Source organism: Oncorhynchus mykiss, chromosome 2 (assembly GCF_013265735.2).
Source record: "Oncorhynchus mykiss isolate Arlee chromosome 2, USDA_OmykA_1.1, whole genome shotgun sequence".
In the NCBI taxonomy this organism is placed as follows: Eukaryota; Metazoa; Chordata; class Actinopteri; order Salmoniformes; family Salmonidae; genus Oncorhynchus; species Oncorhynchus mykiss.
Genome location: NC_048566.1, coordinates 43,639,560 through 43,769,301, shown reverse-complemented (window position 1 = coordinate 43,769,301; position 129,742 = coordinate 43,639,560). Strand labels below are relative to the sequence as shown.

At 42.0% G+C, this 129,742-nt stretch overlaps 3 protein-coding genes across 22 annotated transcripts in view; 2 read left to right on the top strand and 1 right to left on the bottom strand.

Annotated features, from left to right (window-relative positions):
* The first annotated feature begins 8,951 nt into the window (after positions 1–8,951).
* On the top strand, positions 8,952–70,343 carry LOC110490292 (phosphatase and actin regulator 4B). 6 transcript variants are annotated; one of them, XM_036949306.1, is made up of 17 exons: positions 8,952–9,103; positions 31,509–31,617; positions 31,722–31,766; positions 39,609–39,723; positions 45,313–45,474; positions 45,808–45,888; positions 49,437–49,955; positions 55,492–55,824; positions 63,512–63,655; positions 64,783–65,308; positions 65,554–65,837; positions 66,946–67,171; positions 67,287–67,342; positions 67,788–67,849; positions 68,164–68,301; positions 68,479–68,555; positions 68,743–70,343. In XM_036949306.1, exons 4-17 carry the CDS (start codon positions 39,666–39,668, stop codon positions 68,756–68,758), a joined length of 2,682 nt encoding a protein of 893 aa, XP_036805201.1. In that variant the 5' UTR covers positions 8,952–9,103; positions 31,509–31,617; positions 31,722–31,766; positions 39,609–39,665; the 3' UTR covers positions 68,759–70,343. The 6 variants fall into 6 exon arrangements, with proteins under 6 accessions (XP_036805201.1, XP_036805226.1, XP_036805236.1 ...); XM_036949316.1 differs by lacking the exon at positions 8,952–9,103 and adding an exon at positions 22,656–22,779; XM_036949331.1 differs by lacking the exon at positions 39,609–39,723.
* Positions 70,344–83,802: 13,459 nt separating this feature from the next.
* LOC110490284 (regulator of chromosome condensation) lies at positions 83,803–91,147 on the top strand. The gene is made up of 10 exons (XM_021563585.2): positions 83,803–84,037; positions 84,870–85,001; positions 85,193–85,386; positions 86,503–86,682; positions 88,708–88,804; positions 89,023–89,145; positions 89,298–89,444; positions 89,830–89,949; positions 90,080–90,232; positions 90,392–91,147. Exons 2-10 carry the CDS (start codon positions 84,926–84,928, stop codon positions 90,565–90,567), a joined length of 1,266 nt encoding a protein of 421 aa, XP_021419260.1. The 5' UTR covers positions 83,803–84,037; positions 84,870–84,925; the 3' UTR covers positions 90,568–91,147.
* Positions 91,148–117,549: 26,402 nt separating this feature from the next.
* The window catches only part of LOC110490231 (transcription elongation factor A protein 3), a 21,288-nt gene continuing 9,095 nt past the window's right edge, over positions 117,550–129,742 (bottom strand). For 4 of the 15 annotated variants that reach the window (XM_021563517.2, XM_036949237.1, XM_021563552.2 and 1 more), the window contains 10 exons: positions 125,965–126,075; positions 123,799–123,867; positions 121,030–121,092; positions 120,814–120,888; positions 120,540–120,700; positions 120,277–120,333; positions 119,921–120,075; positions 118,325–118,471; positions 118,012–118,083; positions 117,550–117,884 (listed from right to left, as the gene is read on the bottom strand). In XM_021563517.2, the coding sequence (XP_021419192.1) occupies positions 117,876–117,884; positions 118,012–118,083; positions 118,325–118,471; positions 119,921–120,075; positions 120,277–120,333; positions 120,540–120,700; positions 120,814–120,888; positions 121,030–121,092; positions 123,799–123,867; positions 125,965–126,075 (919 nt within the window). In that variant the 3' untranslated portion in view covers positions 117,550–117,875. Of the gene's footprint in view, positions 117,885–118,011; positions 118,084–118,324; positions 118,472–119,920; positions 120,076–120,276; positions 120,334–120,539; positions 120,701–120,813; positions 120,889–121,029; positions 121,093–123,798; positions 123,868–125,964; positions 126,076–126,407; positions 126,465–127,997; positions 128,067–128,263; positions 128,396–129,517; positions 129,608–129,742 lie in introns of all 15 variants that reach the window. The other 11 variants (XM_021563534.2, XM_021563569.2, XM_021563575.2 and 8 more) reach the window with 7 other exon arrangements.

Here is a 129,742-nt window from a genome sequence, read left to right as displayed (position 1 = left end):
TGTGAAGAATCAACAACAAGTGGGACACAATCATGAAGTGGAACGACATTCATTGGATATTTCAAACTTTTTTAACAAATCAAAAACTGAAATTGGGCGTGCAAAATTATTCAGCCCCCTTAAGTTAATACTTTGTAGTGCCACCTTTTGCTGCGATTACAGCTGTAAGTCGCTTGGGGTATGTCTCTATCAGTTTTGCACATCGAGAGACTGAAATTTTTTCCCATTCCTCCTTGCAAAACAGCTCGAGCTCAGTGAGGTTGGATGGAGAGCATTTGTGAACAGCAGTTTTCAGTTCTTTCCACAGATTCTCGATTGGATTCAGGTCTGGACTTTGACTTGGCCATTCTAACACCTGCATATATTTATTTTTGAACCATTCCATTGTAGATTTTGCTTTATGTTTTAGATCATTGTCTTGTTGGAAGACAAATCTCCGTCCCAGTCTCAGGTCTTTTGCAGACTCCATCAGGTTTTCTTCCAGAATGGTCCTGTATTTGGCTCCATCCATCTTCCCATCAATTTTAACCATCTTCCCTGTCCCTGCTGAAGAAAAGCAGGCCCAAACCATGATGCTGCCACCACCATGTTTGACAGTGGGGATGGTGTGTTCAGCTGTGTTGCTTTTACGCCAAACATAACGTTTTACATTGTTGCCAAAAAGTTCAATTTTGGTTTCATCTGACCAGAGCACCTTCTTCCACATGTTTGGTGTGTCTCCCAGGTGGCTTCTGGCAAACTTTAAACAACACTTTTTATGGATATCTTTAAGAAATGGCTTTCTTCTTGCCACTCTTCCATAAAGGCCAGATTTGTGCAATATACGACTGATTGTTGTCCTATGGACAGAGTCTCCCACCTCAGCTGTAGATCTCTGCAGTTCATCCAGAGTGATCATGGGCCTCTTGGCTGCATCTCTGATCAGTCTTCTCCTTGTATGAGCTGAAAGTTTAGAGGGACGGCCAGGTCTTGGTAGATTTGCAGTGGTCTGATACTCCTTCCATTTCAATAGTATCGCTTGCACAGTGCTCCTTGGGATGTTTAAAGCTTGGGAAATATTTTTGTATCCAAATCCGGCTTTAAAACTTCTTCACAACAGTATCTCGGACCTGCCTGGTGTGTTCCTTGTTCTTCATGATGCTCTCTGCGCTTTTAACGGACCTCTGAGACTATCACAGTGCAGGTGCATTTATACGGAGACTTGATTACACACAGGTGGATTGTATTTATCATCATTAGTCATTTAGGTCAACATTGGATCATTCAGAGATCCTCACTGAACTTCTGGAGAGAGTTTGCTGCACTGAAAGTGAAGGGGCTGAATAATTTTGCACGCCCAATTTTTCAGTTTTTGATTTGTTAAAAAAGTTTGAAATATCCAATAAATGTCGTTCCACTTCATGATTGTGTCCCACTTGTTGTTGATTCTTCACAAAAAATACAGTTTTATATCTTTATGTTTGAAGCCTGAAATGTGGCAAAAGGTCGCAAAGTTCAAGGGGGCCGAATACTTTCGCAAGGCACTGTACATGCTTGAAAACGTTACTTACAATACAAGACAGTTACCTGTGCTAAATACAGTTGAAATTGGAAGTTTACATACACTTAGGTTGGTGTAACGATTCTCGTTGGTGGAAGGAGAGGAGGACCAAAATGCAGCGTGGTAAGTGTTCGTCATATTTTAATTGAAAAACTGAACACTACACAAAATAACAATGAAGCGAAAACGAAACAGTTCTGCCAGGTGAACAGACACTAAACAGAAATTAATCACCCACAACCAAAATGGGGAAAACAGGCTACCTAAGTATGATTCTCAATCAGAGACAACGAACGACACCTGCCTCTGATTGAGAACCATACTAGGCCAAACACATAGAAATATAACAACATATAAAAAGGAACATAGACTACCCACCCCAACTCACACCCTGACCAACCTAACACAAAGACCTAAAGAAGGAACTAAGGTCAGAACGTGACAGTTGGAGTCATTAAAACTTGTTTTTCAACCACCACAAATTTCTTGTTAACAAACTATAGTTTTGACAAGTCAGTTAGGACATCTACTTTGTGCATGACACAAGTAATTTTTCCAACAATTGTTTACAGACAGATAATTTCACTTATAATTCACTGTATCACAATTCCAGTGGGTCAGAAGTTTACATACACTAAGTTGACTGTGCCTCTAAACAGCTTGGAAAATTCCAGAAAATTATGTCATGGCCTTAGAAGCTTCTGATAGGCTAATTGACATAATTGGAGTCAATTGGAGGTGTACCTGTGAATGGATTTCAAGGCCTACCTTAAAGTTCAGTGCCTCTTTGCTTGACATCATGGGAAAATCAAAAGAAATCAGCCAAGACCTCAGAAAAAAATTGTAGACCTCCACAAGTCTGGTTCATCTTTGGAAGCAATTACCAAACGCCTGAAGGTACCACGTTCATCTGTACAAACAATAATACGTAAGTATAAACACCACGCAGCCGTCATACTGCTCAGGAAGGAGACGCATTCTGTCTCCTAGAGATTAACGTATTTTGGTGCGAAAAGTGCAAATCAATCCCAGAACAACAGCAAAGGACCTTGTGAAGATGCTGGAGGAAACAGGTACAAAAGTATCTATATCCACAGTAAAACAAGTCCAATATCGACATAACCTGAAAGGCAGCTCAGCAAGGAAGAAGCCAATGCTCCAAATCCGCCATAAAAAAGCCAGACTACGGTTTGCAACTGCACATGGGGACAAAGATCGTACTTTTTGGAGCAATGTCCTCTGGTCTGATGAAACAAAAATAGAACTGTTTGGCCATAATGACCATCATTATGTTTGGAGGAAAAAGGGGGAGGCTTACAAGCCAAAGAACACCATCCCAACAGTGAAGCATGGGGGTGGCAGCATCATGTTGTGGGGGTGCTTTGCTGCAGGAGGGACTGGTGCACTTCACAAAATAAAATGGAATCATGAGGCAGGAAAATTATGTGGATATATTGAAGCAACATCTCAAGACGTCAGTCAGGAAGTTAAAGCTTGGTCGCAAATGGGTCTTCCAAATGGACAATGACCCCAAGCATACTTCCAAAGTTGTGGTAAAATGGCTTAAGGACAACAAAGTCAAGGTATTGGAGTGGCCATCACAAAGCCCTGACCTCAATCCTATAGAAAATTTGTGGGCAGAACTGAAAAAGCGTGTGCGAGCAAGAAGACCTACAAACCTGACTAAGTTACACCAGCTCTGTCAGGAGGAATCGGACAAAATTCACCCAACTTATTGTTGGAAGCTTGTGGAAGGCCACCCGAAACGTTTGACCCAAGTTTAAATGGTTTAAGGCAATGCTACCAAATACTAATTGAGTGTATGTAAACTTCTGACCCACTGGGAATGTGATGAAAGAAAGTAAAGCTGAAATAAATAATTCTGTCTACAATTATTCTTACATTTCACATTCTTAAAATAAGGTGGTGATCCTAACTGACTTAAGACAGGGAATTTTTACTCTGATTAAATGTCAGGACTTGTGAGAAACTGAGTTTAAATGTATTTGACTAAGGTGTATGTAAACATCCGACTTCAAGTGTACTTGCCAACCAATTTACCAACTTTCACACTGCCAATGTCTGCAAGAAAACTCATATTTAAACAAATGAAAAACATTATTATTACAACATGATTAAAGTTATTTACAATAACATGCAAATGACAAGGCATGTAATGTTGTAAAATATCTATCGCCTTGAGATGGGGAGCCGGCCAAGGAGTGACAACAAGAGTGGGGAAAACAACAGACACAACAGATGACGGACAACGGACACCATGGACAGACAAATTCACAGACATTGATGACATGACAAAGAAGACACATGAAAATGATTGCTCCTGCACCAGCATAAGCGGTAGATTGGGATTTATCAGGGGTGCTGCATCAATTAAAAAATGATTCATATTTAAAATAAATGTCCAACAAATTAGTGAGCTCTGGCTTTATTACGCCTGTATGAGCAGAGAAAAATACTCCTCAGCAGAGCAGGGAGTAAAATACCCCCATGGATTTCTGATGGTATCGTGCCATAGAGGGTTCCTCACCTCTGCAGAGGGTTAAACCTTTTCCAATAGCAAACAGCCCAAAATCTGTGCCTCCTTTCTGCTGCTTGACAGCCGGCAATGTGTACAGTACCAGTCAAAAGTTTGGACACACCTACTCATTCAAGGGTTTTTCTGTATTTTTACTATTTTCTACATTGTACAATAATAGTGAAAACATCAAAACTATGAAATAACACATATCATGTAGTAACCCAAAAAATGTTTTACAAATCAAAATATATTTTAGATTCTTCAGAGTTGCCACCCTTTGCCTTGATGACAGCTTTGCAAACTCTTGACATTCTCTCAACCAGCTTCACCTGGAATGTTTTTTAAGAGTCTTGAAGGAGTTCCCACATATGCTGAGCACTTGTTGGCTGCTTTTCTTTCACTCTGCGGTCCAACTCATCCACAACCATCTCAATTGGGGTGAGGTCGGGTGATTGTGGATGCCAGGTCATCTGATGCAGAACTCCATCACTCTCCTTCTTGGTCAAATAGCCCTTACACAGCCTGAAGGTCATTGTCCTGTTGAAAAACAAATGATAGTCCCACTAAGCGCAAACCAGATGGGATGGCGTATCGCTGCAGAATGCTGTGGTAGCCATGCTGGTTAAGTGTGCCTTGAATTCTAAATAAATCCCAGTGTCACCAGCAAAGCACCCTCACACCTCCTCCTACACGGTGGGAACCACACATGTGGAGATTATCCGTTCATCTACTCCACATCTCTCAACGACACAGCAGTTGGAACCAAAAACCTCAAACTTGGACTCATCAGACCAAAGGACAGATTTCCACTGGTCTAATGTCAATTGCTCATGTTTCTTGGCCCAAGCAAGTCTCTTCTTATTATTGGTGTCCTTTAGTAGTGGTTTCTTTGCAGCAATCCGACTGTGAAGGCCTGATTCACGCAGTTGATGTTGAGATGTGTCTGTTACTGTCACGTCTGCTCCAGGGCCCCCTCTTTACACGCGTCAGAGCTTCATCGGACTCACCTGGACTCCATCACGTTATTAATTACCTCCCCTATATCTGTCACTTCCTCAGTTTCTTTCCCGAGTCAGCATTAATGTCGTTGTGTCCCTTGTCCCGACGCCGTTCGTGTTTTGTTTCCTGTCTGTTTATTCATTAAATATTCACTCCCTGTACTTGCTTCTCATCTCCCAGCATCTGTCCTTACAGTTACTTGAACTCTGAAGCATTTATTTGGGCTGAAAATGAAGTTATCCTCTGCAGAGGTAACTCTGGGTCTTCCTTTCCTGTAGCGGTCCTCATGAGGGCCAGTTTCATCATAGCACTTGACGGTTTTTGTGACTACACTTTAAGAAACTTTCAAAGTTCTTAACTCTTTCCTTATTTACTGACCTTCATGTCTTAACCCTTTCACACGTACCATTCTACAGTGGTCCCTGAAGCGTACATCAATCACACCCGTGTGGTTTGAACGCTTATTTAGAACGGCAAGGTTCGAATGACGCAACAATCAGCATTTGAGCTGGCCACACTTTTTTCAGAAACTATTTACACAAACACAGTCCTTACAAAGTTATGTCCAGAATTGAGCAGTTTATTTTTGGATGCAATGTTCAGATAATCACAGAAGTATCTATTGCATAACACAATCATCCAAACCGTAAAAATGTAGGCTACATTTGTCCTAGCGCTAACTGAACACAAGCGGTCATATTTGCTAACTCTTGGCTGACATACACTACAATATGAATTAGCTAATAGCAATTACTATGTATAATTAATCACATCACGGGTGAGCTCACCATTGATCGAAATAAATGAGTAAAACACTATCTAGAAAACGAAAGTAATCCGACGATTATTAGTTTCAGCGCGCAATAGAAGACACGTTTGGTCTGTTTATAGTATGCATGTTGAAGGGGTGTTTCATCTACCATCGTTCATATCTCACCATTCACTTTCTGAAGTTCTCAAAAAATGTGTGAACCCTTACTCACCTCATTTTGTTATAGCATCTTTGGTCCCGACAGATGATTACGTGAAACCCAGATTGCATTGTATGTCGACAAACATGGCTCCACACATAGCTGGAATTAGTTTAGCTCATCATAATCAGTACAACCTTCAAAAACGTATTTTAAACATACTATTTGCCCATTACAATCTATGCAAGAATCGGAATGAATGATTTATCACTGGTAATTGAAAAACGCTAATAAAACAGTAAATATATCAATAATTACCACAAAACATTTTCTGATAGTGATTTATTGATACAAATGGCGCGTACAGGCAGTCAATCACGTAACCTCTCACTCCAACTCTCAACCATTCAGTGTTGTTGTTTATGTGTGTGGCTAGTGAGCTGTAGTTGTAGCATTAGCAATGTCTTTCAAAAAGGAGTCAACTTCTGGAGATGTAAAAAAATTCTGACAATGAGTCTGAAAGTCAGGTCGGTATTCGGACACGATTGCTACAAGTTTACAGTAGATAGATGGCTAGACTAACGTATCTATCAAAACATTGTTAGCTGGCATGGCTAATTGAGTGACTGTCAGTGACTAACATAACAAGAGAAATACTGCTGATGCACATCCACATTTTGAAATTGCACCTACTATTCTATATATAAAGAATAAGTTGAGAAATTACAATTGTTTTTGGGTCGGGGGACCCCTAGCGCTTCTAGGCGACCGCTTATGCTGCTTATGCCTGGAGCCAGCCCTGGTTGTCCTGCTATCCAGCTGCAGCCAGTGATTAAATCTCTGCAGCTGGCCTGGTCCCCGAACATAGACATTCCTGCCTAGATTATGACCTAATCCATTCTACTCGCTGCATACTATTATTGGTGCAAGTATGTAGGAGGACCACTGGAAGAAATAATGTCTCATAACATGCAAAGGCAACCTGATACAGCACAAGAACACCTGAAACAACCTATCACAACACATATCTGTCTCTTGCCTTCACTATGTTCTGATGTTTTTCTAACACCAGGGAACCAGATCATGTTTTGTTATGTTGGACAAAACATCTGGCTGCAGTGTTCCATCAACACCTCAGACAGAGTTCTGAAGAAATAAGAAATACAGTAGTGAGCCTAACTCTACTATACTGTACCTTAATGTTGCTGTTGTTAGGTAGAGAGAGGCGTGGGAATGTTATCAGAGCAAAGGGCACATGCTCATATCTAAGGAGGTGTAATACTGTCCAATGCCTGATTACTTTATAATGTCTCAATCTAAGAACAACCATCAAGCTGGAATCAGATTAATAGACTTAAAAACGCTTCTTCCTTGAGAAAGTTACATGGAAAAGTTGTTGACACATGATCGGGCAATGATTTAGTCAAGTGCATAACGGGTTTCAAAATACAAGAATATGTATTCAAAAAACATCCTCCATTTAGTTCTAGCTGTGGAGAACCTATTAGAGAGTACCAACGGAGTAGTACATTTCATCAGATGTGCATGTTGTAAAGATTAAAATATTTGTTTTCAGTAGTCATCATTGCATTCCTTTGTTAAACAAAAATCAATAATTTATTTTTAACCAAAGGAAAAACATGTCCACGTATGATCTGTTTTCAATTCAGTGTCCTACCATAAACCTTCCAATAAGACACATGGCATTTAGGCAAAAAATAATAATACATTAAATTGTGATTATGGAAAATTATGAGTTCTGTTATACCAAAAGATATTCCCTCTGAAATCTATTATGGCCAATAAAAACACTAGTGTATTTGTTCTGCCGCAGTTTCCAGCTGATCCAACACTTTGTTTCATACTCTGTTAGTCCTTCCTGCCTTGCCTTCCCTTCACATCACATGCCACTGGCACAAGATCATTCCTAGAGTATGACTACAACATCAAGAAAATAAGCAGCATGTTCAGGAGGCAGTAAACGATTTACTACAATTCAGCCACTAGATGAGGCTGTATGTCCAATGTAAATTGAAGTTGAAGCTTGCAGAGTTTACAGGCTTTAGCTATTCTGTAGCCTACTTGGTCGGATTCAATCCAATGTACCTTCAATCTAAAAATTCCCTTCAATATGATAAACTGACTTAATATATATTTGTTTTATTCATGGCAACAGTTAGGCTATTACAGTTGATATGAAACATTCTGTATATTTGTTACATATAAAACAAGAATACACTTGTTCGACATAAAGTAAGATTTATGCCTAAACCTGCACATACTTAGAAAAAGGGTTCAAAGCAGGTTCTGCAGTTGTCCCTGTAGGAGAATCCTTTTTTTTGGTTCAAGGTAGAACACGTTTAGTTCATAAAACGGTTCTACCTGATACCAAAAAGGGCTCTACCCAGCCCAAAAGGGGTTCTATCTGGAACCAAAAAAGTGTTATCCTACATGGACAGTCGTAGAACATCTTATGGTTCTAGTTAACCCCCTTTTCCCCCCATAAGAGTGTAGTACATCGAGAGCTTTGTCTTTTGCTAAAAAGATTTCAAGCTTGACTCATCAAAAGATCTTAAAACACATTTATCTTTAGAGTTGTCCATGCTCCAGTTGTGCTTAAGTTGCTCTGAAAGCTTATGAGATCAGTTACCAGCATATCTTGGGTCTTTTGTGATGATAAAAATATGAAAGTATTGAATTAAACATCACTGACACTGAAACAAAGAATACTGTCTTGTAACGTTCAGCTGCAATGCATTATTTCATTGAGGAACATCATAATGATTTTAGATTACGAAAACAGTTATAACAGTGCGCTTGGACTGTTTTCCTTACAATGCTTGCTGGGTATTGAAGTCTTTCTAATCCGAGGCAGATTCTATTTGCGACTACCATCCATATTAGGCCAATTGAGATGCCCTGCTTGCGGTTTTACACAAGAACTACTATTACCAAAATGCCCTCCGGGTTGTTTCCGGTCATTCCGGTAAAAAAAAGTTTCGATGGGAGCCTGGGAAAAAGTGATGAGGAAATGGCTGAGTAGCCTAGCTATATTAAATCGATTGTAACCGATTTCCAAACAAGAGGAGGGCAATTCATGAGTCAGGAGAGAAGGTATGTGAGATCTGAAGCAACATGGTAGAGTAAACAGAAATTGAATAATTTCCTGCAGAACACAATGAACGTGGTTTTAACTTGGCAATCACTAAGACACTGCCATTGAAAATATAGATTTGTAACAACTTTTTTCCAAATGTAATTTTTTATTAGTTTTCGTACATATTTATTTTGTTTTTACCGCTTAAATCAGTGACGGTGTATTGTCCACCTTGATCTCCATTGATGCTCTGTTGGCGTTCAAGCACAATGGATGCGAGTGATGATGCTCTCTAGATGTTATCAGTGGAATGGAGTGGTGATGTTACACTGGGTAGCAATTAGCAAACCTCTTTTTCCTACAAAGAGGTGAGCTACAGGCTGCGGTTTGATTTTTAGATATGTGATGACTGTCCTTCATCCCTGTGGGTTGACTACAACTGCGTAGTCTATTCAATTCGTTTTTTTGGCAATAATATGATAGGCTACAGTTGACGGAATAGCTAGTTGCTAAGTAGGCTACTTAATAGTTTGAAAACAGCCGCTATAGCTATCTATGCGATTGGTTTCCTGAAGGTCCATCATTTGTTCGATTTGCCCACTGTTCAGCCATAACCAACAGATAGAAATGTTGCTGCGGCTTTCTTTGATATGCACAATAGGCCAAACTGAGTCTACGAATAGACTATGCATTTTATTGAACACCCATTTGATTGTTTACCTGTTCCGTTATTCGCGGGAGAATGTGCTCTGCTAGTTGCCTTTACATGTTGCGCTGCAGCAAACCGCCAATCTTTCATGCATTATAACCAACAGTGTTATCGTTGCTTCAATGTTGCATTGTAACAATTCCACCCAACCGCAACAATGAGTACGTTTACATGCACACAATAATGCGATTATTGTGGATGATCAGATTCATGTAATATAGTTCGATTAAAACGTTTACATGCTTTGCAAGAATAACGATTTTCCTAATCCTGTTTACATGGACGCATCTGAAATCAGTCTACCAGACGGCACTAATACATGCAGAAAATCGCCAATCGAAATAAACGATCTACCACATCGAACATATTATTTTTGGGAAGCATATTTGATTCTGATTTTGGACATAAAGTTTGTATGCGAAAACTACTTCTAAAACGCATACATTCAGTTATTCAGAACTCACTACACTCGTGCCAAACATGCTGATGCTAGCACATGCGCAGATCAAATAGACCACTGGAACGCCAATTAAGGCGTTTAAGTGTCCTAATAATTCTAAATATTTCTCAGAAAACCAGGTGTTTTAATCGACGTATGTTTACACCGATTTTGACTTTACACAGTTTAAGATAAATATGTTTACATGACTATTGCATAATCTGCCTATTGCCATAATCATTAAGGCAGTTAACCCACTGTTCCTAGGCGTCAATGTAAATAAGAGTTTGTTGTTAACTGACTTGCCTAGTTAAATAAAATAAATACTATGTTTGGAAACCAAAATATGCGTCCAAACAGAGCAAGATAAACTACTGGGTCATTGTCGATTTGGTTTTGCGAATCGAGAGAGGAATATTAAGCATTCCTGTGACCTCAAGTTAGCTTGCATTGACTTGTTTATGCATGATTTATGTCTCTGTGCTAGAGCGAATATGGAGACATGATAGCCGAATATGGATACTACTTGTTCCTGCATCATCATGGCTCAGCTGTAGGATAGCTTATGCTAGCGCTTGCTTACGCGTAGATCACACCGACAGTGTTATTGCGCAAAATGGTATGCAGCATCGTCTGAATATGTGTGCAACAAAAGTTCAACATTCACCTTCTGGGGCAGACGGGTTCAGGGTCATGAAATATTGTGTGAATAAAGAGTGGGCGGGTTGAATAAAGAAAACAATACCTTAAATTCATAAATGTATAATTCTTGTGCAATTTATATTTATAGGCTACATTGAGGTTTTTCTTTCATTATTTTAGGCTAGATATTTGGTATTTGTGCTTAAACTTAAACTGTAGTGCCTAACCAGTGGTGGGAAAAGTACTCAATTGTCATACTTGAGTAAAAGTAAAGATACCTTAATAGAAAATTACTGATTGAGGTGCGTTTTCCGAGTCATATCTCGCGCCAGCTCCGCAGTGTCTTAATCTACATAGGAAGTCTCAGACCCAAGTGCAGCAGTAAGCAAGCGGGTCGGATCTGCTGGCTAAGTCTATTCCTGAATACCATGGGGTGTTCCACAAAATACTGATGAGAATAGATTGTTATGGTTCAAAAACTGAATGGGACATTTGATGGAGGATACATTTTCATGGAATGTATGAATATTTAAATTGTCATAATTTTATTCCCTTAACTAAAGGGGATTTGATGTTTTCAAGGTCATGATAAAGTAGAGTACATTGGCACATTGTGGTTGAGCAGATCAGTCTGTGTGAGGTAGGTGCCAGTGTTTTTGTAGTTAGGCTATGTTGAATGGAGTTACTTGCGGTTCTCTTAATGCTGGACAGTCAGTATGCAGTAATAACAAAGAAACCACGAACTCCGTGGTAATACAGTAGCAAAACACTGCTGCTTGTTTTGCCAATGTAGTCCTGTCTTACAGAGACTACTTCAAACAGGATAGTGCAGAGGTGTTGGATGCATAGTGTATCATTATATCAAATTAAATTAAATATTCTGTTGCATGCGCCATATACAACTGGTGCACAGTTAAACACAAATGAAAAAATACAATAAAATAGTTACACAAGGAATACAAAATGTGATACAGTGTATGTTTACAGGGTGTAAACTGTTAAATGAGCGCTGTTAAATTTCAGTGCTGTGGTACAGTATGTATGCATTACAAAAGTGTATATAACTCATTCACTCTTCCTAACTATTGTAAAAACCTGCAAGAGAGTGTTGACTGCAGAGTTCTGTGAAGGCTGCAAAATCAACAATTTGGAAGAAATCAAAAGTCTATAACTATAATATAAAAGCAACATGGAACAATTTCAAAGATTTTACTGAGTTACAGTTCACATAAGGAAATCAGTCACTTTAAATAAATACATTAGGCCTTAATAAACACAGCAAAAAAAGAAACATCCCTTTTTCAGACCCTGTCTTTCAAAGATATTTTGTAAAAATCCATATAATTTCACAGATCTTCATTGTAAAGGGTTTGAACACTGTTTCCCATGCTTGTTCAATGAACCATAAACAATTCATGAACATGCACCTGTGGAACGGTCGTTAAGACACTAACAGCTTACAGACGGTAGGCAATTAAGGTCAGTTATGAAAACGTAGGACACAAAAGAGGCCTTTCTGTGAGACGCCTAAGACAGCGCTACAGAGGGACAAGACGGACAGCTGATCATCCTCGCAGTGGCAGACCACATGTAACAACACCTGCACAGGATCGGTACATCCGAACATCACACCTGCGGGACAGGAACAGGATGGCAACAACCACTGCCCGAGTCACACCAGGAACGCACAATCCCTCCATGTCCGCAATACGCTGAGAGAGGCTGGATTGAGGGCTTGTAGGCCCGTTGTAAGGCAGGTTCCTACCAGACATCACCGGCAACAACGTTGCCTATGGGCACAAACCCACCGTCGCTGGACCAGACAGGACTGGCCAAAAGTGCTCTTCACTGACGAGTCGCGATTTTGTCTCACCAGGGGTGATGGTCGGATTCGCGTTTATCGTCAAAGGAATGAGCGTTACCCCGAGGGCTGTACGCAGGAGCGGGATCGAGGTGGAGGGTCCGTCATGGTCTGGGCCGGTGTGTCACAGCATCATCAGACTGAGCTTGTTGTCATTGCATGCAATCTCAACGCTGTGCGTTACAGGGAAGACATCCTCCCTCATGTGGTACCCTACCTGCAGGCTCATTCTGACATGACCCTCCAGCATGACAATGCCACCAGCCATCTGCTCATTCTGTGCGTGATGTCCTGCAAGACAGAAATGTCAGTGTTCTGCCATGGCCAGTGAAGAGCCCGGATCTCAATTCCATTGAGCACATGTGGAACCTGTTGGATCGGAGGGTGACATTCCCCCCCAGATATGTCCGGGAACTTGCAGGTGCCTTGGTGGAAGAGTGGGGTAACATCTCACAGCAAGAACTGGCAAATCTGGTGCAGTCCATGAGGAGGAGATGGCACTGGAGGAGATGCACTACGGTACTTAATGCAGCTGGTGGCCACACCAGATACCGACTGTTACTTTTGATTTTGACCCCCCCTTTGTTCAGGGACACATTATTCCATTTCTGTTTGTCACATGTGTGTGGAACATGTTCAGTTTGTCTGTTGTTGAATCTTGTTATGTTCATACAAATATTTACACATGTTAAGTTTGAAAATGAACACAGTTGACTGTGTGAGGATGTTTCTTTTTTTGCTGAGTTTGTATGGATTTCACATGACTAGGAATTCAGATATGCATCTCTTAGTCACAGATACCTTAAAAGAAAAGGTAGGGGCGTGGATCGGAAAACCAGTCAGTATCTGGTGGGACCACCATTTTCCTCATGCAGCGCGACACATCTCACTTGCGTAGAGTTTCTCAAGCTGTTGATTGTGGCCTGTGAAATGTTGTCCCACTCTTCTTCAATGGCTGTACGAAGTTGCTGGATATTGGCGGAAATTGGAACGCGCTGTCATACAGGTCGATCCAGAGCATCCCAAACATGCTTAATGGGTGACATGTCTGGTGAGTATGCAGGCCATGGAAGAAGTGGGACTGTTTCAGCTTCCAGGAATTGTGTACAGATCCTTGCGACATGGGGCCATGCGTTATCATGCTGAAACATGAGGTGCTGGCGGCAGATGAATGGCACAACAATGGGCCTCAGTATCTCATCACGGAATCTCTGTGCATTCAAATTGCCATCGATAAAATGTAATTGCGTTCGTTGTCCATAGTTTATGCCTGCCCATACCATTACAATGCCAAAATGCAGTCAGATCAAGATCCTGGTGAGGACAATGAGCACACAGATGACAGTTTGTGCAGAAATTCTTCGATTGTGCAAACTCAGTTTCATCAGCTGTCTGGGTGGCTGGTCTAAGATGATCCTGCAGGAGAAGATGCTGGATGTGGAGATCCTGGGCTGGCATGGTTACACGTGGTCTGCGGTTGTGAGGCTGGTTGGACGTACTGCCAAATTCTCTAAAATGATGTTGGCTGCGGCATATGGTAGAGAAATTAACATTAAATTCTTTGGCAACCGCTCTGGTGGACATTCCTGCAGTCAACATGACAATTGCACGCTCCTTCTAATCATGAGACATCTGTGGCATTATGTTGTGTGACACAACTACACATTTTAGTGTCCTTTTATTGTCCCCAGCACAAGGTGCACCTGTGTAATGATCATGCTGTTCAATCAGCCTCTTGATTTGCCAAACCTTTCAGGTGGATGTATTATCTTGGCAAATGAGAAATGCTGATTAACAGGAATGTTAACAAATTTATAAACAACATTTAAGAGAAATAAGCTTTTTGTGCGTATGGACAATTTCTGTGATCTTTTATTTCGACTCATGAAACATGGGACCAACACTTTATATGTTGCGTTTTATATTTTTGTTCAGTATATTTCCCTCTTCAGTGCACATGATTTAATCCTTTTTCATCTTATCTAATTTTTTTTTAATTATATTTTTTTACCCCTTTTTTCTCCCCAATTTTGTGGTATCCAATTGGTAGTTATTCTTGTCCCATTGCCACGACTCCCGTATGGACTCGGGGGAGTGACAGCGCCACTCAGGAGGCACTTTTTCATATTTTCCACACCTGTTACTAGGTTACTAGTGGGTTCGTTCCTGTGTGTCTGTACTGTCTGTTTTAGCCACCTCCAATACCTGCCCCATAAAACTGTATCTCATTATCTGATGCTGACTATTTGTGGCCTGAGAGGTCTTGAAGTTCATTTGCCTGTCAGAGAAAACGCTGTCTCAGTGCTCTTGGAGTGCTCGCCACATCCTATTGGAATGCAATGTAATGGGTAATGGGCCATTATAAGCTGAGCAGGATGCTTAACCCATCAGCTGGGCATGATTCAGTTACACCAAAGAGGAGACGGGTCTCGACAAGCCACTTCAATAGCTCTCAGCCAGGGTTTCCGTTAGGAAAATGTTGCGCCGGACAACATAACCGGGAAGATTTTAATATACCGGCCATTTTGAGAAATGTACCTGACCCATATGCACTGGGTGCATAACCCATTAGGGTGTTCACACATGGTTCACATAATGACAGAAATCACATTTAGATTATGGTAATGCATCTTAACAGAACATGCAACTCATGTAATGAAGCAGCCAATAAAACGTCCTTTACAAAAATTGGCCACAATGCAATTAGCTGGAAAACCCCATTCTAAACGGCACACCAGGGAAAACCCCATTCTAAACAGCGCACCTGATAGCAGTTCCATGTGACACAGATGAAAATGTCTGTCAGAAACTTTGAAAGAGGGTGAATCTAAAGATACAACAACTCATGGGTTGCTAATATGAAAAGGATTGTGCCTTTAAATTGAAAACTAATAGAACTGGAGAGAAATGGCATAGTGGTTGGTCCAATGGGGAAGTAAATGGAAATACATTTGCCAAAATGAAATCATTTCTCCTGTCTATACAGGGGAGTGGCAAAAGGCATCGCTGATTTATTGAATTACAGCTGTCAGTAAAAAGCATCTCAAATATGTGTGAAGATAATGTGTCTTGATTATCATTTAAAATGTTGAGACAAGAAGGGTGTGGCGACGATATAGGCGTCTCTCCAGAATGGCTTAGCTGTATCCCGCCAATTCTTCGCATTCATTGTTTTATTGATTCTCCATTTACATATGTACCGTTAATCCCTGTCATTTGGTTGCATAAATTTGGTTGTCACTCTATAGCTAAAGAAGAAGCAAAATGGAAGAGTGATTGGGGAGGTTGTACAGTGCATTGGGAAAGTATTCAGACCCTCTCCCTTTTTACATTTTTTTTTACGTGATAGCCTTATTTTAAAATAGATTAAATAATATTTTTTTCTCATCAGTCTACACACAATACCCCATAATGACAAAGCAAAAACATGTTCCCCAAAATTTTTGTACATTTATAAACAAATAAATTACAGAAGTACGTAAGTACTTTTTGCTATGAGACTTAAAATTGAGCTCAGATGCATCCTGTTTCCATTGATCACCCTTGAGATGCTTCTACAACTTTATTGTACTACATCTGTGGTAAATTGAATTGATTGGACATGATTTGGATTGGCACCCACCTGTCTATACAAGGTCCCACAGTTGACAGTGCATGTCAGAGCAAAACCAAGCCATGACGTCGAAGGAATTGTCCATAGAGCTCAGAGACAGGATTGTGGTGAGGCACAGATCTGGGGAAGGGTACCAAAACATTTCTGCAGCATTGAAGCTCCCCAATAAAACAGTGGCCTCCATTCTTAAATGGAAGAAGTACAATGGTCACTCTGACAGAGCTCCAGAGTTCCTCTCTGGAGATGGGATAATCTTCCAGACGGAAGCCACTCCTCAGTAAAAGGCACATGACAGCTCGCTTGGAGTTTGCCAAAAGGCAACTAAAGGACTTTCAGACGTTGAGAAACAAGATTCTCTGGTCTAATGAAACCAAGATTGAACTCTGAATGTTGAGTAAACCTTGCACCATCCCTACTGTGAAGCATCAAGCTGTGGGGATGTTTTTCCGCGGCAGGGACTGGGAGACTAGTCAGGATCGAGGGAAAGATTAACGGAGGAAAGTACAGCGATCCTTGATAAAAACCTGCTTGAGTGCTCAGGTCCTAAAACTGGGGCGACAGTTCACCTTCCAACAGGAAAACAATCCTAAGCACACAGCCAAGGCAACGCAGGAGTGGCTTCGGGACAAGTCTCTGGATGTCCTTGAATGGCCCAGCCTGAGCCCGGACTTGAACTCGATCAAACATCTCTGGAGAGAACTGAAAATGGCTGTGCAGTGACGCTCCCCATCCATCCTGACAGAGCTTGAGAGGTTCTGCAGAGAAAAATGGGAGAAACTCCCCAAATACAGGTGTGCCAAGCTTGTAGCGTAATACCCAAGAAGACTCAAGGCTGTAATTGCTGCTAAAGGTGCTTCAACAAAGTACTGAGTAAATGGTTTGAATACTTATGTGAATGTGATATTTCAGTTCTGAATTTTTTATACATTTGCAAAATTTGCTTTGTCATTATGGGGTATTGTGTATAGATTGATGAGGACAAAAAAACAATTGAATACTTTTTAGAATAAGGGTGTCACGTAGTAAAATATGGTCAAGGGGTATCAATACTTTCCGAAAACACTGTTCTTTAATCATGGCTTAAGCAACAAAAGAGGGGTTATTATTCTTATTGGTAATCAGATTAGCTAATATCCATGTGACTATAGGAGATTCTCACGGGAGATGGATTATGTTAGATATATCAGTGGACAACCTCTATGCCCCAAATTTGTACAATTCATTATTCTTTGAGAGGAGACGATACAGAAATTGAAGGATTGTAAATGAACAAATTATAATGGTTGGAGTTTTTAATACGGTGATGAATTCAGTAATCGATAGAGCATGTCAAATTATCACCCACAAGCTCTTTCAACAACCGGGGAGAATATATCCTCTCTGGATCTAGTAGATATCGGGAGATTTAAAAGTCAGAGTCAATTAGATATACTTGGCGAAGAAGGGAGAAGGCGAGACTAATTTATTATTTTTTTATTTGCTTTTTTACTCAGTTCTAAGGTATCAAACTGTTATTGCTGAACATTTATGTTCAAAGTACTCTGTTATTACAATCCAACTTGTCAGTGAGGAATTCCCAAGTGGTCCAGGGTTTTGGAAGTTTAACCAATCCTTACCGGAGGATATGAATTTTATTCATAACAATTTTTTTTAAACATAAATTCATTTAACCACAATACAGACGCAGATGATCTGCATATTGTATGGGATGCCATCAAATGCGCTTTCAGTGGGCATGTGATAAAACATTCTTCTTGGAGAAAGAAAAGGTTTTTGCCAAGGAAAAGTTTTTAAACAGAGGAATTCTTTGCTCTAAACCAACAAATTGACAATTATTTTAAAGATTTAAATTACAACATTACAATTACTCAATGGAAAACAAAGAGAGTATGGTGGTACCATCTATACTGTAGGTGGTGAAAAAATATATACAGTGCCTTGCGAAAGTATTCGGCCCCCTTGAACTTTGCGACCTTTTGCCACATTTCAGGCTTCAAACATAAAGATATAAAACTGTATTTTTTTGTGAAGAATCAACAACAAGTGGGACACAATCATGAAGTGGAACGACATTTATTGGATATTTCAAACTTTTTTAACAAATCAAAAACTGAAAAATTGGGCGTGCAAAATTATTCAGCCCCTTTACTTTCAGTGCAGCAAACTCTCTCCAGAAGTTCAGTGAGGATCTCTGAATGATCCAATGTTGACCTAAATGACTAATGATGATAAATACAATCCACCTGTGTGTAATCAAGTCTCCGTATAAATGCACCTGCACTGTGATAGTCTCAGAGGTCCGTTAAAAACGCAGAGAGCATCATGAAGAACAAGGAACACACCAGGCAGGTCCGAGATACTGTTGTGAAGAAGTTTAAAGCCGGATTTGGATACAAAAAGATTTCCCAAGCTTTAAACATCCCAAGGAGCACTGTGCAAGCGATAATATTGAAATGGAAGGAGTATCAGACCACTGCAAATCTACCAAGATCTGGCCGTCCCTCTAAACTTTCAGCTCATACAAGGAGAAGACTGATCAGAGATGCAGCCAAGAGGCCCACGATCACTCTGGATGAACTGCAGAGGTCTACAGCTGAGGTGGGAGACTCTGTCCATAGGACAACAATCAGTCGTATATTGCACAAATCTGGCCTTTATGGAAGAGTGGCAAGAAGAAAGCCATTTCTTAAAGATATCCATAAAAAGTGTCGTTTAAAGTTTGCCACAAGCCACCTGGGAGACACACCAAACATGTGGAAGAAGGTGCTCTGGTCAGATTAAACCAAAATTGAACTTTTTGGCAACAATGCAAAACGTTATGTTTGGCGTAAAAGCAACACAGCTGAACACACCATCCCCACTGTCAAACATGGTGGTGGCAGCATCATGGTTTGGGTTTTTGATTTGTTAAAAAAGTTTGAAATATCCAATGAATGTCGTTCCACTTCATGATTGTGTCCCACTTGTTGTTGATTCTTCACAAAAAAATACAGTTTTATATCTTTATGTTTGAAGCCTGAAATGTGGCAAAAGGTCGCAAAGTTCAAGGGGGCCGAATACTTTCGCAAGGCACTGTATTTCATGCATTTACAGCAGAGAAATTTGCCTGAAAAAGAAATCAACTCATATTAGAGAATTGCATTATTAATAGAAGGAGCAAATTATTTCAAACAGTTGTTCAAACAGAAGCCAGCCCTACAATCTCACAAGCATTCACAGACAAGCATTTTGCTACACACCCAATAACATCTGCTAAATATGTGAATGGGACCAATACAATTTGATTTGAGATTTTCTTTTGTATTGAATATCCCCCGCCTGAAACGTATAGATGAGCAGCAGCTTTTAGGTGAAGGTTTGATCTAGGAGGAATTACAGAGGAGAGAGGAGGAATTACATTATGCCATTGAGTCATTCAAAATGGGAGAGTCCCCACTTTTAGATGAAATTCCAATTTGAGGTATGTAAAATGTTCTTCACAGAAACTAAGAAACCCTTACTATTCTTTCCATGCTATTATCCAATCCGGCACCCAACAGGAGACTCCTCACGTCACTTGGTTTTAATGTCCGTATACTGTCAATGTATTTCCTTGAGAGTTAGAAACTTCAAGTTGTAGAAACATCCCAAGGATGATCAATGGAAACAGAATGCACCTGAGCTCAAGTTCGAGTCTCATAGCAAAAGGTCTGAATACTTTTGTAAAAAAAGGTATTTGTTTTTTTATTGGTAATACATTTGCAAAAATTCTAAAAAAAATATTTTTGCTTTTTCGTCATGGGGTATTGGGTGTAGATTGATGAGGAAAATATATTTTAGAATAAGGCTGTGACCTAACAAAATGTGTAAACAGTCAAGGGGTCTGAGTACTTTCCTAGTGTACTGTATATCCCAATCCAAACTGGATTTCAGCTAAATGTACTACATTTTCACACACAACCTCCTCCCTTTTCATCAACTTAAACATTTCTCTACCAAAATAGCATAATTTATTTTTAGCAATGCATCTCCATTACTTCAGGAAGCAATTCTATTCTCCCGAAAACCCTGAGGAAGTTCTTCAGCAACGTATTTAGTACAACACAAATATTAATGGCTAACCTCTTTTGTTGGCCATCTTATTGAAAAACACATTTTCTAAAGGGCATTGTGGACAAGGACAGAAAGTTGTTTGATTTTGTAATGATGTGTAAAACCTACGGGGATATATGTACAAATCATACATGTGCTCAATTAGTGTCTGCTATACCCCCCACATGGAAAGTTAACTTGTGCTTTCCTTTCTTCATCTTAACTGTATGCTGTCCTACTCTAAAAAACTATAAATGGATACAAAATGATAAGTTATATTTATCTGCAACGCCATAAAAATTAGGAAGATATCTTTGACAACCCAATACCATGGAAGCAGGTCTGAGCCTTTCAGTTAAATGTATTTTATAAAATTATGTCAACAAAGACAATGCTTTGTATTTGATTTATTGAGCAAGACTCGAAATGCAGATTCTGTCATAATGAGGAGGACATAATGCATTTGTATTGGTACTGTTTGACAGTAAGTTTATTCTGGCTACAGATTCAAGGCTGTAATAAACAGGCTCTCTAAGGTCAGGGCGTGACAAAGTGGGAGATGCTAAGCAATGGGTAGTATTGAGAAACTCTTTAGGCATATTTTTTGGACCAAGTCGACTAGAGTTCTATTGAACAATATTATTAATTAAAGCAAATATGTTTTTAAAATTGTCCAAATGCCATGGAATGTAAGCTAACAATGTTTTGTACTTATTTTTTGTATTAGGCTACACCATGGCATTGCTAATAACTGTTGTCCAAATGTGTTGTATCGTGTGTGTTTGTTTTGATATGTACATTGTCCTTAGTTCTTATGGTTGTCTTATCCTGTCATCATTTCTTTTTTAAATCTTTTAATTCATGTCATTTACCTTTCTCAATCTCAGAGTGGAAACGTTGTTTGCAGAGTTCACAACCTTGTGAGAAACATTGTCTTTTGTTTGGGGTGCTCCATATGAGCATGTGTCTGATTTCTCTTTCCTGATAATGTTGAGGTAGTGTGTGCGCACTTGAGCACGCATAGAAGTACCTGTCCTGCTGCACAGGAAAAGTAGGAAAGTGTTTATTATTATTTTTTTATATCCATTGCGAATTATAATATATTGAAACTATAGTTCCTCACAGTAAGCTATTTGAAAAAGGTTTTAAACAATTAAGTATGTTTTCAAAATGCATACTGCCTCCAGCTCACATTGCAAAGTGGTGGGTGATGCACTATTAGGCTGGTGCCTGCACTTGAATGGTAGGCGTGTTTAGAAAAACAAAATTGTAGCTCTTTTTAATTGTGCACTAAAACTGTTTTAAACATGCAATTTGCATTGGGATTTGTGGCGCAATGAATGGGCTTATAAAAGCACATTTTACTCTAGCAGCAATCAGCTGAGGAGCTGCAGGAGAAATCCCGCTCAAAATAGGCTCTGTATGCCTTGCGCATATGATAGTTGTTGGATAAATAAGATGCATGATGACTAATGAATGCACAGGCCAATATAATTACACTAAATTATTAAAATTAGCCTATAGACTGATAAGCATGACGGTGAAATGTATTTCCATGAACTGGTGTTTCCACCAATGAATTAAAACATTTTTTTATTGCCAATTGCCGGCTAACGGAAACCCTGTTGGTTAATGTACTCTGCCCTCTCCTCATTTTAGTCCACTAGTAGGATGGTAGGGTGGAGGGTGCGGAGACTGCGGACTCACTGACTTTAAACAGTGGAAGTGCATTTATGCACGAGGATGGAAATATGGGATGCAGAGAGCTTGGAAGATGGGTGTGTGAAAATACTGACCATGCAAAAGGTGTGGGTTCAAGCTAGATTACCTGACAGCTGTCCCTGCTGATACCTGACAGCTGTCCAAGCCAGCGATCTTGTCTATTGTATATAATCAGGAACTTCACTTCCACACACCACATTGGGTGGAGTCCTTACTTCTGCCTTTAGGACAGAGGATATAAACACATTCTCATTGCTCATAGTTACCGAAGAACAGTGAGTTTCAAAGGTCCATTTGCAATAGCTTCCTGTTGAACAGTGCTCTAAAACAGGTGGAGAGATTTTTAAAAAGTTTTTCAGGGGATAGGAGCGTTTTGGGCTCCTTGGGAAAGTGGGCCACAAGTCCCTGCGGTGAGTGGTGCTATTCTGGGGTAGGCTCGGTGATGACGTGTAGCCGACCCGGATTGAGAACAGACTCCATCTTCTGTCCGTATCCGAGAGGGGGGGCTGGGGAGCGGTGCTGATCGGAGAGATTCGCACGAGAGGGACTAGAGAGGCTGTAAGTCTGCCACTGCGCACCCAGCTCCAAGACACCTTTGGCGGGGGAGAGATCTGGCATAAAGACCCTTCTGGAGCAGTGAGTATGGCACTGGGTCCACCTGCTTTAGGCTCTGGTTCTGGACAACTGCAGTGCTTACCTTCTAGATGTGTCGTGCTAGATGCATGCCATTAGCTGAGAGTGTTGTCTTGGTGAAGTGGTAGAGAACTGGGGATAACAATTTTTTCTTCACTGTATTGGTGGCTGTTTGTGCCCAAAACCCAAGCAGCCCTGCTGTGAGAGGAGGTGGGCTGCTATTAAAAGATCACATAACCAAGCCAGCTGCTCCCGTTTCCGCTCTCATCTTAATTGAATCATCGCTAGTGGAGTGCGCCAGCCAGTGAGAGTGCACTCTACAAATGATTATACAGTGGTCACTCTAGCAACAAATAGTTTGTGATTCCTCCTGACCAGTGCTTTCTGACCTTTGCTTTGTGATTCAATCGGCTACTCACCACGGTGGAAATCATTACGGTCTCTAATTAGTCAGGACTATCACTGACCAAGGTGTGTGCCAGGTCTTGCACCCTCCTGCTTGACAGTCAGTGTGAGGTGTTATGTGAGGTCAGGTGTTATCAGCTGTGGTCTGGACTGGAGACTGACATGTTATGATGTGTCAAAGGCAAGTGGAGTGTATATCTGGCATCGCTATGTTGGAAAGGTGAGTGATTTGAAGTCTCTGGACTGTTTGACTTTGACACAGTGAGACTTGTGGTGGTGCAGAAAAGCATTGATTGAGCACAGCGGTTTCGCCCAGCAGTGAGACGGTTAAAAACTCAAAAGGGAACTAGGCCATGTACATCCCTTTTTCACAAGCACCATCCAGAGGGTGTGCTGTGAGCATGAGAGGGAGAGAGAGCGAGGGAGGGAGAGAGCACATTTCTTTGTTTCAAATTACATGCAGTGATGCATTCAACGGCTGAGCATAAAGATGAGGGCATGACGAGATGTATAAGATCACAAACACACACACACCTTTCTAAGATCTGGAAATGCTCGCCACTCTACTCCAGACTCTGCTGTGACTCACCAAGCCGTGGTGCTAGGCGGGTTGGGAGTGACTACTTGTCTTTCAATGCTAAAAGTCCAGTACATTTAGCCCAGGCTCTGAACTCAAGGAAAGGATGGGGCTTATTTGGTGTCGCTGCCACTTATTCAGTTGGGTTTCATTCCTTTACCCTTTTAGCTTTCTTTTGTGGTTAAAATGCAAAGCTTTGTTCCCACACTCATACAGCAAGAGAAACTCAGAAGTGGTGACGGTACTTCTGAAACAAAGCAATCAGTCATATTAAATGGTCGACTGATGATGGGAAGTGCGTTTGTGTGAGTGAGAGCAGTAGAACCCTGTGCATAGCTGAGTCCTAGATAGACTATAAGCCTAGGTAATGGCTGTGTGTGTCCGTGAGTGTGTCCATGCATTTATGATTGCGCGTGTGTCTGTGTGTAGTAGAGCAGTAGAACCCTGTGCATAGCTGAATCCTAGATAGACTATTAGCCTAGGTAATGGCTGTGTGTGTGCGTGAGTGTGTCCATGCATTTATGATTGCGCGTGTGTCTGTGTGTAGTAGAGCAGTAGAACCCTGTGCTTGGCTGTGTCCTGAACAGAATTATTACTTCATGGCAGGGCATTGTTTGGATGGTGTGTATTTCTAGCTCTGGTCAATGGGGCCTCTCAGGCCTCTCAATGGGGCCATCACATTGTTTTAACAGGCTTTTGCCCATGTAGTCATGGGTTAATAACACTGTTCATTAAAGAATAGTGATAGTCATTTGTAGGGCTGGGAATTGCCAGGGACCTCACGATATGATATTATTACGATACTTAGGTGCCAATACAATATGTATTGTGATTCTCATGATTTTATATGTATTGCAATTCAATACTGTGATTTTATTGCAATGTTCAATGTTATAAATATATTGCTCTCCATGTCTGCTGCAGAGACGAGAGCCATGAGAAGTTTTGATCAGTTATGGAAATAAAAGTGCTGAAAACAAATTGGCTCCCTATAAAAAGAAGAGCATTTCAAGCATTTCGCTACACTCGTATTAACATCTGCTAACCATGTGTATGTGACAAATAAAATTTGATTTGAGATTGAGAACAAGCTATGACGTTTTGGTGCAGGGAAAGCAAACTAGCACAAAAATGATACTGTGATATTGTCAAAATCATGTCATAACTTTTCTGGCCTTGCATTTATGGATGTGTAAGTTGTTGTTAAATCATATATTAAGCATTAATCAGTTAAATTAGACATTGAACTTGAACCCTGTAAGAATCCTGGATCTAGCTGTCGGACAGTTTTTTTTTGATATAGAGATCTGAAAAATGCAGTCTAAGTAACATTTTGTGTCTCCTTATGTTACAGGGTGAAAACCGTTTTCATGAGCACACAAATCCAAAATGATGTATGCGATTGCAAAATCAAATGCTTCTAACCGAAAAATTAAGGCAGTGATACAATTTTAAAGACATTACAATACATTCATTACAGAATCCACAATACACTGTGTGCCCTCAGGCCCATACTCCATTACCACATATCTACAACGCAAAATCCATGTGTACGTGTGTGTATAGTGCGTATGTTACCGTGTGTGTGTGTATGCATGTGTGTGCCTATGTTTGTGTCACTTCAGTCCCTGCTTTTCCATAAGGTGTATTTTTATCTGGTTTTTAAATCTGATTCTACTGCTTTCATCAGTTACCTGTTGTGGAATAAAGTTCCATGTAGTGATGGCTCTATGTAGTACTGTGTGCCTCCCATAGTCTGTTCTGCTGCATTTCTTGTGGAGTATGCATGGGTGTCCGAGCTGTGTGATGATAGTATTTTAAACAGACAGCTGGGTACTTTCAGCTTGTCAACACCTCTTACAAAAACAAGTAATGAGGAAGTCAATCTCTCTTCCACTTTGAGCCATGAGAGATTGACATGCATGTCATTTAATTTTAGATCTCCATGTACTTTTAAGGGCCAGCCGTGCTGCCCTGTTCTGAGCCAACTGCAATTTTCCCAAGTCCCCCTTTGTGGCACCTGACCACACGACTGAACAGTAGTCCAGGTGCGACAAAACCAGGGCCTGTAGGACCTGCCTTGTTGATAGTGTTGTTAAGAAGGCAGAGCAGTGCTTTATTATGGACAGAATTCTCCCCATTTTAGCTACTGTTCTATCAATATGTTTTGACCATGACACCTCAACTTGCTCAATTTCAACATTATTCATTACGAGATGCAGTTGAGGTTCAGGGTTAGTAAATGATTTGTCCCAAATACAATGCTTTGTCCCAAATGCAAGTAACTTATTCCTTGCTACCCATTCTGAAACTACCAAGAACTCTTTGTTAAGTGTTGCAGTCATTTCAGTCACTCTAGTAGCGGACGTAAATAGTGATGAGTCATGTGCATACATAGACACACTGGCCATACTCAAAGCCAGTGGCATGTCTTTAGTAAAGATTGAAAAAAGCAAGGTGAAGCATGGTGAAGAAACGGGAGCTTTTTCGCCTACAAAAATAATATTTTTGGAAAAAAGGAACATTTGCTATCTAACTGGGAGTCTCCTGAGTGAAAGCATCCAAAGTTCTTCAAAGGTAAATTATTTAATTTGGTTGCTTTTCTTATTTTTGTGAAAATGTTGCCTGCTGCCAGCAGAGCCTAGCATAGCATTATGCCATGATAAACTTACACAAATGCTTGTCTAGCGTTGGCTGTAATGCATATTTTGAAAATCTGAGATGACAGTGTTGTTAACAAAAGGCTAAGCTTGTGTTTGAATATATTTATTTCATTTCATTTGCGATTTTCATGAATAGGAAAAGTTTCTAGGGGTATTTATGTCCGTTATGCTAATGCATTTGAGGCTATGATTACGCTCCCGGATACGGGTTTGCTCGTCGCAACTGGTTAAAGAACACAATCTGTGTTCTGTTAGACAAGTAGCTCTTTATCCACATTATAGCAGGGGGTGAAAAGCCATAACACAAGTTTTTCTAGCAGCAGACTATGAATGTAATGTCAAAAGCCGCACCGAAGTCTAACAAGACAGGCCCCACAATCCTTTTATCAACAATTTCTCTCAGCCAATCATCAGTCATTTGTGTAAGTGCTGTGCTTGTTGAGTGTCCTTCCCTATATGCGTGCTTAAAGTCTGTCAATTTGTTTACTGTAGAATAGCATTGTATCTTTTCCAGAAGTTTACTAAAAGTTGGTAACAGGCTGATCGGTTGGCTATTTGAGCCAGTAAGGGGGGGCTTTACTATTATTGGGTAGGGGAATGACTTTAGCTTCCCTCCAGGCCTGAGGGCACACACTTTCTAGTAGGATTAAATTGAAAATGTGGCAAATAGGAGTGGCAATATCGTCTGCTATTATTCTCAGTAGTTTTCCATCCAGATTGTCAGACCCCGTTGGCTTGTCATTGTTGATAGACAACAATAATTTCTTCACCTTTTCCACACTGACTTTAAGGAATTCAAAAGTACAATTATTGTCTTTCATAATTTGGTCAGATATACTTGGTTGTGTAGTTTCAGAATTTGTTTCTGGCATGTCATCCCTAAGTTTGTTTATCTTGCCAATGAAAATGTAATTAAAGTAGTTGGCAATATCAGTGGGTTTTGTGATAAATGAGCCATATGATCAAATCAAATCAAATGTATTTATATAGCCCTTCTTACATCAGCTGATATATCAAAGTGCTGTACAGAAACCCAGACTAAAACCCAAAACAGCAAGCAATGCAGGTGTAGAAGCACGGTGGCTAGGAAAAACTCCCTAGAAAGGCCAAAACCTAGGAAGAAACCTAGAGCGGAACCAGGCTATGAGGGGTGGCCAGTCTTCTTCTGGCTGTGCCTGGTGGAGATGATAAAAACACATGGCCAAGATGTTAAAATGTTCGTAAATGACCAGCTTGGTCAAATAATTATAATCACAGTAGTTGTCGAGGGGCAGCAAGTCAGCACCTCAGGAGTAAATGTCAGTTGGCTTTTCATAGCCGATCATTAAGAGTATCTCTACCACTCCTGCTGTCTCTAGAGAGTTGACAACAGCAGGTCTGGGACAGGTAGCACATCCGGTGAACAGGTCAGGGTTCCATAGCCGCAGGCAGAACAGTTGAAACTGGAGCAGCAGCATGGCCAGGTGGACTGGGGACAGCAAGGAGTCATCATGCCAGGTAGTCCTGAGGCATGGTCCTAGGGCTCAGGTCTTCCGAGAGAAAGAGAGCATTAGAGAGAGCATACTTAAATTCACACAGGACACCGGATAAGACAGGAGAAGTACTCCAGATATAACAAACTGACCCTAGCCCCCCGATACATAAACTACTGCAGCATAAATACTGGAGGCTGAGACAGGAGGGGTCAGGAGACACTGTGGCCCCATCCGATGATACCCCCGGACAGGGCCAAACAGGAAGGATATAACCACACCCACTTTGCCAAAGCACAGCCCCCACACCACTAGAGGGATATCTTCAACCACCAACTTACCATCCTGAGACAAGGCCGAGTATAGCCCACAACGATCTCCGCCACGGCACAACCCAAGGGGGGGCGCCAAACCAGACAGGAAGATCACGTCAGTATCTCAACCCACTCAAGTGACGCACCCCTCCTAGGGATGGCATGAAAGAGCACCAGTAAGCCAGTGACTCAGCCCCTGTAATAGGGTTAGAGGCAGAGAATCCCAGTGGAGAGAGGGGAACCGGCCAGGCAGAGACAGCAAGGGCGGTTCGTTGCTCCAGAGCCTTTCCGTTCACCTTCACACTCCTAGGCCAGACGACACTCAATCATATGACCCACTGAAGAGATGAGTCTTCAGTAAAGACTTAAAGGTTGAGACCGAGTCTGCGTCTCTCACATGGGTAGGCAGACCATTCCATTAAAATGGAGCTCTATAGGAGAAAGCCTTGCCTCCAGCTGTTTGCTTAGAAATTCGAGGGACAATTAGGAGGCCTGCGTCTTGTGACCGTAGCGTACGTGTAGGTATGTACGGCAGGACCAAATCAGAAAGATGGGTAGGATCAAGCCCATGTAATGCTTTGTAGGTTAGCAGTAAAACCTTGAAATCAGCCCTTGCCTTAACATGAAGCCAGTGTAGGGAGGCTAGCACTGGAGTAATATGATTTTTTTTTTTTGGTTCTAGTCAGGATTCTAGCATTGTTTATTTAGTGCTTTACCCGGGTAGCCAGAATGTAGAGCATTGCAGTAGTCTAACCTAGAAGTAACAAAAGTATGGATTAATTTTTCTGCATCATTTTTGGTCAACGTTTCTGATTTTGCAATGTTACATAGATGGAAAAAAGCTGTCCTTGAAAAGCTGTCCTTGTCCTCGTCAAAAGAGAGATCAGGGTCCAGAGTAACGCCGAGGTCCTTCAGTTTTATTTGAGATGACTGTACAACCATCAAAATTAATTGTCAGATTGTACAGAAGATCTCTTTGTTTCTTGGGACCTAGAACAAGCATCTCTCTTTTGTCCGAGTTTAAAAGTAGAAGGTTTGCAGCCATCCTCTTCCTTATGTCTGAAACACAGGCTTCTAGCGAGGGCAATTTTGGGGCTTCACCATGTTTCATTGAAATGTGCAGCTGTGTGTCATCCGCATAGCAGTGAAAGTTAACATTATGTTTTCGAATGACATCCCCAAGAGGTAAAATATATAGTGAAAACAATAGTGGTCCTAAAACGGAACCTTGAGGAACACTGAAATGTACAATTGATTTGTCAGAGGACAAACCATTCACAGAGACAAACTGATATCTTTCCGACAGATAAGATCTAAACCAGGCCAGCACTTGTCCGTGTCGACCAATTTGGGTTTCCAATCTCTCCAAAAGAATGTGGTGATCGATGGTATCAAAAGCAGCACTAAGGTCTAGGAGCACGAGGACAGATGCAGAGCCTCAGTCTGATCCCATTAAAAAGGTAATTTTACCACCTTGACAAGTGCAGTCTCAGTGCTATGATGGGGTCTAAAACCAGACTGAAGCATTTCGTATACATTGTTTGTCTTCAGGAAGGCAGTGAGTTTCTGCGCAACAGCTTTTTCTAAAATGTTTGAGAGGAATGGAAGATTCGATATAGGCTGATAGTTTTTAAAAATATTTTCTGGGTCAAGGTTTGGCTTTTTCAAGAGTGGCTTTATTACTGCCACTTTTCGTGAGTTTGGTACACATCCGGTGGATAGAGAGCCGTTTATTATGTTCAACATATGAGGGCCAAGCACAGGAAGCAGCTCTTTCAGTAGTTTAGTTGAAATAGGGTCCAGTATGCAGCTTAAAGGTTTAGAGGCCATGATTATTTTCATAATTGTGTCAAGAGATATAGTACTAAAACACTTGAGTGTCTCCCTTGATCCTAGGTCCTGGCAGAGTTGTGCAGACTCAGGACAACTGAGCTTTGGAAGATTACGCAGATTTAAAGAAGAGTCCATCATTTGCTTTCTAATGATTATGATCTTTTCCTCAAAGAAGTTCATGAATTTATCACTGCTGAAGTGAAAGCCATCCTCACTTGGGGAATGCTGCTTTTTAGTTAGCTTTGCGACAGTAGGCAGCAGCAGCAGGCTCATAAGCATTCATTTAAACAGCACTTTCGTGCGTTTTGCCAGCAGTTCTTCGCAAGCACAGCTCTGTTTATGACCTAATGGCTGATGTAACCGATGTGAAATGGCTAGCTAGTCAGCGGTGGTTCGCGCTAATAGCGTTTCAATGGTGATGTCTCTCACTCTGAATCCTGAAGTAGTTGTTCCCCATGCTCTGCAAGGGCCGCAGCTTTTGTGGAGCGATGGGTAACGATGCTTCGAGTGTGGCTGTTGTCGATGTGTTCCTGGTACGAGCCCAGGTAGGGGCGAGGAGAGGGACGGAAGCTATATTTTTACACTGGCAATACTATAGTGCCTATAAGAACATCCAGTAGTCAAAGGTATATGAAATACAAATGGTATAGAGAGAAATAGTCCTATAAATACTGTATTAACTACAACCTAAAACCTCTTACCTTGGAATATTGAAGTCTCATGTTGAAAGGAACCACCAGCTTTCATATGTTCTCATGTTCTGAGCAAGGTACTCAAACGTTAGCTTTTTTACATAGCACATATTGCACTTTTACTTCTCCAACACTTTGTTTTTGCATTATTTAAACCAAATTGTTTAAACATGTTTCATGATTTATTTGGGGCTAAATGGATTTTTATTGGTGTATTATATTAAGTTAAAATAAGTGTTCATTCAGTATTGTTGTAAATGTCATTATTACAAATACATTTTTTTTTAATCGGCCGATTTAATCGGTATCTGCTTTATTTGGTCCTCCATTAATCGGTATCGGCGTTGAAAAATCATAATCGGTTTAATATTGTCCTCCTGGCTACGACACTGTCACACCGAGCTGCAGCTAGAGTCAGTGTGCGTGTGTGTGTTTCAGTCAAGATGGACTGTAAAGGAGCATGTCTTTTGGCTCTCTTTAATATTTAGTACCACAATGTGTTTATTGCCAATTGTTTTTATTAACTATCTTAGAATTTAGATTTGGGTGTAAATCTGAAGAGGAAAAATGCAGTTTTCAAACAGTCGTTAAGTCCGTGTGTGTTTGGGTGTCATAACGATGCCATTACCCTTCTCCTCACTCTAAATCCTCTAAATATTTAAGTGTTGTTTTATGTGGAATGTCACTTGAGTTTATCGATCCCCATTAAAACTGGTTAAATGCTCTCCCCTCCCAGCTGTGTGTGACTGACTGTGTGTTTTGCTCTCTCTGGACAGCGGGACTGAGCCGAGAGGGCATCTCCAGGGAGGCCTGAAACCTCTCCCCACAGACCTACGTACTGCTGCTGAAGACCACCTCCTCCCAACACCAATGACCTTCTACAGTGTACATCTCTTCAGTTTTTACATAAATACTATTCATGAAAGTTGACCTTTTTGCCATTTTCCTCTGCAGGCTAATAAATAAAAATGTTGCCGCTTCTTTTTCAGGAATCGTTGACTGTTGCGCCTCAGACCTTGTAATGGAAAGTCGTGGTAAGTTTAGCTTCTTGTTCATTGTGGTTTGTGTAGTAGTGCAACATAGACCTGGGTGTGTTTATGGGGCAGTTTGTTTTTTGCTGCTAATCGGCGCACAGCAGACAGCTATGGCGCCCTCTGTAGGCTAGTGAGACAGGCTCCCTCCCTTTCTTGTTAGAACCAGTCTGTGTGTTGAGGTTCAGTTCCATCTGCCTGCTGAAGAGGCCTGGCCCAGTCTGTTTTCCAGGTCGACAGGTTCCGGGCTCATGCGGATTGGCCCAGCTCTCTGTCTCTCCCGCTCTCTGGAAGCCAGCCCATTTTGGAGGCTTTATGTGGGGCAGTGAGAAAATGCCGTACAACTACAGACTCCATCTTTAGAAGCAGAGAGAGAGAAAGGGAAGAGGAAAAGGCTCATACCTAGTCAGTTGTAAAACTGAAATTTGTCTTCCGCATTTAACCCAAATGGAGGGCTGCCTTAATAGACATCTACTTCATCGGTGCCTGGGGAAGAATGGGGTTAACTGCCTTGCTCAGGGGCAGAACGACAGACTTTTTTACCTTGTCGGCTCTGGGATTCTTTAGCTGTGCTTGATTGAGCTTGCCTGGCACAATGGAACCAATAGAATAGTCCCCAAAGTGACAGCTTTGCAAACCTCGCACACCTGGCATTCCAGACAGGCTCAATCAAACACAGCTAGGAAAAACTCCCTAGAAAGGCTAAAACCTAGGAAGAAACCTAGAGAGGAACCAGGCTATGAGGGGTGGCCAGTCCTCTTCTGTCTGTGCCGGGTGGAGCTAACAGAACATGGCCAAGATTTTCAAATGTTCATAAATGACCAGCATGGTCAAATAATAATAATCACAGTAGTTGTCGAGGGTGCAGCAAGTCAGCACCTCAGGAGTAAATGTCAGTTGGCTTTTAATAGCCGATCATTAAGAGTCTCTACCACTCCTACTGTCTCTAGAGAGTTGAAAACAGCAGGTCATGGACAGGTAGCAAGTCCGGTGAACAGGTCAGGATTCCATGGCCGTATTCCATTCCATATTGTGTAGAACAGATATGATTGTCTGTCAGATCATACCAGCTCAATTCACTCTAATCCTATCTGCGATGTCCAGAACGTTTCACATCACTGAATACACCCCACGTCCGTTCAGTGTCCTGTGTTGCATGTTGCATGTGACCCCAGGTAGTGGGTTTAAACATGCCCTTTGTTCTAACCAAAACAGCCTGGCTGGCTAGCCTTCCTCCTCTTCTGCCGATCTCTCTCTCTACCCTCTCCAATGAGAAGGAGTCGTTTGTGTTGGTCCCTTCACACTCCTTTCTCCCTCTGTCTCTGTATCTTGCCCAAACAGTTTGCACCTCTCCTTGGCAAACATAGGTTTCAAAGGCATGCTAATCCCTCGGAGCCTGTTCAGATTCTGATAAGGATCCAGGCCCAGGATGGACAGAAAACAGCAGCCAACCAGCCAGCGTTGAAAATTGAGAAATAGGGTCGTTCCACCTCAAAAAGCACAAGAAAGAATGTCACGGCAGATTTCCTCCTCTTCCTCTGAAGAGGTGAAACAAGGATCGGACCAATACGCAGCGTGGTAGGTGTCCATGGTTTTTAATAAGAAAAACTAAACATGAACACAAATACAAAATAAAAAAGTGAACTGGCAACGAAACAGCCCTGTGTGGTACAAACACTGACACAGGAAACAATCACCCACAAAATACCCAAAGAATATGGCAGCCTAAATATGGTTCCCAATCAGAGACAACGATAGACAGCTGCCTCTAATTGAGAACCAATCTAGGCAACCATAGACATACAATTACCTAGAAAGGAAACAGCCCCATAAACTTACAAAACCCCTAGACAAGAAGAAACACATAAATCCCCCATGTCACACCCTGACCTAACCAAAATAATAAAGAAAACAAAGATAACTAAGGCCAGGGCGTGACAAAGAGGATTTCGACGACACCCACCATTTCAAATTGTTCTGAAATCTTTTCTGATCAGATTAGCATTCGTTCAAAATTATTTTGTCAAAATATAATTTGATCTCTGAGACAATAAACTGATTGATTGCACCCAAATTGTCAATTTTAAATGAGAGGATTCATATAATATTCAATAAAAATATAGTACATAACATTCCATTTGGACCCCAACAAAAAGCTTACAATGAGTAAGATTCCAACTGACCCCCCATGCCAATCCGTATCAGTTTTCTATGTTTACTGAACAAAAATATAAACGCAATAATTTCAATTTTATTGAGTAAAATCATTGAAATTGTTGCGTTTATTAGGAATTCAGTCAATTGAAATAAATAAATTAGGCCCAAATCTATGGATTTCACATGACTGGGTAGGGGTGCAGCCATGGGTGGGCCTGGGAAGGCATAGACCCACACACTTTACCTAAAAAAAATTAAATCCACTAATAACCCTGTCTTACTGTATGATTGCATATGAAAATCACAATGTATTTCACATTCATACAATAGAAACACTTTTATATACAAAGACAAAAATAACTGAATGTTTTTCTACATACCACTACCAATAAAGAAAACTGACAACAATACATTCAGCTTTAAGATAGTGGCACCTCCGTAAAATCGTCTCTCTCTCAACTGGTTTACCAGCTCGTGAGCACAATTTTACACAAAACCAATAACATGTAAAACAAACTCAGTAATCCCTATCAAATGGATTCTTAATAAAATCTCCCAAACAAAATCGAGTACAAGTAAGCTACTCAGTAAAGTCTCTGACTTTTTACCTCAGCTAGCATCAAGCTAACATGTACTCTCGGGCATTGTAAATCACGTTCTTATCTCACTCAGTTCGACACAAAACCAACACAAAACCTTTCCTAAAGTGAATACCTTGACAAGGTTGTTAACTAGCATGTTATTACATGTTCTTTCAATATTAGAAAGTTTGGAAGTTCTGTTACATACCTGCAATAGTAAAAAGAACAGACACAAGTTTACATCTGCAATGTTCAGGAGCTTTCTTTATTCTGAAGAATGGTGCGCGCACTTGGCCAGAACTTGCTGTTTTTTCTACTACCACAGTGCAACAGCGCCATCTATTGGCCATCTGGACTACTAGCGCATGTAGAATCTACAAATTTAGATTAATTCAGACAAATACATAAACAAATTGGTTAAAAAATATATACGAAAGGGGTGTCTTGTTTTTAGTGACTTTGTTTTCAACCCATTACAGCAACAGTTCTGGTGGACATTCCTGCAGTCAGCATACCAATTGCACGCTCCCTCAAAATCTGTGGCATTGTGTTGTGTGACAAAACTGCACATTTTAGTGGCCTTTTATTGTCCCTAGCACAAGGTGCAACTGTGTAATGATCATGCTTTTTAATCAGCTTCTTAATATGTCGCACCTGTCAGGTGGATGGATTATCTTGACAAAGGTGAAATGCTCACTAACAAGGATGTACACACATTTGAGAGAAAGATTTTTCTGCGTGTGGAACATTTCTGGGATCTTTTCTTTCAGCTCATGAAACATGGGACCAACACTTTACATGTTGCGTTTATATTTTTGTTCGGTATAGTATGAAGCTGCAGCTCAGAGAATTGTTTCTTCATATCCTACGTAATGCATTCCCATGCTAAAAAGTTAGCATTTAAAACAGTGGCCAAGTAAACATGGGTGTCATGGCATGCAGAAATGACATGGAATGAACCAGTACCGTCTCAATGAAGTAGATAGTTGTAGCTCTGTCATGAGTGCTGACTGGAAGTGAATGTGAAGAAGGCTTTTGTGAAGCGTACGCGGCCATTTTTAATGGCTAGCCATTGTGCATTCATTTTTCACATTTACATTTTAGTCATGCTCTTGCTGCGGGCGATTCCCTGATCCACCTCTACGCAGACGACACCATTCTATATACTTCCGGCCCGTCCTTGGACACTGTGCTATCTAACCTCCAAACGAGCTTCAATGCCATACAACACTCCTTCCGTGGCCTCCAATTGCTCTTAAACGCTAGTAAAACCAAATGCATGCTTTTCAACCGTTCGCTGCCTGCACCCGCACGCCTGACTAGCATCACCACCCTGGATGGTTCCGACCTTGAATATGTGGACATCTATAAGTACCTAGGTGTCTGGCTAGACTGTAAACTCTCCTTCCAGACTCATATCAAACATCTCCAATCGAAAATCAAATCTATAGTCGGCTTTCTATTCCACAACAAAGCCTCCTTCACTCACGCCGCCAAACTTACCCTAGTAAAACTGACTATCCTACCGATCCTCGACTTCGGCGATGTCATCTACAAAATTGCTTCCAACACTCTACTCAGCAAACTGAATGCAGTTTATCACAGTGCCATCCGTTTTTCCACTAAAGCACCTTATACCACCCACCACTGCGACCTGTATGCTCTAGTCGGCTGGCCCTCGCTACATATTCGTCGCCAGACCCACTGGCTCCAGGTCATCTACAAGTCCATTCTAGGTAAAGCTCCGCCTTATCTCAGCTCACTGGTCACGATGGCAACACCCACCCGTAACACGCGCTCCAGCAGGTGTATCTCACTGATCATCCCTAAAGCCAACACCTCATTTGGCCGCCTTTCTTTCCAGCCTGTGACTGGAACGAATTGCAAAAATCGCTGAAGTTGGAGACTTTTATCTCCCTCACCAACTTCAAACATCTGCTATCTGAGCAGCTAACCGATCGCTGCAGCTGTACATAGTCTATCGGTAAATAGCCCACCCATTTTTACCTACCTCATCCCCATACTGTTTTTATTTATTTTATTTTATGCTCTTTTGCACACCAATATCTCTACCTGTACATGACCATCTGATCATTTATCACTCCAGTGTTAATCTGCAAAATTGTAATTATTCGCCTACCTCCTCATGCCTTTTGCACACAATGTATATAGACTCTCCTTTTTTCTACTGTATTATTGACTTGTTAATTGTTTACTCCATGTGTAACTCTGTGTTGTCTGTTCACACTGCTATGCTTTATCTTGGCCAGGTCGCAGTTGCAAATGAGAACTTGTTCTCAACTAGCCTACCTGGTTAAATAAAGGTGAAATCATTTTTTATTTTATTTTTATTTTTTTTAGCAGATGCTCTTATCCAGTGCAACATACAGGAGCCATTAGGGTTGTGCCTTACTCAAGGGCACGTCAACAGATGTTTCACCTAGTAAGCTCGGGGATTCAAACCAGCAACCTTTCTGCTCTTAACCGCTAGGCTAACTGCCACCCCATGACCACTTCAGCAGTACTAGCGACATCTCTGCTGATGGAATGATGTGTGGTCTCAGAGCAGACACTTCCTCCTCTCTCTATCTGAACTACATCTGCTTTGATAGAGGGCACAGATAGAAATAGATCTCTCCCAAAGGACAAGCTAGTAGCTTTGTAACTGCTCTGGTTTTCCGACTTTAAGCAATTTAATTTCTATGTCGGAAGTGAGTTAGAGAAGGTACCACTTTCTATATTTTTTTATTCTATTTTTCTCTCTCGGACCCCACTGCCCATCCTTTCAGTTCTCTGTGAATACTCACACCTCTCAGCCCTACTGGCAGAGTTGCTGTTAGGAGCCCCGTGTTCATGCTCTACATATACAGTGGGGAGAACAAGTATTTGAGACACTGCCGATTTTGAAGGTTTTCCCTACTTACAAAGCATGTAGAGGTCTGGAATTTATCATAGGTACACTTCAACTGTGAGAGACGGAATCTAAAACAAAAATCCAGAAAATCACATTGTATGATTTTTAAGTAATTCATTTGCATTTTATTGCATGACATAAGTATTTGATACATCAGAAAAGCAGAACTTAATATTTGGTACAGAAACCTTTGTTTGCAATTACAGAGATCATACGTTTCCTGTCATTCTTGACCAGGTTTGCACACACTGCAGCAGGGATTTTGGCCCACTCCTCCATACAGACCTTCTCCAGATCATTCAGGTTTCGGGGCTGTCGCTGGGCAATATGGACTTTCAGCTCCCTCCAAAGATTTTCTATTGGGTTCAGGTCTGGAGACTGGCTAGGCCACTCCAGGACCTTGAGATGCTTCTTACGGAGCCACCTCTTAGTTGCCCTGGCTGTGTGTTTTGGGTCGTTGTCATGCTGGAAGACCCAGCCACAACCCATCTTCAAGGCTCTTACTGAGGGAAGGAGGTTGTTGGCCAAGATCTCGCGATACATGGCCCCATCCATCTTCCCCTCAATACGGTGCAGTCGTCCTGTCCCCTTTGCAGAAAAGCATCCCCAAAGAATGATGTTTCCACCTCCATGCTTCATGGTTGGGATGGTGTTCTTGGGGTTGTACTCATCCTTCTTCTTCCTCCAAACACGGCGAGTGGAGTTTAGACCAAAAAGCTCAATTTTTGTCTCATGACCACATGACCTTCTCCCATTCCTCCTCTGGATCATCCAGATGGTCATTGGCAAACTTCAGACGGGCCTGGACATGCGCTGGCTTGAGCAGGGGGACCTTGCGTGCGCTGCAGGATTTTAATCCATGACGGCGTAGTGTGTTACTAATGGTTTTCTTTGAGACTGTGGTCCCAGCTCTCTTCAGGTCATTGACCAGGTCCTGTCGTGTAGTTCTGGGCTGATCCCTCACCTTCCTCATGATCATTGATGCGCCACGAGGTGAGATCTTGCATGGAGCCCCAGACCGAGGGTGATTGACCGTCACCTTGAACTTCTTCCATTTTCTAATAATTGCGCCAACAGTAGTTGCCTTCTCAACAAATTGCTTGCCTATTGTCCTGTAGCCCATCCCAGCCTTGTGCAGGTCTACCATTTTATCCCTGATGTCCTTACACAGCTCTCTAGTCTTGGCCATTGTGGAGAGGTTGGAGTCTGTTTGATTGAGTGTGTGGACAGGTGTCTTTTATACAGGTAACGGAGTTCAAACAGGTGCAGTTAATACAGGTAATGAGTGGAGAACAGGAGGGGTTCTTAAAGAAAAACTAACACGTCTGTGAGAGCCGGAATTCTTACTGGTTGGTAGGTGATCAAATACTTATGTCATGCAATAAAATGCAAATTAATTACTTAAAAATCATACAATGGGATTTTCTGGATTTTTGTTTTAGATTCCGTCTATCACAGTGTACCTATGATAAACATTACAGACCTCTACATGCTTTGTAAGTAGGAATACTGCTGATTTTGCAGGTTATCAAATACTTGTTCTCCCCACTGTATATGGTGGCTCCATAGAGACTATGAATACCTCCGTGGGTGTCATTATTTAACCTTTGACCTGGATCTGGCCACTGTCAGGCCACATGAGCAGTCAGAGCCCACCGCTGCTCAAGAAACTACTTTCGTTACTGCTGGTTTTGGTCTATTAAGCATCTGATTGCCCCATTCAAAGTGGAAAGAGATCCTGTGCAGAACTGTGGTGGGCATATATGAAGGGCTAAAGCCCGAGAGGTTAGCCAGAGAATGTTGGTCAATTCTCTTGTGGTAAATCCAATCTTCTCACTCACTCTAACACACACACACACACACACACACACACACACACACACACACACACACTAAAATACAAACACATATTTATACACCACCAGTGCAGCTCAAAGGAATGATTGGCATCCGTCTGTGAATGCTGACCGGAAGGAGGGTCAGTGAGAAAGGGAGAGGGTGGGGAGCACTTCAAGGGAGCAGGGAGGGTAGGTCTTACGGAGACCGAAAGAGGGAGGGAGAGTGGGAGGATTAACCGAAAAAGGTAGAAGGGATAGAAAGTTGCAAAGAGTTGCTGGTGAAATAGACAGAAAGAGGAGTCTAGTGAACTTGGTTGAACAAGCTGTGGACCAGGTGTGCTCCTCCTCTGCCCAGCACGGAGTGCCTATTCCTGGGTAGAAAGAGCAAAACAGGCCCCTCTGGGGCTGGATCATGGGACAGAGCCTTCCTCTGGAGACCCCAGCTCAGGACCAACACATCCCCCGCAGCGGTGAGTTTCTAGCTTACTTACTCACTCACTCACTCAGTCACTCACATACACCTGCTCTATTATCAGTCTCACAAGTACACATTTATAAATAAACTCAAACACTTTTACTCACTTATAAAAAAATATCCTTAGTGATCAGTTTTTCAATTTCTTTTCAACATCTTGGGTGCTGAAAAAAGTTTGGAGGGCAGAGGAGAGGCGGGGCTGGAGATTGTGTAATCAACAATGTTGCACACTTTATTTATCTCTCTTTACCACAGGGAATGCTAAAAGTCACTGGGATCAGGTGGATGAATATCAGCTGTGTGTGTGTGTGTGCGTGCACCCACATTACTGAGTGCAGGATACCCTTCTGACATGCTGTATGCAAAACAAAAAGATTAGCCGCACAAACACGTCTCACTGTTTGCGGCAGAGGGATTACTGGAAATATGATTTTCTGTCTGAATGTGTAGAGTGTTATTATGTGCTTTTTTTGGAGCCATACCATCCAGCATTCCCTCAGTATTGTTGTGGTATGTTATCCCATGGAGGTTAAGCCTACGAGGTTGGGTTGTCTTGCTAGGTTATTGTATTGAGATTAAGTTAGGCAACCAGCGAGTAATCGGCCTAGTGTGCCACTTGTGTAACAAGTTAAACAAGCACACCATGCAAAAAATGGACCAGCCCTTCTTGCATTTGAAATGCCAGATGGCCAGTTCGACCCTGTGTGTAGATACTAGTACACAAAACCAGGTTGAGAGATGGCTATCTTTTCAAACGAAAACTTTAGGTATTGGAATTACCTCTCTGTACCACCCACTAGTGACAAGTCAAAACTTATCTAGGCTCCATTTCAAAACATGGAAGGTGACTAGTTTAGGGTTGAGGAGGGAAAGGGAGGGTGGGCTTTCCTTGCGGAAGCAGACTCATATCTAAGTGATCAGGCTGCTCTAGGCAGTGGGCCTGCTGCTGAGGCCCTTTAATACAACACTATCTGTTCTCCACCACATGCTCACCTGACTGCTCCTGCTATGAGTCATGGGGCTGAGGCTAAACCTGGATCATAATTAGCTACAGTTTTTTACGCAAGATATGTGATAACTATGTTTCCATACTCAACGTTACAGCTTAGCTTATACAAAACTTTGCCATAGATTTTTCAAGTAACCTGCTCTTGGCAATACTATCTTCGTTCTCATGTCAGGTACAAGGTTATCTTCTAAATGTCCGTGTCCAGTTGCTGGTGGTTCTACAAAAAAATATATTAAAACCATGTTTTGTATCGAGCGGGAAATGCCTCTTGCATGTGTGTAGATCTTTGTTTTGCTCACACTGTGTAACTTGCTGTCATCTACTAGTAGAAACAACTAGTTCCTGCAAAGATGCTGGGAAATGCTAGATGTGCGTTGGCGAAGAGCCTCCCAGCACGGCACAAAAAATGGATTTAAATACTTTCTGATTTTTTTTCTCCAGATTTTTTGTAGAATCATCTGCAACTGGACACTCACATTTCTAAGAACATTTTTCCTAATGACCATTACTCAGGCCTCTTTCTTTTTGTGGTGGGAGACTTGGTGTGAGATGATGTGTAGTTCGAAAAAATAATATATGACAACTCTTTTTATTGACTCGAGTTATTATTCGTTTTTCTGAGTTACTCATTCATTTTTTGTCGTTATTTTGAACTGCTGGCCGCAATTAACTCTACAGCAGGATTAATACGTGCTTCTCCGGCTCCTGAAATGTGCGGCGACCAACAACTGTCTGTCATATATGCGCGCTGGAAAATAGATCATGCTGCAGGCAGCATAGAGAAGAAAAATACATGTTTAGAACTGATAACAGCCCCTGTGCAACAAACTCGAACTTGAGAACGAATCGTTTGGGGTGCTGCAGTTGGCGAACAATATTGTGCTTATCACCCTCACTGCAGTCAAGCAATGCATTCCACCAAGAGCCGTTCACAATCTAGTCCGGTTGCGACCACAACTAGACCTCGTTTCAAGTGTATCAATAAATAATATAGTTTGTATTCCTAGAAATCTGGGCGTTACTGACTCTAAATAGTCAAGATTTGTTATTTTGACTAAACGAGTCAAAGATCATAGTCAGTAAAAATAGCTCAACTTCCCATCACTAGTCTGAGGTGTGGAATATGTTTTGACACCAGGTGTGGCTATTAGCATTGCTTTGAGGTCATCTCAGTCTGGCGGTTTCCACTAGATAGTAAAGCCACAATGTCGAAATTGGCTATATTGTAAAAATGGGAAATCACGTTTTAAGTAGATAAATTGTAGAAATAGGTGGAACTTATGACGTTGTGGCTGTGGTAACTGTTACAGGCTTTGGTTTTCGAGGTTGGTTCTATTTAGTTGTGAATGCGCACTGATTGGAATTATCCTAGTTGATCAGGATGTGTTTCACCTGTTGCCTCATTAGTCAGTTGTTAGTTTTAGGTGATATTTAAGAGCTACAGAGCCAATGCTTCAGTGGGCATCTCTTATGTGAAACAAAGCCTTTTATCATGTCTCACCTGTTTGTTTTGTGCCACATTTATTTGCACTCCCTTACCTAAGTTGGTGTGAGTTGTCTTTTCCTTTAGTTTGTCTGCTATCAGGCAAATCCGGTGGGTGTTTGTTTAGCCAGCACCCAGTCAGTAGGCACCCCCTTGGATGCCTTTTAAAACCCCACCTGTTTTGTTCTGGTTGTCAGAGGCTCATTTGGTAGTTCCCTATTTCTAATGAGCAGCAAATTTTTTTTTTGGGGGGGGGGGGGGGGGGGGGGGGGGGGGGGGGGGGGGGGGGGGGGTGTGTAACATTACTAGTGACGACCAAGTCTGACCCTGTTTCCTTATTGGCAAGCTCTAGATGGGATGGATTCCTAATTGGACAGCACTGTCGTCTAGCCTGGTATCCTTGCTGTCACTGCATCATTCACTTTGAACCTTTCTTCCAGACCTCTCTAATGTCTGTTTTTACATAAAATCATTATACACAACACTTAAGGATTCTTCAAGAGGTCTGGGTGATTGATGATGATGGAGGGTTTATGGTATTGTTATACAACGGGTGGGTCTAATCTTTAATACTGATTGGTAAAAACCGCATTCCAGCCGGTGTCTATTCCACAAATTAGCACCGGCTAAATCTATGACGTTAAAATGCCTATTTACTCTGTTCCATCTGACTGCACAATCCACTGTCATCCCAGCCAAGTTCTAAACTTGATCTCCATTATAAAAAGCATCTAGACATTATCTCAATTTTCTTTTACACTAACATTTAGTTTTCAACAGCAGAGATTTGTATAAACCTTATAGAACAAAGACTGAACAACTGGATAGCGTCTCTAGCAACCGAACCGATAGAACGAACGATCAGCCAGCTTGGGTAGCAACCCTAGATTTGTGTCAGGACTTTATCTTGTGGAAGAATGAAATGGTATGAATAAATTCATCAAAATAATGTTTTTAATGAAAATATGTCAATCATTATTTGAATATGTTGGTAACCCGTAGTATAAAAGTGATACTGCCCTTGAAACCGGTGTTTTGAAAGATATATTGGCACAATTTGCTAACACCCCTGCCAATATACCGCCTTCTCTGGCATTATCACTTAATATTATGTCCTGTGTGCTTTATAGCCGACAGTACAGGCTATCAGTTGAAACAGGCTCTCTGTTTCCATGTGAGTGGTGGAGGTTGACTTTGTTCTCTGTCACAGTTAGAATCAGGGTGGAGTACCGTTTCCTCCCTTGTTTCCCAGAACCCTCCCCCCTTTCCTCTGTCCGAGTCACACAGCTGCAGACAGCCTCCACACACCGGACCTCCACTCACTCTTCAGGCACGCTTTTGACAAGAAAATGGGTATAGGAAGGATCCATTTGGTCACCTTTCGGATCTCCGGGATAAGATCAACTGTATTTCCTGCTACCAGCTGAATGGAGTGAATGTGCTGCCGTGTGTTTCTGGTAGTATCAGTCAGTCAACCCACTGTGGATCTGGAGTGTGTCGGCCCAGCACAGCCATCATTTATCCTGCTTGAGGGGATTTTAACTGACCTGCCTGCCGTGCTCTCCTTGTCAGAGGCAAACCGTTCTGCCAGAGCCTGCTGTGCCTGTGTGTAGGAGAACCAAGGGAGTGTATGTGTTACAGACAACTGCGTTTAGCAACTCATTCTTTGGACATCGTGAACTGAATCCACTGGTTTTTGTAACTTCCCGAAGAGATGGCTGTACATGGTTTGGACCTGGCCTCTGGACTTTGATGTTTTGTCCGTATGTGGCTTAGTAGCCTTCTGTGGGTCTCTGCACTGTCACAGCCGACCCCCGCCCCTCCCTACCTAGGGTGTTGGGATTGACTAGGGACAAGTGTTTGAGTTTTTGAACACAACCTTCTGCTTCCTCATGGCATGCTGCCTCAAGTCCCACCACCATGGAAGCTGGACCCTGACCTCTCACCCAGGTGACTTGCTCTGTAATATAACTTCCATAACCCTGCTTTGGAGCCCATTTCCACCTTTTGACATGTTTCCTCTACCTCCACTTCTGGTGTTTTGAAGGAAGGTATTGTATAGTATTATTACATCTGCCCATCAGCAGCTGGCAAATATTATAGTGTTTTTTAAGCGTGCGTTGTTGTGTGAACCGAATTGCTGGGGCAATGTTATTGTCAGGACATCCTATGTTTGTGGGACTGGTTGGTTGTTTTGCCCCAGCCCTTCTACACTGTAAATATTAAATCTGCGGAATTAATACCTCAACCTTAGAGGAACCTGGCTCACAGAGATGTTCTGTGACAGGCCTTGTGAAGCTCAGCACCTTGTCAGTCAGCCTGTCAATCACCTGAGCTGTTACCATGGCAGCTGGATGTCTGTACGTGTCTCGGAGAGAGACTCACTCAGGCCAAAGAGAGAGTCCTACCTCCAAATAATGTTAAAGGTGTATGACTCCACATTGTTAGTGAAAAAGCATAAAGAGTGCAATGTGTGTCTGTGTGCTTCCACATAGCCTGTTGTTGTTGAAAGGCTTATAACAATATTCTCCCAGTAGGGAGGAATGTGAGACTCTTGATTGTGGGAAGCTATAGGCGGAGGCTAGTGCAAGAGGAACTCTCCCATCTCATAACTGTTGGTTACTTGGTTGTGAATGTGTGGAGGAGTACATGCGCTTTCACTATCACCCTGCCAAAGCACACACAGTCCCAGAGCTCTGAGCTAACGTTAATAACCTTCCTAATGAGCCTGGCACTCCCATGTTCTTTAATCACGGTGCATATGGGTGTCAGGCTAGCATAGCTAGGCTAATGTTCCTCTGCACTTTACTCTGTGTGCATATGGGTGTCAGTCTAGCTCAGTTAGGCTATAGGCTAATGTTCTAATACAACACTTTACTCAAGAGTGCATGGGCCAGGCTAAACAGCAGCTGGTGCACAAGGTTTTGCTCGCCTGAGTTAGAGCTCAGGTAGGCTACTGTAAAAAATGTCTGGGCAAGGGTTACCTCTGCTCTCTGTGCTGTTGTTATGTTGCAGATGCCCAGTTGTAGTTGTCATAGTTCAACAGTGTTTCTTGACTCTCTATTCTTGTCTCTCTGACGCCATTGCTCCAGTTGATGAAGTTGACCACCTGCACACCACGACGGAGGGAGATGGGGACAGCACCCCTCTCCCATTCAAGGGCAAGGGCAAGTTCTCTACCCTTGGCAAGATCTTCAAACCATGGAAGTGGAGGAAGAAGAAAAGCAGCGAGAAGTTTACGGAAACTTCAGAAGGTTTGTGTTATGGTTTCGTTGTGTTTGTTAGTTTTTATGTGTTGCATTCAGTCTTTATCAAATGCCTTTTCAGTGTGTTTTCCTGTCTCCTGGTGATATGGCCAATTTTCCAGTGTGTACAGTTCAGTCTGCTTTAACAAGACGATTGTTATAGTGGTTAGAATAATATGATTTTTATTTGAAGATCTGTAAACTTACATCTTTGACTTCTGGAACGTGAGATGACACTAAAATCTGAAGTATTATCTTTGGTTTTATATGCTATCTGGAAGAAATCTGAAAAAAACCTCAGTGCATTAACGCACTGGCGTAAATTCTGTGTGTTGACGGCAGTTCTGGAGAGAAAGATGTCGATGAGACGACCGAGGCAGGAGCTTATAGAACAGGGAGTGCTGAAGGAGCTCCCGGAGAATGGTAAGAGTGCTGCCACTGGTGATGTCACTCACTCACCAGATCCCCACATGACTCAATCAGCCAGTTCCAGTTGGCTCACTTCCACTTCCCTTCCACTTACCCCTAAACTTTGAATGTTTGGCGAAAGATTGCGCCGGAGGGAGAAAGATGGCGCCGAAGGGTCTTATCGGCTCTTAACCAACCATGCTATTTTGTTTGTTTTTTCACGTTGTTCGTAACTGTTTTTTTTAAATATATTTTTACCCCTTTTTTCTCCCCAATTTCGTGGTATCCAATTGTTGTAGTAGCTACTATCTTGTCGCATCGCTACAAATCCCGTACGGGCTCGGGAGAGACGAAGGTTGAAAGTCATGCGTCCTCCGATACACAACCCAACCAGCCGCACTGCTTCTTAACACAGCGAGCATCCAACCCGGAAGCCAGCCGTACCAATGTGTCGGAGGCTACACCGTGCACCTGGCAACCTTGGTTAGCGCGCACTGCGCCCGGCCCGCCACAGGAGTCGCTGGTGCGCGATGAGACAAGGACATCCCCACCGACCAAGCCCTCCCTAACCCGGACGACGCTAGGCCAACTCCCGGTCGCGGCCGGTTACGACAGAGCCTGGGCGCGAACCCAGGGACTCTGATGGCACAGTTGGCGCTGCAGTACAGCGCCCTTAACCACTGCGCCACCCGGGAGGGTTCGTAACTTTTTTGTACATAATGTTGCTGCTACAGTCTCTTATAACCGAAAAGAGGACTGGGAATAGTCACCTCAAATTCGACGAGTCGGACTCGAGGGATATACTACGGACACCCGACCATGCCCAGATCCCCGTGATTCGCTGGAAAAGTAAACGTAGGTTTCACGGAAAGAAATCAGGATGCCTTGTGAGAATCAGGCGACTAGTGGCTAATCTGCCGTTGCCTTCCGTTCTGCTAGCTAACGTTCAATCGCTGGAAAATAAATGGGAGGAACTGAAAGCACGTATATCCTACCAACGGGACATTTAAAAACTGTAATATGTTTCACCGAGTCGTGGCTGAACGACGACATTAAGACCATTCAGCTGGCGGGTTATACACTATCGGCAGAACAGAACAGCAGCCTCTGATAAGACACAGGGTGTGGGCCTATGCATATTTGTAAATAATAGCTGGTGCACAATATCTAAGGAGGTCTCAGGGTTTTGCTCGCCTGTATCTCAGAGTTTTTATCTGTATTTTTTGTAGCTGTCTACATACCACCACAGGCCGAGGCTGGCACTAAAACTGCGCTCAATGAGCTGTATTCCGCCATAAGCAAACAGGAAAACACTCATCCAGAGACTGCACTCTTAGTGGCCAGGGACTTAAATCAGTTTTACCTCATTTCTATCAGCATGTTAAATGTGCAACCAGAGGGTAAATTCTAGACCACCTCTACCCCACACACAGAGAAGCGTACAAAGCTCGCCCTCCATTTGGCAAATAAGACCATAACTCTATCCTCCTGATTCCTGCTTACAAGTAAAAATTAAAGCTGGAGGCTCCAGTGACTGGGTCAAGAAAATAGTGGTCAGATGAAGCAGATGCTAAACTACAGGACTGGTTTGCTAGCACAGACTGGAATATGTTCCGGGATTCTTCAGATGGCATTGAGGAGTACACCACATCAGTCACTGGCTTCATCAATAAGTGCATAGAGGACGTCGTCCCCACAGTGACTGTACGTACATACCCCAACCAGAAGCCATGGATTACTGGCAACATTCGCACTGAGCTAAAGGGTAGAGTTGCCGCTTTAAAGGAGAGGGACTCTAACCCAGAAGCTTATAAGAAATCCCGCTATGCTCTCTGATGAACCATCAAACAGGCAAAGCGTCAATACAGGACTAAGATCGAATCATACTACACCGGCTCCAATGCTCGTCGGATGTGGCAGGGCTTGCAAACTATTACAGACTACAAAGGGAAGCACAGCCGAGAGCTGCCTGTGACACGAGCCTACCAGATGAGCTAAATAACTTCTATGCTCGCTACGAGGCAAATAACACTGAAACATGCATGAGAGCATCAGCTGTTCCGGATGACTGTGTGATCACGCTCTCCGCTGTTGTGAGTAAGACCTTTAAACAGGTCAACATTCACAAGGCCGCTGGGCCAAACGGATTACCAGGACGTGTACTCCGAGCATGCGCTGACCAACTGGCAAGTGTCTTCACTGACATTTTTAACCTCTCCCTGTCCAAGTCTGTAATACCAACATGTTTCAAGCAGACCACTGTAGTCCCTGTGCCCAAGGTAACCTGCCTAAATGACTACCGACCCGTAGCACTCACGTCTGTAGCCATGAAATGCTTTGAAAGGCTGGTCATGGCTCACATCAACACCATTATCCCAGAAGCCCTCGACCCACTCCAATTTGCATACTGCACCAACAGATCCACAGATTATGCAATATCTTTTGCACGCCACACTGCCCTTTCCCACCTGGACAAATGGAACACCTATGTTATTATCTATTCTTTAATAACTCTACCTACATAATAACCTCGACACCGGTAACACCGGTAACCCCCCCCCCCCCCCCCCCCCCCCCGCACAATGACACATTGACTCTCTACCGGTGCCCCCTGAATATAGCCCCGCTATTGTTATTTACTGCTGCACTTTAATTATTTTTTATTCTTATCATTTCCTTTTTTAGGAATTTTCTTAAAACTGCATTGTTGGTTAAGGGCTTGTAAGTAAGCATTTCACTGTAAGGTCTACTACCCCTGTTGTATTCGGGCGCATGTGACAAATCAAATTGATTTGATATATGTAAAGTGTAAGCAACATGTTGGACGCTCCACCACTACCCTACATATACCTATCCAGACCCTTCAGATCTGCAAACATTTAAGGGTTAGGGCAGCCAAGGGGGAGGGAGCAAATTGGAAATGGCTTTATCTTTATCAGACCAAAGTCCAGGGCTATCACACCTACACAGACAGCATAGTCGATGACAATAACAGCTTCAAATTCAGGACATTCAATGGCAGTTGAAGAAAAGCAAATTCACTCTCATGCTCCCTTTCAAACAGTATAACTGTATATTTTGGGAAGAAAATGACATGGCGTTTTTCTTGAGCTGGGGAAAGTGGAACGAATTGCACCCTGCAGCGAAATAGCTTTGAAAGTCAGTGTGTTCTGTGCTCTTACTCTGCCGGCATCAGTGTTGCAGAGACCTGTTTATTAAACATATTTTACTCCATGGGCAGAGCTCTGTTCTGAAGGGGTTGGCAGTTAGGACACCTTTCTCAAACCTTACATTCTGAATAGGGCTGCGAAATCATATCCAGATGCACCGCGGGAACAAATCCAAAAGTCCATCCTGCTCTATTTCAACAAGCCAATTAAATTTGATACTCAAATATGCAGAACATTTTGAGTAGAGATGATGGCTTTGTTAGATTTCTGGCTAACCCCTCCCTCACACTTGGTTGGTGACTCAAAGTAGTGTAGTTTATAGATCTTCTCATGTGTGCTTGATGATTGTCACTGTATGGAAAGTCTCACTGCTTGTATCCATTTTTGTGACAGAAGGGGACGATCCTCACAGCCCCAAGCAGCCCTACGTGAAGAATGGCCACACCCTGCCCGTGGGTGGAGGTGGTGGAGGGGGAAGAGGGCAGGAGAACCAGACAAGACCCCCTTCAGACTCTGGGGTGAACCCCTCAGACTTTAAGATTAACCCAGCCTGGCTGCCCCAGCCAGAGGACCGCAGGGTCCGCTTCCCCCCGGATGTAGACCGCCATGGGGACCAGGGTGGCCCCAGAGGCTCCGGACATCAGGAGGAGGGCCAGCGAGGAGGTGGAGGACGGTCCCAGGGGGAGGGGAAGTCTAACATGGCCTGGCAGGGCCAGGTGATGGGCCAGGTGCAGGGGATGGGACAGGAGGAGGGTAGACGTGGGGGCAGACTACACCTTTCTGACGGAGACAAGCGGCCGGGCCTGCAGAAGGCGCCATCAGAGGACGGAAGGAGGAGTCGCCCCACTGAGACAGCATGGAAGCCCACCCTCCCCCGGCACGCGTCCGCAGAGGAGGGAAGGGCCCGTAGAGGTGAGCTATTAACACCGACACATTCTTTTACTTTTAGATTTGTATATATTGTTGTGAATTGTTAGATATTACTGCACTGTTGGTGCTAGGAACACAAGCATTTCGCTACACACGCAATAACATCTGCTAAATATGTGTATGCAACCAATCAAATTTGATTTGACACATACACACCCTTATTCTGTGGAGTAGGGTGAAGCTGTCCCTAGACACTGATCTAAGGTTTGTGTTTTTCCCCCTAATTGAAGATTTGAAAAGGATCAGCTGATCCTAGATCTTTGCATAAAGGCAACTTCTACCTGGAGCCTGGTTTTCTGACTGCCCCTCCCTCCCTCCCTCCTTCCAGTCAGTCTTCCTCCTCTTCAGTCCTCTGGTTTGGGCCCAGATATAGACAGGAGTCTCGGAGCCTCTTTGCTCCCCTGAGTCCTGCTCCAGCTATGCGTCTTATTCAGGAACAGAAGGGAATAGAAGGAATAGCTCATCGTCTCCTCCTTTCGTAATTAATGCGGCACTATCGTTTTAACCATTCCTGCCCTTAAAAGCTAATGCCTCTCAGCTCAACCGTAAACCTGCTGAAGAGCTAAAGCTAATTGATACAATTCCAGCTATTACACACTGAGCTAAATGGCATTTAGTGTCTGCTGTTTCTTTTAGATATTATGCTGTCCCTGATTTATCTTAATCTTCTCGCTTTCTCTTTCTCTCTCTCCCTCTATTGTCTCTTTTCTCTCTCACTTCTGACACTTCCATTTCATCCCTCTCCCCCTCTTCTTTTCTCCCCTTTTCTCTCTCCCTCCGTTTTCTCTGACCTACAGTGCCTTCAGAAAGTTTTCACACCCTTGACTTTTTCCACGTTAGTTGTTACAGGCAGAATTTTAAATTGATTCAATTTAGATTTTGTGTCAATGATCTACACACAATACCCCATAATGTCAAAGTGGAATTATGTTTTTAGAAGTGTTTACAAATTAATAATAAATGAAAAGCTGAACTCTTAAGTCAATAAATGTTCAACCCTTTTGTAATGGCAAGCTTAAATAAGTCACTACAAAGATACAGGCACCCTAACTCAGTTGCCAGAGAGAAAGGAAACTGTTACAGAGTTTAGAGTTTAATGGCTGTGATAGGAGATGAATGAGGATTGCTCAACAACATTGTAGTTACTCCACAATACTAACATAAATGACAGAATGCAAAGAAGGAAGCCTGTACAGGAAACCTGTAATCCAACACAACACACCACGGAGTACCACTCTTTATATTTTCAACCATGGTGGCTGGATCATGTTATGGGTATGCTTGCCATCGGCAAAGACTAGAGTTTTTTTTAGGATGAAAAGAAATGGAATAGAGTTAAGCACAGGCAAAGTCTTAGAGAAAAACTTGGTTTAGTCTGCTTTCCAACAGAAACTGGGAGATGTCGTTTCTTTGTCATCATTAAAGGTGAAGACTGTTATTTTATAAAATCAATTCTCTGTAATTATTATTACATGATTAAACTAATCATGTAAATTGTATTAACTAGGAAGTCAGGGCACCACGGAAAATCTTCAGATAACAAAGTTATAATTTTCAGAATATAACTCTTCAGATATTTTAATATCTGATCAATTAGTCTTCTATTAATGAATTATTCTTTACAGTCTCATCTGAACGTCGTAAATGGTTGGATATCTGCACAAACCCAGCCTGTACTATAAATCATCCATACACCAATTTGCTTAATTATTTATTTACTAACTAACTAAATAATCACAGAAATGCATAAACAAACAAACCGTAGATATTGGTTACTAACAATGATAGGGAAGATTCCCTAGTGGGCTAAACCGATATGACAGCTTGGTGGACAAAGGGAAGGGGGTGTGGACTGAGAGAGCTGGAAAGACTAAATGGCTTCATTACACAGTCTATAATTATATACATTGAAATGCTAATCCTTCGCACATGAATGCTTACTCATTTAGGAATAATTGCAATCAATATATATTTACGCCCATATGTCGTTGTGATCTTCTCTGTTGGAATCATCAGTCTGTCTGTGGAAGAGTCAGTTCATCAGAGAGTCTCTGGTTACTCATGGTGGTAGCTCTATCGGCGGCTCCTGATAATGTCGGTTGTTATGGATACGTCAGGCGTCCATTGTTCTTAGAGTAGATGTTTCGGTGGTTGTCGGTATTCGCATCCCAAGTTTACATAATTTCGAGCTGGAGACTAGTAATTAGTATCTAAGATTTGCTCTTATTCTGTAGGGATTGATAGTCTCAGAGTTTAACCATTTCCAGGCATGTAGCCAATGCTCCACATGGTATGGTTTTCTAATCTTGGTACTCAAACCTGTGCCACCTCAGCTTACACCGAGGTATGCGTGGTCTTCACTTTTCGCAATCAAAGCTCACACTGTGGGTTTGCTTAGTTTGAAAAAGATTTTCTTAGGAGGGGCTTTTATTCGTAACAGTAGAAAAGGCGGTTCCATGATGCCAGATCATGTCTTCGCTCACGGGGGCGTGGCCGCTGACTAGTTAAACTTTACAGGGAATACAATTCTATCAAAATGAAAGGTTAACATCACATGACATTATTTCACAAAGAGTTTCATCTTTACTCATCAAGATTTAGATGCAAACACCATCATTGAGAAATGTACGCATTCAGAGATATAGTTGTGTGTTTCCTGTCCTCTATGAAGTTACCAAATGAAACGCACTCAACATAACTGTCCTTTAAGTGTCCATTGACCCTTCCCACATTCTCACAAGTGGACATATAGTTTCATTTTCACATTTTGGGAATTTAGGAGTTCGGCCAAGTGAAATCCTTTGTTCACTCTGTGGTCTCTCTCTCTGCATGAAAAGGGGAAGAGAGTCTCCACCAGGAATTTACGACCTGAGATAATAGAACCTGGGTGTAGTAGAGAGTGAGAGAGGGGGAAGCCACTATCTACACCCAGAAAGGGCCACGTCATGACAGAGCCAAATTCACCTTTCAACAGGACAATTACCTAAAACACAAGGCCAAAATATACACTGGGGTTGCTTACTAAGACAACATTGAATGTACAGTGCCTTGCGAAAGTATTTGGCCCCCTTGAACTTTGCTACCTTTTGCCACATTTCAGGCTTCAAACATAAAGATATAAAACTTTATTTTTTTGTGAAGAATCAACAACAAGTGGGACACAATCATGAAGTGGAACGACATTTATTGGATATTTCAAACTTTTTTAACAAATCAAAAACTGAAAAATTGGGCGTGCAAAATTATTCAGCCCCTTTACTTTCAGTGCAGCAAACTCTCTCCAGAAGTTCAGTGAGGATCTCTGAATGATCCAATGTTGACCTAAATGACTAATGATGATAAATACAATCCACCTGTGTGTAATCAAGTCTCCGTATAAATGCACCTGCACTGTGATAGTCTCAGAGGTCCTTTAAAAGCGCAGAGAGCATCATGAAGAACAAGGAACACACCAGGCAGGTCCGAGATACTGTTGTGAAGAAGTTTAAAGCCGGATTTGGATACAAAAAGATTTCCCAAGCTTTAAACATCCCAAGGAGCACTGTGCAAGCGATAATATTGAAATGGAAGGAGTATCAGACCACTGCAAATCTACCAAGACCTGGCCATCCCTCTAAACTTTCAGCTCAAACAAGTAGAAGACTGATCAGAGATGCAGCCAAGAGGCCCATGATCACTCTGGATGAACTGCAGAGATCTACAGCTGAGGTGGGAGACTCTGTCCATAAGACAACAATCAGTCGTATATTGCACAAATCTGGCCTTTATGGAAGAGTGGCAAGAAGAAAGCCATTTCTTAAAGATATCCATAAAAAGTGTTGTTTAAAGTTTGCCACAAGCCACCTGTGAGACACACCAAGCATGTGGAAGAAGGTGCTCTGGTCAGATGAAACCAAAATTGAACTTTTTGGCAACAATGCAAAACGTTATGTTTGGCGTAAAAGCAACACAGCTGAACACACCATCCCCACTGTCAAACATGGTGGTGGCAGCATCATGGTTTGGGCCTGCTTTTCTTCAGCAGGGACAGGGAAGATGGTTAAAATTGATGGGAAGATGGATGGAGCCAAATACAGGACCATTCTGGAAGAAAACCTGATGGAGTCTGCAAAAGACCTGAGACTGGGACGGAGATCTGTCTTCCAACAAGACAATGATCCAAAACATAAAGCAAAATCTACAATGGAATGGTTCAAAAATAAACATATCCAGGTGTTAGAATGGCCAAGTCAAAGTCCAGACCTGAATCCAATCGAGAATCTGTGGAAAGAACTGAAAACTGCTGTTCACAAATGCTCTCCATCCAACCTCACTGAGCTCGAGCTGTTTTGCAAGTAGGAATGGGGAAAAAATTCAGTCTCTCGATGTGCAAAACTGATAGAGACATACCCCAAGCGACTTACAGCTGTAATCGCAGCAAAAGGTGGCGCTACAAAGTATTAACTTAAGGGGGCTGAATAATTTTGCACGCACAATTTTTCAGTTTTTGATTTGTTAAAAAAGTTTGAAATATCCAATAAATGTCGTTCCACTTCATGATTGTGTCCCACTTGTTGTTGATTCTTCACAAAAAAATACAGTTTTATATCTTTATGTTTGAAGCCTGAAATGTGGCAAAAGGTCGCAAAGTTCAAGGGGGCCGAATACTTTCGCAAGGCACTGTACCTGAGTGGCCTAGTTACAGTTTTGACTTAAATTGGCTCTATGGCAAGACTTGGAAATGGCTGTCTAGCAATGTTCAACTTGACAGAGCTTGAATATTTTTTTATAATATAGTATAATGGGCAAATATTGTCCCATCCAGGTGTGCTAAGCCCTTAAGAGTGTCAGAGCTGTAATTGCTGCCAAAGCTGATTCTAACATGTATTGACTCAAGGGGTTGAATTCTTATCTAATGAAGATATATTGCGGTTTTATTTTCATAAAAAATCATTTACTTTTTCTTCCACTTTGACATTGAGCATTTTGTGTAGATCATTGACAAAAAAGGACACATTTTAATCCCACTTTGTAACACAACTAAATTTGAAAAAAGTCAAGGAGTGTGAATACTTTCTGAAGGCACTGTGTTTCCTCTTTTCTCTGTGACATCAGCATGTGATAAAGACTTGTCTATAAATAAACTTCAGCTTTGAGAAATGGTGTGGGATAAGAAGCAGGGTGGAGGGTTAGGGGAATGGGGGAAGGGGTTTGGTAATTACAGCACTGTTTGTCTATACAGCTGATCTCCTGATAATGACACACACACACACTAGAGTGGCTGAGTGAATGGCACAAATTGTCTCAGTGCTCCAACCCAAGACTGAAACATTTATGTTTTTTAGGGAGATGCATAATGTGATGAGCTGGAAAATATACTATTATTGAAAGAAACAAACACGCTCCACGCTGTGTGTACTGTCTTTGACACAAATGCGCCCATGTGTCTCTCATGATGATGATTAGTGATTAAATGTATAGTGCTCTTTAACACATGTATGTTATGTAACATATTTTTTGTGTGCTGTGTGTTTTGCAGAATCAGATAGCCATTTTGTTCCTGACCCAGATTCGCTGCGGGATACTCTCCGAGAGTCACTGCCCCCCAAACAGTCCGTTATGCCCCCCAAGTGGCTGATGAGCTCCACCCCCGAGCCCGGCAGCGAACCGAACCCTGCAACCACATACTCTTCCTCCTCCTCTTCTTCCTCTGCAGTTGCAAAGCCTGCCCAAACTGTCTCCTCTGCAGGCGCCAACACCCAATCTTCAGCAATAGTGTCCCTTGCGCCATCCTCCACCCCCCAGGCGACCAAGCAGCCACCCCTCCCCCTGCCCAAGCCCGTCAACAGGGGCGTTAATGCTGCCATGTTGGGTGAGTAGTAGTACTAGTTGTGGTGGTTGTAGTAGTAGGGGCCTGTTTAATCACAGAATGGCAGAATTAGCCAATGAGATGCCCGGGGAGACCAGGTGCCGTTTGCATCGATGCACACACACATTCACTCACGTGCACGTGTGCACATGCACAATCAGTGGAGCTTCCACACGTAACTTTTAGTCACGTGTTATATGCATACATGTCTGCAGAAGACTCGTGGCACATGCATAGGGGTTACTACAAGGGACACGTGCACGTTGCACGCATTCTCACACACACACACACACACACTTTGCCACTCTCATCCTTATAATGATGTTATCCCTGCGGCTCCAGCAGCTGTTCCCCAGCCGATGACTTAATAAGACTGAACTATTTTAGACAGCAGCAGCAGAGCAGATTTTCCCTGGCATTGTACTCTCCCAGGACACCACTGACTCTGGTGGATCTGAGCCTGCTGCTGCTCAGCTCCATGCGAAGACAATATTGTTGTTTTTGTTGTTACCAGGGGCGTTTCTCGTCAGGAGAGTCTGACTTTATTCACTGTTGTTCTCTTTGAGATCTGATACGCCTATTACCTTAGGACTGTTTTAAACACATTAGGTTGGTTGGTTTAGCCTGGAGCTAGTAGGCTTGGAAGTCATTTGCCGTGCACTCGTTTTGTCACCTATTCGCCATCTATAGTCTGTCAAGCTATTTCATATGTACGTTCTAGAATGTGTGTAGACATTTCAGCTGTCATATGTCTTATGTAAACAATTCCGATGTATTAAACCATGTCGGAAATGTTAACAAATGGGGCATAGAATGGGGCTTTTCATGATGTAGTCATGTAGCAGGAAGGAGAAATGGCATTAAGAAGTTGCTTCGCTGATAAACTTTCTGCATTCTAATTTGGTACAATTACAATACGTTCAGTTATTGTCTACAATACATTTTAGCCAGTGCATTTTGTTAGGTAATGTTCAAACCAAGGTGTTCATAAACTACTGGGAAAACTTGTAGATCTAAAATCTCATCCGGCATGGTACTGAATATGCAATCATTGCTTCCCCAGCAGTTGTTGAAACATATCAAACTGTATATGAATGCTAGCTGAGCCTGTAGTGACTGTTTTCAAAGGTATTTCAAAGGTATTCCACTAGTTAGTTAGGAATATTCCTAACAGTTAGCTAGGTACAGAGTGATTACTTCCAATGGCTAGGAGTTTTGATTTCCTCTTCACTTTCCCCACTTGGTGCCCCTCTCACAGCCCAGACAAGCCTCTCAGACACTTAGCGTAACACTCGAATTACACAGACGATCTTGTTCTGGGTGCTGGTAGTGCGTTCAGTGTAAGCATATCCACCTTGGTCGTGTCCATTAGACACCACACGTTTAAAAAAAAAAAACAGGAAGGACTACCTGGACTGTTTTTAAAATGATGTGCTACGGTGTGCCCTAATGAACATTACACTAGTGTATGTGTAGTTAAGGTGACCAGATATTGGAAATGAAAATCTGGGATTTTTTTACACGGGGCTAGTTGTGCAAAAATGTAGAAAAAGCAATGTCATGGAACTATAGTTTACTATCAAATGTCGATATATTCCATTCAAATACCTGTATTAATTATAACACAGAAATTGATTACCGCTCCACAGTTTTCTTAGGCTAGCCATTTTAGAATCACCTGTTTAGTAGCATGGGCCCTCATTTATCAATGTTGTGTACGAACAGAAATGTTCGTAAAACATGCGTGTGGGATTCAACAATTTGTACTTACAGTTGAAGTCGGAAGTTTGCATACACTTAGGTTGGAGTCATTAAAACTTGTGTTTCAAACACTCCAAAAATGTCTTATTAACAAACTATAGTTTTGTGCATGACACAAGTAATTTTTCCAACAATTGTTTACAGACAGATTATTTCACTTATAATTCACTGTATCACAATTCCAGTGGATCAGAAATGTACATACACTAAGTTAACTGTGCCTTTAAACAGCTTGGAAAATTCCAGAAGATTATGTAATGACTTTAGAAGCTTCTGATAGGCCAATTGACATAATTTGAGTCAATTGGAGGTGTACCTATGGATGTATTTCAAGGCCCACCTTCAAACGCAGTGCCTCTTTGTTTGACATCATGGGAAATCAAAATAAATCAGCCAAGACCTTAGGAAAACAAATTGTAGACCTCCACAAGTCTGGTTCATCCTTGGGAGTAATTTCCAAATGCCTGAAGGTACCACGTTCATCTGTACAAACAATAGTACGCAAGTATAAACACCATGGGACCACCCAGCCGTTTACCGCTCAGGAAGGAGACATGTTCTGTCTCCTAGAGATAAACGTACTTTGGTGCGAAAAGTGTAAATCAATCCCAGAACAACAGCAATGGACCTTGTGAAGATGCTGGAGGAAACTAGTACAAAAGTATCTATAGTATCTAAAAATATATATAGCCACAGTAAAATGAGTCCTATATCGACATAACCTGAAAGGCTGCTCAGCAAGGAAGAAGCCACTGCTCCAAAACCGCCATAAAAAGCCAGACTACGGTTTGCAACTGCAAATGGGGACAAAGATGGTACTTTTGGGAGAAATGTCCTCTGGTCTGATGAAACAAAAATAGAACTGTTTGGCCATAATGACCATCGTTATGTTTGGAGTAAAAAGGGGGAGGCTTGCAAGCTGAAGAACACTATCCCAACCGTGAAGCATGGGGGTGGCAGCATCATGTTGTGGGGGTGCTTTGCTGCAGGAGGGACTGGTGCACTTCACAAAATAGATGGCATCATGAGGCAGGAAAACTATGTGGATATATTGAAACAACATCTCAAGACATCAGTCAGGAAGTTAAAGCTTGGTCGCAAATGGGTCTTCCAAATGGACGATGACCCCAAACATACTTCCAAAGTTGTTGCAAAATGGCTTAAGGACAACAAAGTCAAGGTATTGGAGTGACCATCACGAAACCCTGACCTCAATCCCATAGAAAATTTGTGGGCAGAACTGAAAAAGCGTGTGCGAGCAAGGGGGCCTACAAACCTGACTCAGTCACACCAGCTCTGTCAGGAGGAATGGGCCAAAATCCACCCATCTTATTGTGGGAAGCTTGTGGAAGTCTACCCAAAACATTTGACCCAAGTTAAACTATTTAAAGGCAACGCTACCAAATACTAATTGAGTGTATGTAAACTTCTGACCCACTGGGAATGTGATGAAAGAAATAAAAGCTGAAATAAATAATTATCTCTTACTATTATTCTGACAATCTGACATGATATACTTGAGAATGTGCGTAAATTTAAGCACACCTCTGACCATGCGTACACAGCACCTTGTGGTAGAAAAGTCAAACTGCTAATGGAATACCATCTACCAAAATGGTGGAGAAAGGATTGACATACTGGACCAAATCATAAACTATGAAGGAAAAAGATAATACATGAATAGTTCATTAATGTATTTATTTTATAGACACTTCAGCTACTAATAGTTTTCTCAGGGTGCTATCGAATTCATCAACATGAAACCATTTCAGCCTAATTGAATAATAAAGTCAGTTAGAAAGAGAGTTGAATGTAAGGTTGAAGGCAATTCAGTTAAACCAGTTAAATAACATAAAAGGCAACACTGAGGAATTGTGACTTGTCCAAAATAGCAAATCTTGCATTGCTGGAGGAACTGGCACAAGCTGCATTACGCAGGGAGCATGTTTTCAATGAGTGTGCAGTTTTTTTTGTTTGTTGCTGAGAGCGACGCTTGGCTTATAAGTAGATTTCATTTTCCAAGGCATATTTTATTGTATCTCTGCAACCAACTCTCGCCAGTATTAGAAAGGGAGACGAAACGCACCAATGCCATCCCAGTGCGTGCCCAAGTCCTCTCCACCCTGGGATTTTTGGCCACTGGAACATTCCAACGGGATATTGCGGATCGGTCTGGCATTTCACAACCAACCATGAGCCAATTATTGCCTGCAGTCCATCGCGGCATTATTTAATTGACCCCACAATACATACAGTTTCCGTACACTGCTGTGCAACAGGACAGAGTGAAAAGGGATTTCCATGCCATAGCTGGATTTCACAATGTCATTGGAGCAATTGGCTGCACCCACATCGCAATCGAAGCATCATCATTGAGCAAATTTAACTTCATCAACAGAAAAAGTTTCCATTCTGTCAATGTGCAGATCATCTGTGATTCACATTTGGCTTTGTTGAATGTAGTGGCCAAATGGCCAGGTGAGACACATGATTCATTCATTGTGCAGAACAGTTCATTCTGCCTTAACCTCCAGGAAGGAGCTGTTGGGGATGGATGGCTTATTGGTAAGTGACTTATGTTTTATTTGCCATGTTAGACCTCTACTGGGAAACAATATCTGAATGTTGTGTTCATAATTGCAGGAGTCTGGGGTTACCCATTAAAAACATGGCTGATGACTCCCCTCACAAACCCCTCAAACCAACAAGAGGCAAGGTACAACCAAGCCCACGTACACAGAAGAACAGTAGAGCGCACCATAGGCCTGCTGAAAGGCCGTTGGCTGTACTTATCTGGGACAGGAGGCACACTGTAATTTGCCACTGAAATGACTTGCCTTCAAATGCCATTACGCGAATGTAATACAATGTGCAAATTCCTTTTTAGGTTTGCTACATTGTCAAGGATTGCAGTGTGCTCCACAATATTGCAATCAAAATTGGTATTACACTGAATGATCCACCTAGACTCGATCCCATGATCCCACTTGAGCCCATGCCTGACGGAGTGTTTCCCACCACCCATAGATAGCTCTGGCACTGAGGACAAGAGTCAATATCACACAACAGTTTTAGGTATCTGTTCTTCCAAATATTGTAATCAAATCGTCAAGGAAAACACATTTACATTGCACCAGTATTTGTCTCTAAGGCTGTTGCATACATACTCCATCTACTGTTTGAATCTAAGAATTGGTTTATCGATCTCGTTGTTTCAGGACTGCGTCAGTCAAAATATGCAGCGCAGCTGAAGCGCTTGCCAAAGAGGACACCCTTCTTGTGGGCCTGGGGATGGCTGAGGAGTCAGAAAAATCACCGACATCTGTAAAGATTTAATGTTTTGTAATTCTGGTTATATTAATTTTGTTACATTTAGTTTGTTATATTTATTGTCAAGAAAAAATATTTAGATGTGGTCCATGTCTGAATATGGTTGCGAAAATAAAGCTTGACTTACCAGCAGTTGGTGTGTCTGGTATTCATTCAGGGTCTGGGAGAAGATCCTCAGTATCACCATCACAAATGATGCCAGACACTGAGGTCTCTCCAATTATGCTGCCAATGCGCTGGTCCATAGCAGACAGTGAAGAGTCACTCTACCCTTCTTACACTTACAGTGCCTTGCGAAAGTATTCGGCCCCCTTGAACTTTGCAACCTTTTGCCACATTTCAGGCTTCAAACATAAAGATATAAAACTGTATTTTTTTGTGAAGAATCAACAACAAGTGGGACACAATCATGAAGTGGAACGACATTTATTGGATATTTCAAAATTTTTTAACAAATCAAAAACTGAAAAATTGGGCGTGCAAAATGATTCAGCCCCTTTACTTTCAGTGCAGCAAACTCTCTCCAGAAGTTCAGTGAGGATCTCTGAATGATCCAATGTTGACCTAAATGACTAATGATGATAAATACAATCCACCTGTGTGTAATCAAGTCTCCGTATAAATGCACCTGCACTGTGATAGTCTCAGAGGTCCGTTAAAAGCGCAGAGAGCATCATGAAGAACAAGGAACACACCAGGCAGGTCCGAGATACTGTTGTGAAGAAGTTTAAAGCCGGATTTGGATACAAAAAGATTTCCCAAGCTTTAAACATCCCAAGGATCACTGTGCAAGAGATAATATTGAAATGGAAGGAGTATCAGACCACTGCAAATCTACCAAGACCTAGCCGTCCCTCTAAACTTTCAGCTCATACAAGGAGAAGACTGATCAGAGATGCAGCCAAGAGGCCCATGATCACTCTGATGAACTGCAGAGATCTACAGCTGAGGTGGGAGACTCTGTCCATAGGACAACAATCAGTCGTATATTGCACAAATCTGGCCTTTATGGAAGAGTGGCAAGAAGAAAGCCATTTCTTAAAGATATCCATAAAAAGTGTCGTTTAAAGTTTGCCACAAGCCACCTGGGAGACACACCAAACATGTGGAAGAAGGTGCTCTGGTCAGATGAAACCAAAATTGAACTTTTTGGCAACAATGCAAAACGTTATGTTTGGCGTAAAAGCAACACAGCTGAACACACCATCCCCACTGTCAAACATGGTAGTGGCAGCATCATGGTTTGGGCCTGCTTTTCTTCAGCAGGGACAGGGAAGATGTTTAAAATTGATGGGAAGATGGATGGAGCCAAATACAGGACCATTCTGGAAGAATGGACTCCTGATGGAGTCTGCAAAAGACCTGAGACTGGGACGGAGATTTGTCTTCCAACAAGACAATGATCCAAAACATAAAGCAAAATCTACAATGGAATGGTTCAAAAATAAACATATCCAGGTGTTAGAATGGCCAAGTCAAAGTCCAGACCTGAATCCAATCGAGAATCTGTGGAAAGAACTGAAAACTGCTGTTCACAAATGCTCTCCATCCAACCTCACTGAGCTCGAGCTGTTTTGCAAGGAGGAATGGGAAAGAATTTCAGTCTCTCGATGTGCAAAACTGATAGAGACATACCCCAAGCGACTTACAGCTGTAATCGCAGCAAAAGGTGGCGCTACAAAGTATTAACTTAAGGGGGCTGAATAATTTTGCACGCCCAATTTTTCAGTTTTTGATTTGTTAAAAAAGTTTGAAATATCCAATAAATGTCGTTCCACTTCATGATTGTGTCCCACTTGGTGTTGATTCTTCACAAAAAAATACAGTTTTATATCTTTATGTTTGAAGCCTGAAATGTGGCAAAAGGTCGCAAAGTTCAAGGGGGCCGAATACTTTCGCAAGGCACTGTATATCTTCCACTTCGGTGATGAAAAGTTATATTTCTGCAGTTTTCTTTGTGTTCTTTGATTTCTCTATGTTGGCGGACAAAAATGAGTGACATTTCTTGCAGATTTGAAGGGAAGGTTTGTGACCATAAGTGGTTATTTAGGGCGGTTCTTTATGTAAATGAGACTTCACGTGCACTAGCACAGTGTTTTAGAACGTGTCTGATTTATCAAGGCAAAATACTTTCTGGTGTCTGTAAATCAAGCATACGAACAATTGATAAATACCAACTTTTTGGGGATTTGTACGAGATAATTTAGAAGCTTTTCTACGCAACATTGATAAATGAGGGCCCTGGTGGGCATGGTTGTTCATGCGGTGGTGACATGTTTGTATCAATGATCAAACGTTCTCATAAATGGTCAAACAGGTTTGGTACAGGGATAGACAATTTGTTACATGCAAATTTGACTGGATACAGCATTTTATTATTGAAATATCAACCTAAATGTAACTTCACAGTTGCATCTTTCTTTCTGAGGGATAATCGTGGATATTTTCATGGGGCAGCTCTAGCCGGGGACAGGCCACTAAAGTTGGGGACTGTCCCTGTAAATCAGGGACGTCTGGTCACCCTATACACACTGTATACATTCAGCCAGCCTATATGAGAGCTGAAGGCCTGCGTGTCATACCTCTCGTCCCCCGCCAGCCTCCACTCTACAGGGGGGTGTGAACCAGAATGACTCCCAACTGCCCCTCTACTGGTCATGCTGGAAACGCGAGGGCGACTATGACGTCTACCTGTCCCTCCCGGTCTACCTGTGTCGGCGGGACGGCAGAGGCCTGCGGTCAGGTAAAACAAAGGATGCCCACCAATGCCCCTCTTCCTTCTCTGGCATCGCCGCAGCAATGGTGCCCACCCTGTCTCTCTAACGTCTTCCCGAGCCTGCGTTGTGTGTGTGGCAGTATGCCCCTCCCCCTGTTAACGTCAATCTTCTGGTCATCATATTGCATCATCCTGACTTGAAATGCCTCATGCCAAATGCTACCTGGATGCTACTGCTGGACTAACCTATAACGGCCTGGATTGAGTGCTCTCTTATGCTCATGCCACGTTAGGCTGCATGCACGCAACAAGGTTGAATGAGAGTGAGGTGTGAGTGTAAGTGGGTTTAAGTGGGTGTATGTGGGTGTCTGAGCACCATATGTGTACTACCACCTCTGGCATGTGAATGGGGGAGTAACTGAGTGTCTCCCATGATGGCTAGCTGTGGCTGCGCAGCGCAGACCAGGCTGCCCCATAAAGGCTAATCCACACATCTGCTCTGGAGCAAGAAAGGAGAGAAGGGCAGATGAAGGGATTGACTCTGTTTAAAGCAGATGTTATAGTTCAATCCAGTCTACTGCATGCTTTATGTCTGGCACTTTAATTGGTCAGCTGCTGTGATCTATTGTACTCCAATGCAGTATGTGTCCATGGCTTTGTATTTTAATGCTATTTCATGTTAACACATCCGTCAGCAACTGCATCAAGCTTACATATTTAAAGGTTTGCATGCAATTGCAAAATGTCTATTCCAGCTTGGTTGAACAGGGTTTTTTCATAATTCTCAGTTCAGAGATGCTAAGAAGCGATGGATGCATACTGGCCAAATCGATTTGTGTATGGTCTGTGTGTGTTCTAGAGCATGTGTACTTATTCAAACCCTCACTGTAACCTTGATTGCCACATGCACCCGTTTGTAATGTAAGACCCTGTCGGATGCACTCATGTGACCTGGGTTTGTGGATCTATGCATTCATGTGCACTCACCCATGTTACTTGGGCTCGATCTTACATGTAAATGGAGACGTAAACAAGCATGTGCACTCACTTGATCCGCAGTTGAAAGCCCAGATTTAGGTTAATAAAGTAAGTGAACATGTGTTTTTATCAGTGTGTGTGACACCTTCAATATACTGTGTTTCTCAATCCCACAGGCAACCTCACCCAGACCGGTACCAGCCTTGTGCCAACTAAGCCCTCTCCACCGATGCCCCCCAAGAGGACCACCCCTGTCACAAAGCGCAACCCAGAGGACCCCTCTGCATCCACCCAGTCGGTCCCCACCCCCTCCCCCTCACTGCTTTCTCCTGGGGACCATCATAACCACTCAGTCGGCTTCCAGATGCCTCCCCCGTCCCCGCCCTTACCCAACTACATCCCCCCTTCTCCCCCCCGCCAGCATCTGCACACGCACTACCTCCACCACCAGCACTCCTACCAACATCCCATCCCCCAGCCCTTGCTCTTTGACACCCCCAGCCCCACCAGTGAGCCCCCCCAGCGTCCAGCCCCCGTCCCCCTGCACATCATGATCCAGAGGGCCCTGTCCAGCCCCGGCCAGGCCCAGCCACATCCCGACGGCTCCCAGCGTTCAGCCCACGCCCTGCTCTTTGAGACGCCGCCCGAGTACCAGGGGGACCGCGGCCGGCCCCTAGCCGTCAGCATCCAGCCTCTGAAACTGTGAGTCCAGTGGATATTTCATCAATGTTCTAGACTTGAGTAAAACACACACCTCAAACATTAGGTGTAAATTTGGCAAGATCTTGTCTAGGACTTATGAATGAATCTAGCCACACAATCTTTCTGTGATACCAATTATTTATTATCAGCTCCGTCAATAATATGTGACTGGCGGCTTTTCCTATTTCTGTTGAAAACTCATCTGATCTCCATTTCTCTCTCTCTCTCCCTCCTCTCTCTATCAGGGCTGAGGATGACTACTCTGAGGAGGAGGATGATGATGATGAAGAGGAGGAGTACGATGGGGAGCTTCCCCAGCCAGAGCTGGAGCCACGGAGCAGGAGGTGCATGGTGGGAGAGCCCAGCATCAACGTCATCCCCGAGGGGCCCAACAGCAGTGAGGAGGAGGAGGACGAGGAGGAGGAAAAAGAAGAGCAGGACCTGCAAAGGGAAGACAGCGACTCGGACGGGCCAGTGCTATATAAAGATGAAAATTCAGACGAGGATGAGGAAGATGAGCCTCCACCCAGTATGTATCTCTGTCCCACTTGAATTTGGTTACGGATAAACATTTATACTCAGATACAGCAGCGTCTTTAAAATACTGTAAAAATAAGTATGCCACCTAGCAGACTCGTGGCATATTAGAAGTTACCTACAGTAGCGTGAGCGCATACTTTTTTGTATGTGACTATAATACCTGCGGAAATGTATCCCCGATTTGGCATTGTTAGCACTGCACTCTTACCAGTTGAGCCACACAGGATATCCATATACAGTACCAGTCAAAAGTTTGGACACACCTACAGTGGTTGCTCCACTAAAAGTTTTGCGATTATTAAAAGTTTTGCGATTAGAGGTAATTTGTTTTTTAGTACGGTACCCTGCGTCACTACTTCATTGCTCCAGACCAGCGCAAGGGGGAGTTAGAGCACTGATTATGCTTTTGGGTCCTACTGTGTCTCTAACTGACAATGAATGGGTGACATAAACCTAAATAGAAAACTATAATTGTGCACGACTTCAATATTACTTACTAAAAGTGTTGTTACACTAAGGTTTTTATTATTTTATTTTGTTAGGATTATTTTGCTTTTACTGTAGTGCTGTAGCCCACTCCCGACCGGTCACGTTGTACAGCGCCTAAGTGGCGCAACGGTCTAAGACACTGCATAACAGTGCATGCTGTGCTTCTACAGATGCTGATTCAATACCCGTGCTGGCCTCGAGTGGGAGACCCATGAGATAGATGACTGTAGGTTTTTGGTTTCTCTCCCTCTAAAAACAGAAATAAATCATTCTAAATCATTCTAATTCTAAATAACAAACTGGCTTTATTTACAAATTAGTAACAATGTCTCTACCCATGAGATCGTCAAGGCAAAGAGTGGCTTCTTTGAAGAATCTCAAACATAAAATATATTTTGTTTTGTTTAACACTTTCTTTTTGGTTACTACATGGTTCCATATGTGTTATTTTTTTTTTTTTTAGTTTTGATGTCTTTACTATTATTCTACAATGTAGAAAATAGTACAACATAAATAAAAAACCTTGGATGAGTTGGTGTGTTCAAACTTTGGTCTTGTATTGTATATCTTTCTATACCTGACTACATCTCTCTGTGGTTCTTGTTCAGGTGCTTTGGCCAGCAGGGTCAGAAGGAAAGACACGTTAGCTTTGAAACTGAGTAACCGACACGCCCCAGAGAAACATGCTCGAGAGGACAAGTCCAGCAGTCACACCGAACGACGCACTCCGGGACACACACCAGGTCACACACACCAAGGGTCAACAGGGCTGACATGGCAGAGCAGGGAGCAATGGGAGGCCATACGCACACAAATAGGCTCTGCACTCACAAGGTAATAGATAAAGCCACACAGTCTCGCTATCATTTTCTTCTCGCTCTTTCCTCTTCTCTCCACACATACACACACCAAATCTAACACAAGGTTGATGTGAACTTCTATCCTCTAGGCGTCTCAGCCAGAGACCCAGTGCAGAGGAGCTGGAGCAGAGAAACATCCTTCAACGTAAGTCTTTCCTACTCCCCATCACAATTTTTCTGACAGGTGAAAGCTTTGTGGTGGAGGCATGGAGCGCTTGCCTTCACCCGTCCGATCATGTCTAATCAGAGAACTAAAAGGAAGGGAGGAAGGAATAATGCACTTTTCTGGAATTAGAATGGGGCCTAGGTTTTCACCTAATCACAGCTCAATCCCCACTGGTATTTCTCTTTTGGTAAGGATTCTTGTTATTTATATAAACGAGGCCACATTCCAAGAGCATGAGGCCACTTCTTATCAACGTGGATTAGATGTATTTTATTTTATCTCAGTCGGTGTATTTGTACCTAGTACCTTTATTAAATCCCATTGGAAAATCCTATTTTTGTGAAATAGACAGCAATTGCACAATTTGGTTAATGTCTGTACAGGGTTCTAAACATTAGTTTGACTCTCTCTCTCTCCTTTTCAGCCAAGAACCAGGTAGACAGGCAGGCGGAGGTCCGAGAGATCAAACGTAGACTCACCAGGAAGGTAAGACCAGTGACACACACACGCACTACTGTTACCTGTAATAATATATTTCTCTCATTTAACAGAACATTTACGCACAGAGGATTAACGAGTGAATTGTTATAAAACAAGCTGAGAGAAGGTAGTCTTCTTCAAGGGAGACTGGCAATGATGCCCTTTATCTACTTCCCCAGATTCAGATGAACATGTGGATACCATTTTGGCTTTCAAAACTACTTCTAACTTCCTTCATACAGAACACAAATTCATCTGACTCTGGGGAAGTAGATAAAGGGCGTCATCCCTTTAAACTCTTCATTTAACTCCTCCTCTAGCTGAGTGAGAGGCCCACGGTTGCTGAACTACAGGCCAGAAAGATCCTGCGCTTCCACGAGTATGTGGAGGTCACCACAGCCAATGATTACGATCGGCGAGCAGACAAGCCCTGGACCAAGCTAACACCCGCCGACAAGGTACAATCAGCTGTCAGTCATAGCTCCCTAAAGCCCACGGCTTGAAATGCACTTACTTATTGACACCAGTATATCTTATTGCCCAGTAATGGAAGTATATATTTCTGTATTTACTTTAGCAGTTAGACGCTGTCTTATGCAAGTCTTAATTGTATTAACTTTTCCACCTTCGTCCAGGCTGCCATTCGGAAGGAGCTCAATGACTTTAAGAGCTCTGAAATGGAGGTTCATGAAGACAGTAGGATCTATACAAGGTACTTCCTCAGCCTATGGACAACATGAAGTTATTTACACAATTACATAATATAGATCTTGCATTAACATACCAAGACATTTGTTTCGATCCCTTTAATTGGCTGCTCTTACAGCCTTGGAAAATACATTTTTGATATGTTGAGTTGTCGTGATTGATCAAATTATCATTGATGTCCTTTTCTTTAGGTTCCACCGGCCTTAGCATCCACCCCATACTGGAAAACACTTACTTAACCAGTGGCCGGCAGAGTCTCTGGAGAGGAGTTGCGGGGTCTCGGTGTTCCTAAACAGACTTCCCTTTTATGTTGCTGAATGTACTGTACAGATCATCAAGGAAGGCCCTGGAATTGACTGAACGGAAAACAGGGGGACTGAGGACCAGATGCAGTATTTCTATCAGACAATAGGGGGTACCAAGTGCCAACAAAGTGAAGAGGTGGCAGAGGGGCTTGACCGAGAGGGCTGACTGGGAGCCACTCTGCCGATGTGTGTTATCCTTCAGGGTTCCACTGACAACGACCTTTTGCCACCTATTTCGATGTTGCCTTTTTTCTGATTTTACTCTGTATGGCACAGTTAACCCATGTTGCAGAGATGTAAATGTAATAACATTACAGTAAAAATAGTCCTAATAATGACAGCTACAATAATAAACACATTAATAATAAATGTTAGAGACGAAGCTGCAGAAAGAGAATGAGGAGGAAGACGACTGTGGGATTTGCCATTCTCCTAACTGGAAAAGCTCTGGGATTTTTGTGCACTTCTGTATAGATTTCTGTGATTTCTTAGACTGAAACTTGAGAGTTCTAATAATGACAACTGTAATGCATAATATTTTGATCACATCAGAAATTACTGCTTTTATTTGAACCTGTGTGCATTTTTACATTTTAATCATTTAGCAGACACTCATCTAGAGTGACTTACAGGAGCAATTAGGGTTAAGTGCCTTGCTCAAGGGCACAGCGGCAGATTTGTCACCTAGTCCGCTTGGGGATTCGATCAGCGAACTTTCGGTTACTGGCCCAACGTTCTTAACAGCTAGCCTGCCTTGCCTGTAGTTATATTTGGCTGTGACATGGGGTGAGCATTTGAGCTTTAACTAGTCATAGGAAAGAACACAATGAGGAGGTAGTTGGTGTGCTATTCTTTTTAAAATTTGTTTCGTCATTTTTTGCCAGACTCTGATCCCCATGCTGACGGTAGAATGCTGTTTTCATATCACAGATTTCTTAATTTCGCTGCATGAGCCAACACACAGTGCAATTATTGAATCAACACTTTTTTTTTATTTACGCTTTTTTATTTGTGTTTTTTTGTACTTCTCTACATAGGTCAAACCATGCAATGCTGCAAATAATAGCTGTTTTAAAATGCTAAGATTATGATGATGGCATCTTAAATAAAACAAACGTTTAAATGTTACATTCTGTAAAGATTTGTATCAGTGCGGTTGGCATAGATCAGGATTTAATGAAAAAAAACTTTTTTATCTGGAGAAATGTTACACGCGTTGTATTCTGGCCAGTAGATTACAGAGTCCTTTAATGTACAGATGCATTTAGGTTACTGTATATATTGTTCTTCCTTATTATTTGAAAATAAATGTTAACTATAATAGTATTATAGGTTGCTATTTTTCTAAGCACAAAATATTACTGTATGATTAAACACTACAACAATGGGAATCTTTAAGTGTTCAGTTTAACTTAGTTTTTTTACGAAATGTGGAATTTTAGTGACTGCCTGTAAATAGTCACCTATAATTAAAAACCTTAAATCACTCTGAGTCTTTCACTCTTTGAGTCCCACTTCCCATCTTCAATTGTGAAGATCCAGCTAAATCCTGTAATTCCAAATGAATGGGACAATATCTCTCATTCATCTGGGATTCAGGCATATAGCTGAATCACAAGAACCGACAAGTGGATCTAGACTAGTTAATATTTAAAAATAATAATAATAATTTCTGGGTAACTAGTACCTTACTGTAGTAGATTTCCATTAAAATTGTTTTAAAAAATACATTTTTAGCAAAACAATATTTCTCAAGCAAGAACAACTTTGCTAGGACTAATCACGTTTCCATCCAGTTTTTATGCGAGTAAGTCATACCGTATAAAAAAAATTACAACATGTGTGATGGAAACAGGAAGTTTTGGAACTATTTTATAAATGCTGCCATAATTCGCAGCAGGTCAGCTTGGTGGAAACACCTCTGTTGGGAAAATGTGCATATTTTCGTTATGCGTATTTTAGAATATTTGCATGAAAATGTTTCTCCAATTTAATGCAAATCTAGCAATTATCTGGGTAGGGAGGGGAAAACTAGCTCTTATTGGCAGGTTTGCATGAGGTTTGGAACTCTCTTTGTTATTGGTCTATTAACCAATTTACTGCATGGTGATGTCACCATCGAAAGCTGAAACTCCCACTCATGCAAACCTGCTGATTAGAAGGTCCTGTGTAGATAGCAAATATCAGGAAATGACGCTGAACGTATTTTTTCACTCTAGTGCTTGTTTCATCAGCTGATAAAATGTTGACTAGCTGGGCCTTTAAACGCCCACAACAGTAAAAATCCACTTTTTCGAGATGAACGACGATAGCCAGAGTTTACCCATTTACCCAATTAGTATTTGGTAGCATTGACTTAATTGTTTAACTTGCGTCAAAAATTTTGAGTAGCCTTCCTCAAGCTTTCCACAATAAGTTGGGTGAATTTTGGCCCATTCCTCCTGACAGAGCTGGTGTAACTGAGTCAGGTTTGTAGGCCTCCTTGCTCGCATATGCTCTTTCAGTTCTGCCCACAAATTGTCTATAGGATTGAGGTCAGGGCTTTGTTATGGCCACTCCAATACCTTGACTTTGTTGTCCTTAAGCCATTTTTCCACAACTTTGGAAGTAGGCTTTGGGCCATTGTTCATTTGGATGACACATTTGCGACCAAGCTTTAACTTCCTGACTGATGTTTTCAGATGTTGCTTCAATATATCCACATAGTTTTCCTGCCTCATGATTCCATCTATTTTGTGAAGTGCACCAGTTCCTCCTGCAGTAAAGCACCCCCACAACATGTTGCCATCCCTGTGCTTCACGGTTGGGATGGTGTTCTTCGGCTTGCAAGCATCCCCCTTTTTCCTCCAAACATAATGGTCATTATGGCCAAACAGTTCTATTTTTGTTTCATCAGACCAGAGGACATTTCTCCCAAAAGTATGATCTTTGTCCCCATGTGCAGTTGCAAACTGTAGTCTGGATTTTTTATGGTGGTTTTGGAGCAGTGGCTTCTTCCTTACTGAGCAGCCTTTCAGGTTATGTCGATATAGAACTTGTTTTACTATAGCGGTATGACGGCTGCGTGGTCCCATGGTGTTTATACTTGCGTACTATTGTTTGTACAGATGAACGTGGTACCTTCAGGCATTTGGAAATTGCTCCCAAGGATGAACTAGACTTGTGGAGGTCTACAATTTTTTTCCTGAGGTCTTGACTGATTTCTTTTGATTTCCCATGATGTCAAGCAAAGAGGCACTGAGTTTGAAGGTAGGCTTTGAAATACATCCACAGGTACACCTCCAATTGACTCAAATGATGTCAATTAGCCTATCAGAAGCTTCTAAAGCCATGACATCATTTTCTGGAATTTTCCAAGCTGTTTAACGGCACAGTCAACTTAGTGTATGTAAACTTCTGACCCACTAGAATTGTGATACAGTGAAATAATCTTTCTGTAAACAATTGTTGAAAAATTACTTGTGTAATGCACAAAGTAGATGTCCTAACCGACTTGCCAAAACTATAGTTTGTTAACAAAAAATGTGTGGAGTGGTTGAAAAACAGGGTTCTAATGACTCCAACCTAAGTGCATGTTAACTTCCGACTTCAACTGTATGTATACACATGAGTGTATGTGTATTTTTATTATATGTATTATACAGGGCACATTTGGAAAAGAGACCTACTGTAGGTCTCAATAAGTCTTCCCTGTCAAAATCGAGGTTAAATAAAATAACAAATAAAACCACGGCCAGTAGAGAGGAACGGAAGAAGGAAAGGAAGCTAGGAATGGTGGAAAGGGTTAGAGGAAAGAAGGAAAGGAATCTAGGAAAGAAAAAGGAGTTCACATGTTTGTTGTAGGGATTAACCATGGCCAGTAGATGGCAATAGTATTGGTTTCAGTGACAAGCTAGTTTTAGTCACCGGCTGCTGCAGCTGGATAATATTGCCAGTGCATCCCCTAAGCTGTTGTCAGACACAGGTGAGTCTTGAAATACCATTCTCTTCCTCAATAGTGTGCACTGAATTCTTACAAAGGTTGTCTATGGAAATACATGTTCTCCAACATGGAAGACAAACAGGTGGAGGAGAGATCAGGTGGAACCATTCTAGCCAATGAGAGGGCAGATACGCATGTGAACAACAATAGATAGAGAGAGGACTCATCTTTGTATCTTGTGAGAGCAAATTTGCAACATGATGTTATAATACTATAATTGCATCAAATGGTTGTTTAATGCACAGAATCGAGGGTTCTTATAACACTGGGAGGCCTCTGGGAGATTTAACACTGACAGCAAATTTACGATATCTTTGGGTGATACTGCATTCCAGACCACGAGTTAATGTTTCTGTTCTATAAGGTACCAGGGAGAGCTGTCTTTCTACACAATGAGAACAGATTTTACAGCAAATAATTCCCAGCAGACAGTATAAGTGTCTTTCATGCCAATTTTAACCTTGTGACCCATTCCATACATCTGTTGTTCGTCATGTAGACTGAAGGGAGAGTATCTTGCCTATATAAGACCTGTGTACCTTTGTCTCGGGGCTCTCAACAAATCATCTGAGGGTGATTCGTCGACCAGCCATCATTATCGTAGAGCACTCAATCGATTCACTTAATATATGTGTGTTGTATTGACCTGCTCCTTTATTAATAAATGAATAAAGATTTAGTTTAAGTATTACTCTGACTTGTGTGATAAGTTTGCCTCTCCTCGTTTGATAGTAAAGAAATTAACCAACACAATCTATGCCATGTCTGTGACAGCCACAATGGCTCAGCCCATGCTATCTCCATTTTAAAGTAGTACATTTTCCTTCTTCTTCATTGGCTGATTGCTCCCAATTCATAGGAAAGGGGAAGGGGATACCAAGTCAGTTGCACAACTGAATGTATTCGACGTTATCGGCGCCAGGGGAGCAGTTGCTGTTTGGGGTTAACTGATTTGCTCAAGGGCAGAATGGCAGATTTTTTCACCTTGCCGGCTCTGTGATTCAAACCAGTGATCTTTCAGTTACTTGCCCAACGGTCTTAACTGCTAGGCTACCTGCCGAAAACTCACCCAGTTGACTACATTAAAATGGTGGAAGCCCATTAATGGCAATGTATATCCATGATGAGTCCTTTATCCATCTCTATGTCAATTTTGCTGAAATGCCAAATGCGTCCACTTATGCCAGTGCATTCGTAACAACCTGACCATTACGACGCTTGTATTAGATCGAATAAGCCTTTAGTAGCAAATTAGCAATAAAACATTTTATTGACCAAATTCGACACTCTCATTAGCTAGGTTTCCATCCAATTGGAGGCCGGTTTTCATGCGTTCTAAAATCTGTATAAAGAAAATATGGGCATTTTCCCACCAGTGGTGTGTCCTAACAGACTTGGTATGAATAAAAATTACATAGTGCACACCCCAAAAGAATTTGCTTCAGTTTTCATGTACGGAATAAAACTCTATAGATCAATGTGTTTCCAGTGCATTTTCCACTCTACAGATCACAAAAACGTTTGCATTAAATAGCAAACGTGCTTACTCTGGTCTTGGCATGTGAGTTCTAGTCAATAAGAGACACAGTGAGAGTAGGCTGTGGGGTTAGGCTAGTCTACATGATGAGAATATTATGGCTAAAAGCAATTCATATTTGCATTTGTCAAACAACAGTTAAGCATCGATCATCATGTCAACAAAATAAGACCCTCGATAATTATTGGAAAGGAGCATCAAGCACATTACCTGGCACTTTCACCACCATGTGAAGTTCATAATTGATTTAATCTGTAGTCTAATAAATTGCACGCTCTCCCGACAAGTCATAATCACAAGTTGTGATTTTTTGAAAATACAGTACGACTCTATTCGCATAAAAACTGTGGATCTAAACGTGGTTACTAACTTCCATACATGTCACGCCCTGGTCTTTTGTATTTTGTGTTTTCTTTATTATTTTGGTCAGGCCAGGGTGTGACATGGGTTTATTTATGTGGTGTGTTTTGTCTTGGAGTTTTCGTAGGTATTAGGATTGTGGCTTAGTGGGGTTCTCTAGCAAAGTCTATGGCTGTCTGGAGTGGTTCTCAATCAGAGGCAGGTGTTTATCGTTGTCTCTGATTGGGAACCATATTTAGGCAGCCATATTCTTTGAGTGTTTCGTGGGTGATTGTTCATGTCTCTGTTTGCACAAGAGAGGCTGTTTAGATTTTTGCGTTACGGTTATTGTTTTTGTATTGTTCGTGTTTATTCGTTAATTAAACATGTATCAAAATTACCACGCTGCATTTTGGTCCGACTCTCCTTCAGATAAAGAAAACTGTAACAATACAAAAAATCCTCACTTTGTGGGCTTATTTTTGTGGACAGATTTTGGGCAGTAAAACATCTCGCTTTGCCTCTTTCTCTTTGATTCTACTAGATGAAACACATCTACTCTTAGGAAAATGGGTCCTATACAGAACCTTTTGATTCTTTGGACGAGATTAAAGAACCCTTTACTGAGCAAGGTTCTATTTACACTGAGTATACAAGACATAAGGAACACCTGCTCTTTCCATGACATCGACTGACCAGGTGAAGCCAGCTGAAAGCTATGATCCCTTATTGATGTCACTTGTTAAGATCACTACTATCCCCGCCCTTATGGAGTGGCAACACAAGAGCTGATTTCCATACTTTTGGAATATTTCATGATAACAATGTTGAATAAAAAATATGGGTTATTGAACCAACAATGATAGGTGTAGCACACTTAAGCAGACCAGGGTCCAATTTATCGGCTCCTGTGGATTTCTGGTTGTCTATTACTAGCAAAGTATCTAGGACTTATATGTATTTTTCTGTAAGTAACCTTAAAGAAAAGCTTTGACTACTGTATCATTTATCTGATAATTCATCAAGTTTCCACTATTAGCATCCAGAAAAGAAACATGTAATGCCGATGCTGAAGACTTCTATATTGGTCCGCTAATACAGGCAGTGGCGACCCATCATTCAGTTCAACTGTTTAGCAACAAAAAATGTATATTATAATTTATTCTGTGTATATATATTTTTTTTGTATTGTTTTGTATGTTATTTTGGCATTAATACGTGTCACATTTAGTTCGCAAAGAATGTAATATATATATTTTTAAATGTAGTTAATAAAGCCGCATACAAACATGGTCTCTTTTTTTGCATTCTTGAGTAAGGCAGCTCCAAAATGCAGCTATTTCAGCCTAGCTCAGTGCTTTGTGGTGGTGGGGTAGCCAGCGGAAAATAGGGGTTGGTAATGTTTTCTAGTTGTGCCGTGATTGGCTCAGTGTTGTGGACGACATCCTTGTCTATGGTTGAACCAAAGAGGAGCACGACCGAAACCTCCACACGATACTGCAAAGGTCCGGCGAGAGAGGAGTCCGGCTCAACCCCGAGAAGAGCACAGTCGGCACTACAGAGGTCAGCTACTTCGGACATCTTCTCACAGCGACTGGAATCAAGCCAGATCCACGGAAGATCTCAGCCATAAAATAAATGGAGCCACCAAAGAACCGTGCAGAGCTGGAAACAGTGCTTGGCATGGTCAACTACTTAGCCAAGTTCGCACGCAACCCCTCCAATGCTAATGCACCCCTGCGTCAACTGCTAAAGCAGTCCAGTGAGTCTCTCTGGGACAAGCAACACGACATTGCTTTCCAGAATGTGAAAGACTTGATCACGAGAGAACCAGGACCAATCCTTGCCTACTACAACCCCAACAAAGAGCTCAGACTCCAAGTGGACGCGTTGAAACATGGACTAGGTGCAGTGCTACTGCAAGAAGGATATCTACGTATATGGACGACAAGTCATTGTGGAATCCGACCACAAGCCCCTTGAGTCAATCATGAGGAGACCACTAGCCGCAGCCCCGCCAACAAGGCTTCAGAGAATGATCCTTCAACTACAAAAATAGGACTAAACAATCACTCACCTTCCAGGCAAAGACATCCCTGTCTCAGACACACTCTCCAGGAAGTTTCTTACCTATAAAGGCAGCAGCCTCAGTGAAGGCATGGACATGCAAGTGCACACTGTGTACAGCAACTTACCAGTTAGTGACACAAAACTGAAGGAGATCCAAACAGAAACAGAAAAGGACTCACAACTCGCACAGCTGAGGAAAGTCATACAGGATGGATGGCCTGAGCAGAGGAGAAAATGCCCTCAGAGCATCTCCGTTCATCACAATTGTTCCAGAATTCTATCACAGATCAACTGAATAATTTTCAAAGGAGAGAAAATCGTTATTCCTACCAGTCCCAGAGAATAGATTTTGACAAAGATCCATGCTGGACACATGGGCATGGAAAAGTGCAAACAGAGAGCACAGGACATTTTGTTTTGGCCCGGAATGTGCAAACAAATAGAAGACATTGTTGGTAAATGCACCATATGTCTTGAACGACGCCCCTCAAACACCAAAGAGCCAATGTTACCTCACTGTATTCCAGACCGACCCTGGCAGGTCGTGGCAACAGATCTGTTCACCTGGAACAACGAGGACTACATCGTAACAGTGGATTACTACAGCAGATACTTCGATCTCGACAAGCTTCACAGCACCACATATGCAGCTGTGATACACAAGCTGAAAGCAGCCTTTGCCAGGCATGGCATTGTAGAGACTTTATTATCTGACAATGGGCCCTGTTACAAATCAAATGAGTTTGAATCCTTCACAAAAGCAAAGTAATGTCCTTGCTGAAAAATCTGTGCAGATTGCTAAATCACTCATGGACAAAGCAAAAGCAGACAAGAGAGACCCCTAACTCAGTCTCCTTGAATACTGCAACACTCCAGTTGACAACTTCAAATCACCAGCCCAGCTGTTGATGAGCCGCAGACTTTGCTCAAGCCTTCCCAGCACCAACCAGCAGCTGCAACCTGACGTCGTCAGCTACAAGGAAATGCAAGAAAAACGTACACAGAGACAACAACAACTACAGCGATACTACGACAGGTTAGCTAGACCACTGCCACCACTGATCGACGGAGAGTCAGTTAGAATCCAGGAGCATGGCCTCTGGAAGCCAGCAGTCGTCATCCAGCCAGCTGACACTGAACGTACTTATCACGTCTGCACCGCAGAAGGAGCGGTGTACCGCCGCAATCATCGTCACCTACTGAACACAAAATAACAACACACTGAGATGAACTGTTCCCCTGAAAGAGAGTGTGATGGACTAAACACACACACAGCACAACATACACCATACTTACCTGCAACACCACAAGAGCTGTTGACTGACACAGAAGCATGCTCAGCATCATATCGCGCAAGGTCAGGAAGAGAGGTCAAGCCCAGAGCTGTCCTAGACCTGTGAAATGTCAAAGGGTGTAGGCGGATCACTGCCATAAAAGAGTTCCAGACTCTAAATTGTTATAGAAAGTTCACTTGAAATGCTTTGGCATTGTATTTGTTTGAAATGTTAAGACGTCATTTCTACTGTGAAAGCTGAGTTGCTGAGAATCCCTTGTTCGAAAGTAACAGTATGTTGGATCATTGTTTCAGAGTCTATGTTGATTCAGTTGGTGTAGTATGCAATATAAATGGTTACCTACCTTGAGTTCAAACTGCAGAGCATGTTTTCAAAAGAAAAGCTTAGAATATGTAAACATTTTGTTTTAAAAGAAGGGGGATGTAATATTCATATTTGTAAACATACTGAATTATAATTGGATGCATTTTACTGCCGTATCATACTGTGCTATGATTGGTTAATTAAGAACACCCAGATGGTTAGGTCATGCGCAGTTGATCATGGTTGGAGATACATGAACATGCAAGTTGTAGCTAGCTAATAAAGAGCTACAGTGGGGCAAAAAAGTATTTAGTCAGCCACCAATTGTGCAAGTTCTCCCACTTAAAAAGATGAGAGGCCTGTAATTTTCATCATAGGTACACTTCAACTATGACAGACAAAACGAGAAAAAAAATCCAGAAAACCACATTCTAGGATTTTAATGAATTTATTTGCAAATTATGGTGGAAAACTGTATTTGTAGGATGACACTTTTTCAATGGATAAGCCACCAGATGTGACAATGCAAATATTCTCTGGCAGAGTTCTAGCTCTGGTAAAGGTCATGAATTTAGTTTTTTGTACATTCAAGACCAGTTTGAGACTGTAAAGGGAGGCCTGAAGTGACTGAAAAGCAGTCTGGAGCTCTTCAACAGCCTGAACCAGCGAAGGAGCACATGAATATATAATTGTATCATCTGCATATAGATGTAACTTTGCTGGTTGCATCCCATTTCTCAAATCATTCATAAAAATTTAAAACAACAGAAGAGCTAAAATGGAACCCTGTGGCACACCTCTATTAATCTCAAGAAAGCTATAATTGTCAGTATTTACACATTGTGTTCTGTCAAAGATAGTTCCTAAACCAATTTACTGAGACCGATGTTTCTGAGTCTACCTAGCAACATTTCATGGTCAACTGAATCAGAGGCCTTTGATAAATCCACGAACAGAGCAGCACAATGTTGCTTTTTATCAAGTGCATTAATGATGTTGTTTGCCACTGCCATAGCTGCAGTTGTGGTGCTGTGCTCCAATCTAAAGCCAGACTGAACCCTGCTCAGTATGTTTTTTTTTCAATTAAACCGTTTTTTAACTGAGTTCACTGGGGATTCATAGACTCTGGCCAGGTTAGGGAGTTTAGAGATAGGACGATAGTTATTAGCATCTGAGGGATGTTCACTCTTTAGCAGTGGGAGGACCTAAGCTGATTTACAAATGCAGGATATGATATTGGTCAAGAGACTCAAGTTGAAAATGTGAGCCACAGGTTCAGTAATAATACCAGCTGCTATCTTTAAGAGGTAGGGGTCCAGGTTGTCTGGACCTGCAGACTTTTTTTGTGTCTATTGCCTTTCGTGCTTTATGGACCTCAGTATAAGAAACAGGCTCAAAGTTAAAATGGTTCACATGAGGGCCCATATCATAGTTGACTGTAACAGAGCTTACATTAGTATCCTGGGCCACACCATTATCAAAAACTGAACCAGCAGATATGAAGTGCTTGTTAAAAAGAAAACCTACAATATCAGCTTTATCCTTCATTTGAATCCATCATTAAATGGTCAGGAAGGCCAGAGGATACATTAGAACCTGACACTGATTTGATTAGCTTCCAGAACTTGGTAGGGTTGTTTAGGTTCTCTGTGACTGCATTTAAATAGTCATTTGATTTTAGACTTCCTGATCCATTTGGTGCATTTGTTTCTTAGCGCTCTGAAGGAGGCCCAGTCAACAAGAGCATTTGAATGTCTCGCTTGAGCCCAATATATATTTTTCTTTCTAATGAATTATGCGAAGTTATCTGAAATCCAGAGATTGGGTCCCTTCCACCGATTCTAAATTTCTTCACAGGGGTATGCTTATCACTAATGTGATGTGGGAGTCCTTATATATGTTCACTTTAACCGCAAGCAATTCAAAATGTTTGGCTATGATATTCGAGAGAATTTCAGAGGTGTTAAACTCAGATATCACATACATTTCAACCCCTCCGCCTTTACTCATCCGATCCGTTCTTTAAAAAAACGGGTATCCACCTATCAATAGAAATCGAGTTATTTGACAGATTTATTTAGCCAAGTTTCTGATAAAACCATTACGTCGTTTTGGCCCATTTTCTAATCATGTCTATTTTTGGAAATAGACTTCTGACATTAACATGTAAGAGGCCAAAACCTGCTGTGTTTTTAAAATCATAGTGATTCGGTTGAGATTGCATGGCATCTACTGGCCCAGGGTTTGGTTGCACATTACCATCAATAAAAGCGAAACAATATATATGTTGCCCAATGCGTGAAGATTTAGTGAAGCCAGCACATTTGTCAATAAAACGAACTGTCTTTCGACACAGAAAAAAAGTAATTAAATAGTTTGAGATTTTGGAAGTATGCCATCAAGTGCAGGTCCATTTGCTTTTGAGAATGGTACAAATGTAATTGCAGAGAGACACCAAGTTCCTGGTGGTATTGACATGATGGTATCGTCGGAGTGCTTGCAAATTGTATTGCATAAAGCATTCAGCCTATTTAATCCGGGATAGCATTGAATAAAGAGCAGGCAACAGTAACCGATACATAATGCCGGTTTTTAGGGGTATTTCGGCACAGGTGTGCAACAACCAGTAGACGTGTAGAACAAGGTAGGTTTTCCAATTCGATAACCGCTTCTCCGCTCCTAGCCTCCAGTGCGCACCTGCGCTCAAGTAGCAGGTATTGTGCGCAGACGACGGTCCTGACACGCAAGCTCCAACTCCAGAAAGGTGAAGAAAAAAATAAAGGCCTTCTCAATCTGAAATATTTGTATAAGTAAAATAGAGACTGAGATCTAAAAATAATAGTTATATACAGCATCCACCTCCACATAAAAAGTATTTGCTTCTGTAAACAGGATCAGGGTCATTAAAACATGAAAACTCTTAACTCTAATATCAAGGATCACACATACAAACGGACAGACTGATTGGCTACCAAATCTGATAATAATTTTGGAATATAAATATACTTGCTTGGTATATGTTTTCCAGTCGCTTGAAATACTTTGCAAATGCAACTTATTTCGACGTGAAAACTGAAATGGTCCATTCTAACCTTTTCCATAGTCACTCTTATCCTGAGCAATTGCATACATTTTCATACTGGTTTCATGTTGAATTGAACCCACAACCCTAGCATTGCATGTGCCATGCTCTACCAACTGAGCCACATCATCACAAACCACTACATGTCTCAATGTACTCAAATACTGTATTGTGCATTGTTTTTCTTCACGTTGATGGCAAGTCAACAGGTACAAACCTAGATGACCAGCCTATGTACAATACAGTAATGTACATTTACATTAAGTGGTTTGTAAGAATGGTAAATTAATACCCTAATAAAAGTGTTTGTTTTTCATGTTATTTGATCAAGAAAAATATTTAATTTGATGTGGATGTTTTGTGTCTTTGCCCATAACTTTTCACCTTTTGATGTAAATGTTTGAGGACAGGGTTTTGTTCTTTCTGGATGCCATTAGAATTAGACAATTGTAGAGAAAGGAACAGGGCAACAACTTTTACAATTCCAACTATTGAATCCTGCAAGATACTGTTCTTAATTATACAACTACCCTTTTTGCCAAAGCTGAGATGCTGAATTTTTGGGGGGCCAGCAGTTGTTGCCCAAGTCTACATTGGTAGCTAATACTAGTAAAGGCACAATGCACTACTTTTGTGAATTAAAAAAATACAATAATAATAATATATATAATATAGCATTTATCAATATAGCTAACACAGTATATATGGTGTAATATATATGTATTATATATATATATATATATATATATATATATTATATCGTTTTTTGGGGGGGTGCTGCAGCACCATCAGCACCCCTTCTTCCCGCAGCTACGCCTCAGTTGCCAGTCTGGGCCGAAGCCTGTGTTCCTGGTCTCGACCCAGTATGTATCTCTTTTATGAATGACTTTGGATATTTCCAGAGTGTACGAGGCATTAGATTTACCTTTAACCCCTATTTTTTTAAAGGGATTATCATTATCCACAATAGTATTGAAGACATCTACAAAGAGGCTCAAAGCTAAATCTGGTTCAGGGACAGCTGAAATACAATCAAAGTCACTAAAATAAAGATTGAGTAAAAAGCCTGTTCACGGAAGTTTTTGAAGTTTCTCTGTGATGACAAGGCTTAGATTTGTGTATTCTCACATCTCTAACACAAACAACTGGGCAATGGTCACTAATGTCTTGGGGCAAAGACACCAGTAGAAACATATTTCTTCAGGGTATTCGTTAAAATACAATCAATCAGAGTTGACTTTGAAGGATCTTTAGGGTTGGGCTGTGTAGGCTTAGTCACTAGCTGGCCTAGGTTTAGATCCTTAATACCTACCACATACATGTGTACTCCTCCTTTTCTTTCCTAGATTCCTTTCCTCCCATCCTCTCTCCTTTTCCGTTCCTCATTTTCCTCCTTTCATAGCGTTCTTTCCTTTCTTTCTTTCCTTCCTTCCTTCCCAACCTAAATGTTCTCTCCCCCTTCCCTATCCTTATCTCCTTACCTTTCCTAGCTCCTTTTCTCTGTTCTCTTTTCCTAGCTTCCTTTCTTTCCCTACATCCCTTTCCTCACCTCCATCCCTATCTACCTTTCCTATATTAATTTCATTCTTCCTTTTATTTCCTCCTTTTCTTTCCTAGATTCCTTTTCTCACTCTCTTTCCTTATCTCCTTTCCTACCTTCCTTTCCTTTCATAGCTTCCTTTAGAGAAGCACCTGCTATCAATATGCTTTGTATCCCACATTTACTCAAGTGTTTCCTTTTTTGTGGCAGATATCAACCACGACCAGTAGAGAGGAAAGGAACGGAAGAAGGAATGGAAGTTAGGAAAAGAGGAAATGAAAAGACGCTAGGAAAGAAGGAACTTAATCTAGGAAAGAAAAGAAGATCGCGTGTATGTGGGAGAGATTAACCACAGACAGTAGATGGCGATAGTATTTGTTTTAGTGACATGCAAGTTTAAAACTGCAATATGTAACTTTTGGGGCAAACTGACCAAATTCAAATATAAATATTAGTTATAGATTTGTCATTATCTCATTCAAAGCAAGTCTAAGAAGCGCTAGATCTATTTTATGTGTGCTATTTCTATGCTTCCTGTTAAATTGAGTTTTTGCTTTACTTTAAGTTTTGTACATCAGCTTCAAACAGCTGACAATACGATATTTTTTTGTTATGGAAAATATATTTCACAGCGGTTTAGCTGGTACAATGATTATCTACTCTAGAAGTGCTTGTTTTGTCACATTAACGTATTATAACTATTTGAATTTTAGCAAATGGCGGAGCGATTTCTGTATAGTGCAGCTTTAACACCTTGATCAGACTGACAGCCATTGCAGCATAATCGATTCTGCAGTCAAACTGTTTTAATGGATATGTGTGCAACAAAAGTTCAACATTTACCTTTTGCTACTATTTCTGGTACATACAGTGGTGCAGTAATAGGCAAGACAGATGTCTAACACGGCCACTGTCTCTTTAAAAATTGATGGCGCGTGGTCTGTGTGGAACAGTTGTAGACTGGGATAGCATACAGTACACCGCGCGAGTGCGGCTTCGTCTCTGTCAGCTACCAAAGTGATCCACGGTGCAGGCAAGTATATGGGTATTTAATATTTTTACTTGGGGGAGAACTCGTATATCCCGTTATCTTAAAATAACTACGAGATGTTTAGTTATTTTTATTAGTTTAGTCTATGTTCATCCACGTACCAATGAATCAGCTAGCAAGCTAACTTTCAGATAACGTTATCCAACTCCTGTTGAACTTGTTAGCTAGCCTTCCCGTTTAAAATGTAGCTAGATCGCGTTAGCTTTGTTGGTAAAATAGCGAACACGTTAGCACACTTTATGGTTTAAACAAACTCATTTCCCAAATATTAGCCAGCTAAGTTAGCTAGATAACTTAACTTTGTCATTGCAGTAACAGGCGCCTGTATGCGAACATTAGCTTAGTTCTAGCTGACGAAGTTCTGTGTTTACTTTAACAATTGAGGTCAGTACTAGCTATAGCCATCATCATGTTCTTGGGACGTGTAACGTTATCATCTACATGGCTAAAGTTAACAGGGTGGTTGTTTGCAGCCGGGAACAACTAGCTAACGTTATATTGTTGTGCGCCTTTTCGGTCGTAACGTTGCACACCACCCTACTCTATCTAGTCCAAGTCTCGCTGCACGTACATCTTGTGGAACAGCTGTCCGCACTGGTTGAATGAATAATAGCTAGTTCCTGACATCTGTTCAATTCAAACTACACTGCCCTCTTTCATAGGTCACATTTATTTAGTAACTGATATCCTACTGCAGCAATATTACTGTACCCCAGTATTGGAACTGTTATCTGGAATAGTTATTCCTCTAATGACCTTCCTAAAACAATTGTTTGCTATTTTAAATGCAGTCTTCATTTTCTGTTCATTACAGGCTTGTTTCCCCCTCAAGTCTTCTCACACTAGTTTTGTGCAGGGTCTGTTGCAGCCATGCCTGCAAAGAAGGCTCCTAAGAGACAAAAGGAAAGTAAACCAGAGGAAGTAAAGGATCTTAAGAAAGTTAAAGGTAAGCCACGGACTAACTCCATTAAGCCAATATGAAGTCTATTGTGAAATGTTCAATCTCTTTATCAAGCCGACTACTTGAACACACCCTAGTATGAGTCCTTTTGAAATAAAATCTTCATCAGTGTCTCTGCTTGTTAATTTTGCTGTTTTCATAAAGATACTACAGTTTGGATTAAACAATACTGTTAGTGTCAGTTTCCCACAGCAGCCATGGGGAGGAGAAGGGTCTGGTTCTAGTGCTGGGCCAAGGGGACGTAGGACAGCTGGGTCTGGGAGAGGACATAATGGAGAGGAAGAGGCCGGCCCTGGTGACACTGCCTGAGGGTGTGGTGCAGGTGGCGGCGGGGGGCATGCACACAGTCTGTCTCAGTGACACTGGAAATGTGAGTGAAGGCGGCAGATCCAACTACAACTGTCAAGATACTGCATCCAATTTCATAAATTCAGATTAACCATGCTACAGGTCTTTTAAAGCATGCTCAATTGAGAATATCTATTGAGTGCTTTTTAGTTCAGGCCCTGTATTCATGAATTGTCTCAGAGGCGTGTTTATTTCATCAACAATTACAAAAAATACTTGTCAATTACTTATTTTTCCTGACAACCAAGTGATGATAACGATGCCCTGAAGAAAAACAAACTATTGAAAAAAAAATAATAATTTGGAGAATTCCATGAACTCTTATGATTGTGTCCAATCATGAGTATGCATGCCTTTGGAATATAATGCAATCCTCTGTGGTCTTTCAGTTGCGCTGGCTGATTAAGCTGATCTGTCTGGCTCTACCACACACAGCTACCAGGAGGACACTCCAGTAACTCCTCTCTTTTGAGGACCCTTCAATTGTAACTAACCTCAACTAGAACCAATGTTTACACTCTTACTTTCATATGGGCTATTTTTGCTTTGATCACATCAGAAGCTCTTCCTTTGTGCTCTGTTATTCATCTGTGATGCTCTCGCATGTGGCAAATGCGAGGACCGTTGCTTTTTCTTGATTGGAAATGCTAAGGCTATTTGCTGAAATGATAGGAGTTAGGAGTAGGCTTTGTAGCCAATATGATAAATTATGGCTGGCATTGGTTACAATCTGCCACAAGCAATGTTGCCAGCTATGTGGAAATAGCCTTGTCCAAATAGGCCTACTATCTTAATGTGAACATTTATTGAAGTTGGAGGTAAATATTAATTATTTCATGAGGGAATAAATGTAGAGTAAAATGTGACAAATGACAAAAGAGGACATTTCTAAACCGCCTGATAGCTAAGACTACAAGGCTAAATCTAAAATGGCTGTCAAAATGAACACTGGCTCATCGAGTGCTGATCTAGGATAGTCACCTCACTCTTATTTAAAAGGCAAAACGGATCCTAGAGCAGTACTCCTACTTGGGAGATACTTTGTGAATATACATGCTGGACTAAGATTAATCTGTGGCTGGGAAACCGTATTTTAATGAAATATGACTTAGTAACCAGAAGCTTGTCACTGGTGTAGATCTACACGTTTGGCTGCAATGATGAGGGTGCTCTGGGTCGAGAGACGACAGAAGAGGGATCCGAGATGGTGCCAGGGAAGGTGGCCCTGGACGAGAGGGTGGTTCAGGTGTCTGCTGGGGACAGTCACACAGCTGCACTCACAGATGATGGTGCAGTATACATTTGGGGCTCCTTCAGGGTGAGTAGAGGACAGGGTTTAACTGCTGTCAAACACCCTGGAAACTGTTGCGCCATTCCGTTACTCAAATAATCTTAAATTGACTTGCATTAAACTAATCAAAAGGAATACAATTTCATTCATTCAGTCACATGCTTTGTACACAACAGGTGTGGGCTAACTGTGAAATGCTTACTTATGGGCTTTTCTCAACAATGCAGAGAAAGAATAGAAATTAACATTAAAAAATTAATAAATACACAGTGAGTAATGATACCCTGTGTATATAACCAAGTTATCTGTACTGAGTTGATGTGTAGGGGTACGAGGTAGATATGTACAGTTGAAGTTGGGACATTAACATACACCTTAGCCAAATGCATATAAACTCAGTTTTTCACAATTCCTGACATTTAATCCTAGTAAGAATTCCCGGTCTTAATTCAGTTAGATCACCTCTTTATTTTAATAATGTGAAATGTCAGAATAATAGTAGTGTTTTTATTTCTTTCATCACATTTCCAGTGGGTCAGAAGTTTACGTACACTCAATTAGTATTTGGTAGCATTGCCTTTACATTTTTTTTACTTGAGTCAAATGTTTCGGTTAGCCTTCCACAAGCTTCCCACAATAAGTTGGGTGACTGTTGGCTCATTCCTCCTGACGGAGTTGGTGTAACGGATTGAGGTTTGTAGGCCTCCTTGCTCGCACACGCTTTTTCAGTTCTGCCCCCAACATTCTATGGGATTGAGGTCAGGGTTTTGTGCTGGCCACTCCAATTCCTTGACTTTGTTGTCCGTAAGCTATTTTGCCGCAACTTTGGAAGTATGCTTGGGGTCATTGTCCATTTGGAAGACCCATTTGCAACCGAGCATTAACTTTCTGACTGATGTCTTGACATGTTGCTTCAATATATCCACATAATTTACCTCCCTCATGATGCCATCTATTTTGTGAAGTGCACCAGCCCATCCTGCAGCAAAGCACCCCCACAACATGATGCTGCCACCCCCGTGCTTCATGGTTGGGATTGTGTTCTTCGGCTTGCAAGCCTTCTCCCTTTTTCCTTCAAACATAACAATGGTCATTATGGCCAAACAGTTCTATTTTTGTTTCATCAGACCAGAGGACATTTCTCAAAAAAGTATGATCTTTGTCCCTGTGTGCAGTTGCAAACCGTAGTCTGGCTTTCTTTATGGTGGTTTGGGAGCAGTGGTTTCTTCCTTGCTGAGCTTATGTCAGGTTATGTCAATATAGGACTCGTTTTACTGTGGATATAGATACTTTTTGTACCTGTTTCCTCCAGCATCTTCACAGGGTCCTTTGCTGTTCTGGGGATGATTTGCTCTTTTCGCACCAAAGTACGTTCATCTCTAGGAGACAGAACGCGTCTCCTTGCTGAGCAGTATGACAGCTGCGTGGTCCCATGGTGTTGTATACTTGGCTACAATTGTTTGTACAGATGAACGTGGTACCTTCAGGCGTTTGGATATTGCTCCCAAGGATGAACTAGACTTGTGGAGGTCTACAAAAAAAATTCCCCCCTGGGGTCTTGGCTGATTTCTTTTGATTTTCCCATGATATCAAGCAAAGACACTGAGTTTGAAGGTAGGCCTTGAAATTCATCCACAGGTACACCTCCAATTGACTCAAATTAGAAGCTTCTAAAGCCATTACATAATTTTCTGGAATTTTCCAAGCTGTTTAAATGCACAGTCAACTTGGTGTATGTAAACTTCTGACCCTCTGGAATTGTGATACAGTGAAATAATCTGTCTGTAAACAATTGTTGGAAAAATTACTTGTCATACACAAAGTAGATGTCCTTAACCGACTTGCCAAAACTATAGTTTCTCAACAAGAAATTTGTGGAGTGGTTGAAAAACGAGTCATGTAAACTTCCGACTTTAGCAGGAAATGCACTGTATAACTAGGAATAAAGTAACAGATAATAAACAATAGCAGCAGCAAATGCTACTTATCATATACCAAATTAAGGTAACCTGCAATTCTCACTAATTTCACACATTGTCCCATTTGCTTTAGGATAACAGCGGAGTCATTGGTCTACTAGAGCCTCTGAAGAAGGTTACTGTGCCTGTCAAGGTCCCCATGAAAGGACCTGTGATGAAAATAGCATCAGGTGAGAAATGGGGGATCTGTCCCTAAGCTTTAAGGTTTCTCTGCAGAAGTTCTGCTTTCCCGGAGGTTTTGACCACATTCAACAAAAATATAATGATTAGAACTGACTTGATTCCTTATTCTGCAGGTCAGAGGCATGTTTGTCCTACAGCTACCATATAGTTTCTTGCTCAATGCTGTCCTGGTTATAAGACAATATTCATGACCTCTGACCCCCAGGTAATGACCACTTGGTGATGCTGACAGCAAGCGGTGACCTCTACACATCAGGCTGCGGAGAGCAGGGGCAGCTGGGAAGGGTGCCGGAGCTCTTTGCCAACCGAGGGGGCAGGAAAGGGCTGTGTATGTACCAACTGAAACCATTTATTTTGACACAGTATTCGTTCAGCTGTAGTTTGGGTGTGAGCACTTGGTATGATGAATGGATATCTGCACCATTATTCTCTGTTTTGACTGCTGTGGGTGATAGGACATGTGTTTCTGAATGCTTACAGTGCGGTTGCTGATACCTCAGATTGTGAAGGTCCAGTCTAGGGGCAAGGTTCACTTCACAGATGCCTTCTGTGGGGCTTATATGACCATTGCTGTGTCAAAAGAAGGCCACGTCTATGGATTTGGACTGTCAAACTACCATCAGCTTGGTGAGTGTTTAGATAAAAGTTTATTTGATAACCTTCAGAAATACTGTAACAGAACTTGGTTTATCCTCCAAATTAATCTTCCAATTTGAGCTTAATTCATCTTCAACTATAGGTTTCCATCCACTTGGCAAGGTTTTCATGGGAAATTTAAAGATCTTTATAAAGAATATGCACATTTTTACTTTGATATGGTTATATCAGTATGTGCATAAAGGGATTGCCATTTTTTTTTTATCCGACATGTACTTTACTTGCATAGAAAAAGGTTGGCTGGAACCTGGTTATTTATGCACACTCTGAGTCTCTGTGCTCTAGAATTGCAGTTGGGTGGGTTGGAGAGTGTCACACCGTACCCGTTGACCATAGACTTCTGTACTGTTTCCAGGGACCAAACTCATCAACACATGCTTTGTTCCAATAAAACTTACCTCCTTCAAAAACTCCACCATTAACTGGATTGGCTTCTCAGGGGGACAGCACCACACAGTCTGCCTCGACTCTGCCGGTAAGCGCATTGGGGCCCATCTTTTATTTTAAACACTCTTGATCAACTATTTCAGAACTTGGACTGTTCAAGAATCTGTCAACTGCATAGTGCAGCACAAATTGGGAAGATGACTCTTGTCCCCGTATAGGGAAGGTGTACAGCCTGGGCCGGGCGGAGTATGGGCGTTTGGGTCTGGGCCAGGGGGCAGAGGAGAAGAGCGAGCCCACGCCTGTGGAAGGACTGGATCTAGCCCAGGTGGTGGCTTGTGGGGCGTCGGTCAGCTATGCTGTCACCAAACAAGGTGAGGTCATTGCTAGTGTGTTTCTTCTGGTTTATGAAAAATTAAAGGATTAACCTGCTGATGTTGTGCATGTCTACGTTATGGTGTGTAATTGTGATAGGAATGACTCCGAGGCCATTGTGTCTGTATATGGTCCACTGATGTGTGTATTTATTGCAGGGTCTGCATATGCCTGGGGTATGGGCACTAACCTCCAGCTTGGCACAGGTGAGGAGGACGACGAATGGAGCCCTGTAGAGATGACGGGCAAGCAGCTGGAGAACCGCATAGTACTGATGGTGGCCAGCGGCGGGCAGCACACAATCCTACTGGTCAAAGACAAGCAGGAGAGTTGATGTATTCTCAGGCAGGGGAAGGTTGCCCTTGTTGGTCTGTACCAGAAGGATCTGTGTTAAATACCTACATGTGGGGGAGGGGTTTGTGGCTGAATGTGACTTCCTGTGCTGAGCCAGGTAACCCGGAGTGGGAACGTGGTGATGGGAAAGGGGCTAGTCTATGTTAGAGGGCTCTGATCTGTCCCGCTCAGTGCAAAAATCCCCTAATGTTTTTGATGTGGTTCAGTAGATTGTGATCAACAAGCAAGAGAAACACATTTTTTTAAATCTAGTTTATGCTTAGTTATTTTTTTAAATGAGAATCTTTAGGATGCCAGTCTGGTATGTTTGTGGGGCAAATAATGGACGAGCCTTTTAATGAAATCCCAAGTCACAGCCTTTTAAGAATACACCCCCCCCCCCCCGGCATCTGTAAGATGAGTACTAGTATTTCTTGTCAGCAAGGTCCTTTCATTTGAAAGTCTGGCCTAAGGTGTCTTGAACCATGTAGTTTAGACAGCTGTTCACTGTACCCCCTTGCACAATTATTTGCTGGTCCAACTTGGAAATAAAAGTACAATTTTACTGTTTTGATCTTTCTTTTGGTTTGCATACTGCAATGACACACTTTGTTCAGGGGTTGGTGCTCGTAATACATTGAGGGCCCAATTAGTAGATGGCCATAGTGATGATTTGAGTACAACAGCCTCACATTTATCAGTCTGCCAACATATATTTATATAAGGCAGCCAACATAAATTAAAATCACTTAAGTTGCAAATGATTGTTCTGGGGCAGAGAGCAATGCTACAGGCTACTTTTGTGCTAGTGAGAAGGGAAATGTTGCGTCCTTGGATTTTTCTACTGGCTTTCATCTGACTAATGACTCAAGGATGTGGAATCGTCTTAAAAAGCCCAGGTAGCTCCCATTTTTCTCAAAGCTTTGAAATGCTAAAGAACCTCTTCTACGCACTTAATTGACGAGTATGGCCTCATCCCACTGTTTGTAGTGCCTGTTCTCCTTTGACAGGATTTGATTTTGATGGGTGGGCAATCCATTCTGTTTGCAATATGCAGTGTCCTTCACTTTTAAATTTCATTTAGCAGTTTATGACACTATTAGGGGGGATTTCACACTGTTCCTGTGCTTCTCTAATGACCATCTAAGACTGACAGTCTCACCAGTCTCACCCTCCTTAGTGTCTCAGCTTGATCTCTTAACTCATCAACCAATGTGCTCAAATATTAGGTGACCCTCAACCTTCCTGGTTAGTAGTTGAAGCAATGGTGTCGCGGAAAGGTTCTGGCTATTGGATTTCACAGTACTCGGTAGGGTAGATAAAAATTAGATGTGACTACAGCCGATACTGTTTTTAGTGAGATTAGTAATGAACTTTAATTAAATTATCTTTAGACCCAAAATATACTAGACCCTGGTTTGTTTCCAGGCTGTATCACAACCGGCTGTGATTGTGAGTCCCATAGGGTGGTACAGAATTGTCCCAGCGTCGTCCGGGTTTGGCCGTCATTGTAATTAAGAACTTGTTCTTAACTGACTTGCCAAGTAAAATAAATAAAACCGTTTATCATTTAAGGAAATCAGTCAATTGAAATAAATCTATGGATTTCACATCTGGGCAGGGGTGCAGTTATGTGTGGGTCTGGGAGGGTGTAGGTTTTCCCCAACAAAAAAATATTACAGACATACTCCTCAGGTGATCCCGCAGGTGAGGAAACCTGATGTGGAGGTCCTGGACTGGCTTTATTACACGTGGTTTGCGGTTGTTCGACCGGGTGGACATGCTGCTAATTGGGCATACTGCTAATTGTTCGGCCGGTTGGACATAGTCAGCATGCCAATTGCATGCTCCCTCAACTTGAGACATCTGTGGTGTTGTGTGACAACTGAATATTAAGACAAACAGGGAAATGGTTCTAATTGTTTTTCCGCCATTTATTTTTCACATGGGGGATTTTGGAAACACTTAAAATAAGGGTTGGGTTTTGTGTAGTGTGGCAGAAGAATCCGAAATAGTTAGGTAACATATATAATTAAGATGGCTTATCTGCATAATATGCTTATCATATGCTTGTTATTAGAATGTATATTTTCGTACCTGGGGCCCAGAGAGGGGAGAAGTCAGGCTAGTCTTTCACAAGCCTGACTTGTTGAATATCAGAAGGAGAAGACAGGAGGGAACATTGTCTTCATATGTGAATGTTCTAAACCACATGAAGGGATGGCGTGATTAATGGGGAACCAATTACTTGTCTCCACAATGTCTGTGCACCAGTCACTCCCTCCTTTTGTATTGGGGGAGATACGGTCTGAGAAAAGATGTGGGCTAGTGTCTGGAACCATTGGATGTTCTCTCTTGATGTTGCACCTATCCTGGAGTAGTGTATGACCTAGAGGCTCATTCCCCTCAGTGAGCTTGTCCAGGTGTGTGGTCAAGAAGGTGTTTTACTTGAGATGGTAGTATCTGGAGTTGACAATTGATTTATGCCATATAATTAATTGGTATTTCTGTGCTACGAAGTACCAGGAACGGGATCGGAGCTTCTTCTTAGGGCCAGACTATACAATAAGAACAGTCTTCATAGCAAATGCTATCTGGCTGCGGGATACTCCTTTCTCATATATCAAGTTTCACCTTGTGACCCATTCCATACATCTGCTGTTTGTCATGAAGACTAAAAAAGCGTATCTTTTCTATAAAATATATTTGTATTCTTTGTATGTTAGAGCTACTCGCCACAACACTTGGAAGTGTTGAGCTGACCAGCCTCATCATTATAGAAGCAATTGCTCTATGCTTTCATTATTAATACATTTTGAATAAATTAATATACTGATTGGTGATTGACCTTGCCTCTCCTCATTATTGATTAGAGTCTCCACCACTATTTTGGCGACGAGGATGGGATATGCAACTTCACCTGTGGACCGCTCCTGAAGATCTGGGTAAACTGTGCACAGGGGATCAGAAATTGGGATCCCAGGGCATACCACACTCATTTTTGAGCAGCTGGACCCGCCTAATGATCTGAGAGGAAGAGTGCATGGGTGGATGCCATGATCCTGAAAGTAGAACTGAGAGAGGTGATCTTGGACAATATCAGTAAGTGATGAAAAGATAAGAAAACAATATAAAAAATAACAATCTTGTATTGAGGGTACACTCAGAGTGAGGTCTTCATTAAGAGGGCCACAGCTGGGTTAACTAGCAGGACTGAGTTGAGTTGATAAGTGTTCTTAACCTCTTAGGGGCAGTATTTTCATTTTTGGGAAAAAAACGTTCTTGTTTTGTCAGGAAAAGATGCTAGAATATGCATATAATTGACTGCTTTGGATAGAAAACACTCTAACGTTTCCAAAACTGTAAAGATATTGTCTGTGAGTATAACAGAACTGATGTTGCAGGCGAAAGCCTGAGAAGAATCCAATCCGGAAGTGCCCCAGGTTTTGAAAGCGCTGCGTTCCAATGACTCCCTATTCAGCTGTGAATGTACCATCAACAAGCTTACACTTTCTACGTATTCCCCAAGGTGTCTACAGCATTGTGACATATATATATACATACACACACAGTGCTCAAAAATAAAGGGAACACTTAAACAACACAATCACACTTCTTTGAAATCAAACTGTCCACTTAGGAAGCAACACTGATTGACATGCTGTTGTGCAAATGGAATACACAACAGGTGGAAATTATAGGCAATTAGCAAGACACCCCCAATAAAGGAGTGGTTCTGCAGGTGGTGACCACAGACCACTTCTCAGTTCCTATGCTTCCTGGCTGATGTTTTGGTCACTTTTGAATGCTGGCGGTGCTTTCACTCTAGTGGTAGCATGAGATGGAGTCTACAACCCACACAAGTTGCTCAGGTAGTGCAGCTCATCCAGGATGGCACATCAATGCGAGATGTGGCAAGAAGGTTTGCTGTGCCTGTCAGTGTAGTGTCCAGTACATCAGGAGACGTGTAGGAGGGTAACAACCCAGCAGCATGACCGCTACCTCCGCCTTTGTGCAAGGAGGAGCAGGAGGAGCACTGCCAGAGCCCTGCAAAATGACCTCCAGCAGGCCACACATGTGCATGTGTCTGCTCAAATGGTCAGAAACAGACTCCATGAGGGTGGTATGAGGGCCCGACGTCCACAGGTGAGGGTTGTGCTTACAGCCCAACACCGTGCAGGACGTTTGGCATTTGCCAGAGAACACCAAGATTGGCAAATTTGCCACTGGCGCCCTGTGCTCTTCACAGATGAAAGCAGGTTCACACTGAGCACATGTGACAGAGTCTGGAGACGCCGTGGAGAACGTTCTGCTGCCTGCAACATCCTCCAGCATGACCGGTTTGGCGGTGGGTCAGTCATGGTGTGGGGTGGCATTTCTTTGGGGGGGCCGCACAGCCCTCCATGTGCTCGCCAGAGGTAGCCTGACTGCCATTAGGTACCGAGATGAGATCCTCAGACCCCCTGTGAGACCATATGCTGGTGCGGTTGGCCCTGGGTTCCTCCTAATGCAAGACAATGCTAGACCTCATGTGGCTGGAGTGTGTCAGCAGTTCCTGCAAGAGGAAGGCATTGATGCTATGGACTGGCCCGCCCGTTCCCCAGACCTGAATCCAATTGAGCACATCTGGGACATCATGTCTAGCTCCATCCACCATGGTCTGTTGCACCACAGACTGTCCAGGAGTTGGCGGATGCTTTAGTCCAGGTCTGGGAGGAGATCCCTCAGGAGACCATCCGCCACCTCATCAGGAGCATGCCCAGGCGTTGTAGGGAGGTCATACAGCCACACACACTACTGAGCCTCATTTTGATTTGTTTTAAGGACATTACATCAAAGTTGGATCAGCCTGTAGTGTGGTTTTCCACTTTAATTTTGAGTGTGACTCCAAATCCAGACCTCCATGGGTTGATAAATTTGATTTCCATTGATCATTTTTGTGTGATTTTGTTGTCAGCACATTAAACAATGTAAAGAAAAAAGTATTTAATAAGAATATTTCATTCATTCAGATCTAGGATGTGTTATTTTAGTGTTCCCTTTATTTTTTTGTAATAATGACAATTACAACAATACTGAATGAACACTTTTTTTTTTAACTTAATATAATACATAAATATCTATTTAGGCTCAAAAAAATAATGAAACATGTTCAATTTGGTTTAAATAATGCAAAAACACAGTGTTGGAGAAGAAAGTAAAAGTGCCATGTAAAAAAAGCTAACGTTTAAGTTCCTTGCTCAGAACATATGAAAGCTGGTGGTTCCTTTTAACACGAGTCTTCAATATTCCCAGTTAATAAGTTTTAGGTTATAGTTATTGTAGGAATTATAGGACTATTTCTCTCTACCATTTGTATTTCTTATACCTTTGACTATTGGATGTAGTTATAGGCACTAGTTATAGGTATTGCCAGCCTAATCTCAGGAGTTGATAGGCTTGAAGTCATAAACAGTGCTGTGCTTCAAGCATTGCGAAGAGCTGCTGGCAAACGCAGGAACGTTCTGTTTGAATGAATGCTTATGAGCCTGCTGCTGCCTACCACCGCTCAGACTGCTCTATCAAGTATCAAATCAAAGACTTAATTATAAATAATAAACACACAGAAATACGAGCCGTAGGTCATTAATATGGTCAAATCCGGAAACTATAACGAAAACATAACATTTATTCTTTCATTGAAATACGCTGATTAATCGGTCAACCTCTATTTGAGACCACTAATTAGGCAATAATTTTGATAACTGGTATGGGGTATCCTGCTCATATAGACAGGGTTTGAAATCTAAAAACAGCGCTAACTGTTTTTTCATCTTGTCTGTCTCGTCCTCTGTGTGTCCATGTTTGTGTTTTCTGTGAGTGTGTATGATTGAAAGAGCAGGAACCATGGGAGCACACGGGAGCAAAGGACACAGCATTTTCCATCCCCCAACGGGTGCCCTGAAGGTTATAGTAGGTAAGTGGAAGGGGGATATTTTGGACAAGATGAAATTGTGGCATTTCAAAGGAGGTTTTCCTTTGACAGGGACACTGAGTGTGACACTGTTGGATGAGGTTAGGGAGAGATTAACAGCTCATGAGGGAACTAAGAAAGATAAGGTAGACTGGGTTAAATTTTGGAAATGGGAAAGAGAGGCAGACAGGCGCACACAAAGGCAGGACCATACTACCTCAATTGGGCCGACCAACCAGTGCTCCCGCATATTGGCTAACCAGGCTGTCTGCATTGTGTCCCACCACCCGCCAATCCCTCTTTTACGCTACTACTACTCTCTGTTCATCATATATGCATAGTCACTTTAACCACATCTACATGTACATGTACATACTACCTCAATCAGTCTGACTAACCGGTGTCTGTATGTAGCCTCGCTACTTTTATAGCCTCGCTACTGTATATAGCCTGTCTTTTTACTGTTTTATTTCCTTACTTACCTATTGTTCACCTAATACCTTTTTTGCACTATTGGTTAGAGCCTGTAAGTAAGCATTTCACTGTAAGGTCTATAGCTGTTGTATTCCGTGCACGTGACAAATAAACTTAGATTTGATTTAACCCATTCAGGGAAAGCCCCGTCAAAATATGGTAGTACAGACTGAGGAAGAAGGGAACACAGACAGATGAGACGGTAAGGAAGAATAGGCAAGACGATGAGAGAGATTTCCCCCCTCCCTATTCTTCTCCTCACAATCTCCACCCAGTGTTGCCAGTGCCTGCTGCGGCTGTCGACCTCCTTCTCCTGCCTCTGCCTGATCCAAACGACCCAGTGGATGCCCTTGCTCTGCACTCTGCTGTCCCCTCCCCCAACTCCACAGTTCACTCCTGTGCCTCTCCTCCCATATGAATCTCCCCTAGCAGCAGCGGTGGACAAAATGCTCTCTGGACTGGCTAAGCTGGTTGGAACGTCAACCCCAAAACCAATCAGAAAGGGTGCAGCTGGAGGAGCCAGAGCAGCGGGTAGGAGGAGCAGCAACCCCTTCTCACAACCACCCCCAGCCACCCCAGTGGAGGATGAGGACGACAGCAGTGATGCGTCCTCTCAGAATGGAGCAGCAGCTCCCCTACTCTCTTCCCCTCCACTCAAGAGCCGTCTGCGAAGGAAGATAATCCTGCCGACACCCTCACCATATGATCCAGCACCAGATATGTATCAACAGTACCCTCTGATGGCATGCCAAACACTCAGCCACATTCAGTGGCAGGCCACACTGATTTGGCTGCCTGGCAACCAATCGTGTACATCCAGAGGACATGGAGACAATGAAATTAAAGACATTGTTGAGGATCTGCCTGACGTGGTTAAGTTTGCAGCCGAAATTAGGGTTCTGGCAAAAAATACAGATTTTCGATTGTTATGAACTTGAAATCTGCCCTAATTAATCGTCCATTTAGATTAATCGGTCAACCTCTAATATGGAGATCTGTTGAAGGACCTGACACCAGACCTGGAGAAGGTGGTGAGAACCACCTATATCAGTTGGGAAACTGAACCCCTGGCCACTGTGGTACAACATTGCCGACCGACGACAATGTGCTCAGAAGGAAGAAAAAAAAATATGAAAAAGTGAAGACTCAGAAATTGGAAGCTGCCCAGTTGACATTCTACCTGCTGGAGTGGGAGGTGGTGCAAGTGGAGGAAAACCCAAACTTGGAAGTTGCTTCACCTGTGGCAAGCCAGGCCATTTCGCTGCACAGTGCAGCCCAGCAGGTGAGGGGAAGAGGTAGGGGCGGGCCAAGAGGCAGAGGAGGAGGTCCACCCGGAGAACAAGGACTGCCATGACAGCCTATACCCAACCAATGGTGGGGGTGGCCCTCTGCCACCGTGGGGACCACAAGGGGGCCCCCAAGACAGAGGCCAATCTGGGCAATGGCAGATGGGTCTGCCTGCACAGACAACCCTGTACAATAATATTTCTTGTTGATACTGGGGCTGCCATGTTTGTCATTAACTGCAAGGCTATGACAAAACCTCCCATGTCTAGTGAAACAGTCAAAACTGCTTCAGGCCTCCCATTCAGAGAGCATGTAACTATGCCTCTGCCTGTCTCCTTTTGTGAGAAGTGTCAACATCAATTTCTCTACTCTAACTACTGTCCTGTCAATCTGATGGGCAGGGACCTCCTTTGTAAACTGGCATCAACATAACATGTGGCCAAACCGGTTTAACCGTTATTCATGAGGAAGAGGGAGAGCAATTGATGTTAATGTGTGAGTTTTGTGACGTTACGCATGGGACGTTGATGAGGTGCCCAATATTGCTTGTGTTTTCTCAATGACTAAAACTCATTGGGCCACAAGGGCATTTTCATGTCTGAAGCAGGCTTACATTGCACCTCCCATTTTTCACCATTGATCTCCATTATGAGAAACAATGGCTGTGTGCTACATTACAGGATGAATCAGTGCAGTGTGAGGGTTTATACTGTAGCGGTGATTTCTGTGCCTTATGGGTTAATCTAACCCCTGCACAGAAAGAGCCCTACCTGTTTGACGATAGCGCACCACGTGTCCCTGGCAAAATCAGAGTAGAATGGGCGGATACTGGTATATGGATGAAATGCTTGGTTGATGCTATTGACTGGGAGATGCGCCCTGATGGCTCAACGTATGCACCGAGCACACTGACAAGTTGTTACCCACGAGGGGTGTGCATGGTGTTGATCAGGTTTCTTTTTCTGCCAATATCATGTTGTTGAGTGAAGACTGAATGCCTATGGGCAAGGGGACAAGTATGATTTTGGGAGGATGAAGGGATCTGAGCCAATGGTAGTCACTCCTGAAGATACCAGGTACCCATCTAGAGCACAGTATCCACTTTGTAGGGAGGCAATAGCAGTTATTACTCCTGTTCATGCATCCCTGTTAGCTAATGGCGCTTTAATTCCCTGTCCAGACTCACCCTGTAACACCCCTATCTTGCCTGTTTGAACATTTTCAGGTGATTGGAGATTTGTCCTGGACTTAAGGCCTATGAACGCTGCAGTTTTTGCCCGTGCCCCGGTGGTTCCTAATGTTCTCTGTTGGGGGCGGTACCACCCACAGCAGAGTGGTTCTCTGTGATTGATTTGGCTAATGCGTTTTTCAGTATTCCTGTGGCGCCAGAGTCTCAGTTCTGGTTCACCTTCACGTTTCTCAATAAGAGATTTACGTGGACAGCGATGCCTATAGGCTACGTGGAATCCACTGCAATTTTTTTCAGCGCAAAATCTAGATGGTTTTATACCCCCTGAGGGCAGCACTCTGATTCAGTATGTGGATGATTTGTTGTTGTGCTCCAGCTCAATGGAAGGTTGTGAAACTGATACTCATGCTCTGTTGATATTCCTTGCTGAAAATGGCCAGAAAGTTTTCAAAGAAAAAGTTGCTGTTGGTTTCACAGACAGTGAAGTATCTAGGTCATGACATCACTCCCAATGGCAGGCAGCTGGGTACAGAGAGGATATAGGCTATTCTCTCCGTCCCACAGCCGGTTACTAAACAACACATGACTGGTATGGCAGGGTATTGTAGGGCGTGGTTACCTGACTATGGTGAGGTGGTGCAGCCTCTTTTTGACCTTATTTATGGCCACAAAATGGCTATGTATGACTAAATTAAGTGAATACCCAAGGGACTGGCGGCTCTGACCATACTAAAACAACTCATGACTACTTCTCCCTGTTTGGGGTTCCCTGACCATTCTAAACCCTTTAACCTTTTTGTTTTTGAGAAAAATGGTTTTATGTCATCTGTTCTAACACAGGATCAAAGAGGAAAGCAGCGTCCTGTTGGGTATTATTCCAAACGGCTGGACAGTGTGGCAAGAGGTCTGGTTTGTTGTTTGAGAGCTGTGGCTGCTGCTACTGAAGCTGTGCTGGCTTGTGCAGACATTGTTGCCATGTGTGAACTCACTGTACACGTTCCTCATGCTGTACATTCTCTTATTTCACAGGCAAAGATGGCCCATCTAACACCAGCTCGACTGCTCCATTATCAGAATGTTCTTTTGACAATGTCTCATGCGACCCTGAAGAGGTGCACTGTGTTAAATCCTTCTACTTTGTTGCCTACCGAGGATGATGGAGAGCTGCACGACTGTATTGCTCTGGTGGAGCTTGTATCTAAACCAAGGTCAGATTTAACTGATGTCCCTTCGCAAAATGCTGATTTGGAACTGTTTGTAGATGGCTCTGCTCAGTGTTATGAGAAAGGAGGATCATTGGTTGTGTATGCGGTTACTACTGCCTCAACCACACTGGAAAGTGCTAAATTACCCTCCCACCTTTCTGCTCAAGCAGCAGAACTTTTTTCACTCACCAGAGCTTGCATATTAGCTAAAGGCCAGTCTGCTACTATCTATACAGATACAGGTACATGATTGTGGTACTCTGTGGATACAGCGTGGGTTCCTGACTAAGTCTGGTAAGACAATCTCTCATTAACAACTTGTTGATAACTTACTAAAGGCTATTTTGCTCCCTTCTGAAGTTGCTGTTTGTAAGTGCCTCGCTCATACTAACTCTTCTGACCCTGTCTCCCAAGGTAATGCTAAGGCAGCGGCTGTCTCTGTAGAGGCCCCTGTGTTACAGATTGTTTCACTTGCTCTTTCACTTGCTTAACCTTTTCTCTCCCACTGATATCTCTGACTACAATCCTCTGTAGGTCCTGTTGAGGAAGTGGAAAAAAACTATGCACCTATGACCAGGTGCAGAAACTCTGGCTGGGCTACCAGTCCCACCACATTCTTGTTTCCCTTACTTAGCTAAGTTGTCACATGGCGAGGATCATATATCAAAGAGGGGAGTAGTTGATTTTGTAAATACATGTTGATTTGCACCTGGGTTTTCGTGTTTGCTGCACAATGTTGTGCAAAATGTGTGATTTGTATGACTAACAACATGGGATAAGGGATTCCCATGCCAATGTCGGCTCATCCGACCCCTGAAGGAGAATTTGAACACATAATGATGGATTTAATTGAACTCTCCCCTTGCCAGGGCTACAAATATTGTCTGGTGATAGTGGATGCCTCCAAGTGGGTAGAGGCTTTCCCCTGTCGACATTCCACTGCTATGGCAGTGGCCAAGAATCTCCTTAGGGAGATCATCCCAAGGTGGGGGTTACCATATAAATTAACCAGCGACAATGGCTCTGTGGGTTGTCTTTTCTTGGGCTTCTATTTAATAATGAATACTCAAAATGTGCACTTATAAATCATATCAATTTTAATAAAAATACAGCTGTAGACAGAAGTCAAGGATCAAACATACACATTATATCTCTCCTGAGTAGTGCAAAAAAGGAAAGGTCCAAGTTGCTTTAATATGCTTACAGTCAACACCTAGTGATGTAAATGCCTACGTCAACACCTTTTACTCATGAAACCAAGCCCATGCATATACAGTTATACAAACTTGCAGGAGAGAACAATAGTTCCAGTCTTTTCTAAGGGCTCAGCGGTAATTTTCCACTCTCCAAGTTGCTTTATAGGTATGTCGGACTTGTCTCATCTCTTTCACTCCCCTGCAGGGTTCTGTGTCTATGAATCTCTTTTAGCCTTGAGGCGTTTTCTCACAGACACCCTGTTTTGACTGCAATAACTCTCACATCTCTCAGACTGTTTCTTATAAGAGGCAGAGACTTGAAAAGAACTGGGAAACAATATTAAACCTTACAATGCATATATATATATATATATTTTGCTAATCTGTAGTCCAGGACCCTATAAATGTAGTGGGGGAGGGGTCTTACAGCCCTTACCCTTCTATTAATACAACATAAGCATAATCAATCAGAATCATAAAACACGGGACAAGATGTAAAAAACTGTCCATTGTGCCAATAGATGGAATGCACTCGCATGAGATTTGCCGTGATGTTGACAGAGTGGCATGGGAGGTTTATTTCTTAGACTGGGTTAAGATGTCAATTTTGGGACACATCCTCAGTAGTGTGCCTTCGAATCAGTGGGTGTTTCGGCCTTTAATCACTAAACACTCTCATCAAAGGTGGCCAGCTAAAGGGTGATCAAGCCTTAGCTTGTGTCCCATGCCCAATTAAGATGTCCCACGGGACTATGCAAGGCAGGGGCGTCCTCTTCCCTGAGCCAGTCCTACAGCTGACCGCATACCTCATATGCCCTCCTCAAGTTGGAAGGATCTGAATTGGGTTCTCAGGTGGGGGTGGGGGGTCATGAAGTTATAGCCCAGCAAGGGTCCTTCCGTTTAATCCAGATCCACTGGCTGCCTCTTTCAGCTGCTTGAGAAACTGCTCTGACGGTCTGCCGCAGAGCCTGTCCATGGATTCCAAGTTCTTTCAGCAACCTGATGGTGGAAGAAGCCACGAATCCTCTGCATCCCACTTCAACTGGCCAGATTTTTGCATTCCAGCCACGCTGAGTTGCGTCTGCTGCCAACTCTGTGTAACGCAGTTTCTTACGCTCGTAGGCCTCTTCTACAGAGTTTTCCCACGGGACTGTGAGCTCTATGATGTACACAGCCTTTCGTGAAGGGGACCAGAGTACCATGTCTGGCCTAAGGTTAGTAGAAGCAATCTCAGGTGGAAAAATTAGTTGCTGGCCAATATCGGCAAGCATCTTCCAGTCCCGGGTCATGGCTAGGTGTCCAGTTTCTGGCTTTGTAGGAGGATACTTGGGCCTTTTCTGTCCCTCCCGGATGAATGTTGTTGTTTTGACGGGATTGCTTGTTTTTGGAGGTAATGAATTGGTTGCACTCCTCTTGGTCTCAAGTGCTGCAGCCAGGCTCTTGAGGACCTGATTGTGCCTCCAGGTGTAGCGGCCTTGTGAGAGGCTGGTCTTGCAACCTGTCATTATATGCCTGAGAGTCACTGGAGCTGGGCAGAGGGGGCAGGTCGAGTCCTCGCCATACCATTGATGTAGATTTTTTGGTGATGGAAGCACATCATAAACAGCTCTTATGATGAAGCTGATGTTGCTTGCCTCCATTTGCCAAAGCTCACTTCAGTTGATCTTTCTCCTCTCCAGGCCTTCCCACCGCGCCCATTGCCCTTGTTTAGCAAGAGAGACAGCCTTTGCACTTCTTGCAGTCTCCTCCTGTCTGCGCACCTCCTCGACCACCAGCTTCCTGCGTTCAGATGTTGTTGCCTTATGGAACGTTGGTTTGCTTGCTGCCAGGCCAAAGCCTCCTCTTCCATGCTGGATATTCCCCACAATGTCTTGGTGTCTCAGGGCTGATGTTGCTTGCTGCACAGCCTTGGATGATGTCCATTTCCGTCCAGTTTGTAGGGGAGGTGCAGCCTTGCTAATGGTCTGGTCTTTGGAGTCCTTCAATGTCATCTGAAGTCTTACTTTAGAGCACTTGTACTCCTCCGTTAGACTTGTAAGAGGTAGTTCAAGGACCCCTTTGCCATAGAGGCCGATGTTACTCAAGCATCGTGGGACACCCAGCCATTTCTTCACGTATGAGGTAATGGTTCGCTCCATCTTCTCCACTGTTGTTATTGGGACCTCATAGACGGTGAGTGGCCACATTACCCGGGGGAGAAGTCCAAACTGTAGGCACCAAAGCTTGAGCCTCCCAGGCAGTAGGGTCTTGTTGATGTTCTCAAGACCGTCGGCGATGTCCTGCCTTACTTGCTGCACTTGATCTTTATCCCGGAGGCTTTCGTTGTACCATCTACCCAGGCTCTTGATGGGTTGCTCAGACACCGTTGGTATCGGATCATCTCCAATGCAGAACCTCACATCTTTAAGCTGTCCCTTGACTATGGAAATGCTTCGAGATTTGCTTGGCTTGATTTTCATCCGGGCCCACTTGATGTTATCCTGCAGTTTTGCAAGTAGCCGCCTGGTGCATGCTGCAGTGGTGGTCAGTGTAGTCATGTCATCCATGTATTTATTTTTTTATTTTTATTTATTTTACCTTTATTTAACCAGGTAGGCAAGTTGAGAACAAGTTCTCATTTACAATTGCGACCTGGCCAAGATAAAGCAAAGCAGTTCGACAGATACAACAACACAGAGTTACACATGGAGTAAAACAAACATACAGTCAATAATAAAGTATAAACAAGTCTATATACAATGTGAGCAAATGAGGTGAGAAGGGAGGTAAAGGCAAAAAAGGCCTTGGTGGCAAGGTAAATACAATATAGCAAGTAAAACACTGGAATGGTAGTTTTGCAATGGAAGAATGTGCAAAGTAGAAATAAAAATAATGGGGTGCAAAGGAGCAAAATAAATAAATAAATTAAATACAGTTGGGAAAGAGGTAGTTGATAGGGCTAAATTATAGGTGGGCTATGTACAGGTGCAGTAATCTGTGAGCTGCTCTGACAGTTGGTGCTTAAAGCTAGTGAGGGAGATAAGTGTTTCCAGTTTCAGAGATTTTTGTAGTTCGTTCCAGTCATTGGCAGCAGAGAACTGGAAAGAGAGGCGGCCAAAGAAAGAATTGGTTTTGGGGGTGACTAGAGAGATATACCTGCTGGAGCGTGTGCTACAGGTGGGAGATGCTATGGTGACCAGCGAGCTGAGATAAGGGGGGACTTTACCTAGCAGGGTCTTGTAGATGACATGGAGCCAGTGGGTTTGGCGACGAGTATGAAGCGAGGGCCAGCCAACGAGAGCGTACAGGTCGCAATGGTGGGTAGTATATGGGGCTTTGGTGACAAAACGGATTGCACTGTGATAGACTGCATCCAATTTGTTGAGTAGGGTATTGGAGGCTATTTTGTAAATTACATCTCCAAAGTCGAGGATTGGTAGGATGGTCAGTTTTACAAGGGTATGTTTGGCAGCATGAGTGAAGGATGCTTTGTTGCGAAATAGGAAGCCAATTCTAGATTTAACTTTGGATTGGAGATGTTTGATATGGGTCTGGAAGGAGAGTTTACAGTCTAACCAGACACCTAAGTATTTGTAGTTGTCCACGTATTCTAAGTCAGAGCCGTCCAGAGTAGTGATGTTGGACAGGCGGGTAGGTGCAGGTAGCGATCGGTTGAAGAGCATGCATTTAGTTTTACTTGTATTTAAGAGCAATTGGAGGCCACGGAAGGAGAGTTGTATGGCATTGAAGCTTGCCTGGAGGGTTGTTAACACAGTGTCCAAAGAAGGGCCGGAAGTATACAGAATGGTGTCGTCTGCGTAGAGGTGGATCAGAGACTCACCAGCAGCAAGAGCGACCTCATTGATGTATACAGAGAAGAGAGTCGGTCCAAGAATTGAACCCTGTGGCACCCCCACTTTATTCAACTGTGCGTGGCTCTTGTACAATACAAGTGTACTACTTACAACTGCACACTGTGTAGTTGGTCTCTTTTTAGTATTATTTTTTTTGTAAAATCAAAATTGCAGAGGTCCGGACAACAGACCCTCCGATTTGACACACTGAACTCTATCAGAGAAGTAGTTGGTGAACCAGGCGAGGCAATCATTTGAGAAACCAAGGCTGTTGAGTCTGCCGATGAGGATGTGGTGATTGACAGAGTCGAAAGCCTTGGCCAGATCAATGAATACGGCTGCACAGTAATGTTTCTTATCGATGGCGGTTAAGATATCGTTTAGGACCTTGAGCGTGGCTGAGGTGCACCCATGACCAGCTCTGAAACCAGATTGCATAGCAGAGAAGGTATGGTGAGATTCAAAATGGTCGGTAATCTGTTTGTTGACTTGGCTTTCGAAGACCTTAGAAAGGCATGGTAGAATAGATATAGGTCTGTAGCAGTTTGGGTCAAGAGTGTCCCCCCCTTTGAAGAGGGGGATGACCGCAGCTGCTTTCCAATCTTTTATGTATGCTCGGATAGGTGGGAGACGGAGCCCCTCCTTAGTTCTCTCACCACCGACCACCCATCTCGATGCCCTGATGATGACTTCCATGGCCATAGTGAAGGCCAGAGGAGAAATTGTACAGCCTGCAATTATGCCTACTTCCAAGCGCTGCCATGTTGTTGTGAAGTCAGGTGTTGTGAAACACAATTGCAGGTCTTGGAAATAGTCCTTTACCAGTGTAGTGATGGGTTCTGGTACGTGGAAAAAGTTGAAGGATTCCCAGAGGAGTTCATGGGGAACTGAGCCAAAGGCATTGGCCAGGTCGAGGAAGATGACATAGAGGTCTCTCTTGTCCTTCTTAGCTGTTTGGATCTGGTGCCAAATCATACTAGAGAGAAACCAGGAAACCAGGAATGCCTGCTTTCTGTACAGATGTATCAATGTACTTGTTCCTTTCCAGATAAGTGGACAGCCTCTGTGCTATTATACTGAAAAAGATCTTCCCTTCGACGTTGAGAAGGGAGATTCGTCGGAATTGACTGATGTCTGTCGCATCCTTCTCTTTCTGGATTAGCACACCACCAGCCCTTCGCCATGCCTTTGGTATTATTTCCTTCTGCCACACTATCCTCATGAGCCTCCAAAGAAAGCGTAGAACATCCGGGGCGTTCTTGTAGAGCTTGTATGGTACTCCATTAGGCCCAGGAGCCGAGGCCGCTCTTGCTCTTCGGACAACGTTCTCTACTTCCCTCCATTTTGGAGGGTCAGTGTCCAGATTGAATTCTGGTGGTTGAATAGGTGGGATGTCATGTGGGATGATTATCTGCTCATGCCTTTTCATGTCCTGGTGGACCTTTTCCAGATGTTCTTCCAGTTCAGGCTTTGGAGTTTTTAGGATTCCGCACTTTTCCTTTGCGAAGAGATCTTTGACAAACTTAGTTTTTTTTATAGAACTGTGTTCTTGAGTGTTCCTTCTTCCTACGAAGTTTTCCACTCTTCGCAAGGTTGCCAGCCGACATTTAATGTCTGCTTGGAGTAGCATGAGACCTTCTCTCTCTGCATCAGAGGCCTTCTTCCACTGCTTCCTCAGCTGCCTTCTCTCTCTGACAAGTATCTCGATCTCCTGCTGCCTCCTAGATTTGGCTGGTGCGGGTGGTGTCTTGCCACTTCTCCTTTCGTTTACTCCAAAGCGCTCTTCTCCGTAGTGGTAGATAATGTCTCCCATCCTTTCAAGCTTTTTCTCTGCTGTTCCTACCTGTTGTTCCAAGATTTTTGTCAGGTCGTTGTTGATTATTATAATACATAATACATCAAACATTTGGTGCAGCCCCTATCATGACCCCAAGGTGACCCCATCAGCTCCCACTTTGAACCTAGTGACACAGAACTTGTCTGAGACTAGAGGCCGACTGATTATGGACGATTAATTAGGGACGATTAATTAGGGACGATTTCAAGTTTTCTTAATCGGTAATCAGCATTTTTGGATGCAGATTATGGCCTATTACATTGCACCCCACTCCATGAGGAGACTGCGTGGCAGGCTAACCACCTGTTACACAAGTGCAGCAAGGAGCCAAGGTAAGTTGCTAGCTAGCATTAAACTTATCTTATAAAAAAACTATGAATCTTAACATAATCTCTAGTTAACTACACATGGTTGATATTACTAGTTTAACTAGCTTGTCCTGCGTTGCATATAATCAATGCGGTGCCTGTTCATTTATCTTCGAATCACAACAAATGGGTGATTTAATAAGCACATTTGCACAAATGTACCTAACCATAAACATCAAGGCCTTTCTTAGTCAATAGACAAGTATATATTTGTAAAACTGCATATTTAGTTAAAATAAATTCATGTTAGCAGACAATATTAACTAGGGAAATTGTCACTTCCCTTGCATTCTGTCAGCAGTTTGGGCTGCCTGGCTCGTTGTGAACTGTGTGAAGACCATTTCTTCCTAACAAAGACCATAATTGATTTGCCAGAATTTTACATAACATTGAAGGTTGTGCAATGTAACAGCAATATTTAGACTTATTGATGCCACCCGTTCGATAAAATACGTAACGGTTCCGTATTTCACTAAAAGAATAAACGTTTTGTTTTCAAAGTTATAGTTTCCGGATTTGACCGTATTAATGACCTAAGGCTTGTATTTCTGTGTGTTTTATTATTTTATAATTAAGTCTATGATTTGATATTTGATAGAGCAGTCTGACTGAGCAGTGGTAGGCAGCAGCAGGCTCATAAGCATTCATTCAAACAGAACTTTCCTGTGTTTGCCAGCAGCTCTTCGCAATGCTTGAAGTACAGCGCTTGTTTATGACTTCAAGCCTGTCAACTCCCGAGATTAGGCTGGCAATACTATAGTGCCTATAAGAACATCCAATAGTCAAAGGTATATGAAATACAAATGGTATAGAGAGAAATAGTCCTATAATTCCTATAACTACAACCTAAAACTTAACTGGGAGTATTGAAGACTCGTGTTAAAAGGAACCACCAGCTTTCATATGTTCTGAGCAAGGACCTTAAACGTTAGCCTTTTTTACATGGCACTTTTACTTTCTTCTCCAACACTGTTTTTGCATTATTTAAACCAAATTGAACATGTTTCATTATTTATTTGAGACTAAATAGATATTTATGTATTATATTAAAGACATCTCCATGACAGACTGACCAGGTGAAAGCTATGATCCCTTATTGATGTCACTTGTTAAATCCACTTCAATCAGTGTAGATGAAGAGGAGACAGGATAAAGGATTGTTAAACCTTGAGACGTGGATTGTGTAGGTGTACCATTCAGACCACACAATCTCACACAAAAAGTATTTCAGCAGATTTCATGCATTTTTTGTGTGTGTGGTTTTACTGTGGTGTTCTACACAAACATTTTTTGTGTCCCACATTTATGTTAAGAAATAATCGTGTTAATCATGCAGGTTGTCACTGAAAAACAAATAATATAATAGCCATACGTTTATATTTATTAATGCCAATGATGTTTTCTATGCTTGTTTTCACTTAATACTTTGGGATTCTAGTGCTATGTCGGATTTTGAGGGTTCCCAGATTGGAGTAAAAGCTATATTTGTCAGTTTTTTTGTGAAATCAATGAAGGTATTTGATTGGGGAATGGGGATACATTTTTATGATGGGAAATTAATTAATCAATAAATGTGGGGGAACAGTAGAACTGAAAAAAAATCTGTTTGCTTTAAATTCCCCTGGTGCAACTGATCAATTAAGCCTTATTAATGCAGTTAAACAGGTTAATGTAAAATAATGAACTGTTGGCTTGCACTTCCAAGGCCGTTTCATGATGATTATTACGGTCATGTCAATCATGTTGTACAGTGCATTCGGAAAGTATTCAGACACCTTGACTTTTCCAACCTATTGTTACGTTACAGCCTTATTCTAAAAGACCTTTGTTATTCGTTATTCAGTACTTTGTTGAAGCACCTTTTATCAGAGATTACTTCCTCAAGTCTTGTTAGGTATGAAGCTACAAGCTTGGCACACCTGTATTTGGAGTTTCTACCATTCTCCTCTGTAGATCCTCTCAAGCTCTGTCAAGTTGGATGGGGAGCATCGCTGCACAACTATTTCCAGGTCTCTCTAGAGATATTCAATCGGGTTCAAGTCCGGACTTTGGCTGCGTCACTCAAGGACGTTTGGAGACTTGTCCCGAAGCCACTCCTGCGTTGTCTTGGCTGTGTGGTTAGAGTCATTGGCCTGTTGGAAGGTGAACCTTCACCCCAGTCTGAGGTCCTGAGTGCTCTGGAGCAGGTTTTTATCAAGGATCTCTCTGTACTTTGCTCCATTCATCGTTCCCTTGATCCTGACTAGTCTCCCAGTCCCTGCCACTGAAAAACATCCATGCTTCACCGTAGAGATGGTGCCAGGTTTCCTTCTGACGTGAAGCTTGGCAGTTCAGGCCAAAGAGTTCAGTCTTTGTTTCATCAGATCAGAGAATCGTGTTTCTCACGGTCTGAGAGTCCTTTAGGTACCTTTTGGCAAACTCCAAGCGAGCTGTCATGTGCCTTTTTACTAATGAGTGGCTTCCATCTGGCCACTACCATAAAGGCCTGATTGGTAGAGTGCTGCAGCGATGGCTGTCCTGGAAGTTTCTCTCATGTCCACAGAAGAACTCTGGAGCTCGGTCACAGTGACTATCGGGTTCTTTGTTGCCTCCCTGACCAAGGTCCTTCTCCTCTGATTGCTCGGTTTGGCCGGGCAGTCAGCTCTAGGAAGAGTCTAGGCGGTTCCAAACTTCTTCCATTTAACCTTTCTAGGGCAGGGGTTCCGCTCGACAACATTCCGCTGAAAAGGCAGTGCGCGAAATTCCAAAATATTTTTTTTGAAATATGTAACTTTTACAAGTCCAATACAGCAAATGAAAGATAAACATCTTGTTAATCTACCCATCGTGTCCGATTTAAAAAAATGCTTACAGCGAAAGCACAACACATGATTATGTTAGGTCATAGCCAAGTCAAAAAAACACAGCCATTTTTCCAGCCACAAAAAGCAGAAATATAGATAAAATTAATTTTATCTTCATCAGATGACACTCATAGCACATCATGTTACACAATACATGTATGTTTTGTTCGATAATGTGCATATTTATATCCAGAAATCTCAGTTTACATTGGTGCATTACGTGCAGTAGAGTTTTGATTCCAAAACATCCAGTGATTTTGCAGAAATACTCATAATAAACATTGATAAAAGATACAACTGTTATTCACAGAATTAAAGATAGACTTCTCCTTAATGCAACTGCTGTGTCAGATTTCAAAAATACTTTACGGAAAAAGCATAATCTGAGAACGGCGCTCAGAACCCAAAACAGCCAGAGGGAATGTCCGCCGTTTTGGAGTCAACAAAGTTAGAAATAACACCATAAATATTAACTACCTTTGATCTTCATCAGAAGGCACTCCCAGGAATCCCAGTTTGACAATAAATTTGTTCCATAAAGTCCATAATTTATTTCCAAATAGCCACTTGTTGTTAGCGTGTTCAGCGCAGTAATCCATCTTCATGAGGCGCAGGCACTTCGTCCAGACAAAAACTCAAAGTTCCGTTACAGTCCTTTAGAAACATGTCAAACGATGTATGGAATCAATCTTTAGGTTGTTTTTAACACAAAACATCAATAATGTTCCAACCGAGAATTCCTTTGTCTGAAGAAAAGTACTGGAACGAGAGGTAACTCAGTCGGCAGCGCGCGTCATGAGACCAAGGCACTCTGCCAGACCACTGAGTCTGAGGTCTCATGAGCCCCTCCTTTATAGTACAATCCTCATTCAAGTTTCTAAAAATGGTTGACATCTAGTGGAAGCCGTAGGAAGTACAACTTTATCCATATCTCAATGTGTATTCGGTAGGACAAGCTTTGAAAAACTACAAACCTCAGATTTTTTTGCTAGCAGAATGGAAGGAATTGGGAGTTTATTCTCCAAAGGCAGCCCGCCCTTTGGCCCCTTTTTCACTGCCGCCTCTTCACGCAAATCTCAGGGATCTGGGCCTGTTCCCGGGAGAGCAGTCGGGCTCGTCAGACTCGTTAAAGGATGTCCAGAAGTTATTTTCGGTCACAAGAGACGGTAGCTGCAACATTACGTACAAAATAAGTTTGAATAAAAAAGTTACAATGAAAAATAATTTAAACATACGCCTTCTCCGGCGCCATCTTTAATATTAACGTCTTTAACTTTTAATATTTAATAAGTCGCACAAAAATGTCTCTTCCTACGAAATAAATTGCACAAAAATCTTTTCACATGAATTAAGCCACACCAAAACTCACAAAAATGCATAAAATCTGCTGAAAGTTCTTGTACATATTTGCACAAACTGAGTGTGAGATTGTATTGATTAGAGGGTGAATGGGCATGACAAAATATTTAAGTGCCGGTGTGTGTCAAGAACTGCAATGCTGCTGGGTCTTTCATGCTCAACAGTTTCCCGTGTGTATCAAGAATGGTCCGCCCCCCCCCCCCCCCCCCCCTTGACAACTTGACACAACTGGGAAGCATTGGAGTCAACATGGGCCAGCATCCCTGTGGAACACTTTCGACACGTTGTAGAGTCCTTGGCCAGAGGAATTGTGGCAGTTCATAGGGCAAAAGGGAGGGGGTGCAACTTAATATTAATTCATCTTAACTTAATTTAGGAAAGGGACAATTTTAGCTAGATAGCCACTGGAGGACGACAACACAATGAGATGCAACAATTCAGGTTTTTCCTGTCAATGACATATGTGACTCACCACCTGGATTCGGTCTTATGTAGCAAAATTTGAAAGTGTTTTTTACATTGGATAAAAGTAGAGACTCAGAGCTACAAAATTGTATATCATACACTTTATTTGAGGAACAATGGGAAAGTAATTCTGCTTTGAAAGTTGATCAGCTTGTAAAGTAACTTTTGAGAAAATGGCCTTTGAATGTTTTGGTATCTAGTGAAGAGCTCGTCTTTGTCTACACCCATTCAGGATCGTTCACACCCTCATACGCTTTAGCCCCACCCAACTCGTTTCACTCTCTGAGCGCACACGTGACGCTCTGGTCGATGATTGGATAACATGAAAACAGCCTAACCAGCTCTGCCTGCAACAATTTCATTACTCTTTTTTGCAGACGTTTACTGACACCGGCCATGGGTACACGTCACGGAACGTTAGCTAGCGAGCCAGCCAGCTAACATTAGCTAGTTAAACAATAATGAACAGTGCCAACAATGCCAGTGCATTGATGATCCAAGATGAGATCTTCTTTATAACCTCTGTCCATCTCCTAAACAAAAAAGAGCACTAGTCAATACTAAAGTGAGATGATGTGCATTTTCTAATACATCTCAATTTAGACATGGATCTGTCTCACAGTGATCACTGTATGAGTTCTCTGAACTCTCTCACACATCTCTTTTCTCAGTCTCAGCTACTAGATAAATGAGTAGTACAAGATCTTAAATTAGTCTCAATTTAATACGAACAATTAGATGCTCTTTCTCATATGTCTTACATTTATCCCATACAGATCTCAGTGGTATTTACACATTGTTATCTTGGACCTCTCTCACTATGAACTATATATGAGAGTAATTATTACAGGTCTGATCAATTCATGCAAATGTAATCACAGAGATTTCTCTACATGATCTCAAAGTGTTGAAGTGTAAAATCATCACAAAAGTGGAGCAGATATGATTTATTTCTATTAATTCATCATTCAATATACATTCATACTGTTCCAACACAAGTAATTTGTTGCGTATACCTAGCTTTTCTCAAGTGTGTTTGGGAAATTAGCTGCAAACACAATACCGGGAATAGATGTCAAGTCACGGACAACAACTTTGCCCAAAACATGCTCAAGGGCAATTACAACTGTTTACAGGGGTTTCCAATAGGGGCACAACATGAAAGCAAGTACCATGTGTTATATCTTGCGGCAAAGAATAACCTGCACTTTCAAATTTGCTAATAAAGTGCCCATTTGCGACCAACCTGTTTGTTTCTATTGCAGAGAGGTGCCTTGCCTCCAGTTAAAGTAACATTTTTTACCTTGGCAAGTCAGTTAAGAACAAATTCTTATTTTCAATGACAGCCTAGGAACAGTGGGTTAACTACCTTGTTCAGGGGCAGAATGGCATATTTTACCTTGTCAGCTCGGGGATTCGATCTTGCAACCTTTTGGTTACTAGTCCAACACTCTAATCCTGAGGCTACCTGCCACCCATTTTTAGCTAACATACTCTAATTCCACTGATTTCAAAACTTGATTCTCTAGAAAGTGGAGAACAACACTTATGCAGCTTCACTACACAATACATTATTTTTTTTAAAGCCGTGTTCGACAGGATTACCAACACAGACTGATGAGCTCAAATAGCCAGAAGATCTATATGGCAGACCAATCTGAACTCATCTCTCGGCATATCCAGCCCACTCATTATCTCAGCCAATCATGGCTAGGTGGTTGCTCGCTTTTTCTGTGGCTTAACCAACAAGGTTCGTAATTTAACAATTTTATTCGTATTACAGATGGCATACTAGTTTGTTATTAAGGCACATGAAAGTTCACGTTTGAGAAAGCATTTCTGCCAAATAAAACACATTTTGATTTTTAAAAATGTGACTTGCCTGGTTTCCTGAATCAGGTCACATGCTCTCAATGCAATTTGATAGGAGTGACGCCATATCCAAAGTGGCTTTTTTGGTGAGCCAGGATCATTCGCTGTTGAGCACACTCAGTTTAGCTCAACGCTGATTGGCAATTATTTTATACTTTTTTTTTTATCAAGGGAGGCCAAATGCTTGCTGACTTCCTTTGCTTTCAATGCTACATGTGGCAACAATGTCATACTATTTTGGACCAGACAGCATCAGATAGATGGCGTACACATACAGAGACACAGGGGCACCGTTTCACTCGAATGCTTTCTCCGGTGAGATACAGTACATTCAGCCTCTTGTGAATTGAAGGAAAATTATGAAACACAGAGAGACGAAAGATAAAATAATTGTTTTTTTTCTTGGTAAATGTTTTGTGGAAGCCTGGCTTCCCGTCCTCTATAGATTGTGAGAGAGCAATTTGAGAAATTGAGAGTGAAAACTTGACAAAGACATGTAACTATTGTTGGTGGACAATTTGATGCTTTCAAATACATGGTTCTATTATTTTATTCATTTTGATTTTTGATTTGTGGCAATGATATTCTGCTTGACCAAAGTCACACTTGAAAGCCCTCAAGTTTGGCCTGTCCGCCTGCGGGACACATCCTCTGCGCTCTCTGCAAGCTCTCTGTCCATTCTTAGCCTGTAATTTTGGTAATTTGTGTGGTATTAAAGATTCTGCTAATGTGTAAAATGTGTATAACATGCCATTTTTTTGATAGATTCATGCAATGTTTTTACTATAAAGGAGATCTTTCCACCCCTACTCTTGTCCATGGTGATCTGCGAACCCACAACCTTCTGGCCTGCAGCCCTGTGAGCTATTAAAATTCCTGCAATGCCATGGTTAAAAATGAAAGTTTCTAAAACTGCATATCTAAAGCTCTGTTCTGTCCAAGAAGTGAGGCTAAATGGTAGACATGTTCTCTGCTATCCACTTTATACTTTATTATTTTGGTTATAGGGGAGGGTCACTTGTTTTTAAGTGTTAAGTAAAATATATTTTGCTGAAGGGCTATCAATTTTAATTTCTGAGGTCCCTTTTTCTCCATGTAACCCTCATTATACAGTACCAGTCAATAGTTTGGACACACTTACTGATTCAAGGGTTTTTCTTTATTTTTTACTATAACCTACATTGTAGAATAATAGTGAAGACATCAAAACTATGAAATAACACATATGGAATCATGTAGTAACCAAACAAATTGTAAACAAATCAAAATATGTTAGATTCCTTAAAGTAGCCACTCTGCCTTGATGACCGCTTTGCACGCTCTTGGCATTCTCTCAACCAGCTTGACATGGAATGCTTTTCCAACAGTCTTGAAGGAGTTCCCACATATGCTGAGCACTTATTGGCTGCTTTTCCTTCGCTCTGCGGTCCAACTAATCACAAACCATCTCAATTGGGTTGAGGTCGGGTGATTGTGGAGGCCAGGTCATCTGATGCAGCACTCCATCATTCCCCTTCTTGGTCAAATAGCCCTTACACAACCTGAAGGTGTGTTGGGTCATTGTCCTGTTGAAAAACAAATGATCGTTCCACTAAGCGCAAACCAGATGTGATGGGGCATCACTGCAGAATGCTGTGGTAGCCATGCTGTTTAAGTGTGCCTTGAAATCAAAATAAATCTCAGACAGTGTCACCAGCAAAGCAACCCCACACCATCCCACCGCCATGCTTCACAGTGGGAAACACACATGCAGAGATCATCCGTTCACCTACTCTGCGTCTGGAACCAAAAATCAAAAGAATTGACTCATCAGACCAAAAGACAGATTTCCACCAGTCTAATGTCCATTGCTTGTGTTTCTTGGCCCAAGCAAGTCTCTTCTTCTCATTGGTGTCCTTTAGTAGTCATTTCTTTGCAGCAATTCAACCACAAAGGCCTGATTAAGGCAGTCTCCTCTGAACAGTTGATGTTGATATGTGTCTGTTACTTGAACTCTGAAGCATTTTTTTGGGCTGCAATCTGAGGTGCAGTTAACTCTAATGAACTTATCCTTATCATCATAGCGCTTGATGGAAGTTTGCGAACTTTCAAAGTTCTTGATTTCCGTATTGACTGACCTTCTTGTCACAACACAACTGACTGGCTCAAACACATTAAGAAGGAAAGAAATTCAACAAATTAACAAGGCACGGCTGTTAATTAAAATGCATTCCAGGTGACTACCTCATGAAGCTGGTTGAGAGAATGCCAAGTGTGCAAAGCTGTCATCAAGGCAAAGGGTGGCTACTAAATGTTTATATTTTTTTGGTTTACTGCATGATTCCATGTGTTATTTTATAGATTTGATGTCTTCATTTTCTACAATGTAGAAAATAGAAAAAGTAAAGAAAAACCCTTGAATGAGTGGGTGTGTACAAACTTTTGACTGGTACTGTACAGGATACATTTTTCTTCCTTGCCATCTTGTGGCTACTCTTAGTGGTACAGTATATTGACATTCCATTTCACCTGTTTGATCAATTTGACAATTACATAATTTTTGATAAATTAGCATAATTTCAATACTGTTTACTCATTATGCTGCAAAGCAATACGTAGGCAAATATGTTATTACTATTCTATATATTATACTGTACTTATGAAAATAACCAACTCCACTTATTCATAAATATTTATAGACATTTTAGCTGCTCTTTTGAAATGTCAAATAGTTTTTGGTCTTTAACTTATCTAGAAAAATTAATTATATTATTCCCTTAAGCCCAAACTGAAGCCCAAACGGTGACAATAAAGAAGTTTGGGCTTGAGATATTAACAATAAATATGTCTTAATTGAAATGGGTTGCATGATAAGCTTTCATACTGTATTTCTATTTGTTCTGTGGTCTTTGCAGATTTAAATAGAATATACAAAAAAAAATGTAAGATGCATTTTTGTAGTCTGAAATTCATAAAAGGCTGCTGCATCTCCTCAGCACCATTGAATTACCTGTGTTCATCCAAGACAGATGACACAGCCATCAATCTGGAGACTCTCAACCCCTGCCTCTTACACAAATGTTTTCAACTCCCATTAATTTATCATTATTATTTTTTTAAATGTCAACTTTATTTAACCAGGCAAGTCAATTAAGAACAAATTCTTATTTACAACCCGGACGATGCTGGGCCAATTGTGCACCGCCCTATGGGACTCCCAATCACAGCCGGATGTGATACAGCCTGGAATTGAACCAGTAACTGTAGTGACGCCTCTTGCAATGAGATTCAGTGCCTTAGACCGCTGCGCCACTCGGGAGTCCATCTTAAAAAGTCAATTATAAATCGGAAGTACCGGTATTCATTTTTGTAAAATTACTCATTGCTAAACATTATAACCCCTCATAGAAAAATGTGGTCTGCAACATCGTCATTGGAGCTGGGCCACATCAGCAGAACTGGAATAGAAAACAAATTAATATTAGTACATTTATAGATTATTTATGTCTGTGGACCATTGTTGTGCCTCAGAGACACCACTGTATGTGCTGGGCTTTATCTGAACTGGTGAGGGAAATGTCTCACCTTCCAGCGGTTCCCGCACTCGTTACACAGAACAAAAGTAGTCATAGGCTCATCAGCGCTGCGGGTCTGCATCTACACACACCCCAAGAAATACAAAGTCAGCTTTCATAAAACAGCACAGGCTGTCTCCACTGTATCTCACTGTGTAAAATGGAACTGGTAGAGCGAACAAAATAAAACTGATATTGGGTCAGTATGTAGAGCATATGTATGTTTTCAGTGCAGTGAGCCGTGTGTATCTGTTTAAGTAAAATACAGTATATACTTGGTAATAAGCAGAATAGGGTGTGTATGCAGAGTACGGTATGTTTACCTGGTTGTAGGTGCAGTTCTTTTTGCCGCACTTGCTGCACTGAAACAGGTCAGAAATGGTACCGCTGGTTTTGGACAGTTGGTGTTCCCTAATGGCCTCCTTAGTCAGATTGTTCCTCAGCTGCTTCAGCTCATCACTAGCCATCTCCTAGATAGTCGTAAGTTTACATACACCTTAGTCAACTACATTTCAACTCAGTTTTTCACAATTCCTGACATTTAATCGAAGTAAAAATTCCCTGTCTTAGGTCAGTTAGGATCACCACTTTATTTTAAGAATGTGAAATGTCAGAATAATATAGCGGAGATAATTATTTATTTAATCTTTTATTTCTTTCATCACATTCCCAGTGGGTCAGAAGTTTACATACACTCAATTAGTATTTGGTAGCATTGCCTTTAAATTGTTTAACTTGGGCCAAACGTTTCGGTTAGCCATCCACAAGCTTCCCACAATAAGTTGGGTGAATTTTGGCCCATTCCTCCTGACAGAGCTGGTGTAACTGAGTCAGGTTTGTAAGCCTCCTTGCTCGCACACACTTTTTCAGTTCTGCCCCCAACTTTCTATGGGATAGAGGTTAAGGCTTTGTGATGGCCACTCCAATACCTTGACTTTGTTGTCCTTAAGCCATTTTGCCACAACTTTGGAAGTATGCTTGGGGTCATTGTCCATTTGGAAGACCCATTAACTTCCTGACTGATGTCTTGAGATGTTGCTTCAATATGTCCACATAATTTACCTCCCTCATGATGCCATCTATTTTGTGAAGTGCACCAGTCCCTCCTGCAGCAAAGCACCCTCACAACATGCTGCCACCCCCGTGCTTTACATTTGGGATGGTGTTCTTCGGCTTGCAAGCCTCCCCCTTTTTCCTCCAAACATAACGATGGTCATTATGACCAAACAGTTCTTTGTTTCATCAGACCAGAGGACATTTCTCCAAGTATGATCTTTGTCCCCATGTGCAGTTGCAAACCGTAGTCTGGCTTTTTTATGGTGGTTTTGGAGCAGTGGGTTTTTCCTTGCTGAGATGCTTTTCAGGTTATGTCGATATTGTTTTACTGTGCATATAGATACTTTTGTACCTGTTTCCTCCAACATTTTCACAAGGTCCTTTGCTGTTGTTCTGGGATTGATTTGCACTTTTCGCACCAAAGTAAGTTCATCTCTAGGAGAAAGAAAGCATCTCCCTCCTGAGCGGTATGACTGCTGCGTGGTCCCATGGTGTTTATACTTGCGTCAACTTAATGTATGTACATTTCTGACCCACTGGAATTGTGATACAGTGCATTATAAGTGAAATAATCTGTCTGTAAACAATTGTTGGAAAAAGTATATTTGCAAAAACTATAGTTTATTAACAATACATTTGTGGAGTGGTTGAAAAACAAGTTATAATGACTCCAACCTAAGTGTATGTAAACTTTCGACTTCAAATGTCGATAGATAGACAATCTCTGAGGGAAATTTGTCTACTCTACTCAATATTTTGGTAGGTGCTTGACTTTCTTGACTCTCTCTCTTTGATACAACCTCTTAGGAATATGTTAGAGGCAGGGGTGCGTCATGGGTTGATATGACAGAAGTTTACAGTACCTCAGCAGACATGATGGCGAAGCGTCTCAGCTCGATGCCTCCAGCCAGGACGTTCCTCCGCAGTCCAGGGTTTTTGGGGTCCTTCAGGTTGCTGATGCGGCTCCTCACCCTGTTTTTATACTTCATATCTGTGGATCCCATCTCCGTATAAATATGTGCCGCGGAGGGTAGTTAAGGAAGCATTCATCACCGTCTGACTGAAATATCTAACGGTGACAATAAAAGATCAAACAAATATTACATTTGTTATATTCAAAGCCAAGAGAGCAAATGGCAGCTCTGCAAACACACTGCAACCTGAAACCAACCCAAATTGGTAAAATACTTCAGAAACACATGCAGATTTAAAAGGATATGATCTTCAATCTCTGCTGCCATGGAGTCACAGTTTGTCCCAAATTCTTTGAAGTTGTCTGAGGAGATAAAACTGAGGGTATTACGTTTCCTCCTTTTCATCTACAAAATCTATCAAGCTGTGTGTAATGTAACCATTAGTAATTTCCATACTGTATGTGTGAATGAATGTGCATTGAATGAGTCACTTTATGTGTAGATTGATCTCTTATCTCTGAGTGTCTGTACTTGTACTCATTCAGTTAGTGGCTGGTCTTTTCCCCACCATCTGTACGTAGAGCAGCAGCCAGCATCTCGATGCACTTGTCCCTGATGGTTTCTCCAGTGGCAAGGCAAGGGGACAGGGGAACCCCTGCTGAGCTGAAGGAGGGGGACATGGGACTGGTGGGGGTGGTGGGAATCTTTGGCATCTCTGGTTTCCCTCTCCTGGTCATCGTATACACAAGCCAGACAGCATATACATCAATCAAGAGTTTAACATCTGATCCATATTGATTTCAGTAGTACAGTAGATAGTATTTTCCGGTTAAAAAGGGTACCGTTCAATACTGTCCGTTGAGGACTTTCTCTGCAGAAGGCCAGGGTGAGAGGACTTGGAGCTATGAAATTCTTTCCTGAAACAGACAGACAGAAAAAGACATGGAGTGAACTAACGTCCTTATCTTAATGTGCTCCATTATGCAAAGTTTATAAAAAATGCCTTAATGAAGCAGCAAAATAAATAAGAAAAAGGGAAATTTGCTTTTCTATCTTACGTCTCGCTAGAGAGCTTCTTAGCCGAGGGTGAGTTGCTAGTCTTGGAATCCACAGAGTCCCTCCTAAAGAGAGGTAGTAAATTAGGAATGATTTGAAAGCGAGAAAAGGGGGTTACTACCCACTGATTGATTCAATGTAATTTCAACAAATAAAACAAATCCATGTGACAACTTTGTCAAAAATGTGGAAAAAGTACACTTTTTTCATCCAAATTTGCTTACAGTGGTGTAAAGTACTTGAAGGAAAACTCAACCCCAAAATGTGTCTTAGTATTTGTTTCAGTAGTCCATTGCTGATATAGTCCCAAAATATTTAGCATGTAAACAATCAAGTTTTCAAGATACGAAACTTTCAAAATACAGAAATCTGGCCCATATGATACATTTTGCATCATATGATGCTGCGTTCTGCAACATATGACACAAAATGCATCAGACAGGCAAGATTTGATTTGCTCTATTCTGAAACCAGTTACAGAACTTTCAAAATACAAATGCATTGAGCTTCATAATTTGAAAGTTGCAAAACGCAGCATCATATGATGCAAAAACCATCATATGGGCTAGATTTCTTAGTCCATTGTTGATGTAGACCCAAAATAGTTTGCATGTCAACAATTTAAGATTTCAAGATGCCAGATTGTTGTATATTTCAAGTTACGTATCTTGAAAACTTGATTGCTGACATACAAACTATTTTGGGTCTAGATCAACAATGAACTAAGAAATCTAGCCCATATGGTCATTTTTGCATCATATGATGCTGCGTTTTTCAAAATACAGAATTTTCTGTATTTTGAGTTTTTCTTTAAGTAAAAATACATAAGTCGTTTTTTGGTGGTATTTATACTTGACTATTTATACACTTAACAAAAATATAAATGCAACATGCAACAATTAAAAATATTTGACTGAGTTAGTTCATCTAAGGAAATCTGTCAATTGAAATGAATAAATTAGGCCCTAATCTATGGATATCACATGAATACAAATACGCATCTGTCATTCACATATACCTTAAAAAAAACATTGGGGAGTAGATCAGAAAACAATTCAGTATCTGGTGTGGCAATAATTTGCTTCATGCAGCGAGACACATCTCCTTCACATAGAGTTGATTGTGGCCTGTGGAATGTTGTCCCACTCCTCTTAAATGGCTGTGTGAAGTTGCTGGATATTGGCGGGAAATGGAACCCGCTTTTGTACACATCGATCCAGAGCATTCCAAAACATGCTCAAATTGGTTGACATGTCTGGTGAGTATGTAGGCCAAGGAAGAACTGGGACATTTTCAGCTTCCAGGAAATGTGTACAGATCCTTGCAACATGGGGCCGTGCGTTATCATGCTGAAACACGAGGTGATGGCAGCAGATGAACGGCACGACAATAGGCCTCAGGATCTCATCATGGTCATCGATAAAATGCAATTGTGTTCATTGTCCGTAGCTTGTGCCTGCCCATACCATAACCCCACCACGGGGCACTCTGTTCACAACGTTGAAATCAGCAAACCGCTCGCACACCCAATGCCATACACGCCGTCTGCAATCTGCCCAGTACAGTTGAAACCGGAATTCAGCCGTGAAGGGCACACTTCTCTGGCGTGCCAGTGACCATCGAAGGTGAGCATTTGCCACTGAAGTCGGTTACGATGCCGAACTGCAGTCAGGTGAAGACCTTGGTGAGGACAACGAGCACGCAGATGAGCTTCCCCGAGACAGTTTCTGTGCAGTAATTCCTCGGTTGTGCAAACCCACAGTTTAATCAGCTGTCCGGGTGGCTGGTCTCAGACAATCCTGCAGGTGAAGCCGGATGTGGATGTCCTGGGCTCACATGGTGAGACTTGGTCTGTGGTTGTGAGGCTAGTTTGTTATACTGCCAAATTCTCTAAAATCACTTGAGGTGGCTTATGGTAGAGACATGAACATTCAATTATCTGGCAACAGCTCTGGTAGACATTCCTGCAGTCAGCATGCCAATTGCACGCTCCCTCAAAACTTCAGACATCTGTGGCATTGTGTTATGTGACAAAACTGCATATTTTAGAGTGGCCTTCTATTGTCCCCAGCACAAGGTGCACCTGTGTAATGATCATTACTTCTTGATATGCCACATGTCAAGAGGATGGATTATCTTGGCAAAGGAGAAATGCTCACTAAACAAATTTGCACACAAACTTTGAGGGAAATAAGCTTTGTGTGTGTATGGAACATATCTGGGATCTTTTATTTCACCTCATGAAACATGGGGCCAACACTTTACATGCTGCTTTTATATTTTTGTTAAGTATATTTTGGCAACTTAATCCACTACATCCCTAAAGAAAATGAGCACTTTTAACATACATTTTCCCTGGTACCAAAAAGTACTTGCTCAGGCAGGACAGAATGATGGTACAATTCACACACTTATAATGCGTCATCATCCCTACTGCCTCTGATCTGGCGGACTAACTAAACACAAATACTGCATTTTGTAAATTATGTGAGTGTTGGAGTGTGCCCGTCTGTCCATAAAATAAAATAAATCTACTAGCATTTACTTAAGTATGACAATTGAGTACTTTTCCCACCACTTTTCGCTTGTTATGTAGATTTCATATTGATGTCACGTTATATGGCTATTCAATCGAATATCAATTAAAACTAGATGCTGACGGATGTACTTCGCCCACTGGGTAGCTCATGGCAACGTATTAAGGCATTTAGCAGTAATGACAAGAGAAGTGTCAGTCATAGTATTGAATCTGAATGAGAGCCAGTACCTACCTGTCTGATTTGGAATCAGTCGAATGACGTTTCACAGAATGGCTGGGCTTGGAGTCAGTGGAGTCCTTTCTACAACGACACACACAGAGAGAGAGAAGAGAGAAAGAGAAAGAGAGAGAGAGAGAAAAACATGTCACCTTGTGACACTGCTGTCTGTTCATCTGAATGAGTGTTAGATATTGAGAGTGACGAGGTAAAGCTTTAAATTATATCCTGTTTCTACTTTCATTTGACCATTTTACTACTACTACTCCCAACTGATCAGCAACAGCAGTGGCAACTCCCAGGTTCTGTTCTCTACTGTGAGCAAGCTCCTTAAACCTGTGAACAACTCAGCCTCCCCAGAACTCAGCCTCCCCAGAACGGTGCAATCAAAACCGGTTTCTTCCAAAGCCAAATTGAAAACATCTGACACCGCCATGTCCTCTCCAGCCCCTGTAGTTGATCTACACAGTCCTACGCTCCCTGAGTCAAGGATCTCCATGTTCACCACAGTCACTGCAGCTGATGTAACCAAGCTGGTTAAAATAATGAGGCTCACCACTTGCTCACTTGACCCTATCCCCACCTCATCTGTCAAGACCTAGTTACCTGCTCTGTAGCCTTTTTTTCACAGAAAATCATTAACAAGTCCCTCACCACTGGATGTGTCCCTCCACAGCTCAAACTCGCCACAGTCACAAAACAGTACTTAAAAAAAGCCTAGATCTGACCCTGACAACCTCCAGAACTACAGGCCTATCTCCAACCTGCCCTTCCTGAGTGAACTCCTCGAGCTTGCTATGTCTAGCCAACTCCAACAACATCTTGCCACTCACAACCTACTCGAGCCCTTCCAGTCTGGTTTCAGACACAGAGACTGCCTTGGTAAGGGTCACCAATGACCTCCTCATGAATGCAGACTCTGGGGCTGCCAGCATCTTCATACTGCTGGACCTCAGTGCAGCGTTTAACATGGTCAGCCATGCCATTCTGCTAGACCGCATGGAGAAGCTACTGGGCCTGTCAGACACTGTCCTGGAATGGTTCAGGTCCTAAGCTCACTGATCCGCCAGGGGGGGTCCCTGAAGGCTCGGTCCTAGGGCCACTACTGTTCTGAATCTACATGCTGCCACTGGGAAACAGTGGACTGGGCTTTAACTTTTATGCTGATGACATCTCCACAAACACTTCCAATGCCACTGCATTCCTCGTCAGTTGCCTGTGGGACATCAAAGTGTGGATGCAGCAGAGTTTCCTGCAGTTAAACTGCAAAAAGACAGCGGTTGTCCTGATTGGCACTGGCATCAGACTAAATCGGCAGCTACAGCCTCAATATTGATGGTGTCAAGATCCTCCCCTCCAGTGAGGTTCGCAATCTGGATGTGATTTTTGACAGTCAGCTCTCGTTTGAGGCCCACATCAATGTGTTTCCAAAGTTACATTTTTCCATCTATGGAACATTGCCAGGTTACGACCTATACTTTTACAGCCTCCAGCTGAGCAGCTCATCCACACCTTTATCTTATCCCGTCTGGACTATTGTAATACCCTGTTTGTTGACAAATCTGACACGTGCCTAAGAAGGCTACAATATGTCCAGAACTGCTGCATGTGTCCTCACCCACAACTCCCCCATGAGCACATCACTCCAGTGCTGTTCAACCTCCACTGGCTCCGCATAGACTTTAGAATCCACACCTACCAAGCTATCCACAACTCTGGACCCAACTATCTGTCTGACATCACACTCCCTTCGCTCCTACATGTCCATATCCCTTCAGCAGACAAAAAAAACTATGGGTGACATGGTTTTCAGTGGTGCGGCTTCTCGGCTGCGGAACGCGCTTCCAGTCACTGTCAGGGCTTCAGCCTCTGGCCTTGCTTAAGGCACAGCTAAATAACTGAGCTGTTCAGAAAAGCTTTCAATGACCTATGATAATTCTGTTCACCGGATCGGACGACACCTGTATATAGCATTGATTGTTTTCTGCTTTTAGTATAATAATTATTTTCAGTGCCTTGGGTGTGAGAAAAGAGTTTTACAAATTAAAATATTTATTTCATTATTGTCCTTCAATGTTCACATCATACAGGTTTAAAAGTGAGGTCAATAAGTGTTTTTAGAGTGAAGTTCACTACATCCACCAATTATTGTGTACAGAATATGATCCTGCTTATGCAGACCTGTCTTTCTTGCCATCCAGACTTGGCCTTTTAGAACATTTTGGATTGGAATCTGAGGAGTCCAGACTCTGCCTTTTAGCAGGTTTTGGTTTGGAATCTGACAAATCCTTTCTGAAACAGGAAACATTTGTATGTATGTAACATTTGCATGTATTGCAGCCATAGCTGATTGGCAAAAAGCACACAGCATTCAGGGAGCAGGCATGCTTGATCAAACAGCATCACCAGCACAAGATGACAAGGTGGCAAAGCACTGACAAATATGCACACATATATTATTTCCCTATGAAGACCTCTGCTCCAATGAAGGGGTTAACAAAAATTCTCTAATATCACCAAATAAACAACCACAACTCATGTCAGTGGGATTCAACGTAAACAAGCACATAGGTGCATGCATAATTATACACTGCATGTGGGCCTGTGGACTGTGGCTTGCTAACCTTTCTTTCTTGGCATCAACAGATGTTTTTTGGGGCACTTTGCTATCAGAGTCTTTTCTGCAAATGAAGGACGGTTAGCAGTGCTTTGCAACTGTTGTCATAATAATCTTAAATCTAATTTCACAAAATTACATCCTTATCATCATCATCTGCATTTACAGAATGTCATGATAAATACAGTGCCTTTGGAAAGTATTCAGACCCCTTGACTTTTCCCACATTTTGTTTTGTTACAGCCTTATTTTAAAATGGATTAAATAAAACAATTTCCTCAGCAATCTACACAGAATACCCCATCATGGCAAAGCAAAAACAGGTTTTTAGAAATATTTGCAAACTTAACAAAAATACCTTATTTACATAAGTATTCAGACCCTTTGCTATGAGACTCGAAATTGAACTCAGGTGCATCCTGTTTCCATTGATCATCCTTGAGATGTTTCTTCACCTTGATTAGAGTCCACCTGTGGTAAATTCAATTGATTGGACATGATTTGGAAAGGCACACACCGGTCTATATAAGGTCCCGCAGTGGACAGTGCATGTCAGAGCAAAAAAACAAGCCATATGAGGTCAAAGGAATTGTCCGTAGAGCTCCGAGACAGGATTGTGTCGAGGCACAGATCTGGGGAAGGGTACAAAAACATTTCTGCAGCATTGAAGGTCCCCAAGAACACAGTGGCCTCAATCATTCTTAAATGGAAGAAGTTTGGAACCACCAAGACTCTTCCTAAAGCTGGCTGCCCGGCCAAACTGAGCAGTCGGAGGAGGAGAAGGGCCTTGACCAGGGAGGTGACCAAGAACCCGATGGTCACTCTGACAGAGCTCACGTCTGGAGGAAACCTGGCACCATCCAGCGGCAGAGACTGGGAGACTAGTCAGGATCGAGGTAAAGATGAACAAAGCAAAGTACAGAGAGATCCTTGATGAAAACCTGCTCCAGAGTGCTCAGGACCTCAGACTGGGTTGGAAGGTGAACCTTCATCAGGACAAACACTAAGCACAAAGCCAAGAGAACGCTTCGGGACAAGTCTCTAAATGTCCTTGTGTGGCCCAGTCAGAGCCCAGACCCGATCGAACGTCTCTGGAGAGACCTGAAAATAGCTGTGCAGCAACGCTCCCCATCCAACCTGACAGAGTTTGAGAGGATCTGCAGAGAAGAATGGGAGAAACTCCCCAAATACAGGTGTGCAAAGCTTGTAGCGTTATACCCCAAAAGACTTGAGGCTGTATTCACTGCCAAAGGTGCTTCAACAAAGTACTGAGTTAAGGGTCTGAATACTGATATATATATTTTTATTCTTAATAAATTAGCAAACATTTCTAAACTCGTTTTTGCTTCATCATTATGGGGTAGATTGATGAGAGAATAAAAAATAAAAAAAATATTTAAAAATAAGGCCGTAACCTAACAAAATGTGTAAAAAGTCAAGGGGTCTGGATACTTTCCGAAGGCACTATATAACAGGAACTATTAACTGACTGTTGAATACTATATTTATCATGCTATTAGAAACATGTACTGAAAAGGCTAAACACAATTGAGCACACTCAACATGAATGAGGTAGTTTGATTTACAGATCCCACACCTATCCTTTTTCACATGGTCAGATGACGTCACCTTCAGAGAAACGGGTTTGTAATCTGACCACTCTTCTCTGGGTAGCAAACAGCAAAGAAAGTGATGTTTGAAACTTCACAAGGAAAAGCAACAAAAATGCGTTGTATCGAAATGAAAATAATCCATTAAGCATATCTGTCAATAGGAGCAGTTCAACAATGTGTCACAGAGAACAAACATTGCGGACACTCAAAAGTAACCACACAAAAAAAAAACATGCAACATCACAGCGACCTCTCCTTTTTGACTTCCACTGACGGGCGCTTCACATGAGGGGGAGGATGGAGATGGAGAGGAAGAGGAGCAAATGGAGCATTGGGGTCCGGAGGCTCTTTTCTAACCACAGAAATCCGCGGAGGCTCTTTTCTAAATGTAAAATATTATTTTTCAATCATCACCACTATTCATCATTACTATCAATACTATAGTAGCACACTCATGTTTCAAGTTTTATTAGTCGTATATAGGGGATACACATGCAGCATCCAACGAAATGCTTACTTGTAAGCAGTAGTGTAAAGTACTTAAGTAAAAATACTTTAAAGTACTACTTAAGTAGTTTGAGGGTATCTGTACTTTACTATTTATATTTTTGACAACTGTTACTTTTACTTCACTACATTCCTAAAGAAAATGATATACTTTTTTCTCCATACATTTTCCTTGACACCCAAAAGTAATTACATTTTGAATGCTTAGCAGGACAGCAAAATGGTCCAATTCACACACTTATCAAGAGAACATCCCATGTCATCTCTATTGCCTCTGATCCGGCAGACTCAATAAATACAATACCTTCACATGTCTGAGTGTTGGAGTGTGCCCCTGGGTATCTGTCATAATAATTTAAATTGGTGCTGTCTGGTTTGCTTAATACAAGAGCATTTAAAATAATCTATAATTCAACTTTTGATAACTGTTTTATTTATTTAACTAGGCAAGTCAGTTAAGAACAAATTCGTATTTATAATGATGGCCTACCGGGGAACAGTGGGTTAACTGCCTTGTTCAGGGGCAGAACGACAGATTTTTATCTCGTCAGCTCTGGGATTCGATCTAGCAACATTTCGGTTACTGGCCCAACGCTCTAACCACTAAGCTACCTGCCACCCCAAGTAAATATACTTAAGTATATTTTTGCAATTACATTTACTTTTGATACTTAAAGATTTTGGTTTTAAATATACTTAAGACTTTTACTCAAGTAGTATTTTACTGGGTGACTTTTACTTGAGTCATTTTCTATTAAAGTATCTTTACTTTTACACAAGTATGACAATTATGTACTTTTTCATCACTGCTTGCAGGTTGCTTCTCGACAATGCAACAACAATAAGAAGTAATAAAAGATAAGAATAGAAACAAACATGAAGTAGAATAAAATACATATTTTAGCATAAGTATAATACAGGAAGCACAATTTATACTGTAGTCCAATATGTCTTATGAAATAAATCTAGATATGACAGAAGAGAAGCTGACTCTGACCTCTCCTTCTTGACCTCTGCTGCAGTGGGCATAGAAGGATGAGGATGAAGAGGAGGAAGCGGGGAATTAGGGTCAGGAGGAGCTTTTTTCCTAAATGAAAAACCAACAGACTAAATAATCTATTGCGATTCTGAAAACTTTAGTCATTTTCTGTGTATCGCTGACAGTTTATCAAAAAAAGGAAGAACATGCACATAGTTGCAATGTTTTTGACTTCGCTGTATA

Bases quoted from the DNA above. Each gene is read 5' to 3' on its own strand.
- LOC110490292 (XM_036949306.1), top strand. From the start codon at position 39,666: ATGGGACAGAGCCTTCCTCTGGAGACCCCAGCTCAGGACCAACACATC. The intron at 39,724-45,312 runs GTGAGTTTCTAG...CCATTGCTCCAG, and splicing joins CCAACACATCCCCCGCAGCG to TTGATGAAGTTGACCACCTG. The intron at 68,302-68,478 runs GTACAATCAGCT...ACCTTCGTCCAG, and splicing joins AGCTAACACCCGCCGACAAG to GCTGCCATTCGGAAGGAGCT.
- LOC110490284 (XM_021563585.2), top strand. From the start codon at position 84,926: ATGCCTGCAAAGAAGGCTCCTAAGAGACAAAAGGAAAGTAAACCAGAG. The intron at 89,146-89,297 runs GTATGTACCAAC...GAATGCTTACAG, and splicing joins AGGGGGCAGGAAAGGGCTGT to TGCGGTTGCTGATACCTCAG. The intron at 90,233-90,391 runs GTGAGGTCATTG...TATTTATTGCAG, and splicing joins CTATGCTGTCACCAAACAAG to GGTCTGCATATGCCTGGGGT.